The sequence below is a fragment of the Blennius ocellaris genome (assembly GCF_963422515.1).
Source record: "Blennius ocellaris genome assembly, chromosome: 7".
Classification (NCBI taxonomy): domain Eukaryota; kingdom Metazoa; phylum Chordata; class Actinopteri; order Blenniiformes; family Blenniidae; genus Blennius; species Blennius ocellaris.
In genome coordinates, this window is record NC_137656.1 from 17,397,010 (window position 1) to 17,541,188 (window position 144,179).

General features: G+C 39.2%; 1 protein-coding gene across 1 annotated transcript; it reads right to left on the bottom strand.

The window, feature by feature from the left end:
- Window positions 1-5,298: 5,298 nt before the first annotated feature.
- edil3a (EGF-like repeats and discoidin I-like domains 3a) lies at window positions 5,299-117,961 on the bottom strand (the record flags this gene model as incomplete). The annotated part of the gene is made up of 10 exons (XM_080499741.1): window positions 117,859-117,961; window positions 89,395-89,424; window positions 78,537-78,665; window positions 56,082-56,195; window positions 45,818-45,999; window positions 36,634-36,789; window positions 35,734-35,878; window positions 35,168-35,352; window positions 15,388-15,543; window positions 5,299-5,448 (listed from the first exon to the last, which is right to left on the bottom strand). Exons 1-10 carry the CDS (start codon window positions 117,920-117,922, stop codon window positions 5,299-5,301), a joined length of 1,311 nt encoding a protein of 436 aa, XP_080355867.1. The 5' UTR covers window positions 117,923-117,961.
- Window positions 117,962-144,179: the final 26,218 nt, after the last annotated feature.

A 144,179-nucleotide genomic window follows, 5' to 3' on the forward strand; every position in this document is an offset into this window, starting at 1 on the left:
CAATGCACCAGTATTTGGTCTCACAAGGGGTCTGAGGATCTCATCCCGGTAGGCAATGGCAGTCAGGGTACCTCTGGCTAGCACATGGAGGGCTGTGGGCATGTCTCATGTCACATGTGCTCAGGGTGAACCTGCCAATATTTGTGTTCTCTGGCAAATGCCAATGGCCCTGCACAGTGTTGGCCCTCATACCACCCTGGGGAGGTCTGTTTCTGACAGTTTGAACAGAAACATCACGAGTGGCCTGCTGGAGGTCATTTTGCAGGGCTCTTGCAGTGCTCCTCCTGTTCCTTCTTGCACAAAGGAGGAGGTAGCAGTTCTGCTGCTGGCTTGTTGCCCTCCTACGCCCCCCGTCCACGTCTCCTGGTGTACTGGCCTGTCTCCTGCAATCTCTTCCATGCTCTGGACACTGTGCTGGGAGACACAGCAAATATTGTTGCCACAGCTCACATTGATGTGCCATCCTAGATGAGCTGCACAACCTGAGCAACTTGTGTTGGTTGTAGACATGCCTCCTGCTCCCCTAGGACCGAGAACACTAATAACATTCTAAAGTGACCAAGACGTCAGCCAGAAATGACGAGAACAGGGTAATGGTTTGTGGTCACCACCTGCAGAACCGCTCCTTTATAGGACTTGTCTTGCCTCTCATTTCCACATGTCTGTTTCATTTGCACAACAGGTGAAATTGATTCACAATTAATGTTGCTTCCTAACTGGACAGGTTGATTTCACAACAGTGTGATATACTTACTTTGTGCTGTTTGGGTGTTCTCTTTATATTTTTGAGCACTGTATACAACAAGGGTCTCCAACCTCGGCCCTCTGCTCTCCATACAGTATTTTAGCTCTCTCCCAGTTGTCACACACCTGATTGCAATGAGGGGCTCGTTATTGGTTTTTTTTTCACAACCTTGGTGATGACATCATCATTAGATTCAGGTATGCTGAAGCAGGGAGAGAACTAAAACATGCAGGACAAGGGCCCTCGAGGACTGGAGTTGGAGACTCATGGTATATAACAACGCTTTAAAAAAAACAAAAACAAAAACTTAAACAGGATTTCAATATTCAGCACATGTAAAATAGTTTATCATCACACACCGATGTTTCAAAGCTCAGCCTGATTTTCTGAATGTGAAACTATCTTATCTTATTTCTGTGTTGTTATATTGTTTATGTTTTATTTTGCTTGAGATAATATTTAAAGTCAGGTACATTTCCAGGCAGTTTTAACTGACATCTTGTCCTGAATAATTAAAATGCAATGTTACAAGTTTGAATAATAGTTATTTGTTAACACAATACAACACAAGCAAAATCTAAATATGTCTTTTTTAAATTTCAAATATGTCTCACTACCTGCGAGAAAACAAAGGGGCACATTTTGCCAGCTGCTCAACTGCTTCAGACAATCAATGAAAAAACTCCTTTTTTTTTTTGTTCCGGTCAAACCAAAACAAGGTAGACTACCGTTCATCATTCAAAGCTTTTCTTGCTTTTAGCATCATGATATATCTTGTCGGCTGTTTTCTCTCTTCACTTCAAGTTAATGTTGAAAAACGGCAATTTACATTATTTATTGTGCTTTTGTAAAGGAACAGGTGTGTTCACAATTTGAATATGGGTACCGTTCTGCACTTTAACTCAAGTCTCTCATCACACCCAGCTGGAGCTTAAATCTCACTGAAAGCTGGAGTTTGTTCACTTTATTGTGAAGTTGCAGACAAATATACATTTATCATGACTACAAAAGTGAGTTGTGCTTTTTGAGGGGAGCAGAACATGAGATTAATTCACTGTAGTTGTTACCTAATCACAAAAACAGGTAAAAACAGCCAAATGTGAAAGCTGTGACATTCAACATGAAACAAGTTTACATGGATAATTTCCAAATTTCCCTGAAATTATCTGTAAAATATGCGGGTTGATAAATTGTCTGCAAACTAAGACAGAGTTAAACATGTGGTATACACAACACTTCTTACTATAGGAGACATTTCTGAGACATTTTTATTATGAAATAAATGAAAAAAGTGAGAACACAGATTTCACAGATATGTTTTTATTTGTCAAACTGAAAGAGCTTTCGTATGAAGCGACGCCTTTTTTGACTGTACACATTTTCCCACTCTCCTCCGCAGGCTTGAACCTAAGTATTATTATACGTATGTTTTTTTTTCTTCTACATAGTGGTTTGATAATCACACTGAGGAGATAAGAAATTGTAAGTCAACAGTTTGACGTGGAAATACAAAGAGTTTCCACCCGGCACTCCATTTGGGCCTGTGAGCTGAAGCTTTACAACAAACAAGACAAAGGTTGGTGATCACAAAGTAAATGTCAGATCCTCATGATATGCAAGAACACAATGTGCCTGTGGACGTCTTTGTTACATGGAACTTTTCAAACTCATACAACATGCAAAGATGCTCAGAAGGCTTGTTGCAGGCCCGCTCTGTGATGAAGGCTCAACGGCAGCGAACAAAGGTCAGTTGGGAGCTAATCGACAATGAAGGACCTTCAAATGCGAAATGTAAAAAGACAAAAACAACCTGTGACATATTTTTTCCTCTTCTCGTTATGCTGATCATGTGTCTGTATGCTTACGGAGTGACACCCACTGATTTGTACTGATAACAAGTTTCACATTGAGAATCCACAGCAACGTTTATCAGTGTAACATACAGAAGTAAACTTTTCAAGATTCCTCAGTCAGAAGAGCCATCAGAGCCAACGCCGCGCCGCCTGGATCTCACAGGCTGCGTGTGACGCTGCATCGAGTCACATCAGGACTGGCTGCACTCAGCTCAGTTGACCAGACCATTCAAAGTTTCCCGTCTTGTTTTCAAACTTCATACTGTTACTAGTGAGCAACAACGACATTTGTGATGATGGCATGGCAGCAAAAAATGTCCTGGCACAAAATAGTAAGTTATTATTCTCATCAGCTATTATTCATGAAAAAAACAAAAAACAAATCTTCAATAGAAGTGAATGGTGGCACGCTTATTTATGTTTTCCGTCTGTGCTTCTCATCCTTTCAGATAGAAAATTAAGTACCACAACTGTTTGATTATTTTTTGTCCATTAACATAAAGAGATGAAAATAACAGCTGAACTGTAATATTTTCAATCTTGCCTGGCAATCATGGAAAAAAAATTGATGCAGTAAATTAAAGTTTTTTTTTTTTCTTTCTTCTGTAAATATCATACTTTTTTCTGTGCAATCACAGAGGAAATAAATATTATCCCAATAATATGAAATGATTGGATTGTTGAGGGACTGAAATCTGACAACAAAATGTGAAGCATGAAAGTGGACGTTGCTCCTTTTTGGGCTTCTCTTCTGATCGCGCTCAAGAGCGTTTGGAGAACTAGTCAAGATTGGCAACCACTCGAGTTATTCAGATCTATTTTTAAGCCGTGTATAAAGGCTTGTAAGGTTTGACAATGCTGCAATACCTCAGGACTTGTTTACTTCCATTTATTTAACCAGTCAAGCATCGCTGTTCATTTACTGCAGAATGCTGCCGACAGCAGAACCCATACAGTGAGAACTGCATAAACAAAATGTTTGACGTGATTGGCATAACAGCGACTTTATCCCCCGTAACCTCAATATTTCTAAATATTGTCAGCACCCTGAAACCGTTTCAGCATGCAGAGAGCGGCTGTCATGTCAAGTGGGGAAAAAAAGGGAAAAAAAAGACGCCTTTCTAGATTTAGTTCGTCATTGTCATCTGGACTCAAAATCAAAAATCTAATACAAATTATTTATTTAATTATAACCCCATAAAACATCATAACCATGGTTCATCACTGTTGCAGATTTTTAGATATTAACATGTAATAATATATGGTTAAACTTGGACCGTCTCTTTTTTTTTTAAAGAATGAAATTAATGGGTTTTATCTCACAAGAAAGGGGATTAAATAAAATTTAACAGTGTTGAATATTTGAACTATGAATATACAGATGCTTTAAATAATTACTTTGACTCATTAGATCTTTTTGTTTGTTCTTTAAATAACACACAAAATCATTCAATAGTTGGCCAGAAAATGATGCATTGTGGGTTATGATAAATAACATCTATCCTGAGCTTTTAATTGATTTAACTTAGATCTCCGAGACAACACGAGGACATTTAACGCGGATGTTATGAACCTGTCAGCTGAGACAAAAAAAGAAATGTAATTAAATAAAAAAAAAAGAGAATACACACAAACAATTATACCAAAGTTCCTAGAAAAAGTCTTGTGATATTCAGATAGTTACGAATAGAAAAATGGACACTCCCTATGAGAGCAAACGTTTCAACTACGTACAACCTATAAGCCTCAGTGTCTGTGCTGCAGTACTGCAGTGAACTGCAGTGCTTGTTGTCACACATATCAGTCACCTTTGTTAAGCTTTTGCAGTGAGTCGTAATGTTTCAGAACTATTTAAAAATGCACAGAAAAATAGGTCCCTAAATCAAAGCTGTTTGCTCTCAGGGCTGCAGGTTTTAAATGATTTGTCATAATATACATTTATAATTCACGCACCATGCAATTTCTTAGTCTTTTACATATAATACAAGAGCATTAATAGTGTTTTGATTGATGTAGTAATGCCAGTGTCCGTTAAGGTAAAGAGCATGGCTTGAGGAGGTGTAGTAATCAAAGTAAAAATATATTTGATGAAGTGATAGCGCGTCTTCTCAACACCGTACTTTAGACACTTCAGTTATGATGTATGAAGTCGGTTAATCATGTCCAATGAAGCACGAAGGACAGATTTCACATCTCTGTTAAAAAGTGACACTGTACAATAGCTTTCATGTTGACAAGTTAAAACCATGGTGAGGCCCCCCCCCCCCCGCTCATACTTGACCCCCAAATATACATATATATATTTTGGGGGTCAAGGGTTTTATATATATATATATATATATATATATATATATATATATATATATATATATATATATATATATATATATATATATATATATATATATATACCATAGAAGTTCATTCCAAACAGGCAAACTTCGAGAAGAATAAAAAGACAAAGAACACACTTTTTTTTTTTTAAATAGGAAACTGAAAGTGAATCAGGGGCAGGTTTGAAATCATTGTACAAAAGAATAAACAGCAACCCACCAAAACCAAACACTTACTCTTGAAAAATCCATTGGAAATCGATTTCTTTTTACAGGTTGCACAGTTTGTTTCCTGCAGTACCAGGTGAGATACTCCAGTATGCCGAAGGGACGGGGGATAATGACGAGAAAGATGGAGGAAAGGGCTTCACTCTTCCTCTGTGCATCCCAGTATTTCTACACGCAAAGTGATCCTGCCGTACCATGACCAGGGGAGGATCCGAACGAGCCGGGCGTAGATGGGTGGATCTATCACGTTCTTTCTGTGCGTGTCGTTGTCGAAGTTCCCCTGAAACACCTGGGAAAACAAAACAAAACAAAAAAACAGCAGGGAAAAATGAATGATACATGAGTACAGTACATTCAGAAAAGAACACGCAATCTGTTTGGAAAGACGAGGAGACATGAAACTGTGTGCTGTACAGCGACTGTACTGTGTTTTAAGAGAAAGAGGAAAAAAATATTTGTATCTTGTCAATGTGACACAAGAGAGTCGGAGCTCCTTATCCATGTGGACAAACTGAGCTGGATCTTCTGGAATTACCTGCGCTCATCAAAACATTTACCCCCTTACGAACCTAAATGATCTTGTAATCTGTTTAATTCGTGATCTTAATACAGGCCTGAACAATTCGACAAATTGGGAAACGTAAGTTGCAGGCTGGGCATCAAGCAAAAACGCTATTGAAGTCTTGGATGCACTTTCCAATGACTTACTGTGGGACCTTCTGTGAAAATGAGCAGCCAAATAGACACTTAGTGTATAAGTTAGCGGTGTCAAAGTTATTTTAGGTCAAGTGGAATGCGGTGCACAATTTGTTCTCAAAAGGGTAAAATCACAGCCTGATAACCTATAAATCATAATCCTGATACTAAAGTACAAAGGTTTTCCTTAGTTTTAGGGCAAAAATATAAAAGTCAGCAAGAACATGTTCCCTTTAAATGCACTTTTCAGCACATTTCAAATATATTTATGAACAACCTGAAATTTTCCATTGCAATGAGGAATTGAAACTGTTGCTATGATTTTCTAACATGAGCAAAAGCCTGTTAGATCTTAGAACAAAGTGAAAAGAAATCAGCAGCCTTTGATGAACGTTGATGCTATTTTGGTATCAATGTGGCATTATGAACTTCTACTGTTACTTAAACAAAACAAATGTAGAGAAGTTAGGAATAGCAATTACATTTACATGAAAAAAATGGAATTAACATCTTCTTTTTTGCATTTACACTTTTCAGAGTCCCCCTATAGAACAGGTAGCACCCTCTTGTGATCCCGTATTGGAATGTCTGTCGAAGGTTTGACATCCAGGAAATCTCAGGACATCCCATATTTTGGTTTAGAATGTTAGATTCTGGTGGCCTTTCAGACCCAGAAATGAGTAAAAACATACTTTAACAGACGACATGTAGAAAAACGGACTTTCGTGGAAAAGCCATGAAAAAATAAATGTGATCGCTATTTTTTTTTTTATGGGGAGGCAGGTGCGACACATTTTTGCTGCATTTATTGCTTGATTTCCTCGGACTGTTACCTTGAAGACCTCACGCCTGAACGGGTACTGGATGAAGCACGGCCAATCACGGCTTCAATTCAAACACTGCCGGCGAGAGGCCATCCACTCAACTCTGTCCCATTCTGGGTACAGTTCTTTTCTGCGCCACAAATGTGAGCACATCAGCAGCTTTCCTCCGAGAAACCGGTGCATTGTTAAAATGGCACAGCTGGACGTACCAACCTTTACAATTTGTTAAAAAAAAAAGTTCAGGTGCTGAGTCTCCATGAATGGTGTTAATAACCTGTGCAGGCTTTTCGGGGCTTGATTTTCCTCCATTATGACACACTTTTTTCCCCCCAATGTCTAATTTCTGAAACCTGGTGCCAAGAAAGCTGCTTTTGAAAAAAGAAAGTCTTCAATCCTGACATTTTTAAACCCACTGACAATTTGTATTTTCTATCTGTTGCTGCATTCAAGTGGTCAATCGGGTTTTCAGAATTTGTGCCACTTTCATATGAACCTAATGTCAATTACAGTCTCTCAGATGATCCCTGAAACATCAGTTCAATGCTTCGCCAGTGACCACAAACAAGGATAATTTTCATGCGGGGACATAAGCTCTGTTGTTGATTATTAGAAGCATTGGTGTGTGTTTAATAGACAGTAGAATGAAGTATATTAGGAAGGAAATGAATCTACAGGGAGTGCCTCATTGAAGGATATGATCATTTCAATTAAATAGAAATGATTATGCTTGTGTAATTGGGATGTAATAGGATTCAGTGTTGTGTGGAATAGGAAATCAGTGGGCTAAATACAAGCAGGTGCTAGAAATGAGGACTGACAATTTTTTGGGGAGTAAATCTTCATCTAATTCCCTATCAAATGCTCATATGGTTGTAAAAACCTGGACAAAAATTGTTTGAGTGGTTGCATGAAAACAATTACAGTGTGTTTTGGAGCAGAAAGGTCAGAGGAGGGAACAGACGATGTGGTAGGATTTGATGGCTATAATGTAATTGTCAGCATTTCTAAATGTCACAATTTAACAACAATTAACTTTTTTTTTTACTTTTCTCCGTGAGGTGAAACAATTTCAGACTGAAAAAAAAGTGTGAATGTTTGGATTAATTATAATTCTGAATACACAAAAAGATGCACAAAAACATGTCTCCTGAGGAGGAAAGTGCAGGAGTTTAGCAACAGCAAGAGGAAATGAGTGGACTACGAAAGTGAATAATCAAAATAACACATTCAGAAGCTTTATAGGCAAAAAAGGACTGCTTGCACCAAGATCCATGGTGAAAAAAGACTTTGTGAATCTTTTTTTGTTTTTCAATGTCTCCACAACCAAAAAATTATTCACCTTTTGTAGGGCATGAATAAGTAAAGGCTTGTTTGTAATAATTTTTTTTTTTTTAAAGTGTGATTTGGCATTGATCTATTGATGGTGTGCACCATTGATTCAGTATGTCTGTGGTAATGAAATATCAGGCTTACCTACCTGATCGTGCAAAATACATTTTACAAGACACAGTACGTTAATAAATGTTGTCATTTGTCGAGGAGCAATCGAGAGCAATCACAGTCCGGTTGGCCTGATTCGATTGATTTGAGAGAACACACAATGTAAATTAGAACGTCTGAAAACATCTGCAATGTTAATGATTCTGTGTGCTTTTAACTCGGTTGCAAAAGAGGCAAAAATCATCTCAACGTGCAGCAGAGAAACATTTCCTCAGCTGGCATTCCACAGCTTTAATTTGTTTTGGTGTTTCTATTCTATTCTATTCTATATATATATTCAACATTTTTTTACGAGTCGAGCTTGTAAGGGTATAACCACAGAATGAACTGAGGTAGCAATTTGATTTAAAAACAAATGCCAAGTGTAAATCAACCAAAAACAAAAGATAACTCTTCAAGTTGTACTTTCTTGCTCTATTTTGTTACAGATTTTGCACAGAGAAGTTTTAATAAAACATCTCGTTATTTATTGGACTTGATTTATACTCAGAGGTACATTTGATGAAATTCACTGGCGGGTTGCTGCAAGCGCACGAGCCCCATTTATGCAGTCAAGGTGACGAAAGAGTATGACATGAAAATAAAAACAGAATTAAAAAAAAGCCAACAGCATTGATATGCTAACCTTGTTATTTATTTTTTTAAATATTTTTTTTAATCCTCTTCATAAACACTATTCATAATTTTAATTAATGGCATTGCAGGGAATTCAAATGGGTGTCTGTTTTTTCTGTTTGCATGTTTGTGGCCAACTCTAACTGGATGCTGACGCATGCGACGATCTGACACGAGGACACAAACAAAAACGACTGTTCATGAAACTCTTGGATCTATTCTTCACATTAAATTTACCTTAATAAAGCATATAAGTGAACAGTACTAATGCAGGATGACGTGTGGTGCAGGCACAAAAATGAGATATAGCATGAAGCACTGTTTACCGATAGTTATTCACTCAGTAGCGAAGGAGATAAAAGATAGAACTGTTCTGGATCAATATACAGTGATGTGACAGGCGATCAAACCTCCTCCTTTCCAAAGACGCTGTGTTTGTCTAATTCTTTATTCAGCGCGTTCGGGTCCTGTCATTTTCTGAGCTTTGGTGCTTTACTTTTAAAGAAAACTAAAGCTGAAATCATGTGGCAGGTGTAGTCTTTCATTACTGCTCTTATTTCACGTGTCTAATACAAACGATGGAGGGTCACCTTTTCATCCACCACTCTTTTTCATCATTTTCCTCCAGAAGTGGAACAAGTTCTCTTCCCGGCCCTTCTCATTTATATTGTAGTGTAATGCTTAGACGGTTTGTATGTGACAAGAGGAAAACAACACTTCATCGCACGGTTTTATGTTCTGTCATTTCTCATGGTTTTTGTATATATTTCGTGTCTCAAAGTAAAAACTGAACTATATAATATTTCATCTCTCTTTATCCTGTTATTTCCCGCTTCACACGGTGTCTGAGAAGAGTCATAGAGACACACTTGCCTTGCTTCTCACCCACATTTTGTCTAATGAGTACATCTTGTTATTTCCTGAGAGGGTGTATCTGGAAATAATCATCGCTCTCTCACTGATCTCCTGAGCGTCATGTGGAAAAGAAACATTTTCACATACACCTTTGAGTCAGAGAGTCTGGTCTCTGGGAGGTAAATACAGCAAGGCGTGATACATGTAAAACATATAACCAACCCTGATGAGTTTTGGGATTGATAATATAGAAAATGTTTGACATTACAGTGATGGAAACACATTTTACACACTGCCTCTGGCAATGCAAAAACACAAATGAAAAATATAACTGACTATCGAAGGCATTCACATTCTTTCTTTTTTAACATCTCAAATAACAATAACAAAGTGCAAGAATGAATGACAAAAGCAGTCTGGGCATTATAACACACATTACAGCAACTCAAAGTGGAATAATAATAATAATAATAATAATAATAATAATAATAATAATAACAGAGTAACTTTCCAATAGTCTAATAAAAACCTTGAACCCACATTGTGATAACATTTTGCAAATAAATTAGGAAGTTTGTACATTATCTGCAGATTATTACATAATTGAAATAGTATTAAAGATCCCAATGTAAGTGCAGTCAATAATGTGAAGATACAGAAATAAGAGTGCATTTCTTGAAACCAGTGGCGGGAAGTCATCCTTTAGGCATCTCGGTTACAATCGCCAAGAATACAGCAATACAGCACGTATGCAGCCTGGCACATTCTGTCTTTGGTTCTTCTGGTCTTGCTTTTGTTCAGACTTCCGTCAAATGACAATTTAGGGCTTCTTTGGAAGAAAAGCAAAGGCTGGTTCTGCTTGCGTCCGTATGGCAAGATAAACACTACGAGATGTGGACGGAATTCACCAAACACACCTAAATTGTCTCTTGATTTATATTATACCACTAAGGGTGGTAACAACCATGTACCACAGATGGAGTGTAAAGATGTAGAAGTTGCTCCAGTTTAGGCATGTCTTGCTATTTCTTTTGCTCACATTCATAATTAATATAATGAAAACATACTCATGAGAGCTGTTGCAGACCAAAACATCGTCTAAACCACCCTGTTTTGACTTTTCAGTCTTCACAGTCTTTTCGAGTTACAACATTTGACATTGGGATGCGAGACAAGCGTCTCCTGCGTGAGTGTCGCCACGAGTTTAGTACGACGATTGGGGCAAAGGACGGCGCAATATAAAAGGCAAGGCCACAAAACCAGCAGCTGATCGAGGTTTCACAAGGATCTGTCCCAGACTGTCTGGAGACGTGCACCGTGTCAGAGGCAATGTCTAAAGAATACAGTCCCTGTAAGTGGATGTGTGAAGTATCAGACGAATTGGAGAAATTGTGTTTGGAACAAAAATAAGATATAAGTAGTAGGTATATGTTCTTACATTATCAATTTGTGTACATGTGTACATAGATCTGCTTGAGCCAATTTTTATTGTCCCTGTATCATGAAAAAGTAATTCATACTTATTCTATCCATCATGGGTATCCAATATTGCAGTGTTAGTTGTCTGCTGGAACCTCAAGGACCATAACAGGATTTTCTTATGCGTCGTGAATGAGCTACAGTAGCAGAACTGACCATTAACTGACTTTACCCTTTGCTAAGCAGAGTAAATAACAGACTTTATTGTTGTCCCAAAGCAGTTGAGAGAAAATAAAAACACATACAGCTGGGAATAAATGAAGCAGCTGTTGCTGCTGCAGAAGTTTAACCTTCTGTGTCTGACCTGTGGTTAGCATTCCTGAAAACAGAAGAAGAGCCACCGGCAACTGACAGCTGGAGCCACCTGGTTGTATTTGTGCTATGGGTGACTGAACCATTTTAATAATGTGGCATTGTTTCATTTCCTGTCAAATAAAGGCAGCACTGCTGATAATCCAGAGAAAATGAAAACATTTAAGCCAAATGTGTCTTAATAAATAGGCGGATCTATAATATTTGAACATATTGGAGAAGTTGATTTGATTCAGACAGTGGTACTTTAATACATCTTAGATTTCTTACACATCAATCAAATAAATTAGCCATTTTCATTTCATATTTTGGGATTCCAGCTTTTAAGTCATGAAAATAAAATACAGAGTATTTACAAATATAAAAATGGCTCATAATAATTTATTATTTTTCTGCTGTTTAGCAATTTGGCCTCATTGAGCAAATGTACCTGGTTCAAGTCCAGGCTTGAAGTGTGTGTTACTGTGTAGAGTTTGTATGTTATGCTCAGAGTGTTGCATGTGTTGATTATTTCTTGGTACAATGGGTTCTTTTGACATGCTTTTTAAGCTAATTGCTGCATCTAAATTGTTGTAGATGTGAATTGGTGCGTACAATTCAACAAGATAATTGCATCTTATTTCATTGCATTCACATACAAAAACAATAGTTCCAACACTGGAACAAAGGGCACATTTCGGCACAAAGAAAGTTTGACCCATGAGCCATAAGTCTCCTATTAACCATTGATTTTCCAAGTTGGTGGAGCCATGAGAGCACAGTACAAGTGTATAGTTTGTGCACCCCGGGAGCTGTAGCACTATTTTTGAAACTAGTAGCACGGGTCAAGGGATCAGGTCACACAGATCTCTTTGCTCTCTGACCTTTTGTTGCCCGAGAGGGTCGTAGTAGTCGCAGGCAAACTCAGCGACGTCACTGAAAGGTCAAGAGCTCGGGAGAAGCAGTTCCACTCAATCAAACTGAAGCTCACAGCATGACCTATTCTTCACAGAGGTTGGCGGTACGTTATCTAGTGATGTGTTTTTTCTGTTTAATCCTGAGCTTCACTGAGGCTCACCACTTAGATGGCTTCGGAAAATAAAAAGATGATTAGTGGTTAATTTCAAGTTGATGGTTTTCACAGCTATCTCGTATTCAGTTACCCTCTGACCTGGAGGGGATTGAAGATTCTAATGGCTAATTAACCCCATCTCACCCGAGTAAAACACTATTAAACATAAATCAATTACTTTTGTGCTTGATTGCCCCTATCAGTGGAATGTGTAAATATTGACACCTATAAAAGAGCAGCAGTACGGGAGCAGCCAACACACTGACCCAAGTGTGGAAAGAGTGCAGGAATGCAGCTGAATTATGGGGGGCATCCCAGTTTAATTATGTTTAAACAATGGACTGTGCTGTTGGTCGTCTCAGTTACAAGTGAACTACATAGGTATTTGGGGTTTGTGTGTAAAGCAAAGGCAAACAAGGCACTATAGATTTTGTGGAGTGATACTGTTGCGCGTGCTGCTGTGCCCTGCTTTGACAACATCTGTATTCTGACACAGCCTCCTCTCTCAATCTAGATCTAACTGCCTGCAGCCTCTGCCACACAGGAGCTGGACGGGGGAGCTGAGAAGAATACTTACAAGCCTCTACCACCAGACACACACACACACACACACACACACACACACACACACACACACACACACACACACACACACACACACACACACACACACACACACACACACACACACACACACACACACACACACACACACGTTTTCAGTGTACCCCTGCCAAGTCAAGCATTGTGGTGTGGCAGGAGGAGCCTCGGGAGTGCAACAGCCAAATGTGTCCTCTAGCATTAATGGCTGCTTCAGCTGACTGAAGGAGGAAAACACCTTGAAGAATCATACATCTGAACAGCCACTCGCTTCTGTCTGGGGACGGACTGATTGACATTCTCAGATGTCCTGCTAAAACTGCTCATCCTCTAATATGGAGCGCACTCAGATTGACTGCCTATACCTGCTTCTGCCCTGAATTACACAAGAATGACAACACAGGGAACATTACAGACAGCCATGCAGCGTTTTCTTTCTCATGTCGGAGCTGCAGATAAGTGTTGCTGTCTACCAAGTTCTTTATTTTCTCCTGAAACTGATATTTAAAAATAAGCATAATAGCTTTCTGAGATGTCACCAGTACTTTACTTCTCCTCCTTTTGCTATCTCAGAGGATTCTTTCCAAGCTTTTAGAAGTCATCCAGGGCTCAGCATTCAGATTGCTTGAGTGAAAATCACGCAGAGCATGCATTGGCCTCCATCCAAAGATCATCATGGTTGTGATGAACTCCCCAAGCAAGAACATTTAACAGCTGAAATTGAAAAAAGAAATTCTAATACTCGATCTTCAACATGAAAGGGGGGAAAAGTTGGTGGGAGTTATTGGCCTTTATAAGGTGCTGCTTTATAGTGATCAAACTGACCCTGATAATATAAAAATCCTTCTTCAGGAAAATCTTACTTGGAAATAAAAGTGGAGCCTATCAAATCACCTCTGCACTGTTTTTATGAGAAAGCGAAAGCTCAGACAAAGACTGCAGGGCGCGTAGTTGTAGTTGAAGTTTGGCAGCAAGGCCTAAAGAAACTATTTAAAACATCTCACATTAATAAAACAAACCCTCAAAAAATACACTGCCAAAGTTATTGAAACTAATAAAGAGATCAACATAATCTCTTCAAATTCAATTCAAGTATATGTCTGAGCAAGAGGGATAAATTTAAATTTTGAACCACATACACCTGAGATTGAACTTAATTGGGTTGTTACATTAAAACATTAAAACATGTCGTGTGCATTTTCTGATGTATCTCCAAGCAGCTCCTACTTTTGTCTTCTTGGGTAAGTTTGCATGAGATGATACAGAGCCACAAAACATAAGGCATGCAAACATGAATATTTTCTGCATCGAATTATTTGATATATACTCAGATTTGTATCTGAGTATATACGTATGTGCAAACTTTTTTCAGATTGTGACAAAAAATGTTGGACAGCCACAAGCTGTAATTAGAGATTTGGACTTTCTCACTAACTAATTTTTGAATTTGTTAATTTTTGTTCCAAATGTGATGATTTAGAGAAAAACCATTACAGTACAGTTAATGAAAACCCCCAAAGTCCCCCCTCCACAAAAAAAAAAAAAAGAAAAAAAAGAATGTGCACCCAACCCATGCGTTCAGTGTGTTTGGAGTCCTGATTTCTGTGGTCAACAAATCAGCATTTCATGAATAAGAAGAAGTACGGCTTATCTTTCAATAACACAGCAAGAGGGAGAATAAACAGTACCTCTCCTGCCACCAGTATCTGAAAGACAAGAGGCTTCAGCTCTCACCGCAGCCCTCTGCCTGCAGCTCTCCTGATATCAGCAGAGAAGCTGCTGCAGCTCGACAATGTTTCTGTTGTCTTGGGCAATTCGAATGGACGTGTGTACTCAGTTGAAGGGCCGTAAACAAGATTTTCAACATAGCAGTGGCCAGACCAGGTTGACAGCATGGTCTTATCTGATCCCGAGCCAGAGAGAGGCAAGAGGACAAAGCAAGCAGGGTCTGTTTGAGCCACAGATAAAAAGATGTTAAAGGGAAATAGAAAGGAGAAACAAGACAGCTCCCAAAGTGGACATTTTCACAGTTAATGTCTGTCATTTTGACATCAGCTGCTTTGTTTGCTGCAGGTTTGTACATTCTCTGTGCATCTTTTGCTGATGTTTCCTACCTTTTCTTTTGTCGCGTGATCTATAATTCAAATCTTCAGCCCTCATAGTACCCACAAGCCTCCGATTCCACTGTATTTTTTAATATGTTTGCTTTGGCAGTGATAATGAAGTCAGTTTTGGGACATGCAGGCTGTCCATTAATATATTTACATGGGCCATTATGCAGTGGTAAACAACTTACCTTGTCCTTCCCCTGTTTCCCATCTTGATAAACACTCCACCTCTCCCCATCGTTACTGTAAGCAACTTTGTATGAACCAACAAACTGGACATGGCCGAAGTCCTTCGCTCCTTGGGTGATGATGCCTGTGACCTTGGTTGGGACGAGCAAGTCCATCTGAGATAGAGAAACAGAGAGAGGAGAGGAGATGAAGAGACCAAGGACCAAAAAAAGAGATCAGAAAGATACACAATAGAAAGATGAACTCCATTTCTCAAGAAAGTTAGCTTTAAAAAAAAAAGAAAAGAAAAGAAAAGAAATAAAGTTCACATATGGTCGTTTTTCACAATCAAGTCAGCAGCTTTTTTTTGTTTTGTTTTTGATGTCATCAGAGGATTTACTGAATAAAGACACAGAGTGCAAGTCAAGTCAGTTTCAATTATTCACAGAATATTGAACAACAAGGCTAAGTCCACAACCTCGCCTCAGCAAAACAGAAATTGCATGCTGCAGCAGCTTCTGAGACCCACACTGCTCCATTTAGGTTAATTTTTAATAGGATCTCATTTGTCGCAAACAATCTACTGCGCAAGTGTTCAAGGCGGTAAATAGACAAAGTTTTTCCTTCTGTTGACATCTTTTGTGTTCAATCATGCTTTATTATTTGGAGACAGAGTCAACACTGTTGATATGAGACGGCGATAAAAATCAAGATCCCAAAACACACAACAACAACAACAACAACAACTCGCTCGGTGCCAATGAGAAAATAATCTGTTATTATCTCTTAAATGCATTGAGTGGTTTTTATATGTAACGTCTTCTGCCATGCTCAATATGTCAAATGAATAATGCACGTATTGTGAGCAATACAAAGGGGAAGTTAAGCGGATGGCACTGCCTACTAATAGGAAATAGTGACAGTTGTAATAAAAGACTAAGGATAGCATTACAAAATAAATCACTCTCACTAATCTGAGCATAAAGCGATGGATGTGAAACGTTACAGCCAGCTCCTGTGAGCCGACTTTTCAATAATTGTACAACATGCTTATTGTTGTTTTTCATTAGAAATTGGAAGAATCACAAGGTAGGTCCATGATTGTGACTAATATTTTCGGATGATTCAAGCCATTTCCAAAAAAATTTAAAAAGATGAACACAAAATTATTGGCAGCCTTTCCAGGTGGTATTAATAACTCAAATGTCACTGTAGAGCTATCTCACTTATCACGTATATCAGTGCGGCGCTAACTTGGGATGAAAAACAGGGCTTGACTTGGCATTTTGCTGTGACACACATAGCAGCAAAATTTAGCAGCATGCAGTGTGCGTGAGAGAAATGTGAGCAGATTTATTTCTTTTGCTGAATATGCGGCACACAACACTGAGGCTACCATATATCACGCTAATTGGGTTGGTCACAGGCCAATATATATACTGTGTCAGACTGCTCTGATGGAAAAAAAAAAAAATCAGGCCCCATCATAGATTAAACCAATAGAGAAACAAACTAGTGCATGAAGAGGGACTGATTTCATCCACCTCCCTGCTTCAACACTTTTCAGAGCACTGCAGTGTATCTTGGCATCCCACAAAACTTCTGTTGACTGCAAGATGATAAAACAATGATTTGTTTTCATGAAGAGTGGTGATATGAATGAGATTAGTGTTTTAAGGATTAAACAATGCTGTGAGAACGTGTCCTCTCAGCTACTCTTCCAGCTACTTTAAGATCGAGAGCAGCACCGAGTGTTGTTGAGACTCTCTCTAACGCCGACATCTCGCCGTGTACATGAGCAGCCGTAGACCTGGATCCCGACTCGCGCGTCGACAAAGTCGAGCCTCGGCACCTCTTTCGAAAACTCTTGAATCTATAAAAAGGCATTAAAGTGGATGAACTCCCAGTTCTCCATTTGTGAGCTGTTAAGCAAATGAAAGTAGGACAAAAGTTTGCGTGTACTTGTATGTTAATTCCTAATGCCCTGGCTACAGGTATCCAATTATGCAGATGCCGAACACCGTGTATGCATGCTTCATTTGTTATGAATACACTATTCATGAAGGTTCACCTTCAAACAAAATTGCCCTTGTTCCCACTTTTGTGTGTGATATAGAGCTCTTTGCTGTTACTAAATGCAGCTTTTGCCGAGTATTCCACTGATGTATATGAGACATTGAACCACATCTCCAGTTATAATAACAGCAGTGTCACAACAAAGCTCCTGGATTGGGAGCCTACAATGCAACGATGGCAGGAGCTGGTTGATCGCTTCAGAGGGCCGTGACACTTTGCATTGTTAGACTTCTATTTTGTTTCAGCTGCAGAACACTGAGTTAATCTCATTCTACCCAGGCAGTCAAGACTGTCACCAAAACAAAGGCATGCTTGAAGGGGAACCTGTAATTGCTGTCACAGGTAGCGGTCAGAAAATACGACCGCCCCTGGCGACGCTGACTCTCAACACTTTGATGGCCCAAACTGAATTAAGGAGCAAGATAAGCTTGTTAAAGCAAGGCTTCTCCTGCAACTCCGGTCCCCCTCACCCCATCGCATTCTCGACCCCACTCCCACCTTCGTGAGCCCTGAAACGAGACAAACGGGTGGCGTGTGCCTTCTCTGGAGCAATCTGAGACTGCTCGTGGCAAAGATGTTCCAAAGAAATGAAACACAAGAATCAATTTTTGGATTTTGCTCGCTGGGAGTGAGATTAAAAACAAGATTCGCATGGTGCTAATCTGAGCTCCCAGTTTCCCCCAAAATATAACTGCATATCCAAAGGGGAGACAGGGTCAATTACTTATTTGTACTCTTTTCTTTGATGGTTGCCTTTGAAGAGGGCATGTTTGTGCACTTCTGCCAGACGAACACTTATCTCCTCCGCTCATTAAGACAGGAGTTGGTGTGTGAATCTCATGTAACAAATTGAAATGGCTTTGCAACTGCAGGATAACAAGATCAATGCAGCAAGAGGCAAGTTCATATCGAGCTAAAAGAGGCTAAGTTACCTTTTTCATGGCTACAGTATATGCATACATCGCAACCTGCTCACATTGCCCTTTTGGCTCGGCCGATTTAACTGTATTTCATAAAGATTCATTTAATCTACACGGCCTCTGGGAATGTCTGTATGTGCATGTGCGTGAATGCGCGTGATGCAATTTTTCTCCGCAGATTTTCTTTCTGCATGCCATTCAATCACTTTCACATATCATCACAGCGTGGACTCATTATCATGGTGAACCAGCTCAAGGTCTCCTGCGAGCTTCTCAGTACACTGGGACCATGTTGAGATAAAATCATGGTGAGCAGTCTAAAGTTCAGGTGGAGTTCAGTCTGAGGAAAGGAAGTGTATAACATGATTAAGACTGAGAGTCGAGCTATCCCACGTGTCAAGCAAACTGACAATCAAATGTTGAGGTTGTCATGCAACTTTTTAACTCCTCTAGGCTCTCATTTCTCAGTATTTTTACTTTCCTTGGCTTCTGGAGGTTTCCTATCGCTGTTCTCTTTGCTCCATTACATGGACTTTTCCATAAGGTGTCGGATGTACTCGCTATTTGAACACAGAATTTCAGGCCACACGCCAAAGCACATTATTAGGTGCTGCTGCATCCCTGCCGTTTCCAAAAACGCCACAGAACATAAAAGCACACCTGAAATTACCGGAAAAAAACAAAAAAAAAACAAAACAAGGGATGAAGCTGCAGGCGGATCATTTTCAGACAGATGGCTGACTGAGTGCAGCGCTTCTCTGCCGACTGCCAAGAAAAGCCTGTTTGTGTCATGATACCTTTTTTGAGTTCAAAAATGTGCCATTGCAAACAGAGGTGAGCTGGCTAAGCCTGTTGCAGGAGATGAGCTGGTAGTCTCAATCTTGCTGAGCTTCAAAAATATCGTGACACCTTTTTTTAAACCGTGTGAAAGCACATTGCCCCTGTGAATAAAAACAATATATAAGGGGCGACTATATATAAGGTGTGGCCTTATGGAGGCTCAAACAACCATTCACGCTTTTATTCATTGATTTAGCTTATGTTCTATACAGTGGCCAACATACAGTACAGCCTGTAGAATTAAACTCTAATGGTTTATTGAAATACAAAACTTAAAATAAAGAACTCCAGGTGAAAAAAAATGGGGAAAAAAATAATACTTAAAAGCTCACAACGAAATCTAAGTATTTTCAGAAAGTACACTTAGATATACAGCTTCATAATATGATATGAAAGCTCACTGTTTCACAGCAGCTAAAGCTGCAGATTTGTGTCAAACTGCATTTGTGCATACCTCAGAATACCAGATAATTATATTGAATGGGGATATACTGTCGCTCTGTTTGAGAATGTCTTGACAGGTTGATTAGAAAGCATCGTCCTCTACTCACCCTATATCAACCAAAACATAACCAAAACAGCCTTTTATTCTTAAAGTGAATGTCACAATATTTGGTGCTTGATTAATGGCGCCATTGTGTTTTTGTGGTCCAAGAAGGTTTCATGCATTATCACAGAATTATGATTCATTCCCTTTTGCTTTTTCTTATAGCTACACACTCTCACACACATGCTCAACACCCACCCACACAATTCTCAATCAGCTTTATTTTCTTGTTTGTTGTTCTGCAATGCTCTGCAATTTATCTTTGTTTTAGCCATTCTCTGACTATTCGTCTCAATCAGTACTTAGCCAAATATACGTTTTTTTAAAGAAAAGTCTTCAGGTTTATAGACCCAAAGAAGTAATGTTGGTTTGAAGGTATTCTCGAGTCTCACGCACGCATGCATGCAGGCACGCACTGCCAGAGCGGACCTGCTCGCTCAAACCTTTCGTGACTGGTGTTTCCCCGTTGGGGTGTTGAGATGTCAGAGGGTATAAATGCCTGCTGAGCTCCCACACAGTGAAGGGAAGGTGAGCAGGCAGTCTGAATTTGCCCCGGAGCATTCACCATATAAAATGGAATGTCACAGACGAGGTAACATCATAGGATGGTCAGTTTGACATTGACCACATTCCAGTGTGAACTCATTTCCTCTATGAAATCTGACACATCTATACAGAGCTTTTGCAAAAAGACTAAATATGGATTGTGAAGTGAATACAGTATTCGGAAAGAAACATTTCCAAGTCCTGACATGAACCTATATGTTTTTGTCATGAATCAAGACGTTTGAGCAGAACATTGGGAGAGTTGGCTGGTTGGCCAGCCAAAGCACACCTTACAGCCAAAAAGCTGGAGATTTAAATATATAAAAAAGAAAAAGGGAAAAAAGCATGCCTGCCCGGGGAATTGAAAATAGGTGGAAAAACACAGGTTTGAAAGCCATTTAAAAGAGTTGTACATGACATGAACATTGCTATGCATTAGGCATAGTCTCCTTTTCCTCTCTGTGCCTTTTCACTCACATCTTTTATGGCAACACACTTGCATAAAGCAATTCTGCATAAAACTGAAATGAAATGTAATTCTTTACTCTCTAAAAAAGCTTCATTGCAAGGCACTTTAACTCCAGATGTAAAACCACAAAATCCTCCAAAGGTACCATAATGAAAGTCCTCTGATTTATCCCCATTGAGCTAACAGGATAAGAATATTTACAGTTTACAGCGATCTGTCTCAAAAAAGTATTTTGTAAATATGTTATGGATATGATAATTTTTTTATGCAGATCATCATTTTGTTTACACATTTACATAAGTACATTTATACACAATTATATACGCAGTACATGTATAAATGTACAAAGATCCCCGCAGCTATAGTGCATATAAACTTACTCATACCACACATGCACACAAACTATAATCATGTCTGAGACGGAGGACAGAGAAGTAAAGCTTTTTTAATTCTACCCCTTTTTCTATAACCCAATTTACTATTTAATATGTTCCTGAATCCAATAAAGCCTGTTTCACTGCCTACAATAGTCATTTCCATAGTTGCATATTCTGACCAGACTTCTTTTGGAGTTCTATATTTACTATATTTTACTATATATAGTTAGTAGGGATGTCCGATAATATCGGAGGGCCGATATTGACTTAAAAATGTAATATTTGGAAATATCGGTATCGGATTTTTACAACCGATATTGGAATTTCCGAGTCTCCTTGAACGCAGCATTGGACGTTTACGGGCGCGCGCTTGATGACGTTTAACAACAACAAAGACAACATGCTAGACTCGTGGCTAAGAAGGAGAAGCCCGGTGAATGAAATGTCCGTGGAGGACTGGAGGCTCAACCAGGCCCTCTTCCCTGCTGGGGCAAGTACCTGACTGCACCCTGCACCAGTGTTGACAGTGAACGACTGTTCAGCACTGTTGCCCACATCATTGATGAGAAGAGAAATCAGATACATTGCGACAATGCTGAGATGCTTGTATTCATACAGAAAAATCTACCTCTTACACATGAGGACATGGGGAAAAAGAAATAGACCAGTTATGTGGACGAGTCAACTTCAGTCTTTGTTTTTGTTGCACTTTAAAGGAGGGCTGTTTTAAATTTGTGAGCATTTCTGTGCCTTTCTTGTTTATATTTGCACTATTTTGTTACTCTTAAAAGAGATTGAGCCCAGTTTGAGTATATTATTTGACAAGTTATGGCCAGTTATTCATTCATTGACTGTTTACAACTAATGGACTGAAGATATGCCTCTTCCTTTTTTTAAATATTGTCTGTGGTGTTGTTGAGTTTGTTGTTGAGGTTTCTCTCTAACACTAAATAAATATGGCACTTTTTTCCATAATTTAAGTTGTTGTTCTGTTATTTTTCTCAGTGTGTACATTTGGAAAGCCATGTTTGATTCACATATGCATCCAGTGGGGCATCACAATAAAATTAGGCATAATGTGTTAATTCCACAGTAGGAGATATTTTATGTTGTTGTTACCTAACAGTTTTGATGTAAAAAGCCAGCATATATCGGTATCGGTGATATCGGTATCGGAAATTAAGAGTTGGACAATATCGGAATATCGGATATCGGTAGAAAAGCCAATATCGAGCATCCCTAATAGTTAGACACAGCTGCTAAACTATATACATATTATTTACATACATATCCAGTGTGCTTAAAGGACACCCAGCCACGCCATGCCACAAGCCGCAAGCTACAGCCACCGAGTTTGTATTAAAAAAGTATGTCATTAAATTTGATGTGAATTGTCAACTGACTGGGCCCAAACATTCATTAACACTTAGAAAAAAAGCCATGATGCATAGCTTTGATACTATGATGTTACGATGGTAAATTATGGGCTGCATGGTGAGGTCTTTTTTGCTTCAGAGCAAGAATGTTGCTAGTCTGATGTCAAGTTTGCATGTTCTCCTTTCGCAAGTGTGTCCATGGTTTGGTTTTTTTGTAAAGAAAAAAAAAATCATGTGCGGTTAGGTTCTTTACTCTGAATTGTCCATACATGGAAATGTGTGTGACTATTTACCTATACATGGTTTATGCTTTAATGCTGACGTACATACAACTCCAAAATACTTTATTATTGTCAGTGCATTAGAACATGTTCATGCTAAATTCTCTACCGAAATGGTCAACATGGTAAATGCTACTTTTAATGTTGTCTTAAATAAAGTTGATGTCATCTTTCATTCAAAATCTAGAATACTGCTGGTTTCAAAGGATTTTATGTATTGGTGAATGTGTGTTATGGATGATGATGAGTGTTAACATAATGAATAAAGCCCTGATTGGTAAAAGACCTTGGTCCTTCATTACCTTATAACTCAAATAACTGCTTTTCTTTTTTGAAATATGTTTAACTCCATCTATGTTCGAACACAATAGCTTAAGTGCTATAAAATAGAAACGCGCATGCTCAGATAGCAAAACTTTTCAATCTCTTCTTAAACAAAGAGAGTCTTTTATCAAAGGCAGTGCATTATAGCAAAAAACATTACTACCTGAACTGGCTTCTAATAGGCTACACAGCCATAAAACAGATGGAGCCTCAATTCAGCATGTCAACTTAAAGTCTAAATGGTAGCAGGAACCGAAGAGGGGAATTGGCCATGGCAAAAGGAACAGGAAGGAAATCAGCCATGGTGGTTTGGATCATTTAGAGCTATTACAGCAAAGCGAGCAACATCTGTAGAAGCAGTCAGATGCTCCCCATGTCAGTATGAGTGAAGTGAGGGAGTCACATCCACATGCGTAAAAAATGGCCCTGACGGTGCACTGGTAAGGGACTTGGGGAATTTCACACTCTGTTTAATGCTCACTGTGACTAGACATCTGATGGACACTTACTCAATGATAAAATCTAAAGTAGTCTGAGTCCCATGTGTGATCTTGACTGAAATCAAATCTGTATTTCACGCTGGAGCAAAGAAAACTGCTTTCTGTTCAAATATCAAGCAAGTGTAAAATGTGAAAGGATTTAATGATCTAAAGTCTAGTTTTCCGTTCTAACAATCATGACTCATAATCACAAAAGACCTCACAAAAGAGACTAGAGTTAAAAACAAAGTAGGCTATTACTCTGACTGCTGCACTTGCAGCTCATCATACCGCATGCCTCACTGTCCTCCTCTTCCTCACGTGGGATATGAAATATTTAGATAAAATTCTCACACATAGACACACATCTAATGCAGAATAAAAATCAACATTGTGGGATTCAAAAGGAACAAAAATAAATGTCACATTAGAAAATCGACTTCAGTGATAAACGCAAGTGATTTTTAATAATGTGACACCTTTCTTGACCTGAATTTATGCTGACTTGTGCACACCCTTCATTTAACTTTGGACTATTCTGAATAAATCATAATACTGTAGCATGTGCTCTACATAGTGCTCTCTAAGTGCAGGCCGTACTCTCCTGGGTAAATAACACGAAGTTGCCTGACTTGAATGTATAGACGTGAGAGAGGTGAATTGTCAGGAGATGTCTCGGAGACACTGTGAAATCACATGATACACATGCAGAACACAGTGGGCCCAATCTCTGCTGCACTGATTTAAGATACAGCGCTTTCACTTCTGACAATTCCTGCAGATCCCGCGATTACAGCGGGCGCTGCTGCAGACTCATGAATCAATCACCCCGAGATAAAGCAGATAAATGCAGCCTACGTTAGCTGGGAGGGAGTGAGAGGGACGGGGGGAAGAGACAGCGAGAGAGAGAGATGGGGATCAGGGTGTGGTGCTGAAGGATAAGATGGCTTCCTTGGATAATGAAAACAAAGGAGTTACATTACACAGATTCCAGACCTGTACATTTAAAGCTATAGTGGAGGATGAGGGGGGGGGGGGGGGGGGGGCACTAAAAACCACCCAATTGAATCAAAGGAGCAGATGGATTTACCATCCCTTCCGTAACTTCATTTAGAAGCTAATTCAATCAGCATGGTAGCTGCAGGGGCCTTGAAAAAGATAGAGAAAAGAAAGAGCCATATTGGACAGGATTAAAATGAGGCTCCGACGATAATGCCTTAATGAAATTTACATCAGGCGTGTTTTCAAATTAGTGTGGATTCTTTTCTAAGATTCCTTCTAAATTCTTGGATAATGTTCTCGAGATGACTGATTTAGCAACAGCTGTGGGGGACCGTTTCGAGCCAAGACACTTTATTTATGTCTATTCAAATTATGCGAGGGACTTTAACTGGTTATCCAACAGCGAGATATACGACATCTGAAAGGTCCCATCTGAAATGCATCTGCACAGAAGTCTGATAATGGCCCGCAACGTTCCCCTTTAATACGGCTCTCCATATTCAGAAAAACTTGCCAAGTTTTATAATCACGCACACAATGTTCGCGACTACATGGTGTAAATTCGATCTCGCCTTTTTGAAGCTGAGCCGGCACATCTGCTAAAGCGAGTGTTGGCAGAGGGATTTGCAGTCATGGTCATCTGTTATCTGGGCTTTCAAGATTTGTATCAGCAGGCTGAACCATAGCTTCGCTTGTGACAACAAGTTGGGGGGGGGGAAGCAAAAGAGCAAGATGCAATGCAGTCAATGTATTACATGCAGAGATTAGGGGTGTAACAGTATACAAATATCACGGTTCGGTACGTACCTCGGTACAGAAGTCACAGTTACCAACTCAGTTAAGGGAAAAAAAAAAAAACTGCTCATAATTAATCCAAAACACTTGTTTATTTTCTGAAACCAAACTTTGGTTTATTCTTCTCTTTAGTTACCAAAGATCTGAATGTTGATGGAAGTGAAAAATTCAAAATGGCGGACGGCAAGGAGTTTCCCCAACTAGGCAATTTTGACAGATTCCAGAGGAATTACACAACGCTATCCAATCAGAATGCATGTTTTCCAGGCAAGACACAGCATGTCACTGACCAGAATGGGGGACACGAATCAGGAAGAAAATACCTATATCAAGTGTTTTCCCACACTATCAGCGGCGTTCATGCAAGAATCACGTGATTGCACTCTTGGGGCGAGAAATGGCCGCGCCCCGCGGTGGCGTGATCCATTGGCGATACCAAATGATTTTTGCCGAAAAAACGTCAAAATATCGGCCCAAAAAAAATCACTAGGGCAAGTTGGGTGGATGATTCAGTTGCCCAAGCAAAGCCCGGACTTTTGGGAAAGTCCTGGTTTAAATTTTGTTTAATAAAAATTACACCTCTGGACGGGACTGAACGTGCCTGGTCTGAACGGTATGGGTACCAGCACGTACAGTGTTACACCCTGAGCAGACATATATACACACTAAGCAACTTCCTGCCTCTGATAGATTGTTAGGCGCATTACGAAAATCTGATTCAACTTTATGGTGGATAATTGATCCTGCTACGGAAATATAAACTGCTCCGAAAGTGTAATCAAGATTGCATTTACCTTCACAGTAGTGTGAACACACCCCGGCAGATCAGAACGTATCCCGAAGCCATCGTTTTCACGCTTCAAACTTTTTAAAGCTGCATCTGTGGCTAAATGGCTGCGTGCTTCTTGGTGACTGCAACAGAAACTAAATGAAGATGTTGGCCCTGTAGCATTTTGTTCCTGTAAATTAGTTCAGCGAGAATATTTAGCGACAGGTTTTCTCTCGATTGATTCAGTTTTCTGTGTGTAGCGAAGTGTAGCAGGAGGAAAAATGACAATCAAAAATGACACACGAGTTTAAATAAATAATGTGATTTGAGCTTTAAGCACTTCAATCTGTAGTAACGAGTACCTTCATGTAGGGCTGATCTTATCAATACAGACTAGTAACACAACGCGGGAGTTAAAATGATACCCTTTGATGCTTCCTAACATCTGTTGTAAAAACTTTGTTCTCCATTGAGGGGATCAAACTTGGAGGACACAGAAGAGCCTTAAAAGCTTCCAATACATCCAGGCTGTCATTTTCCCCAGCAAGTAAATTCAACCAAGTGCAAGTCTTTTCTTCTTGAAATAAAGACATGATCGTTGCTATTGCTGATAGTCAGAATCCTTCTTAAGTCCTTTCACGCTACGATGCCTTCCCTCTCTGTGAAGCAGCTTTTCTGCTTTCAAAAAGGACATACGCCATCATCTTTGCTGCATTAACACTTAACAAGAGACGAGAGTTTCAATGGGACAAATTAAAGCACCCCCCCCCCCCCCCACCCCTCCTCTGTGGACAGATGAAACAAACACCCAGCTAATTCTATTGATTAAATGAAATGGACTTTGTTGTTGGCAGTGCTGTATTTGAGGCAGTGATTTGATTAGGGAGCTGTGCTCTGCAAAACTGGTGAAATGATGATACCAGCTTTGATTACATCAGATGCAAACACACGGGCGCTGAGGAATCCGTCCTGGATCCCTGCGGCCGTTGCTCGATATGGGACAGCGGTCCGAGTGCTCACATGTACAAGTGTGAGCATCAACAACATGCAATTTAACAGAGGAGATTTAGACGAGGACACTTTCAGATCATCAAAGGGTGATGAACTCTCTACATTCTTTAACCCTAAAACAAAACCTCAAGACAGGCCCGGAAGTTGTTGTAACATATTCTTTGAAAGGCAATTAAATAATCTTAAGGATCAGCTGGGGTTCTTATGTAGATGTTCATATTTAAGTAAATAGGTGGCTGTATTATTGTTAGAAATAACAACCAAAAAAAATGCAATAAAAGCCTGTTATATTTGTTGTAAACACCATTGCAAAATGTAAAAGCCATTGGATTGAATGTATTTATGGGAATGTGTTCTGAACTTCACAGAGTGAGCTCCCACTAAAAGTAAAATCCATCAAATACTTTCCACAGCTCTGTGTTTCATTTCAAGTTTGCACTCTGAAAAATGTATTCCCACTTTGCTCAGTGTCCGTCTCTGACTCTGCTGCTACCACCTCTTACTATCAGTGTTTTATCAGCAGTCATCCACTGCTCTGCTACATGTGTTTCTTAGTGAATGCAATTCCCTGGCTAACTCAAGCAAACACTCTCATGCTTTCAAGTGTTTTTTTTTTTTTTTCGCTCCCAATGTTGTTTTAGGCATACAAGTTTCAGCCAGACAAACATTCATCTGCTCAAGCCAAATTCAGCAAAACCCACCATTTATACAGTTTCCACGAGTCAGCACTCATGAGATTGATTAGACAGACACGACTTTGGGACTCACAAGACAAGACATGAATTGAAAAGGAGAAGACAATCTTGTAGGGAGTTAGGCTGTGTCCATCTAAACCGTGACTTTTACTGTGCTCATGTTGAACATAACAAGACTGCACACTCACATTCAGCCTGCTGGGAGTCATGTGACCCTTTCATAGCGTGTGTACCTGAGATAGAGAACAGAATTTCATTTTTAGCTTCTTTTTTTTTACACTTTTGTCTGTTGGATTCTTAGTTGGTGCAATCACATTATTACTGCAGCGAGAGCCTTAAGTATGCAGAGGTAGTATTTTCGACTGCGTCTGTGACCTTGAGGGATCCTTCAAACCTTTATAGCTTTATGTGGGTATGCACATCTTGAAAAGGTGACACAATCTTTTTGAAAAAAATATAAAACCCTTTCGGCTTATGTTGGTAAAAGCCAGTCCATTATTGTATTTATTCTATGTATATAAGCAGGTATGGAAGATTCAAACAGTCTGTGTTTCCTCCTGTCCGAAAGGTGGAGAATGTTGATGGTTTTCATTTCCTTTAACATGAAGTTGGCCAGGTCTTAACTCCTGATGTATGTTAATACATTTACAGAGATCCAGGTGTGTTTATGTGGTTTCTCATAATTGAATAACTACTGTTATCTGATGACCAACTGGACACTGATTTGTTTGTTAGTGTGGATGTTACAATGTCTTTTTTCAAATTAACGTGACCCTCTGGAGAGCCATGTTTCATACCCCTGAATAACCTTTTATGATTCACAAACAATGATGCACCGACAAGGCTCCAGATATCCATCTTTCCTCTTTGCAATGACAAATCTTGGATGCCAACCACAAGTACTATAAATTTACACGCTTCAACCATCATGAAGTGACCATGCTCACAAAGCTTCACATGCACAGCAAAGACCTTGTGGTTATTTATGAAGGGAAGGAATGAAGGATAACGAAACAGAGCACCTGATGATGCCATTCACTGTGAAATATCTCAACCTCATGTGATCACAGATCTGAGTACTGTTCTCTATGACATGTCCAAATGTTCGACCTGGGGTTTTGGATGACACACCAAGCCTGTAATGTCCTTCAATGTCGGACAATCAGTGTTTTTGCCAAAGCCAAAAAGTGCCAACTCAGATGCTCAGGAAAAAAAATCTCCTCCCTGGGCTTCTTCTCTAGTGACCATTCGCTGCAAAGACGGATTTAACCAAAGCCAGGAAACACATGGCTGCAACCCAATTCTGTCATACAGCTGCAGTGTTATCGTAGGATTGCCAACTTCCACCACAAAAGAAAAAAAAAGATTTCTGTTGCAACACCATTTCTTGTTCTTACCCCCTATTTGTATTATTTCACCTGGATTTCCTGGGGCTAACACAATGTGTCTGCAGAGCTCCAGCAACAGTTTATCAAAATACCAACTCCATAGAATGACACTTTCTTCAATAACAGCAACTTACTCTTGTGCATTTGTCTTATACTATATTAGTCACCATGGAAAAAAACCCACTATGATACAGAATGTTTAAATGTGAATTAGTTCAAATCTGTTGAGTGCTCCAGTGTGCGTGTGTACATGTGTGCGTGCGTGTGCGTGAGGCAGATCACAAGCCCTCTCCCTTTGTTTCTCTCATCTTAGTTTATAGTTCCCCACTGTGCGTTCTCCTTGGTCCAATGTGTTCCAGCAGAGATACATTTCTTTTTCAATGTGCATGCAGTCCTCTACTTGTTAAAATGCCACTGTTTACCTCATCAGCATCTGTCTGTTTAAACCTCTGGTATCATTATACACACTAATTATGTGTACACGGCTCTGCATATGAAATCCTCTTAATATATTGCTCTGTCGTCAACAAAAAAATGGCTCAACCCAGACTAAACAATGGTAGCCAACTTGGCAAATCCGTCATATACTGTTTAAACATCAATATGTATTCACCTGACGAGAACAACAAAACTGAATATATTTATACATAGCCTGCAGTTTCAGTCACCAACCATGATGTTCAAGCTGAATCCACACATGATGCAAATATGCAAAAATGCCATATGCATGCGTTCGGCTTACTTAGCCATTATAATGCACTTGAGCTGGTCAGGCACATAAATGACTCGTCAGCACAAAAGAATGCCATGGTACATTATTGCATTTGGAAAGGTGTGCACTGATTTGCAACAATGCCTATATGAATTTAAAATTAGCACCAATATATCATTTGTATACAGGGGGTTGTGTGGTTCTTTCAAAGTTTTCACTCGAGCTTTGGCTCACTCTGCATCATCAGAGGCGGAGGTGATTATCGGGGTGCCACAGCCACACACCACACATATTCATCACTTTAAGGAGATAATTGGGTGTGAAAACCTTGGAGACGGTGGATAACAAATGAACCACCAGAAAGAAATTACGTTCATAGCTTGTTTTGTAACCTTTGCAAGATGCAAATAAATTTAACAAGTTACAAATGAAGTTGTGCATTTTGTGATAAGTGATGTCTACACAAGGCCACACCCACACTGCACTGTACATTAATGCATTGCATGTTGGGACCTTAAGTAAAGATGCTTATTCATTGCACAGGTGTACCATGTATGGAAAGCATAATGAAGTGTTTGGATGGATATGGAATTTAGCTTAATAGTTACTGTACATGAACAGACGAAATGCAGTGTTGGGTGAGTACTTTATACATCAAGGGTCATGACACCGGTTATGCTGACACAAGGTCTTGTTTAAGAGAGCACCGCATCCCAAACCCTAACTGCTAGAAACAAACAAACACTTTCTTCATTACCTAAATGAGCTGATAAATAACCACCAACTGCAGTATTTAATTTACCAATGACGGTGCTTTAGTAAAAGAACTTATGTTAGGCTATCGTTCAGTGATGAATATCCTCCCTGTTGTATTTTTTTATATCATGTCAGTGTAAACAAAGGTAGCTTCAAACTTGTACATACCAGTGTAAACATGAGTATACAAGTAATTTAGTCTATAATACTCTATATATGTTTCTCTTTTTCAAACCACTTCAACTGATAAAGTTCTCAATTTCCTAGATTCCACTTTTACGGAAAAGAGGTGCTAAAAGTACGACATTAATATTAATAGGTTTTATGCAAATAATTAAACATTAAAATAAAAATAATCTAATCTACCAGTGTATTCTCGCATCTCTTAAGTAGAGATGATCTAGTCAAAAAAGCACAAACTGGGAGCTAAATTTACAGCTGTTCCACTGGTGGTACTGTGGTATCGAAGGTAATACAAAATCTCCAGCTCTCGTTGATGACAACACCCGTCACTTATGGACTTTTCAGTGATGCCCACTACACGAGTCATGATTCAGGATCATGAGTCAGGATTACAGTATGCTCACTTGCCAAACACTTTGTTGATTGAACAGAATTACGAGATATGAGAGGAGTAGTTGCAATCACTCCAATTCCACTGTGTGTGTGTGTGTGTGTGTGTGTGTGTGTGTGTGTGTGTGTGTGTGTGTGTGTGTGTGTGTGCACGTGCCTGTGTGTGTGTGTTTACCATAATCCACCAACAAACAAACAAAATAAAACAAAACAAAAAAAGTACTCTACTTGGTTCCGAGCAGTACTTGTCAGAGAATTTGCTGTAAACACATTCCATTAACAGGAACACTGCGAAACTGAAAGGAAGTAACTGCCTCTCCAGTAATTTCCTCTACTTGCTATGTGGACATGTTAATGTGCATAATTAAGTAATCAGCTTATGCCAGCTGGAACATTTGGCAGCTCAGTCTGACAGCTTCAGCTCCTCTCTTGAAAACATCTTGAATGATTCTGGTTGAGTTTCCCTGTGTGTGATTTTATCTCCTGCCAGACTAAAATAACTTCAGCTTGGACAGTACTCAAACACTCTGTTTTTTGGTGTTTTTGTTTCCACTTGAGCATTCGGTGACAGGAATATTGTGTCCAAGCACACACTGTAAAAACGTTTCCATATAATTTACAGTAGCCCCACTGCTGCACTTGGTTTGGTGCAAAAACGTTATTTTCTGACTTTAATTAGTCTCAATGCTATTTATGATCAATTTAGCTTGAAGAGAGTGTGTTTCAATCAGTTAATTGATAGTTCTAGCCCTCCACTTATGACTTATTAATATGATTGAATACAACACTTTGATAAAAACCATGCCAGATTAACCAGATTTTTCTTGCTGCTGTGCACCCTTAAAAGTGATGTTCTCCAAAGGAGGCTGATCCACATCTTTGGAACGCTTCTATAAAATATTATGCCTATATTGTAGTAATTTTAGAATGTGATCCTAGTGCAAATAGCACAATGGGATCATTTGGTTTTCGTTTTCATGCAAACACTTCAGTACAATGACACTGTATGTCAACAGTAACACTCAGAGGGTGCACGTTCAACACACTCGGTCATTTTAAGACTTGTGATGTGCAATGTTTTTATTAACAATGTTAGCAGTAACTTAGAATATTGCATAACAGACATAATAAACTAAGACTGAAGATGATACATATAATGTCAAAAGTTGTGATTAATATAATGTCAAAAGTGGTGAAAAGTGAAGTGAATAATGTCTTCTTCTATCCAGACGCTATTGTATCTCATGCCTTAATCAGCCTTATTTAGTAGCTAAGGACACCTGGTGCAAACAATGACAGATCGGAAAACAACCAACCAAACAAAATGAACAATACCATTCAGGGCAAACCTGAATGGTATTGTTAATACCATTAACCCAAAACCTGAAAATGGCTGCCCACCAGTATTCACTGGCCAACCTGACAGCACAGGAGAGGATCTGCAAGGAGGGATGGAAGATGATCCACAAATCCAGGTTTGAATAACCTGTTGCAAGACAACTCATGGCTATATTAGTTCAAAAGGTTGCTTCTATTCAATACTGACTGATTTGTCTGAAAACTTGTGATATTAAGATTTGTGTTCTGTAATAAATCTGCAAAAATGTCTACAATTCTGTGTTTTTCTGTCAATATGGGGTGCTGTGTGTACATTGACTAAAACAAAAATGAACTTAAATGACTTTAAAAAAAACAAATGTGTCTAAATCTGTGTGAGGGAGCGCTTCTCCTTTGCCGAGACAATCCATCCACCTCACTGGTATGGCATATCAAGAAGCTGATTAGCACAATTATTGCACAAATGTGTCTTAGGCTGGCCACAATAAAAAGAAGGACACTCTAAAATGTGCAGTTTTATCACACAGCCCAATGCCACAGATGTTTCAAGTTTTGAGCATGTAATTGACATGCTGACTGCAGGAACCTCCACCAGAGTTGTTGGCCATGACTAAAATCCATCATCCTTTTATATTTTAATATTCATAAACAAATATTTCTTTTCTTTTCTATGTTTCTTTTAAATTACTTTTGCTGTGCTTAAAGAGTGTTTTCATAAAGCAAATAGTACAATTCTACTTAAAAAAAAATTCTTGAATAAAGTTAAGTATTCAGAGAAAAACCGAATCCCACCACTTTCACCTGGCTGTTAGGAAACATCTCCCTTCCTATTTCTATCTTTTCACTAATCACATCCTGGTTACAATGCACTGAAAACTGTTAATCACAATTCATCACTAGTTCCTATGTGGACTATAATCACTTAAAATGACTTGCTTTGATAAATAATTTATTATCATTATCCAAGTACTTTTTGATTCTTAAGGATGTTCTACCACTAGATGTTGTATTAATATCAACAATCCAGATTATTTTGTGCGTGCAGAGTTTCCCATTGCGTTCACTAGACAACAGAGCAGCTGTTTGATGAATAGGAATAGTTATATTATCATTAGGGTTGATTAATGCCATTAGTCTGCAAGGTTTGGAGTCATTCAGAAATACCACTGAGAATCGATTAATCGCCATGGCAACCGGTAAAGGAAACAGGACACTAATTGTGCATCTTTAACAAATGCGCGCAAGCTGATTACTAAATATGTAAAATGATCCGTTTCAACCACGGCATCATTACACATGTAAAACACAACCCTCTTGTATTCGACAGTGTACTCTTCAAAAGACAACATTCAGAACATGCTCCGAAATGGTCTTTGGCAGAGGAAGACATTGATTTTCTTACTGTATCCTTTTGGCGTCTCCCAATTCTGCCAGCACAGCGTGTAATAGGAGAGCACAAGTTTTTCTTTCGCCACAGCAATCAGTTTTGCTTAGCTGAGTTCCCTGACATGGATGGAAACTGCATAAGTACCTGTCTCCTCTGACACAGAGGCCGCCATACGATTACCCTCCTCTAAAAAAACAAAAAGTCGTGTAATTAAAAAAAAGCATGTCTGCATCAAAGCTCAGCTGATATAGTGATGGCCAGACAAGTCAGAATGACTAACTGTGTCACTGCTTGGGAGACAGCAAGTGAGGAGCGAGTGCACAAGAAAAGGCCAAGAAATCAAAGAAATGACTCTGATCTTTCATTCCCTGAGAAGATGATCCACATCACAATTTTCTTCTGTTCTGTGCTATCGGTTTTGCAGCTTGGAGCAAGATGTGATTTTCCTGTCTAACAGTAAAGAGCATTTACTGCCTTTTATCTTCAAAGAACCCAACAAAAGTCCAATATCTGAGGCCATATGTGAGGGCAAACTGGGCATGATTGAGTCTGATTGATATATATCTTAAACACCCTCAGCACCCATCAATCCCTCATATTGTTAAGCAGAAAGACTGGGGGGGTAAATGTTCACTTAGACGTGTCTTGTCCCTTTCAGGAGACATGTTCAGCCATCAGCTACTGTAATGAAAACAAATAGATTGGCTGGTTTCACAGAGATAGAATGCCTGGACTGCAGCCAAAGATAACACAGTTAAACTCTTCCAGCAGAGGCAGTGTGGGTGTTGGCTTCAAACAGACTGCCATGGAAATAAACAGAAATGACTACCTATTACTGCTTGTTTGGAGGAAAGACCCTGAGAGCTAGCTAACAGAGGTAGGATTTTAAGACATGATTTCATTTACAAACCAACAGATGAAGTATTTTCCTGTGAAATGTAATTGAATAAATTGGCATGCGTTACCATATACACACCATCAATTACTATTAAGGAAAGGTAGAAGCTAATCCTTTTGCAGAGTGAAAGCCAGCTATCAGCAAGATCCTGGCCGTCTGTTGTTCATTTTCCCACTACTATATTGATTTATATCTACAGTAGCCACAGTAGCTAACCAGTTAAGATCAAATGGATTTGTACCTGTAGCCACTGCGACTGGTCACTATGTCCAGCAGTCCAAGCGTTGACCTTGCCCTGTTTATCCAAACGGGCCTTCCCAGGCTCCCAAGTGAACATGTCCATGTTGAGTGTCCTGAAGATGCTGGAGGCCGTGACCTGGTAGTCCTGGATGTGGCCCGACTTCATTCCCAGTGGCTCAGAACAGCCTGGCAAAAACAGAAACTGTTCTTATTTTTGTATTGAAGCATGTTGTGTTATACGGCCTGCCAAATGGCTGAACATTAACTCAGCTTTGGGATACATTTTTGAAAATTCAACAAAGTAAACTAAACTAATCATAATTTCAAGGGTCTTGCTCAAGGGCCTTTACACATACAGTATATTTTGAATAGTAATGTTAAAACAAATCTAAATGTCAAACCAAACATTTGAATTAATGCTTCTAAATGTAAAAATCCCATATACACAAAATAGGGCTTAACATTAAAAAAGCCACTAACCAGGAGACTTTCAGAGTCAATTTTCAAGCCATATCTGGTTGATTGTGATTAATGATTCCGATCGGTGCATTCACTTGTCTCGCTCACCTGTGAGCTCACAGCCCAGCAGCTCCATGCGCAATGTGCAATGCCTCCTGCAGACTTGAGGGTAAATACGAACATACTGGGCTTCAATGGGAGGGGTGAAGGAGTTGGCTGATGGAGCGTTGTTATCGACATTTCCTCTGAAAATCTGTTGCAAAGGATGAAATAACAGCAGATCAGGGCGGGGAGGACAGTGAAGCAGATCAGCCTGCAATAATGTGGCAGGCTATCTGCTGCTGTCTCTAGTGTCTGCTCCACACTCAACAAATTACTGTCATTCAAGGTCAATGAGCTAGAATTACATGGAAAAATAGACAATTTCTCGCACCATTTGAGCTCGTAATTCATAAGAACAGTAGTGTGTTTTAAATTAGTGCTCCAATTATATTGGTATAGCTTCTGGACTGTTTCATCTATATGACCTGAGAGAGTTTAATGGAAACTCTCTGTCATTGAGTCAAACATACATGTCTATTTCTGACTGCCACCACACGTATTGCTCAAGTCCAGACCTGCAGTGTTACACTCTAATAAATCTGACGAGAAGTTTGGAGGTCTGGGTCTTTCGGAGCTCGGCCAAACAGAGGACAGCCATGGTTTGCTGTCAGGAATGATAGAATGCTGTGTGGCCTATTTGGTGGCTGTTCATCCCCAAATAGTATAAAAATTCAATCTAGAAGTCATAAAAGTGGAGGGGGGTAGGGGGCAGCAGGATGGGCCCGGTGTGTGCTAGCTAATTAAAAAGCCATCTCATCATGTCCTCCAGCCTGCCCTTGACTGAGTGCACAGTCTCCAGTCACTGTGTGAGCACGTGTAGGAGTGTGTATCCGTGTGTTACAAAGTAAGACGCAACGGCTGTGGTAAGAGAGCGTGCTTGTGTCTGTGTGCCAATGCATGTCTCACCATATCCTCATCTTTGCCCTTGACTTTGTACGTTCTCCAGGTCTTCCCGTCATCACTGTAGGCTACTTTGTAAGACTTGACGTACTCAGGGCTGCCGATACGTTTTGCACCCTGGGTAATTAGACCCGTGACCCTCATTCTCCTCTGCAGGTTTATCTGTGAGAGAGGAAAGAAAGGGGGGGGGGGGGGGGAAGCTTTTTTTATTGGCTATAAAAGTGTGAGTGTGTGTCTGTCTGTGTGAACAAGTAGTGTCTGAGTGCACATCATGGGAATCAAGTCCTCCTCCTTGTATCTGTTGTGTCAAGACCATCCATCTTCTTCAAAAAGTCTGTGATCAAATGGAACATTTAATCAATCCTTACGCTCCACGTCCAGTCCGTCCACCCAGTGCAAACTGTCAATATGGTGCCAATGTAAAGCAGCTTGGTGAGCCGGGAGGAAAAGAGGTGAGTAAAGGAAGGAAAATGATAAATGGTTTCCACAGGTCACGCTCAAGCGCACAAACAACCTGATCGTGACATAAAGACACAGTTTCAGGCTTCTCCCCAATTAAAAAAAATGCTTTTCCACATTTCATTGCATCTCCCACCTCACCTAAGTCATGTTAACATGCCATTATGAACCAAATACAGCCTGCGTTGTTTTTCATTTATTTTATCAAATGTTTCAAATGAATGCATTGTAGTCCCAGCCCAATATGTCATATAAATTAATACATATGCTCCTGCAGTGTTTTGAGCTCCAGTAGCTTGTCTCTTGGATTGGATCACATGTTGCCAGTCTAGGCTGGCAACATGTCACAGCTTTTCCTTCCGTGGACCATTTTGATAGATACTGCTGCCTGCAGCCCAAGAACACCCCACAAGAACTGCTACTTTATTGATGTTCTGACCCAGTTGTCAGCTCAGAATTGAACCTTTGTCAAACTCTCAAATGTTATTTACGCTTAGCTATTTTTACTGCTTGTAACACAAAGATTGTGAACAAAATATTTTCGCTCCCACTGATATTGGTATTTCAACCATTAACATATGTTATAATAAAAACTTTAACTTTAAATCTCTGTATTTGGTCAGGGATAGTTTCCTCACTTAAATTGTTTCAAAAAAATAAACAAAAAAAAATTGAATCTAATATCTAAACCAAAAGAGGAATATCTTTTGTACTTTCAGCCTCCCATCCTGACAGTCCCTCTTCAACCCCACACACATTCTGACAAAATGTCAATTACTTGCTTGCAGCAAGGTCGAGAGATCTACAGGTAATTTCCCAAATGTCACACTTAAGTTTTTGCCTTCACTCTAACATTACTGTTTGTGCTTGTAATTCTTGTGAACCTACATACAAAAAGTGTGACAAAGACGCCTGTGGTGATTAACAAATGGTTTGGTTTTTTTGGAATGCAGACTAAAATAGAATGAGAATTGCTCTTCTGACTCAGTCTTGTTCTGTATGACTCAAAGCTGTAGTTATTGTTAAATACTGCATTTCAATACCCTAAAATTAACAAATCAAACTAAATAATGTGATAACGCAAGCAAAGAAGCTGCTATTTTAGTTCATGTTTGTAAAGCTGAGGTCTATTTCTACTTAACCACTTTACAGCTGCCTGAAGAAATAGTCGCAAACGGCGTGGCCACATGCAGGATGGTACCCCAGATGCTTGAGCTCATTTTCCGCTGCAGGAATGGTGGCGTTACTATGAAAAAAGGCAATTTAAAAGTAAGATATTTGAGTGCAAAAGCTTAAACAGATAGGCTAAGCCCACTAAGTTATCCTCTCCGTTTTTGTTAATGAAAAAAAAAAAAAAAAAAAAAACTCTGAGCACTGTCTCCTGTGGACATTACAGATTATAGTTAAGACCTTTGACGAGAATAGAACTGTTTACATTCACTAACCATCTCTGCATTCCTGGAAATCAACAAAGCAATGTAAAATAGTTCTCCTGCAGTGTTGGTTTCCATTACAATTTCCATTTGTAGAGACAAGACTCAATTACACATTTTTTCCTACATGCTCAAACCAACATATAATGTTAATTATACATAAAGACCCCTCTAAAAACCTCGGAGCTGCATTGACCCACTCTCTCTTATTCACAACATTTACAGCATTTCTTTGCGCCTCTCAGTTTTCTCCATAGAGAGAGATACTTCTTGCACTAATTAGAAGCCCTGTTTCTTAAAGGCCACTGCTGGGGTAATTGGGGTGATTCTTCACATTTTTAATGACCACTCACATGTGCGCCTCTGTCACTTTAGTGCTAATAGTGATGCATTTCTTTGTTTGAGTGAGGTATTGCTGTAAACATCCTCCTCACCCAGACCTTTGTCTACCAACTTAAATGTGCCATTTTGAAGGAGAGTGGCAATTAAACTACATTGCTTGAAATGCAAATGGGGGGGGGGTAAAATTACACTGAGAAACACAGATAAGACTGCAGCAAATTTAGCACTCAACACATTTGTACAACTTCAGTAAGCTGCCAGTGCCAGATGTTTTTTAACATCGTCATTATTTTTTGCAACTTTAACTACGATGTCACTGATCACAGTAATTATTGAACGCACTGTGCATGTGAGATCAGATTAGGATGACAAATGTTTACATCGACTTCAAATTTAATTTTAAAAGCTTTTTTTTGTATCTTTGTTCAATCTGGCTTATGTTTCCTGGACTGTATGATTTATCGATATTGAAGAGTTTGATGGGGATGTGGGCTGAAAAGCCCAGCACAAGGAGTTACATGTACTTCACGCAGTTCCTCCATGGAGCACAATACTGAGGTAGAAGTGATATGTCAACACCAATCATCTTCTGTTTTGCCTATGAGATCATACTGTTAAAAACACAACATTATACACGTCAATCAAGACTGCAACAAGGCTGAGCTGTACAACAGTAGTTCTTCTCATTCGGGACTGTCCGACTGAGAGGAGGTGAAGCGGCTGGTGGACTGGTGCAATGTGAACAATCTAATCCTGAATATCGAAAAGACCAAAGAGTTGTTCATTGACTTCAGGAGGGAGCAGCCCAGCCATTCACCTCTCATTATTGACAATGGAGTTGTGGAATGGGTCAGCAGAATCAAATATCTAGGGTTGCACATCACAGACAGGCTCAGGAATGTCTGCACTTCCTGCGATGGATGAAGAGATCACAACTGTCTCCTCCCATCCTGACCACCTTATACAGAAGTACCAAAGAGAGCCAGCTGATCAGCTGCATCTCCATCTGGGTTGGCAGCTCCAGGGCCCAGGATAAGAGGCGGCTGCAGAGTGACAGTGGTGACGACGGCAGTGAAGCTCATCGGGGCCTCTCTTCCATCCATCCACACACCCACAACAGAGACTGTTCTCCCTGCTCCCCTCTGGAAGGAGGTTCTGCAGATCAAGAGCCAGAACAGACAGGTTCTGCAATAGTTTCTTCCCCAAAGCCATCAGACTCTTAAATTCCGAATAATCCTTCTGGGCAAAAGACTCATGGTTGACTGTGAAATATAACTGCTGCTGCATGTCAATGCTTCCTGTGGAATTTAATTCTGCTGCTAGTTTTCGCTTGTGTGATAAATTTGGGCAGATGTGAATATATGTAAAGGTGTTTATCTGTGCATATATTTATGTAAGTGTATGTATGATACATAATTTCTTTTACTCTATTTAGAAATTTTGTTTAATATTTTAGTTTTTGTAAAATAAAGTTAATTAGCATGCTTTTGCAACAAAATTTAATCTGAATATGCATGAGCTCATACATGTTCTATCTATCTATCTATCTATCTATCTATCTATCTATCTATCTATCTATCTATCTATCTATCTATCTATCTATCTATCTATCTATCTATCTATCTATCTATCTATATATTACACTACACTCAGAGCAGTGTTCAGGGCTGGTGGGGGCCGAGGATCTTGCTCAAGGACCCTCGGTATATGTTGTTTGGACTGTGGGAGAAAACCGGAGTACCCTGAGGAAAACCCACACACATACAGGCAAAACATACTGAAAAGCTCCAGCCGGCATTTAAACCGGGAAGTAATGCTGAAGTAATTAATGTCTGTAATTAGAGGCAGTTCAGGTCACAAAATGTTTATTTAACATTGTCTAGAGTTTATTTCACTCAGTATTTCGACAAACAAAGAATTATTCATCATAAAAAATGTACAAAAGCATAAAAGCTTTGATTTCTGTTCCTGAGAGGGTTTTTTGTGTTTGCTTTTCAGTATACCACACTATAACTGAACCTTAAAGCCATCTGTTAAACAATGGGGATTAATATAAGAACACATTTTTACATATAATATGTACAGCTCCTTGAAGTCTTCTAAATTTAACTGGCAGAGAGGCATTTATTTAAAGATACAGCTTTCCACAGAGGCTATAGCTGGTTACAGGGTGGTGAGCTTCAAGTAATTTATACTATTCAAACCACTAATTATTCCCACATATAATCATAACAACATGCAAGACCAAATATGCTCACATAAGCGTGCAAAGGTCAGGAGCATATAAAGCAAAACATGGCCTGCATTGATTAGGACCTCAGATTGGACCAGCAAAGGGAATTGCAACAGCATTGTAACAATTAGACCGTCCTTGAAAATGCCCAGGAGCCCTGCGGCACTCTGCGCTCATGAGAACATACACACATTTAAAAAGCTTCATCTTCAATATGTGCATGTTTAAAGTACAACTTTAAACATGCACATATGCACACATGCATTCTCCTTCAATCTTTTGTGAGACCTTTAATGTGCACACCTGGTGTTTAAATTGACCACAATGGGTCACACATCAGAGAAATTCTGAGACGGACGTCTGATGTGTAGTGGCATCTCTATCAATATTCCTCCAGGAGCAAACAGTTAGAATAAACCAGCGTAAAAGCCACAGAGTAAGAGCCTGTGATTCTGAAACATGCAGCCATTCTGCTGTAGTAAAATCAGAACAATGCAAGCTGTCTCTGCCTTGATGTAGCTTTGCATGGGAATAAAAAGGTACTACGTTGTAGTTTTACAGCTTCATCATTCTGAATAGACATCAGGTTATTGATCTTCATGTTAAAGGTGCAGCGACAGGTTTAAAACCTAAATCTGTTTTGTAACACAAGCCATAGGTTTTACCTTTGTGTCTAAAATGGAATATGTCTTGGGGGACCTTCACTCATTGTGTGGGGCTGCGCACTAAAAGCTCATTGGATGGACAAGATATACAAAAGATTATTAGTCTATCTTTGAATCTTGAGCATCTGTGCCAATATCCAATCGTTGGTACTATTTCTCAACAACTTCAGAACATTAGCTGTAAGAAAAACTACGATAATATAATTAGAAATATTGTTTTCAAATCATGAATAAATGATTAGCTTTCCTCCAAACCATAAGATAATCATAGATAAATTCCTGTTTTCCTGTCTCTTTCATTCACTGAGTTAAATACAGAGTGTGTGTGTGTGTGTGTGTGTGTGTGTGTGTGTGTGTGTGTGTGTGTGTGTGTGTATATATATATATATATATATATATTCTTTATCTACAAGTGGCTGTAACACAAGCCTTGTATATGGCCGACTTTGTTGTCCAAACATTGGTTGTTATAGTTTCAATTGAGTATAAACAGTTCTAAGTAGCGCCTGCAGGAGTTTCTTTTAAGCATTTCCACCATCAGCAGATCATCATCTTCTCGCACCCCGCCTCCTGCATCCTCCTTCCTGATACCACTTGCCTGCATGTCCTCCCTCACTGCATCCATGAACCTCCCCATTGGCCTTCCTCTTCTTCTCTTGTCTGGCAGCTCTATCCTCAACATCCTCTTCCCTACACACATAGCTGTCATCTCCCCTTCATACAAGACCAAACAACCTCAACAGAGTCTCTTTTTATTATCCCTCCAAGCTGTCAAACATCAGCCGTCTCTTTAATGTAGTCATTCTTAATCATGTCCATTCTGCTCACACCCAAGGGAAACCTCAACATCCTCAGCTCTGTCGCTTTCAGTTCAGCCTCCCGTCTTTTAGACAACTGGTCACTCACTGAAAGTATTGGTTCATTTTTTTCCCACTGTCGCTCCTCTTCACACGTGTACTGTAATGCAAATTTGCTCTTCTGCAGCTTATGCTTCACACATGCTCATTACTTTCTATGGAATCTATGACAAGTCCTACAGTTTTATTAGTAAGACTACTTAGGGCCATGTTTCAGCTGAGCTGTTGGTTAACTGGTATTCACAAAAATCAAAAACCTAATAAATATAAATCCTTATAAAAAAAAAAGGGCAATTTTAAACAGCCTTTTCTGGTTGGAAAATTGCATTGCATTACTTCCAAACACATCCACCAGAAATGCAGGGCATATAGTGTATGTTTTCAAAGGCTTTATTAAATCTCTGCCATGCAGTCATGCTGTGATTTAGTAAATAAATCGTAATAAAAGCTTCCGTCAGGGTCATATTTTAATCACAACAGACCGGCAGGATGTTTTACGCTGCACTGGAATGAAAGAGGAAAAAGTCTCCACACAAAGAATTGTTACAGTAATATAGTTAGTAACTACACAAACACACATGTCAACACATGCAAACCCTCAAAAGGGCATTTCAATCCGAACATAACGTCATCAAATGCTTTACTCCTATTAAAATAAGTATAGGCCTTCACAAGTGATTTGTATTGTTTCGATCTTCCAGCACAGCCAGCTGAAGCTATATTTTGCTGATATTGGTTAGACCTGCGGCATATTTCCCTGGAGTGTTCAAATGCAATTTTATGTGTGAGCTAGACGGTGCGAGGCTGAGGAAAAACTCCCACAGTATATAGATGTGTGAACAGTAGCAAGCTTGTGCACACAAGCCGACTCTCTCTCACACACACACACACACACACACACACACACACACACACACACACACACACACACACACACACACACACACACACACACACACACACACACACACACACACACACACACACACACACACACGCAAAAGCAAAAGAAGTCACATCAACACATGCAGTGTTTGCATGCTTTGTGAAGCCCTCTGATGTATTATTCAAAGTATGTTGTTGTATGTTTGTTCATGATTGATTCATTTGTCGAGCTTTTATGAGATGGAGAACTGAGAGTGGCTGACATCCAAGGATACGGCGGCGACGACAGGGCGCATGCTGCACCAGTGAGAACCTCACTAGTAGCCAGAGGAAACCTGAGCCCCATCTAGATAGTGCTGTCATCTGCCAGTGACACCTGTTTCACATGACAGACATGCAAACAGTCACGCCACATCACCCAACACAACAAAAGTGCACTACCGACTCCTTAGCATAATCCCAAAACACCAACATGACTGCACACCTCTGTTCTCACTTACCAATTATCCCGGCACTCTGTAGAAACACACAATGCCTACAGCATCCTGCACAGCATCCCACGTGGCATCATTAAAGTCAAACAAACCGCCTGAATGTTTTATGTCCCGTTCTCCTCACCCTCTCCATGTGCCAGCATCTCTCGTTCATGTTGCTTGCCTCTTTGACTCTCGCTCTCTCTCTCTCTATTCCCTTCTTTACAGATTTCTGTTTACGCCGTCTTACGGTTTTCTCGTTACACACACCTTCACTTTTCGATCATGCTGTCCTTGTATTGTATGTTTTTCCATTAGACTTTGTTCATGGTTCACAGTCTGTGCATCACGTGTCAGACAACGACACGCTTCAAAGTATGCCGTCTGTCATTGCCGATAACTGAAGTGACAGACGGCAACTCACAAGTAAGAGGAATGTAACCAAGCAGGAAAAGAGAGACCTTATTTGTAAAATAAAAGCTAAATGAAAACCTACAGAGTGAACGAATTAAGATTCATGACTACAAAGTGTATCCCTACACGAGACACTGTGTGGTATTTACAATGAAATGGTTATTAGGCCTTGGAAAGGAGCTGAAGATGAGGACAAATGCATCTTATCTATTATAACTATACATCATCAGACAGTTGTTCATATGCTACAGACGCTTCACCAGAACGCCTTGATATATAGTGCCTTTACGCAAATCTTAAAAACCTTTTGTCCCCCCCAAGGTTCACAGCCACACAGAAAGTGGGTTTCAGTATTATCACTTTCAGCATTGCAGTTTACAGTTAAGCCTTTCACTGAGGTTTGTAGCATCGCGATTCTGTCAGAGTAGGAATTCAAAGCAGTGGGAATTGGACAGAGCAGAACTGGAGAGGACAGGCTCCCAGGGTGTGATGTGCCGAAATATCTCGGGGCCACGGGCTAATCCATCATATCGATCTGTCTGTGTGGCCCTGCCAACTAATAGCACAGCATGAAGGTTAACTTTCACAAAGCCTGAGCAGGAGGAATGCGTCGTGTGTCAGCGCTTCTCTGTCATAAACAAAGATTTTCTCTTAATTTCATGGCGGTTACAGATAAATACTTGCTAGGTGGTGATAGAAAAAAGATTTTGGGACAAAAAAGACAGAAATAGGGAGTTAATTGTTAAGATTAATGAAATCAGTGGCAGCAGAAAAATTAGTGGTAAAAACTACTTAGTATACAATCAAATCATTAATTTCGAGATCACTGTAATTTGTTCATCAGAATTTGCAAAGCCACTTAATGAAAAGAAAAAGGACAAATGCATTGAATAATTATAATTTTACCACAGCTCTGTTATGTAGGAACTTTGCCAGAGTCAAATTGTGACAATGAGTATAGTGCCAGAGCAGTGAGTCACAGCTAAATGTCAAAACAAAAGATGGCGCAGCCACTTTCAGGCTCAATGTTGAAAAAGTGTCACCTCAAAGTGAGACACATTAGCCACAAGCTGAAAACAATTATGCCCTTTTCCATGTTGCTCCTCACACTTGACTACACCTGCATCTGTTCCACCCCCTGGGCTTGCTCTTCTACGGATCTTTATTACCAGTAAGTTAGCCATCAATCTTACAGCAGCTGTAATTAACTTTAAAGGTAAAAATTGTTGCATTTCAACAGAATCAGCAACTTGTACGTTTAACTACGGCAGTTGTTTACAGGAGGAAAGTTGCTCTTAGGCCCAACATAAAAAGCATTTAAAAGAAAAAAAAGCCCACTTTGTATAAAGTAACAAGATTGTGCCTGTGTCTTAATTCTGTTTATCTTTCACTGGCTTTGCGAGTGGCCTGTTCTGCAAATGTGCTTTACCTGGATCCACGGCCATCTGTCGTTTTCGGCAGCAGTCCAGGCATTGACCAGCCCCTTCTTGTTGAGGCGTGCAAAGTACGGGTACCACTTCTGCAGGCCGAAGAGTGCGCGGTGGGTAGAAGAGGCTGTTATCTGTTGGTTGGAGATTATTCCGCCTTCCATGCCCAGCGGTCCAGAGCATTCTGAGTGAAGAGAAGGAGAAAGAGATAGACAAGCCATCCAGTCATTTCAACACTCAGACAGCCTACGGAGTGCACATAGGTGTTTCAAAGATACCACAGAGACTGCACTTTGTAACCTCAATGATTTTAGCCTACACTTTTTCTTAATGTTTCTATAACACTTCAATGTCACAGTTTTGGCAGCAATATTCTTGCTCAGTCTCACAAACAGCAGTTTTATTTGATAGTGCTTTGTCATAGAAAATCCTTAAATGAGCAAATGTGTCTCTTATCTCCTTCAAGGTCATCATGGTGGTGTTCTCAGTGACCATTCTCTCTCTGACTCTAAATGCTGCTTTGATTTAAGAGTACACCCCTAAATGTTCTAATAAGGCACAATCCTTTTAAGCCACAGCTGTCAACAAGAGGACTCTGCCTTCATGCTGCCCACATTTGATGGACGAACAGGTTTTTTCCTCATCTCTTCCATCAGGAACAGAGCCCTCAGGCTTGTTGCCAAGAAGCCGCGGCCATTTCTGAACAGCTTCATCCCAAAAGTCAACAGGATTGCTGGCAGCTTTGCACACTTTACAGTCTGCCGCTTCAAAAATGGGAAAGTATGGCAGCAACATTTTTACACACAAATCCTGACCTTTCGTCAAGCAGCCCCCCCCCCTCCCCCAACTTAAACATAATTATGTCGAGGCACATCAAACACATTTCAATAGGCATACCTGTGGTGGAGGGGATTGTGGTAATGTTGATCCAATAAAAAAAATGTATGTACTACAAACTGCTTTGTCTTTCCATAGTAATAAAAAAATAAAAAAAATAAATAAACAAGGAAATACAATAATATCATGACAAAATATGTGGAACATACTGTATGTAGCAGTAGATCGAACAGGCACATGAGAAAATTGGATAAACAACAAATATGCATCCATTCAAACTCAGGGTCATCTAACAGTAGTGGAGAGACGGTACATTGTGGAAATGTCATTGGCCGTTTCATCACAAGGCACAAAGAAAGACCACTATACACACACACACACGCAAGCATTCGGGAAATTATGAGTCACCACATGAGCAAAGACGCATGCTTTCAAATGTGGGTAGCGAAGTACCAGAATAAATGGATAAAGCTCACATTCACAAAGGGAGAATGTGCTAACTCCTTAAGGGAAAAGTCCTGAGCATGGACTCAAACCACGACAACACTATAAACCGCAAAGTCCATATCACAGTTTTATTCTCAAGTATGAACAGAAACTCCTCAAATGAGTATTTTCTAATTGCTCATTCAAACTGAAAACATCTGCTATTTATATCAGGATTATGTGATTTCCTGCCAGATCTGGACAAATCCAATTAGTAAATACTGTATGATATGCATGCAAATTGTACAGTTTCGTCTTCAATTATATGATATCTTTCCCTGTGAAAAGATATCATTATGGAGGTTCTCAGGTGTGCCAAGACAACACTGTGAACAGTTCAACTGTGGATGGCTTGTTGTTTGAAACAGCTGTGGCACAGTGCCATCAGAAATGAGTCAGACATGGCTGCAGTTCCTGAGACACCTTCAGTCCAAAGCAAATGTGCTAAAAACATTGCCCCCCACCAACTCATAATCCTGACCTTAATGTAAAATATGCAATGTATTAGCATAACGCTGTCTTGCCATTGATCATGCATTGTGACTTAATCTGACGACAGACGAAGCAAAAAGGTAAAACAGCTAAATAGTGAGGGGAGAAGAAAATAGGCACCTGCATCATTACAGATCTTCTTCAGCGTCTTGCATAAAAACAGCATCACTGCTGTGCTGAAAATCTGCTGAATTATTTGTGACAGATGTTCAAGTTTTAATTAGTGTTTAAGTCAGGTGTAAAGCTGACATAAATACAAAAACCTCTCACATCTGAATGTGTTTGCATTAAAATACTGTATGATTCACTCACCCTGTGCACTGGTATAACTTTTTTTTCCCTATATGTGGAAAAGTAAACAATATCGATTACACACATTCTATCTCAAAAAAACATGAACAACCCACTCAAAAATATGCTGAGGATACTTCCTAGAGAACAACTAGCACTGTGACTCAACGGCTCAGTGACTCTGCGGAGCATTACCAGGTTTTTATTGCATGTTTCACATCCTCTTTAATGGAAAGACACTGTGTGTTTATAGTCTGTAACATTCAATTCTCTAGAAGAGCGTGATAGGAGTTTGATGGAGTTTGGTTCTCTGCAGCCTTTGTTGTTGCCACTCAGGAAGAAGCACATACCATGTTTATTACACGATTGAAATGTGCTTCTTAAAGATGTTAAAATCTATTAGTGTAATTGGAAAAAGAACAGAATAGAAGAGAATAGAATAATTAATTCCAGAGGTAAGAAGAAAGAGTTAGAATGTCAATATGGCATAAACAAGTTGATAGTGATATATAGTGGAATAATAATATGCACTTGTCTAGTTTTGCTAATGAAGGCTATTAGAGGTTTGAACAGAGGACAAGCGTACTTCATTTTATGTCTTTATGCGAATACTTGTGAATATAAATTAAATCATTTAAACCTGATTTTTTTTTCTTTCTGTTCTGTGTTTGGTCGCAGATAATTGAAAAGTCATGTGTAGCAGCCTAAAAACCAGATTCCAGCAGGAGCTCGGGGCACTTATAAGTATCCCTGAAGAACGAGGACACGTCAAAACTTCAGCTGGAGCTACGGCTTGTTCATGCCGGCTGAACTGTAAGTGTCTGTGTAAAACAGCCTCCAGGGAGCGCCCGGACCAACGGTCACCTGAAAGCTGCGATGCAGCCTTCGCCATTTAAGCAAACTGGCTGAGTGTTTAAAACCAAGTGCTGACACACACACACACACAGTCACACATACACAGAGCGGGGAAAGACACGCACACACATGGGCAAGACAATGGAAGTGGCAGCAATGAGAGCTGTGGGAAGACTTCCACATCACGAAAAAAAGCCAAGAGTCAGAAAAGAATTGGAACAATGAAAACAGCCCCAACACGACTTATCCAGCTGCTAAAACAGTGGGGATCGAGTCAACAGGGAGCCGGGGAGACAGTGAGTAATGTCTGAGGATAGTCCGGGGGGATCGACTGAAGGCTGGAAAAGAGCAATGAGTATATCTGTCTGTCTGTGTGCGTGCTTGTGTGCCTCTGTGTGTGTGTGATTGTGTGTGTATACACATACAGACAGACATGTTTATACAATATATTCCAGTATGGCAAACCGCTCTCACTTCTTCCACGTATGTGAGTCAGTGCTTCCAGCGTGATGAGAGGATGTGTAGGTGGATGCACAAGCCGACCGCTGAAGCTCCGAGACGCCTCTGATTTTCTCATATCTCTGAGATTAAGTTAATTTCGACCTGTCTCGCTGAGAAAAAGCCACATTTTCTTTTAGACTTGGGAACTGAATACTAAAGGCTTTAAAGAGAAAAAGTATCTCAGCCTCGGATCTTTACACACAAACAGCAAAATGTGTTAAATGAACAAACCAATTTGAATTTTAATTGTAGGGCTTGTGCCTGTGATTTCAATTATCGGTTTCATTAAATGACACATTTAAAACCTGTAACACCAAAAAAGAGTGTCTTTCCTGTTTCATCAAGGAAGGTTATATCGTCTGCCCTTAACATTTTTTTTTCTCCCTGGAGGCTGTTTTTGAGACAAGTTGAAAATGTGTTTTTCAAAAAAAAGAAAACAAGCATGTGCTCATTGGGACAGGGAGCTTATGATTCAAATTTTAAATTTCCCCATTAAAAAGATGCATTTAGTCTTCAGCTATGATTATAACACTGATTATTTATTCGAAGCCTGAAGGGAGTACATTTTTGGCTTCATAAATGTTTTTTTTTTTTTTATTGGATATCTCTACAGGCTGTGTGGTAGTGTAATTGTTAGCACTGTTGCCTCACGGTGATATACTGTGCTTGAGTGCAGACTTGGAGGCCATTCTCTGTGGAGTTTGCATGTTTACCCTGGGCTTGCGTGGGTTTTCTGAGGGACTCAACTGCGCATTTCTCTGTGTTTGCTCCGCCTTCCAGTACAGTCAGCTGGGATCGAACACTTAAATAACGTCATTCCGAAGGTGCGCTCCCAAACAGGGTGGCACTAAGAGCTTAATGTCCTGGTTAAAAGAGAAAGACAAAACATCTACAGTCATTATAGTAGCTCGGTCCTGCTGTACTCACAGACGCTTTGAGCTAAATACTAATATCAGCATGTTAACAGGCCAGTGCACCTGCTTAGCATCATGTTTAGGACCTCGGTAAAGTAATTAGGCCACGTCATCTGAGACCACGAGTTTGTTTACAAATTTTAAGCCACCACCTTCCCTGAAGCTATTCTCTTAACGTGGCTCAAAATAAATCACAAACCTAAAGGGCAACATGTCAATAATCTAATTTGTCATTTCCACAATAGGAGGGACAGAATTAGCATTTTTGGCAGGTTTGCACAACCGCAATCAAAAGGGTGTTAATTGAGTTGAGTTGTTACATCTCCTGACCAAATCTAAAGAAGGTAGCCGAGGCTAATCAATAGGAGCGGTATAATATAATGAATCCTGACTTTCAATTTATTAGAGGGGCATGCAGAGTTGCACAGGTTTCTGTGGCACATGCACAAAATGACATATCTCCAAAATTGAATTCCTGAAAAAGCGAAAGAAATCTATTTTTTTCTCATTAGGGTCTGATGTTATGGACGAGTGTGCAATGTTGCATCAACACAAACTCATATTTTCGGTAGATTCGGTAGCTCTTGGCCAGCTCACCTGCGAGATATTCTATAATGCGACATTGTAATGTTGTGACAAGATACTGATGCAAAGCCGCGGTCCTTCTCACCTTGTGGCAATGATGGTCCGCTCTTAACGAGCTGCCTGCCAGCCGTCCGTCACGGCAGCAGAGGCAGCCAGCCCCCGGGCCTTGCCCTGCTGGCCCCTGAGCATACATCAGCCCGGCGACAGCGTACATCACTAACACCACCACTACCGTGATGTGACAGCTGAATCCATCTCCCACAAGCCCAACCTACAGCCTAAACAAATTAGTGCCCCGCTGAAATTAATGCCAGCACACCAATACTAATGAGCGTGCGGCAGAAAGAGGAGATGAGGAAAAGAATAATAAATACACCAAACAGATGTTAGCTGTACAGCCGAGGTTCCAGAGGTGACAAATGAAACTAAACGAAAGGCACCTGCCTGCCCACACTTATGTGATATAATCTGTTTTAAATTCGGCCAAATAAAAAGTGATTTAAAAAAAAAAAAAAAAATCCTACAATAAATTAATATTACACACAGTAAATTAATACGAGTTGTCATATGTATAACAAAATAATGAATACAGGTGTTATAAGGGGCAAGAATTACATTGAGAGCTGAACGATAGCGTAGAGGCGAGCCGGGCCATTCTCAGCAGAGTTTGCATGTTTTCTCCAGGTACTCTGGATTCCGCCCACAGCTAAAAACATGTATATGAAGTAGTTATATTAAATTGTCACGCAAAAAAAGACCTACTGAAACTGTTCTGACTATTTTTGTTTTAATTATACAATAAGGGGTGGCATGGTGATTTGGTTAGTTACTTCCTAGCAAGAGGACATAGGCTTGATTTTTTTTGACTGCAGCCTTTCTGGGTGCGGTTTTCACATTCCATCTGTGAACGCATGGACTTTCTCTGAGTACTCCAGTACTCCTCCCACAATCCAACGGCTTTTAGGTTAATTGCCCGTATGTGTATATTACTGGTAGAGGAAGAAGAGTACCGTTGCTTTTGAAAACAATCAGTATTTATATTAATCTATTCAATAGTCGTATTGTTTTAGTACTAGTTCAACTAATATGCTCGTATTGTAAAACATGCAAATTTGGTCTGCACATCGACAAGTTGCCGTTTAGTTTGCTGCAGTTTCAAGTGGTTAGGAATGTACTTTAGTTCATTCATTTTTACTGTATCCAATTTATTTGATACACAGCTCCTTGGTTTAATTTGATGAGACTTGATGGTAGTAGGTCCAAGGTAAACTTTGTTCACTTGAATTGATTCAGTTTTTGCTCAAAGGCAAATGGTTTCACAATTATCTCTGCCTTCAAATGCTTTTGGGAACTGAAGCCCAGAACAGCAATCACCTCTATTCAGTATCGGATCTTTAACCAACCATTTAACTGATATTAGTGCCTTAAAGCGTTACTGTCTCTGGACAATTACAGCATTAACAATCCCAAATTTGCTTCAGTAGGAAGGCTGATGCTGCTTGTGCCAAGTTTTTATAGCACTAATTTTTTCAAAGTCTTTTTGCAGATTTTTACGGTGGCCTGGAAATGCAGAACACTACAAACTTCAGAAAACACTACCAAATACAAAAAACACCACCCAATACAGAAAACACTACCAAATACATAAAAACCAACAAAAAAAACACACTTGCAAATAGAGAGATACTTACAAATAAAATAAAACAACTACCGAACAGAGAAAACACTACCAAATACAAAAAACACTACCAAATATAGAAAATACTTACAAATAAAACATTTTAAATTCTCTATTTGGAAGTGTTTTTTGTATTTGGTAGTGTTTTCTCTATTTGGTAGTGTTTTTTGTATTTGTGTTTTCTAGATTTGGCAGTGTTTTTTTGTATTTGGTAGTGTTTTCTGAAGTTTGTAGTGTTTTGCACTTCCAGGCCACTGTAGATTTTACATGATTTGGCTCAAAATAAATGGGATGCTTCTGTTTTTATTGAGCGGTGGTACTCAATTTCGAAGGTGCTGTCATCTTTGAACAGAAAAGCAATGACTCAAACCCGACAACTGCTTTAACATAATATTTAAGTGCAGTACAGTACACCGCAAAAAGTACAGCAGCTTCAATCGGCAGCAGCCAGTGCAGGACCTTCCCACACACACACAACGTGGGCTGAAGGAACAAGTCAGAGGACAAGATGAGCTCCTACATTAGAGGCCTGTTTTATTAGGGAAAACATCAACGTGTACAACATATTCCACAAAAAGGCAGAAACACAAAATCTCAATTCAAGACTGGTTGACATAAGTAGTGGTCATGAGTAGCTTGTGTTGAAGTCAAACGGGATTTCAAGAGTGCTAATGAGCGTTAGTTCAGCATGTATGCAACTCGAAACAGCTGATGTCAATTGAATTTTAACAATAATTTCTGAAAAATATTTCCTGCCTTGTTCTTTAGATTATTTGTTATCCTCTCTAACAAACCTTTGGTTCATTACTGATTCAGGTAATCTGGTCTCATGTTTGGAGATATTTTGTTTATAATACACCCAAGTTCAAATAATATAAACAAACGTTTGTGAGATGTGTGTCAGCTGAAATAAATTAAATGCAAAGTCCTTCGCTGTGTTCTTATGATGTGTTTTGTGAAAGGTCAAAGACCCATTGACTGCTTAGCTCTGACCTGACCAGATCAATCAGTAGATCTCTGATCAATCCTAACAATTAATAGCATATTCCCATGATTTTAAACGTGAGATGAGAGATAAATCTGACTTTAAACCACAATTTTCTTAAGTTCATCTTCGTGTGTGGACGAGCTGAACATACTTGTGAAGAAATTCCCTCCAGATATTTTTCAGATTCAGCATCGACATCGATAGGATGTAACAAATAAGATATGACAAGATCACAGAAAATATTTAGTTTTAGGAGTATTTTGGAGGGATGTTTTCCTCCACATTGAAGGAAAAGTCAAATAAGCATAGTCACTGCATGGCTTGAAGAATGAGCTATAGTATAGATGTAAACAGAACCAATTCAAAGCAAAGAGTCAGCACTTTGATTGTAAAGTCTGTTTCATGCCAAAATTGTTGAAGTAAAGAAGAAAAACCAACCAACCCAGGACTTTGATGGTACAACAACTCTGAGACTGACATTTTGAATTAATTGCTGTATAATGTGTTGTGCACATATTCAGTTTAAATGGGAAATATGGAAATGACCGTAGTTAAATAATGGATCTACGCACATGTTCAATGGGTGAGACAGCTTCTAATTAGTCAGCCTGGGGTTCCCGATGGTGAAATAGTGGGGAGCACTCTCAACTGATAATGAGAAAGTCATGGGTTTGAATCCAGCCTTTCCATGTGGAGTTTGTGTGATTCCCCCCCATGTGCGCATGGATGTGTCTGAAAAAGGAAAGCCCTGAATTTGAGATTAATTGGTGAATTGTATTAAATGTGAATGTACAGTACAGTGTCCTAGGATTCACTGGCGACATGTCGACGGTGTACCCTGCCTCTGTCGTTCCTGACAACTTTAACCGCTCACTATATAGTCCTTCCAATGCAAACTACAGTACTACAGAGGCTCCGAACTTTGGACCTTCTCCAGAATATGTTCAAGGAAGAATCCATGACCTCTCTAATCTCCAAGTTGCCCAAACGTCAAAGTGAAGCCAAACATTGGTGGACATATCCAGTCTCATTTACATATTTAACCACTTTCCCAGGTCCTTTTGATTTTTTAAGTGGTTTATTATCCTTTTCTTTAATACAGAAAATAGAATTTTTAAAAACTGAGAAGTGACATGGCCTCAGGCTCATTTTGTAATCTCTGGCACCCCCCAAAGGATATCCCGGACCGCAGGTTAGGAACCACTGCATTCGTCTGTCAATTAAAAAGTGTGATGCTCTTAAAATAAAGAAGTTTGATGATTTAATTCTTGAATAGGAGCACAAGGGTATAGCTCAAGGCTCCAAGTCCACTAATATATTAATAGTTTCTTAGAGTGCAAATTAGTTCTTCACAATGGCATAATAAACACCCGGAGCTCCTTTGAGTTATTGGGCCCTTTGCAAAAGAAGAAGCAGAAAAAAGACAGTTTTGATAAAAGAGATTATTTCTCTTTTTTAATATAGCAATTGGGGAAAAAATACCAGTGGATTGAAAAGAATAAAGAAGAGTTAAATAGCTACATGGAGATGATTTTGTACTTTATGCATTAGATTTAATTAGTTGTCCAAAAATGTAAAATCTGAATATTTGATGTAGAAATCAGGAATGTTCTGTTAAATATGAATAGTTATTAAGGTAACTACGGGAAGGAAAGGATTCTAAACAAAGCCGCACAATTTTACCAGTGTACACATCAAACTATAAACTCTAGCGGTTCCCAACCATTTTTGCTTGCAGCAGCAGACAGAGCTTCGGGGGCTCCCTGGAGAGTCCTGTACCGCAGGCTAAGAGCCACTGCTACACACTGAAACCGCACAACACGATGTGCACAATGCATCTGAGACTATTTCCATAGATTTGATAACTTTTTTGTGTTGTAAATGTATTAAAATTAGCAGTAATGCTAATTTACTGTTGTTTACTGGTGAACAGGGCATTGTCGGAAAATTCAGGATTTGAAATAAGGGAGGTGAGCTGAGGAGTTAGCTAATTCTCATCATAGATTCAAGAGTAAAGAAGAAATTTAAACTTCGACTTCACCCTGTCAAGATAAACTCATGCACATCTACTTTGTGATGTAACTAGACAATAATTGCTTTTCATTTGTTATGATTGCTTGAAAAAAAAACCTGTCAAAAATAAAGTATTAAAATAATAATAATAATAATAATAATAATAATAATAATAATAATAATAATAATAATAATAATAATAATAATAATAATAATAATAATAATCTTCGTAGCGTGTGATTCTTTAAGTGACGACTACAATTATCAGACTTCAGGTGACAGTTTTTCAGTCCACCTAACAGACTCAAAATACCTACAAAGAGAAATTAATTAAGGGAAAAGAAAGTTATCCCCAAAGGAGAAGTATATGAAAGAAAAAGTAAGAGGAAATCCAGAAGGCTCTTATAAATTAAAATTCTTCTCCACCTTTGCTTGTAAAACACAGAAAAGACTGAAGTGAAAGATATATGCTCTTCATGGAAACGACCGTGTTGGATCAGGCAGTCTGCCTGTCTCATATAAACCAGCTGTGCAATTACCTGCAGCATCAGGTGTCCTGCTAAAAGCAATGCAGACTTGTATGACAGTGAAAAGTCAAACATTACAAAAGAAACATAAGCACTTACTGTACTGACAGTTCCTCCCCATGTACTCCCCCGGGCAGTCGCAGGAATAGTTAGCAACCATGTCCGTGCAAATGCCTCCATTCTTACACGGGTCCCTTTCGCATTCGTTAATATCTGAAAGAGTCAAGAAACAAACAAAAAAAAAAATCTAACTGAAGAGTGCATTCATCTATTTGAATCCAGCATGCAGGCAATTACAATGATTTCATCCTCATTAAAATGCATTGGTAGGGAGCATACATTGTATTTCCTCTGTGTTACTCGATTCTGTCTCTTCACGGAGTTCACAAAGCCAAACGTTTTCCGGAAAATAATAAATTGCCTAACTTCTTACAATACGATAAATGCAGCACATTCCTACACGTCACAACAATACAATAATGACTCCTTTTTTTGCTTTTACTTTCAAGTAAAAATCTTGCTTTGTTTTCGTGTGCTTAAAATATACAACACCAAACAATTGACTGCTATCAAAGGCTCACATGGGTTCAGCCTCAGCAAGATCAGCTATCACTTTCATGTGCAAATTTATAAAATAGTTATTGATTGATATGCATGCTACTCATAGAGAATTGAGTGCTACAACACAGTAGCATGGTAATATATGTAGTCTTAGGCCTCCTCAGGGGTACGAGGACGGGCGACACAGATGGCTTCTTTGACTCTGAGTGAGCAGTCGCTGGTGTGAATGTGGGTGTGCATCGTCGAGTCCTGAACCGACAAGATAGCACCTCTGCGTTCTGCCATCTGTTTGACCAGCAGCTGTTTGCTTTCCTAAATGCACCATTCTCGACAGCATACACTACGTTGTTCTGTTTGTTCCAGGCAGTAAAATCCCCTGGGAGGAACGATTTCTGCAGCCGTGTGTTTTGGCATTTCAAATCAACTGAAACGTGGTATTTTGAAAATGTGGCTCAGCCAGTAATGACCTTGATGTTACTGGTGCACCAATGAACTGTCATCCAGTCCCTTCACTGAAGCCCAGTTCAAATAGTCACATTTGCAAGGTCCTGTTCAATGAGTAATTTCTCTTGAATGGGCTTGAATGAGATGAGAAATATTGAGTCAAAGCTCTATCACAAGGAATAGATACACAGAGAATGATTCGCAAATACATTTAGGAAGTAATGCCCAAATACATGTTTTCACATTAGCATTCTTCAGTGTCCACACACGTATGTTTGAAACATTTGAGATATTAATAATGGGAAATGTGGGTTGGCAAGAATGCATTTGTGTGTCGGGTCACATAAGATGATTCACAAACATCTACATAGAAATGAATGCACTGAAAGTCACACATAAAGTTTCTATAAATGTAGAAGTCAATAAACAGTCCAACCATCTCCTATTGTGCTTTATCCCAGCTAAGATTGTGGGGGCTCAAGCTGTTCCCAGCTGACTGTGTTACACCTACAGCCTGCAGTCTCTTTGGAGTCACCAAATAAATTCAAACATTTCTTTTTGGACCGTAGGATTAAACCACTGAAAAACCAAGCATGCACTGCAAGAACATGAAAATTATATAAAACAAAAAAGGACCTCAGCCAGAAGTCAGACTTATTTCCGAGAGTGCAAAACACTACAACATTCTGGTCCTGAAATCCACATCAAAAAATTATCTAAATGGAAATCACAAATGCTGGAGATTTGCATGATACATGTGCAAAAAAAAAAAAAGAATTTGTATCCAAACCACTTTGAGGATGGTTTTGCATTTACAACTGACCACAAGTATTTCTGTCTGCTTCAAAGTATTCACAGATATATTTTGGGGGATAAACATAAATATCTGTCTGTCTGTCTGTCTGTCTACATATACACAATATATATCATAATACAATCAACAGGATGAACCATTTTGAAATTAGTGTCTATCATTGCATCGCCTACAGTATGCTCTGTGGTTGCTCTCTGACACTGATTTCCTCTGATTGATTCATTATAATAATTACAGAGGGCAAGAACACCCTCAACTCAACACATCACACCCATTTACTTTCTCTTCTGCTAAAACTATGCCGTGGAACACAAGATTCCAGCAAAGAAAAAGTGAATGTTTAAATAATATTAAACAAATCTGTAATTATTTCAGAACTTGCTTGTGGCTGCATGGGACTTTTAATCATCTCAAACATTTCCTGAGCAGTCTGTGACTCATAGGTACAACCTGACTTTAGAAATGTTTAACAAGGCCTTGACATTTGGAAATCTTCAGAAAGTGAAACATAATTAAAGTCATTCTGTTATGGTGTTTGGCTTCTCTGAGATTCAATCTGTAACATCCATAACAGTCACTTTAACAGGACATTTAGTAATATCTTAAATAGTTGTAATAATTCTGAAGGAATTGCTCATGCTACAAGAAAAATACAGTTGTGGTCGTCATGCATAACTGCCACTGAGATGATGTGCATAGAAGCATGTCACATGTTTCATCTGCAGTCAAGCAGAGAACTAAAAATATAAATACAAAAACCTTAGATAAAAGAAAGGGAGAGGGACCAAAATGAAAAAGGTCTTTGTGATTCTCCCAAACAAATCCGTGGGGGACCTGCAAGACAACTGTATTTGGATGTGATGAAACTGAGCCATGAAACATTTCTCAGAATACAACATAAAAGTTGTGCAGGTTGAATTTAAAAAACACAAATGGGATAGGCTCAATGATACGGAACAAAGATATAATTTACAGCAAATTGTTATTGTCCAAAAAGGCTATAATGAATGTAAAACCCTAATTTTAATACTTATGCGTGCAACATAATTTACAGTGTTATTTTCTTTACTGGTCATCTGCAAAACACATAAAATCTGAAAACATAATTTATTTGCATGAGTGTGCAACTTAGAATGCCTTCTACTGGCTGTAGCCGGCATGTTACTGGTACGTTGTGTTTTGCACACACTTAATTTGGTACATCACTGGTTTTTTCAGATCCAGTGCTTCAGCTCATGACGTTCTGCGACAGGAACAACAGCTCCAAACCGTTGGCTGATGTTGTTATGGAAGTAATCTTGAGACCAGAATGGAGCCGCCGACATGCATCAACAAGAGGGTATTACAACTACTCCATTCAAATGATACAAACGCATTGGTACTTTCAGAAAACTACATTAGTCAATTGTCAATATTTTGATAAAAAAAATACATTTACATTTTCAAAATAAATATATATTGTTTTGTAAAAAGATTCATTAACAAGTTAAATTTGCTTTTATAACTGCTTTATGTAAATAGATGGTATATGAGCATAATCTAAATTTAAAACATCCAGTAATAATCTGTTATTTTACTTCTCCATTTCTTATCAAACTTCCAAGATGTTTGTTTTGTCTGCTCATTCCTCGGTTCCAGCTGTGGTTGCATCTATATTTTGCTGAGCTAGTACAGAACATCCATTCGTTAACTAAACATTCTTTACACAGGCTCGGGAGCGCTGGGAGTCAGCTGACATTGAGAAAAAGGGTAAACAAGGTTAAACAATTCATTTATTACAGCGGGCAGGCCTCCATTTAATTTCAGAGCCAATGAATAGATGTGGACAATCATCAATTGTCATGTTCACATGACAGCTTTTAACCAGTTTTTAAAATCTTAATCTTCTTTCTGTGAAAAAGCAGTCTCGAAAAGAAATTGATTAAAGTAGCTTTGCTTATAATTATTTTCTCCTTTAAGTATTACCAAGAAAAAAGTCAAACGACAGCCCACTTTATGAGGACCAACATTGGCCATGTCTCATTAGAGAAAGACTTTTTTTTTTTTTATAAATCAATTTATTTTAATGGCTTTTATTGTCAAGAAATACCAACTGGCGTCAGCTGTGAAAACAATAATAATAATAATAGAAATAAAAAAAAATACTAATGCAGTTATTAATCAAGGCCAATGTGAGCATAGCCTCATGAAACAACAGTCATGCATTTCACATCACAATAATTTGTACAGGGAATACTTGGCCTCTGCTAATTGCCTTAGCAGAAAGCTAAAATGGAAATGTGATTTTATAGCCACTCATGAGCAACGTGGTATAATAGATTCATTGCATTAACTGAATGGAGATACGTCTGTGAATAAATACTGTGGTATTATATGACAACCTTAACAAATTACAAACGCTGGCTGTGGAAGACTTGCTTAAGCAGCTCTCATGTGTAATATGTGGAAAGTGCACATTATGCTCTCTTTAATGGCCATTCAGCACGGACCACAATTCACTGTGGTTCCACCTATGCAATCAAACCAGCCAGAGAGCCTCACAGTTCATGTCCTGCTTTGTTGCCACTAAGTTCCAATGCAGAGGTAGGGCGAGTGGTCAAGTCAGTCAAACAGCTCCAAGCTCAACAAACCACAGAGCAAAACACAGCCACGATTTGGTTCTTTTTTTTTATGATAGACCATCAGCCCCTGGGAGATCAGTGCATGGAGAGGGAGATGTGCCAGTAAATCAGGTGAGAGAAAAGGGATTACTTTGGGGGAATGCAGTTAATCCACCCGGTAAATAGCGGGGGGGGACATGGAGAGGATGGGAAAGGAAGAGAGGGAAGAGAAGGTGTAAAATTATGCAGCAAGAGTGAGAATGATGTGCGAGTCCAATGGCTGTGTAAATAAACTCAGTTTACGCGACTTCTTTAACACAGTCACGCCTGAAGATCTGAGAAAGTTCCCCCACTGATAATGGTCGGAGTCTACAGTTCTGTTTTCAGATATATCACTGAAACCTTAAACTGAGTGAAGCAACATTTTATCTTCGGTTTAATGAGGCAATCTAAGGAAAGATTTCCAAAGTAGGTGGCAAAGATAATAATCCCTGACAATTAAAAGCATCCCAGCATACTAGCTTTCCAATAATGCCGGTAAAGCATTCAACTTAGGCTGTTTAGTAGCATTGCACTGGATTGCAACACTTTGTGTTATCATCATCAGCATCAACATTTCAGAAATTCACTCAGCATATAATGATGGGTAAAAATCACTGGTTTGATTTAACGCTGCAGTTAATAGCATTAAATCAAATAGGTGCCCTTGAGCATTGAGATGAATATACAGACATAGATTCATCAAGACAAGACAAGTCCTTCACCTTGCACAGGTCTTTCTAAAACTAATGCCCTTACCCTTAAAAATACAACATTTGAGTTTAGGTCTGTGTGTCATCAATCAACCAAAATGTCTTTCTTTCCATCTTTACTCTTCTATCGCTCACTAAAAAGAGTCTCAGTCGGACAATAATGAGAGCAATGAATAGGGCTGTGTGTCACAAACTGACGCCGGCTGTGAGCGCTAAATTGACTATAGTGTGTCCAGGGAGCAAGAAGAGGCCAGCAGAGGGAGGAGGTCACCTGCGCTGTGGGCTGCTCTGACCCTTCTGCAGCAGGTACACCTGCTACAGCCACATTAACACACACACACACGCCAATGAGTCTGCTTTCCAGTTCATTCAACAGTGGAAGTATAGCATCAAATCTTGCAGAGGAGAGGTTATTAAAGGTTACTGTAGCGTGCCATGGGGACACTCTGCCACAATGATACCGGTTTTTCCTCCGTGGAGGACAACGTGAAGATGATCTGATGAGATGGTTTGACAAAATACCTCCGTCTCTCACTCCCGATATATAACAGACAATCAAATCACACAAATGATTGAATTACGTGCCTGCTAATAGCTAGTAATCCTTTCCCAGTTGTAAAGCCCCAAATCTCAATCACTCAAATCAAATGAAAGGTAGCATCCCAGCATGCTGCCCTTGCATCTCACCCACTTCCTTCATTAAATTACAATCAGATGTTTTGTAAAACCGGAAAAACACTCATCATTATGCCAATACACAGTAAACCACACAACTGGCGGTAAAGACTTATTTCTTGTGAGAAGGTGTCCCGTTGTGTTGCATCAGTCGGGAGCAGCTCACATACGCCATAATCCCAGGGGAGGTTTCAGTTTGGTATCTGTCTCTATTTATGTTGCTGAGACAGCAGATGCACAAATGTTTGGTAAGCAAGCTGATCCTTTTGACCCCTCTGTCTTGGTGAGGAACAGTGGCTTGACCCCGACGCCAAGTGATCGACAGGAATGAAGAGGACCACCGGTTGTTTATGTCTGAAACCTAATTAACCTTCAACCTTGAACACTAGTCATCCCTGGGAAAAAAAGAAAAAGAAAAAAAATAAATAAATATATATATATCAATTTAGTGGTTAGCAGTTTCTTTCCGAGAATGGACTGTCAGGGTTATTGTCTCGTGATTCATCGTAGACCTGCAGATGTTTGATTTATTGCAATTTTTTATAAGACTGTAATTCACAGATACTTACAATGAATAAATATCATTACCTCATCAATGCTTGACAGAGCAATGTATGAAGTAATTGATGAAGATCATTTGGTGTGTTTTTATTGGGTTCATCTCAAGGATATTGCGCTGAGCTCATACATACACGATGTCCATACTGGACATCATGATGCTATCATTCAGTGACAACCCAAGACACACCTAACATATCAAAAACATTACATGTAATTCAATGTGTTTCATGTCTCAGATGTCTCAGAATACTTTGCTATATGAGACATGTCAAACACATTTTGCCAATAATAGAACAACTTTTATATATTTATGTATTTATTCAAACTGAAAAGCTGATGTAGCACTGCCTTTAATCACGTTGATATATTTTTATCAGTACCACCAAAGTAGTTTTGGTTTAAGTAACATATTTGCTTGTACCTTAGTTGGTTGCACAGCCCAAAGACTTGCACAGTTTGAACCGGTTAAGGTTTATTACAGGTCAATGTCAACAAACATACTGTGTTTCTCGACCTGAATGCTGTATAGCATCACATCTACTGTACGTGTGCTTTTTATTCATCTGCGCACACAAGCTTCCGCATGCAATGCTCCAAGCATTAAACATTCATACACACAGTAGCAATGTAGAATACATTATTACTTGCCCGTGTCAATATAGTATGAGCGGTTCTATAATGTGACCGCACTTTAAAAATCGCTGACGTGCCTTCAAAGAGTTGCATCCTCCTATACGAGCGAGCAACTCTAGATGTTTTGTTTGACAGGTCCTGGTGCAGTGAAACGTGTCGAGTCCACGTTGCACAAGGCCAAGACAAGCCCTGTCTCTCCAAGTTGAGTCAGAGATTGAAGATAGAACAAGGAAGTGCCTGTCTCCACTGTCAGTCTCCGCTGTCAGTTCATCCTTGTCGTACCCAACGAAGAGACTATCAACACCTAAGACAGGGTTCCTATCAGTGCTCTGATGAAGGCAGTTAAAGAAAGGTTCACCAATACCCCGTTCACCCTTGAAATGTGTTTTCACGATGATATATTTCAGCTTTGGCCATATGCAGCTTGACGCATTGATTTCATCGATTCCTTCACAAAAAATTCTCATCTCATACGCCGGACAGTTTTCTCACTGGTACAAGCTGTAGGTTTCAGGGGAGACGATGGTGCATGAAGCTGTGAATGCAGGATTAAGAATAGCGTATTCCAAGGACATGCTTTTTGAAGTGGGATTAGCTCACTGAGAAGTTATTCACAGCAGCACTCCAGCAGCCCTTGAAAAGGTATCCTAGAATGCATTGCGGAGAAGTTTTGAGAATCTGAGAAGCAAACCGCTCGTCATTTTGAAGACATGCAGACTGGGAGCTTCTGCCGGATCCGAGATGTACAGAGTCTGAAGAGCCCTCAGCTCGGAAGCAGAATGACACTCAAAGGAAAGCCTTAAGTGTCATTTCAAGCTTACAAATGGAGCCTGCAAAACAGGTGTGAGGGGAATACTGATCGCACTCCAAACAACAGACCCTGATCTGTCAGGTCCTTGACATCAACACGGTGTACTTACAAACATGTTGAAATAACTCTCAGGAGAAGGTGATGACCATACAGCAAAAACAGGCTTAAATAGAGGAGGAAAAATAAAGAAATAAGGAGAACACGCGTCACTTACAAAGGAAAAATATATCAGTTCCCACAAGGTCAAAGTATTTTACTCTACGTTGTGATAAAGCACAATGAATAAAAACACAAATGCAACATGCTTTAACAAACAACCTCGTTTTAAATCTCGTAAAGAGATGAAAAGAAACAGAAATGGAGAACCTTCCTTTTTGTGGAATGCAAGTTCAAAATACTTCCATGCCTTCATCTTCTGTACCCCCTCATTCAACTTGGAGTTCGAGCGCCCTGAAATCAGCTGACTTTGGGTGAAAGAATTGTATATAGACAGATCACCAGTTTGGGGTACAAAAAGCAAACATGGAAAGACAGATAGTCATACACACCTTTGAGCAATTTAACAACAACAATGGCCTCAAATGTATGTTTTCAGACTGTGAATGAAGCTGCAGAAACCAAAGAAACCCCACACATGCACAATTAGAACATACAACATCAGCACTGAACAACTAGAATGAGAAGTAGTTTTCTCTGAAGACCACCACAATTGTTTTTCCAAAGATCTTCCAAAACTTTCAATGGGAAGTAAAAATGTCAACCTTATGGTCGCCTGAAGGACAAAGTCAGTCTGTGGTCAGTAAGTTGTTAGACTTTACGACCTCAGATCTGGGGCCAAATTATAGCTGTACCGTTATCCACAAAGATCTCCCTCTAGTCACGTGATGTGAGGTTAAGCTTTTTCTTGTTTCTTTAAAAGGAGCCATTATGTCAAATCAGGATCTGTGGTTTTAGCAGAGGGCAATTCAACACTGATATTATTCATCTGAACTTTTATTTTCACATTTTTTATTATTATGGCTGGTGAACTCCAAAGTGTACACAAGAGGAGTACCCATGAATGCATTGGTAGAGAAATACTATCAGAGCCACAATAGCCATTCATACATTTGGATAATTTCTTTCATGCCGATTCATACTTCTTTGTGAGTCTGGAACTTAATAATAAAATAAGATTTGCCTGGTGGGGACCAGATAAACCTCATGTTATGGCAAACAAACTGCAGATTCTTGTCACACTGAATCGTAATGTCTTTTATTCGTCACATTGAATGAACTTCATCCGGAGTAAAACAATGATCGCAATTTGGCCCACGCTGACCGCACTGAATTAATGTAGCTCTGTGTAGTCAAGCTGAAACATTTATCTGTGTTGTGTTTTGGCTCACGATGGCGACCAAAAGCCCAGGGCAGGACTGAGTCTGACTCTTTCTAGCCATCTGGGATTTAGAATTGCATCTCTATTTATGCTTTGGCCATTGGCCAACAGGTTCATCCTTACTGCAGAAGCCAGGAAGTAACAGAACAGCAAAAGGGAGCAAGGCCTTACAGTACTGGGTCGTGGTAACGGCTCGTTCTTTCCATGGAGGAGATAACACCAGGTGATTGGGTTCTCAAGGCTACCAGGAAGGACAGGGTGAAAAGAACAAACAAGCACATGGGGAAAAAAAAGAGAAAAACATTGATCATGGCATTTTGAGTCAAAGCCTGTCTCATTATCTTCCTGTTGTTCTGAAGTTATCAAGGCTTTTGTTTCTTGTTATCATCTCCTTTTGATCGTAACCAACAATAATGAACAAAGTTCAGGCTTCCAAAGAAAAAAAACCCTTAAAGCACAACATATTCATCTGCTTTCAGAATTGTTGGCTTTTCTCTAGAAGGTCATTTTATGTTACAGTTCTGCACGCCGAGGCACCACTTTGACCATTTTATAAAACTTTATTCTGTTCTCGGTGATCAACACCGTTAACACTCTTAAGTTCCTTATTTATTAAACTTTGAAGATCTATGACTATTGTCAGAAATGGATTGTGAAATTAAAGTATTGATCTCTGTATTTTCAACATAGGCAGATTAAGCTGGTTCATTCCCAACATGCTCTACTGTGCATGTTTTACAGTTTATCTAAAGGAAGCGTGTGAGCAGAGGGAGGAATCCCAGGAAGGCTAGAGAGCTTAAACCTTATCCTTTTCTTGAGAAAATGTGTTAATTCCCCTAAAAAATTATGTAAGTGCAGGAAAATATATCATTGTAAATATAACAACATAAAACAAAAGTTTGTCCCCCCCCACCCCCAGTGGTACACAAAATGCACATGTAATGCTCAAATTTTCATAGCAATAAGACTCTGGCAGGCTTCATATGGATCCATTGATTAACTCCCCTAACAGTTCCTCCTGATAATACTTTCTCTCTCTATCTTAAACAGCAGTAACACGTTTGGATTTCCATCCTTGAATATGAGGGTGGCGGTATTCGGCCGATTGCAGTCTGCAGCCGCATCGCGAGATGTCACTACATCTTACAAAGTCCAGAAAACTTTGACAATCTCTGGACTAAATTAAGTATATTTTGTTCAAAGTGTGTTAGGATGAGCCACTATCACAACGCTGCAACCGCAGTCAACCAGCTGCAACAACTCTTGTCCCACAAGTTTTGTTTTGTTTCACATCAAGTAACAATTTATGATTAAATAGAGATGTTAAATTGTTTTTCACATGATGACACATTAAAAGGCAACAGATGTAGGAAATAAAAAAAAAAGAAAAAAGCAGAGGCTGATAATTTGTAATCTGGGAAATCTCTGAATGTAACTTTTCAATTTGTACTGAAGCGTAACCCTTTCTTTCCTAGAACTGCAAGGGAAAAGTCTGGAAAAGACTTTTCCTTGACCCCTGACATTTTCCCAGTTGCTGCTTGCCCACAAAAACTCCTGCTCCAAACCTTGAGGACTGCTGATTTTGTCAAACGCTTTTACCTGCTTCAAAACCCTTGCTCTGAAATGCCCTGTCAGGCTCACTTCCTGTTTTTATGAAAATAATTTTAATGGAATTTTAAGGAGTATTTTCTGTCAACACACATTTGATATTTTATTTTCCTTGCTTTTATTTTCCTTAAATTGAAATTACAATTTTACCTGATGTTTTGATGTGAAGCACTTTGATTCTGTGAAGGCATCAATGACTAACCTGAGTTGGATAATTGGTTACATGTTTAAATATTATGGTGGTCAACCCTCATTCACAAGAGCAGTTGCAGTGTAAGAACTCAACTTCTCTACTGCTAACACCTTCATTGCAAGATAAAAGCTACATAGGCTGCACTTTGAACAAATGTGCCACCCTTGGCAACCTTTAACAATTGTGCAGGATTGTGTTTTTAACCAGCCTTAGTTCCAGTACAAGGACCCACAGAGTATAACTGTCTCATATATTTCTGCTTGCATAGCACTACCTTGATAACAAGGAAAGGTCATTTTACTCAAAGTGTGTTTCTACAGAAGATTTTCATTTGGCAGGATTTACAGAAGTGAGTGCCCACTGAAGGCATTTAGAAAAAGATGGGGCATAGCACTATAATATGATCAGTTAGGACCAGATCACTAAAGGCTCAGAGTGTAAGAATGTGCATAAGATGAACACAGGTAGGATCAAGGCCAAACACAGGCTTCCAGATGAAAGTGTCTCAAGCAATTCTCTGCATTCAGGAAACCTGAAGAGAAAAAAAAAAGATGTCACATTTGATCTGCCGAGCCAAAAGGCTCTATCTAAGAGGCTAAATAAAGTGCCAGCGTCAGTGGCACAAGAAAGGAAGTGCTCCTGAACACCTTGAATTTAGCTTGTTTCCCCGGCTTGTTATCCAAATTGCCCTTTGACAGAGGAGAGAAAGGTTTAGCTCCTTCAGGAATGGAGAAAGGGGCAGTGGGATACCTGAGAAAATAGACATTTGAAGTACAACACTGACCTGTGACCAGGTTACCTGCCACACATGCGCGCACACACACACACACACACACACACACACACACACACACACACACACACACACACACACACACACACACACACACACACACACACACACACACACACACAAAAGGAAGCAAATGCTAATATATATATGAATGGAAATACAAAGATTTTGTAATGGAGTACTTTCTAGTAAAATGAACAACTGGTATTTCCCACAATAATATCATATTGCAATGGCTTCATGGAGTCGGCATGCATTCGATTAAACCCAGGGATGTCCAGAATTTCTGGACCACAATACTGATCTGTTTTGTCTGAACTGAGTCTTGGCCAAACCTGACATTTTAACATTATCTTTTGTGTATTGATCGGCAAAGTAGATGGTATAAAAAAATGACATGAACTTGTTTTTTTAATTCCCAAATTGTTCATTATCTCGTGGATGGCCTCTTTCACATGCTGTGCTGTATGAAACAAACCAGATAAGCGTGTATGCAACACTGCACGCACATTCAGTGACACTCAGCACTGACATGGGAAAACGTTGGAGCTCCTGATGGGTGTAGTAGAACTGGTAGTTTTCACTTTTTGTTTTGAATGAGCTTGTATGTTGAGATCTAATAAGATGGCAACTGAAATATAATACTTAAACACTGTCACAGCCATGTGGTTACAGACAGGACATTGTTTTCTTGGATTTATCTGGACTGTTTTATAGAGCGAACAAAGCCCCTCCCCTCTCCATGAGGCATTTATTAAACACAACATACTCATTATTTTTGTGTGTTTTAGATCGCTGCACTATCATCAAACTACGGAAGCCTTCTCAGCTCACACTTGGATTGAAATAATGCCACTGTGAAAGCATCGTTAGTGAAGCCTCCGTACTCCATTTACTTTTTGGATATTGTAGTTGGTAGTATTGAACTAAGAATTAGTGAATAAAGATGCGTCCACCTTTTCAAACATAGAATTGCAGACACTGCAAGTGGCTGTTCCACAGTCTTTTTTGCATTCTACTGCTATGGCGTGATTGTTGTTTACAGCATGTCGCAAACAGGGCTCAGTTCACGGCAGCTGTGAAAAAATTAATTAATAAACCTCCTGAGCTGAGCTCAATTGGCAGATCACAGATCAGTAAAAACAAAAACTAAACATACCCAATTCACTTTCAAAGAAGAAACGAGAACACAAAATAAAACATGAACCTAACATTCTCTGTTGGGTTGCAAAAGGATTCCACATACTATGTATGCATTGGTACAGGAACACACATTAAAGGAAGGCTACATACCTAGTTGCTGAAAATAACTACTCGAGCTTACAAAGACAATTTTTCCACCCACCTACATATTTCATATGGGTGGAAGCCTTTTGAGACATACTGCGGGGAGATATGAGCTGTTTTTTTTTAACCTTAAACAAAGTGTATGTGAGAGAACGAAGACTTATATATATATATATATATATTTTTTTTTTTTTTTTTTTTTTTTTTTTTTTTTGTATGCCAAGAAAATGTTAAAAACTAGTTTGTTTTGATAAGTCAACCTGGGTGAAACCCTTCCAAATAAAGTATTTATAAAGACCCGATGTATATATTTGTAGTCTGACACAAACTGCCAGATACAATAAGACAATGTGCTCTGCAGAACTGCAACCAGTTTTGCAAGTTGCCAAAAGATCAACCCAAGAGGGAAAGCGAGTGAGCCTTAACTTTTTTTAATAACCCCCAATGTACTCAGAGACATTTCTTAAGAACATCGTGTGCCCATGTTTGGTTGAATGAGGAACAAAATACCAGGAGTTTATTCTGATTTATTTGTACTAGATTGAGAAGGAATTGTTCAGCATTTTACACAAATGACAACTTCCTGAATGCCAGAGGTCAATTTTGCATTATACTGTGTGTGTGTGTGTGTATATATATATATATATATATATATATATATATATATATATATATATATATATATATATATATATATATATATATATATATATATATATATATATATATGTGTGTGTGTGTGTATATAAGGAATGAAAATCACAGAATATGTCACTTAACAAGGAAACAAGTAACGTTCTCATGAAACAACCATTTATAACCTTAATCTTGTCACATAACTTTGCTTTTCTGACATCAACTAAGCTGAAGCTTTTTTTATGAAAACATATGATATCAGGCACATAGTAGACTATGATGAATCACCACCTCAGACATCTGGTCTCTTGAAACAAACACATACAAATGGATATGAATAGATGATGAATATATGAAAAATGATGCACTATAAGTTCAAAACAGAGTTTGTTTCTTCAGCACTCCTTAAGCATTTCAAATAGAGAAAACACCAAGCACTCGCCCCCAAACCAGGTGCCTGTAGCTACTTTAGCACAGAATAAATTTAGTGTTGGCAGTGATGAACATCTCAGTCAGTGAAAACACAATGCAATAAAATAAAACCCAAGCACTTCCAGCAGAAGCACACAAACAAGTTGGTTATGGTGGTACGTCATCAGTAAGCCTCCGTGGCACTTCAGTGAAAAAACATGCCACACACACCTCGACCAGGTATTCTCACCCAAAAAGGGGCAAATAAGAGTCAATGTCGGTGTGGGTGAGAGTTTCCCTTCCTTTGAATTTTACTGATGAGCTCAGATGAAGAAACAAAGTGCCTTCACTGTGTAGTATGCCAAGTCCACCTTCACAACCTCAGAAGTGGAGATAATTAAGCCTTTGTCAAGTAACACAATGCCCAATTACATAATGCAAACAGAAGACGTCTGTTTCCAGCACACCATTCTAATGGAAGGACCCAAAGTTGCCATTTCACCAGGCCACAATCAGTCAGACTGAGAAACAACTGTATGTCTCAGAGTGAGCTACAGTCAGAGCTCCAGGCACAGACTCACACATACAAACACTCATCTTTCCCTTCCTTCACAACATTACATTGATTTAAAGTCATTCCCTGAAGGCTCACCCCAACGCAAACCATAAACTACTACTTGCCTGGTTTGAACTCTAACTCTACCCTTAATTTAAAAATGTACTTACCCCAGCCTGAAACCAAGGCCTTATACTCAACGTTTGATTTACATTGTGGAGAGGTGCCTTTTGTCTCCAAAACGGAGGCGAGTCCAACAATATGACCGTGTAAACAGATTTAGGTCTACGCATGCTCTGTGGGCTGCCAACTATTGACCCGTTCGGAGTGAACATTTTGTGTTTAAGTGTAAGCATGTGTACCCATACAAACAAAGCTCCTTGCCAATAGAAAGATTAGTTGATGAACATTCCACTGTGGTGTGTCTACAACTCAACTCAGGAAGAGAGGCTATCAGACACAAAGATGTATGAAGGAATTGATTGTAAAACAGCAGCATTTTGCGTCTTTCCTCTAATTTTAAAGAAGATATGTTTGATCGTTTTATTTTGGTAACTAAAACGTGGCTGAACAAACATACCATTTTGGAAGTAAAGGTTTAAAATGTAACAAGAATAAGTAAAACATTATTTATAGGTTATGATGTAAATAGGCTTTAATGTAAAATTAGTGTTAGGCAGTTGAAGGTAATAACTAGTGACTTTTGTGACTTTGCATGGGAAAAGATGAGAGCCTGAATATAGAGTGAGCGGCTTATTTTTCGAACACTAATTCATTTTCTATCTTCAACCAGTTTTTATTGCTTTGTTTTCATCAAATACAGTAATGAAATACATTTCACAGTTTTTTGGGGTTTTTTTTCCATCGACCCAACATTTGAATGCAATATGTCTTTTGATGAATAGGGAAAAAAAGTAAAGCCATCATGGCTGCATAATATATTTAAAATCTATCATCATACCAATATCAGCAATACATAAAAGACTGACCAGGCTTCAGTAAATTATGTTTTCATGCTGCAAATCACTTATTCATATCAACATTACAATATACAAGATGGGAAAAAAAAGCATACAAATCACAGAAAACGTCAGTCAACAAACGCTCCACTTATGAAGCACGGCTGGTGGGAAGAGCAGTCCCACGTACAATAAAGAAAGAAAGAACAAAATGTGGCCCAGTTGCGTCTGCTTAAAAATGGGTCCAAGAAATGAAGCAGCATTTGGAAGAGCAAATCCCAAAACAATACAAGACAACATTATCGCAGATCACATGTTTGACTAATATCATGCATCCCATAGTCCTAGCAAGATGTTGGATGCACTGATTTTTTTTCTGACCGGCTTAAATACTGAAAAGATTAAAATTACACAAATCAGACATTCCCGTATTTCCACTGTGGCCTGCAGACACTCTTGCATTCTCTCCACAAGTTGTTGAAATTCGGCGTCTGTCGGCTTGGCTATGTGCTTGTGGTCATTTCTTTGGGTGTTTAGCAGGCTATAGACTCTTCCCACAGGAGTCTCCACACTCATCTCTTCCTGTAAATGCAGCTTTGTGACCACAGCCTGTAAGAAGTGGGTGGGCTGTGGGATTGTGAATGTAATGCTGAGATGGGGTCTGGAAAAGGCTGTGTGGCCCACACAGCACTACATCACAGCAATCGAGCGATGGAGGGAGCCTTGGGACTGGCAGTGTCCACTGTAGCTCTGAAGCCACATCACGGGAGGGAGGGGACTTTTTTTCAAAACTGTGATACGATATCAACCATGGGATTAATTTTTGCCAAGTATGACAGTCTCAAGTGAAATACGATGTGGACTGTCCAATCCAGTTGGAACAATGCAGCGAGTTCAAATTTAATTGCTATGATTTGATCAAAGTGTCCGTCTGATGTTATTGTGTCGCACCTATTCTGAGAAAATAAACCAGTGCGAAGTGACTCATGCTCATTTTATGCATGTAAAACTAAAACATGCGTGTTGATCAGCATAATTTCAGTAAAAGTTCTTAACCCTTACCACCCAGAGGCTGTGAAGACAAGACAAAGTAATACCTACGAGTACAGACCTCAGGCACTATGACTAAACCAATGCCTCTGTTTGTTGTGAAAATGGATTAACTTTCTATGAAGAAAGTGCTCTTCCTGCCTGCGCTGCCAAGTTTTCCCTTAAACTTTTTTCACAAATGTAAACTGTGCTTAAATGTATCTTAATCCATTTTGCTAATCCTGGCCTGGAAACATAATGCCTGAAACTTGAAGTGAAATCCACCCTAAAACTAAACCATACCGCTGAAACACTTGGTGAAATTTGCACATAGACAATTTAACCAGCAGCAGTGAGCAAACTAACAGAACCTTGTGAAGCTTCACTATCTAGACCAAGAGTGAGCAGAGTTTTGGGGGACAGATTGAGAATTTGCAAGATCATTTACAGGCATTACAGATCTATTTCCAGGTTCAAATCTGTTACCTCTTTTTTTTTATATCGTCGTATTCAGTCTTAGCAGAAGGAGCAAATGAACACTTATCAAGACCACATGCTCGGCATTTTGTGAGCTGACAGAGAAGCAGCTTGAGGACTGAGTGTGGTAACAGTGTTGACGAAGTGTAAACTGGATACACACACACACATATATTATTATATTCATACATATATACAGTATATATATGAATGTGTATATGAATATATATATATATATATATATATATATATATATATATATATATATATATATATATATGAATGTGTATATGAATATATATATATATATATATATATATATTTTACAGGAGTGAGAACTTCAGGCTATCTGATATGATCTTATTTCTTCAAATTGTAGATAATAAGCATGTCTCTTCAGAAATGCTCCTATTTTTAATTAGAGCTAAGCTAAACAAATTAATGTCTCATAATGACCATTGAAATGCCATTTCAACATTTAAAAACTGCTCCCAAAGGAGGAAGGCAGGTCCCATGCTTCATTGTGATCTTTGCTGAAGTGACTTTACAAGTGCTGCCTCACAGTGAGGAGGAAATAACAACTCCCTCAATCGTGGAGCGAGGAAACTCACAAGACCACCAATCTCACACTACCTCACATACTGTACTCTCCTGGTGGTCTCCATATGAGAAGTGGAATACGTGCCGGCTGAGAAAAACCTCCCTCCTCCCGAAACTATCCCAAAAAAAAAAGGTACCGTAGCATCTGCAGTTGCAGAGTCACCTCCTGTGATGCAGAGGCAGCTTTGAGAAGGGCAAGTGATTTCTCACTCGGCAATGTGCAGGTAACCACTTGGAGTGCTGGTAAAGTGAAGTGGTGGGTGGAGCGGGTACTGGGAGACACTGTCAGACCTCTACATTGTGCTTGACAAGCAGAGCATGCTGCTGTAGTGAAGTGCTTAGAGGTTAAGATGTACACAGCCACTGTTATTTGGATACTCATTCATGCTGCCTCTGGCTTTAGTGCCATTGTGTGAGCGATTTTCTTTTAAGCAACAAATTGTGCATAAAAACAGTCAAAAAAAAAGAGAAGGCGCATCTCAATTCCTCCCGCTCAGTTTTCATGGATGTAGAAGCAAAGCATCCAAGGCCATTAAAAAAACTAAATACAGAGAGAGAGAGAGAGAGAGAGAACAGTTCTCTTTTGGATTCCTTCTTACCAACTGCAACTTGTGCTTAACACTAATGCTGTTTAGCACAGCAACCAAAGAGGGAGCACAGAGCGAGTCTTTGTGAAGTCTCCTTTTTTCTTCTCTCGTGCTGCGGAAAAACGGTCTGTGATCTGCCCCAGGTGAATTGAACCGTAATGGCTCCTTGCGGCATTACATCAGGCCACGGCCATAAACACTGGCTGATTATCTCATGGAGAGAAGCCACAGAGGCGCCAGAACTAATACAGCAGGATACCAACTGTCAATACATGATCAAACGCAGGGGCCACACATTTCACACATCCTACGTTTAGTCTCAATCAATCCCACCCTGCTGCTCTGTTCCTAAAAGGAACGTGGAGATGCAGTATTGATCAAAGAGCAAGGCGGAAGCTCGTCAAAGGACTTGCAGGCGAGGAAAGGTTAGAGAAAGATCCAGATAGAAAGTGAACATAGGGATCGGTCATCTGACCGACAGTTTAGCCAAGTTAACTTATTTCTTTTTTTTTTTCCGTCATGGTGCGCACAACTTGTGTCACCTTGGGAAACTAATAGCTGAACTGCACAGGCTCACAGTATGTAGAAGCAGTGTTAGTGTTTGTGAAGTCAGAGTCACACACTGCAATAAGAGCTTAAAGAATTCATAGAAAGATTTTTTTAAACTGACAAAAACAACTTCTGTTCAAGCTTTGCGGCTCAGAGACAAAAAAGCAGGCAAGATAATGCATTTCTGAATCTCATCAAATTAAGCCGTGCAATTCAGAGAAACATTGATATTGAGACACTGCAGTGAAATCTTAAATCCGACAGTCTCCGCTTCACGTGCCCTTGATGGACCGAGAATATGTGCCCTAAACATTATCTGCAATCCTGTGACACCTGAGGCAATCCGTCCCCAATCTTCACACTGTGACAGGTGATTACAACATTTGGCTACTTGCCAATAACTTCACACTTGTCCTCTTGTCACTAAAGAGACATGACGCCATGCTATTCAAAAGATGAATGACTGTGTTAATAATGGCTTCAATAGTGACAGCCGTGACAGTAACCCAAAGTTAACCCAGGATTCCTCAAATGAGGCTGACATGGTTTTGTCTGAGTAAAAACTTAAATCAGTGTAGCAAAGAGTAAAAAGAAAAATATCCTGATTGAGAATAATCCAATGATTAATTTAGTGGCAAATCCAGCAGATGGGGGAAAAAAAACAACTGTTGAAGCTTCTTTCCACTGAATGTGCACATTTGCTGTGTTGGCACTGTGTTATCACCTTCCGTCACTGACTAAACCTAAATTTGAAAACGCCGACACCTTGTGATGATTCATTGACAGCTGCATTCAGATGAAAATAGAGGTCCGACAACATTGACTGCGTACAATATCTGCCCCATCAAAAGCAGCCTCAAATAGCTGGTACTTCTCCTGAGCAGGTATACGTGCGACAGCCTTCCTTGATGTGCTTCATAAAACAGGTCCGACAAGAAGGATATATGGTGCATGTATTTAGGATAATATTCAGAGGTGTGAAATTGGTTTTGGCTCTGACAGAGCAAGGAGACATCAAGAGGAACTGTACAAAACTAGACTTGTTTTACACAGATTTTATGTTGTATTCGCCACAATATCTGAAGGGAAATGGTGGAAATGTTCAGTTGAAACACAGAGTGTGATTCCAGTGTGAAAACATGTCCTCTGTTGCAATACTGACGGTAAACGCTCAATTGATAAGAATTGATTTTCTCAGAATTTACTTTAAAGACATCAGCAAATGTGTGAGTTTTAGTTGCGATTCCTTTGTGATAATTGAAAGGTCTTAGACACAATGAATGCTTTGTTTGTCTACTGTTTTTTGGTAAGTTATGTCAGTTATTTGTCAGCTGCCAGGGTGAGCTTATGTACACGCTGACTTTATATTGTTGTGGTCACTTTTGTATGGCCCTGATACACTGTATATGTCCACTGTAAGAATGCTCAATGAGCTTTATATGTTCAACAAAGGTCATTTAAATTCCAAATGTACATAGTGAAAGATTCATTTCTTTAAAATCTATTTTGGTATATTACACAGTAGACATTGAATCTGTTCCGAGAGAGCCTCTTAAAAATCAACCTGACAAAGGTATTGATGAAGTTGTACTTAAAACTTCTGGAGTGGCTTGAAGTGTCAAGGTGCATCATGATCTGCCCATTGCGGCGCAATTCATTACAGTGATGCACTGTTTTCCAAGAACATAAAGACTGTGATCTTTTCGTCTTGTTCCCATTATTCTACAGATGTTTCTGCCAATGTTTTTGTTCTTTGCTTTTATTCTTTTCATCAGGCTTGTCATTCATATATAACAATGCCATGTACGCTGCCATCCTAAACCAACAAGAATGAATGTGCTCTCATAATTGAATTGATGGAATTATTCTCTCTCTCTCTCTCTCTCTCTCTCTCTCTCTCTCTCGCTCTCTCTCTCTCTCACGAGGGAAATTTGCAGAAATTAATACGTATTCAGCCCATATAAGAGCAGTTTCTCACAACCCTAAAGGCTTAATAGGAACCAATAACTGAATTATGATATGAATGCTAGCCAATCACTCACAATTCTGTGTGTAGATAAACACAATGACAGATGGTTGATACAATGATTCGCTCCATTGCCTTTTACATTTGGTGCCTTTTAATGAAATAGGAAAGATAACAATGATATGGCAATACTCAATAACTGACAATGTTTAAAAAAAAATCCCATTTCTTTTCATCATCTAACAGCTACAAGGCTTCCTTGTTGAGCTCCGTTATGTCTGGCAGCATTACATAGACATGAATAAATGTTTTCTTTGGAGTATTAGTGGTTAACATCTCTTCATCCCTCCCTGTGCAGGCCCTCATTCTTTTTTCAAACCTATGAGGATCCATTTCACCACAGTTTGCACCATGATACATTAAATCCATTACTTACAAGCACACCTGCAATGAAGGACAATTGTGTTATGTGGGCAAATGCAATGCTCAGCCAAGCACACACGCAGGTAGGGAAGCCACAGAACTTGGCCTATATATCACAGTGCCGGATTTAGCAAGATTTAGCACTTTGAGACAAAGCTACGTGTTATTTCCAAATGCGGGGACCCATTCAAAAGGCAGACTATGTACTGTATGTGATAGTTTGATCCTGTGCGTGCCTGCGTGCGTGCATGTGTGTGGTACTGGCTTGTTGATGATGGCTCCACCTGTAAGCTGACCTCAATTTGTTTCCAAGTGAATAATTACATTTACAAGGTTTTACATTCAGACATTAAATGAGAGATTTTGTAAGTGCAGCTGCAAATAAATCTTAACAGATCAGGGCCCTGAAACCATTAAATATCTGCAATTGTCTCAAAACCAGAGGAGTACACACAAAACACAGCAAATTTATAAAATAAAATGTCTGGACAATAACAGTGGCTTCACTTTTTGAACAATTTGAACATCTTGAAATTAAAACAGTCTGGAAACATAGCTTTGCATTATAAATCGATAAAACATTTCCAAGAGAAAACAACATTGCTGCATTACCAATATACCCCTTAGAATTACATAAACACATCTTTCAAAGTAGATGATAGCAGTTAACACCAAAGGAACCTGTGCCCGGTGTCTGCATTGATGATTAGCCTTGAGCAAACTTTCAGGGAATTAAGTTGAAGAGTTCAGACAGCGCATATGAATACAGCATAAATAGTAGCGGGGATGAGAACAATGTTCCCAGTCGAACATAAAGTATTATCTCATAGGCAGCAGAAACCTCCTGACACTAACCTTTATTAAGAGCACACTCAACAAAAGAAAGCAGGTTCAGCTTTTCCTTTCTCGACAAACCCACTATCATTTTGCTGAACTGGTCTTTTCGACAAGAAGTTATTTTATGTCAGCTCTTCAATATTTGTGTTCACCTGCTCAAGGTCATTTGTGTTATACAGGGCCCATAACGACCTAAGAAGCCAGACTTCATTGAAGTACTCCAAAGGAACCATGCCTTGTATGATAATAATCAAATTGCCATATGTGCGTGACCATCTCTGTGTGTTTGCCCTGTGAAGGACTGGCAATCTTTCCAGAGTATATCATTTCTTTGCATTCCGGTTAAATGAATTATGGGATAGATGATTTGACGAGTTTAGATAAAGAAACAAAGTAGAGAGTGGTCAAACTTACTGTGTTGGCAGTGAACTCCACTGAAGCCTGGTGGACATTTGCACACATATCCGATGAAAGTATCACCCCTGTAGGTCTCACTGATCTCACATGTTCCTCGGTTGTGGCATGGGTTTGGGTGGCAAGGCCCTGTGTGGAAAAACAAGAAAACAATTTCAGGATGTCCATTTGAAGTCGGGATGAAAACAGTACGAGTGCACTGTGTGACAGTTTTTTCTTCATAATTCCCTATGATTACAATCATGCACAACAACTCGGTAACTCTTTCTCACCGTGGTTCAGCCCACTGCGTTTCACTGAGAGCGTGAATAAAATGTCTTCTGTCGCGTCAGGAGTGACGAAAACAGTCTCTGACAGCCACATCCCACCAGTGAGTCAACACGAAAACACAGCCGCACTGTGTATTGGCTGTGCTTTTGAACACAGTTACAGTGAAAAAGTTTCGATGCATAAATTACACTGTGAGGCCTTGTGAGATGATGTATGGGTAAAACCGTGTGACAGGGAAAACCGAGGATGACAGGAGAGCGCGGCGAGGTTGGCTTTCTCTGACTGCTGCTGGTCTCGGTGGTCTAGAGGGCGGCCCAAGGCTCCTTCTAGAGATCACTGAAAGTGTCCCCTCCAGGAAAGCAACACTTCATCCTCACAGAGACGAAGCAGAGAGAAAAGACTTGCTGAACCATCGACGAGATGGAGCGGAAAGCACACGTGTCAAACTGATCGCATATACGCATGATGAAATGAGAGTGCAGGAGGAGCTGGATCAGTTCAATTCTGCTTGACTGATCTGACGCAGCAGAAAATACAAAAACAGCCAATTAGTAAGTTATTTATCAACGCGGTAACATAACTTGAGTAGGGGGCAATCATATGTAGTTTTCCAGAAAAGGATGCATAACTGCTTTGTTTTTTGCCAATACATATATAAAAATTCAAAATTCCCTCTCGCCCTCCGCGGGTCACCTGTTTTTTCTATTCCAAGCTCGGGTCCTCTACCAGAGGCCTGGGAGCTTGAGGGTCCTGCGCAGTATCTTTGCTGTTCCAAGTACTGCACTTTTCTGGACTGAGATGTCCGAGGTTGTTCCAGGGATCTGCTGTAGCCACTCCTCCAGTTTGGGGGTTACTGCCCCGAGTGCTCCGATTACCACGGGCACTACTGTCACATATATACATATATATATATATATATATATATATATATATATATATACATATACATATATATACATATATACATATACATATATATATACATATACATATATATATATATACATATACATATATACATACATACATACATACATACATACATACATACATACATACATACATATATATATACATACATACATACATACATACATACATACATACATACATACATACATACATACATACATACATACATATATATATATATATATATATGTGGCCCAATATTAATGGACTTTATTTACGTTTACAGTAAACATTTGTCTCACAAACTGTGATTGCTTAAGTGATTACAGATGCTTTTGTCACTCTCCTGCATGACACACACCTTGCTGGATAATTCATAACTGACCTTCTACCATTGATGCTTTGAATAACAGGAGGTACACTTCTCCTGCAGTATAGGAGAAGTGCAAGTGTGCAAAATGTTCAGGACACTGCAGAGAGTAAACGTCCTTGATTGGTTTTGATAGCGAATGTCACTTCACCAAACAGTTTGCAGTCATAATCATGTCTCATCACAGGTTTTGCGTGTGTTTTTATTGATAGTTGTTGTGAATGAACTCCACAAATGACAGAAGTATTAGGACTAGACTTTTACAACCAGACAAATCAAATACTCATATAAGTACGGGGTGTGATCAAAGCAGAAGGATGCTTCTGAGGATGTGTGAAGGTAAATGACATCAGAGAAAAGGCCAATGGGGGGAATGTAAAAAGTTAACTTCATTATCTTAAAACACAAAGATTTCCAGTTTCATTATGACCTTAGGAAATACAAATCAATAAATCAATGAAGTAATGCAGACTTTTTTTTTTCAGCTGTAGTCTAACTGGCAGCTGTCAAAAAATTTGATTTATTGGCCAACAACAATAAAATGCAATAAATCCTGAATTCAACCAAAGTTTATAAAATGGTGAGCTGCACCGAGTGAGTTTAAAGGTACAGGAGTTTCCCTCTCAATGTGTGAGAGGTGACCCTTCAGCTTCACTAAGATTTTAAAAGACATCATGTGGTTGATTTTGTCTGGTCTGCCAATGAAGTAACGTTAATCACGGCACAAGAGAGATGGGCTCTATCATGTGCCAAAACTAATCAGGCAGACCGAGGAATATATGTAAACTTGACCACCCACCCGTCCCTCCCGGCAGATCATACACTTGATATGACTCAAACATGATGGCACTTTTATGTGGAAGTGATATGCAAAGGAGCAGCTATAATTCAATCAAGAATATCTGTGTATATTTCTCTCCTCAGAATACTTTCAAGCAGGTATATACAGTGAAAATGTACCAATCCTGTTTTCTTTGTTGTAAAGCAGCTTCACTTATCTTTGTATTGAGAGTCTCCAGTTGCAGTGGACACAAATTACACCAGTTCAGTGTTTCCACAGAGAATCAAAGGGTGCTCATGCTTTACACTGTCCAATGGTCAGTTCAGCTCACTACACAAAAAGGCTATGAGTCAAACACTAATTTGCAAGGAAATTCATATTCATAGCTTCCAAGAACCCGTGGCCCTGCTGTGCACACTCCACACCACACCCATTCATCATGAGCATTATGTTCTCTTCAGTGTTTCAGTAAGGAAACACTGGGATGCTTTACCCCGAGTGAATACCTTCCTTTGGGATTTAGCAAACAAAAGAAAAAAATATTTAAAAAAAAGAAGTATGAGAGTTACACCCGTAATGATTAATAACGTTGCTCGAGCACCTTTTAATCTCTGTTCAAGTGTTTCATTGTTTAGTTTTACACTTTCGTCACATAATAGTATCTGTTTGGGACCAATGATGATAACCAAAGCTTTGAAAACAAGACTTATTACAAGTTAAGACGGTGTGCATGCAATATACTGCTTCATTGGCAGTGCCCAATTCCATAGAGTCATATTAATGCCATCTGAAATCGTCCTCAGACTAACCTGCAGCATGGGGCCAGATGTGATGTAAATGACTGGGCTTTAACGCCGGGTTATTGGTTTCATAACTCAAAGGCCTGCCAATAACTGTCTCAACTTTTAAAGATGTAGCAGTACAACTGCACCCAAGCTGTCAAAACTTCAGGCTGAACTTAAATGGGAAAACTTCAGACATCTCTCAAGTGAAATTAGCTCGACTCGTGTTAAACATCGGAGAATTGAAATCTATTGTATGAAATGGCAAAAGTTGTCAGAGAAAGGTACAAGAAGAAGCAAAACAAATTTCTTTTTGAAGGCTTCGAAGAAAAAAAAATCTATTTAAGAATTCTTTTACAAACTGTGTTGTGACAGGACTCTTATTTCATTTTAAGTGATACGCAACGAGAAGAAGTCTCAAGGGTGAGACTATCATGCCCTCTTAACTCAGTCTGACAAATTAACAGCCATGAGCACAACATTTGACAATGTCAAGTAAACGGGAGCGGCCTTGGATTGTATACTACATCATCAAACCAACCATTTGAGACTCGCCCCAACACCGAAAACATACAGGCTAAGAATCAACTCAGCATGGAAACTAAATACCATCACTACCTGGTTCATTATGGTTCTCTTGTTGGAATTAGTTGGCCTTCTGATATGAATTAGAAACAAGGCTATCCTCTCAAATCCATGCCATTTCAAAGCCAGGGCCTGTATCAGTAATACGTGAGCAGCAGCGGCTAATCAGTTGAACAGAGTAAAGTATAATAGCTTTCACAGAAGCCCGGCTCTCTGAGAGGGGGGGGGGTGACAGGTTCCAGGGCTGTTTTGATGTGACGATCTATAGTCGCACCATGCTTTACTGACAGCCTCCCTAATGGATAGCGCATAAAGCAAGGGGAAGGAAATGCGATGGATGGGAGGATAGTGAAAGAAAAGAGAGGAAAAGAGCGAAATTGAGAGTGCGAGAGAGATTCAGGCAGAGTGTGTTCTGTGTGGCAGCTCCGTTTCAGTGCAAAACTTTTGGTATAAAAGGCCCCAAAACATTATAAAACAATATTTCAAAGAGATTGATTTACTGTGATGTATGGAGCTGGGTGTCAGCTCAAAACCAAAATAACTTCAAGGTTCTGGAAAAATTGAATATTTTTACACTGAATGTGTAGAAAAAAAAAAAAAAAAAAAGCCCAAACTGGATGGACTGCTAAGCTGTTGCGAGTTAGAATCAAAAACACGCACTCATACAGGTATGCCATTCATTTATTCTCCCGTGGGGACTTATATTTGGTAGAGTAACTCTAGCTTCAGTTCTGACTGATAGTTCTCCAACATTAACCCTATCCTAAATGCAGTGGTTCTATAAGTGTGGGGCAGACACCCTGTGAGGAGTGCCAGAGATCTTTGGCCGCCGGCGGGAGGGGGGATGCAGCTTTTTCCAAGCAGGATTTAATTTGCATTCATTTCTGAAAACAAATCCCGATTCAAACAAGCAGGAAGATGAGTGAGACTATAAATCACTTGATTAAACAATGAATTATATTACTGAATATGTTGTAGGGGTAGTGTAGATGAAGGAAAAACATAAAATGTGCTTCCGGAATCTTCCACAAGATGAACAAGAGATTTCAACCTGAAGACATTTCACTATCAGGAGAAGAGTCATGCTGCTTGTTGTGAATCAAACAACTACTGATATCAATATATTTAAAGGTGCCACAAAACCCCATCTCTCACTTGGTGTGAAATTTCATGTGACAGTTGAACGGCAAGACTTAAGGCGGTTAAATTCAGCAGATGTTTCTCAAATTATAGTAATAAAAGTTTAAAACAAACAAAACCACAAATGCAGATCCATTCTTAGAAAAATACTGCACATCAGCCCTTTATTTTGAATTTGTGAATTTCCTTTTTGAGACAAAAAAATGTTCTTCTATGGCTTTTATTCAATTGATTTCCCCTTTCTCTCCAACAACTGACATTTTCAGCCGTAGAAAATTAGTCAATATAAAAATGGCCGCACAGTCGAGGCAGCTAAAAGGAAGCGACTGAACCTTGTTTGCAGAAAAACATGCATTTTTTTTTGCCGAAAAAAAAAAAGAGGGGAAAATGGATGTCGTTTGTAATCAGTGGATGCTCTACTCACTCCGAAACTTGTGTGATGCATGTCTGCGTGAAAGATGTCATGAAAAAACATTGGCATTTTCTTGTGTGAATGTCAGCTGCTGTTCTGCTGTACAAGCTAACGCCGGCTCAGTGATTGATGTGAGCCCACGTTGCGTCCGGCACAGGCTCTAAGATTCCTTTTGTGGCTGCAAAGAGAGAACAATCAATCAGCTGGGGAAACCTGACCAATGGTTAAACATGGTGAAGCATCCTTTGTTTCCTTGCAGATCAATCACAAAGACTTGACATTTTCAGGGTTAAAGCTACATATGTGCCCTTACATCGTCGCCGGAAGCTTTTGTAGACATTTGCTCCCTCTAAACGCACCAGGAATACAGATTTCATTATAAATAGAGGGATCATTTTGCACGTGCTCCCAACATTAAAAACGTAGCCTTTTAATGATACTATGCATTACAGTACTCAATTCTTGACAATGCCAATTGAAGCTGAGAAGCCAGTTAAGACTCACTTCAATTCATAAGGACATAATTAAAAACAAAGCCTTCCTGCTCATTGTTTTCAAGAGATATACTCAGAGAAAACCGTTCTCTATAAAACATGTCAATAACAGTCTTCAGCACTTGTAAAAACAAATTAATTCAGAGAAGAAGAAAGACATGCCGCTATTGCAACACCGAGATTCACCTAATCTTAGCCGTCTTTAGAGCATTGTGTGGGGTCAAGATTAGGTCGGACAAAGAATTACTGACTGTTCGCGTTACAGATTTCTGCTGATCCCAGTGAAGTGGGTCAGCTTGAGGAGCCGGCTTAGCATTTACTGTACATCAGCAGTGGAGGAGACGCTTTTAATCAGATACACTTAGCCACCACCCAGCATCTGCACACAAGTCAGGATCTTCTCGACACCTGCACCGATCAACACTTATACTCCAGTTAAACTCGCAGATTTTAGAATCTTTTGAGAAAGAAGCCGTCATTTCTGAGTTCCTGAGGTTCTTTATCTCAGCACAGCGCTGTGTTAACAGTGACAACTAGGCACATCAAGCGCTCTGTTAACCTCTGAATGAATCTTAAAATAAACACACACAGACATTTTACCTGTCTCCAGAGTATGAAATGTACATTAAAGCTCTTCAGCTTTTAATGCGCACCCAGCCACATCACAGTGAAATCTGACATGGCCTAATTGTGTCAAATCTATTTTAACCCAGCCTCCTTTTCAATGACGGCTTCATTGGTTCACGGGCTCATGGTCATTGCACCCATCCTGCAACTCAACTGATGAAAGTTGGCACCAAACCACCAATATTGCATCAAGGCTCTCAGCATGAGCCGCTGCACGCTCAGGCTTTTAGTGAGTCTTTGGCCTCCTGCGTTTCCTGTGCCCTTGCCACGCCGCCGTTTCAGCCCGTCAGCATTTGACAATGTCAGACAAAGAGGTAGAAGCAATAAGAATCATGCAGAAGCAAACTACTTTGAGATATGTCAAATAAATATCCAAAGGAAGAGGTCACGCTGAAGATCAGCATCATTTCAGGGAAGTCCAGAAAGAAATGTGGGGAGGGAGGCTGTCTTGTTAAAGACTAAATGCCATGAAAATGTCAAACCTGTACCATGTGTCCTAAGGGTCTCTGGCAAAAAAAAAAAAGGGGGGGTGGGGGATGGGGGCACCTTTCTGAAACATATTCCGTCAGAGAGTATACTCAGTTTATCTGAATGAATGAGATAAATGCTGATAGAGATATATTTAGGGCTTTGTTTTTGAATTTGATGATTTATTTCTTCCATAAATTGGGGATTTGTCAACAAACTGAAACAAAAGCTTTATCTGGTTTGATGTAGCACACAGTTGTCCTGGGTGGTGATGTTCCAATGATACCTAATTCAAGGCAAGCCCAAGGATGTTTTTGAAAGAAAGATTATCTATGTAAATGAATTAAAGCAGATATTTTTCCTGACATCAATGCATAACGGATCCATACACATTAGCAGAGAAAACAAGAACGTCAAAGCAGCAGTATGATGGAAAACTTTAAGGATTAAAATACTTCTAGTTTGTTTTTTGTTTGACTCTTTGCCACTTGTGTGTTAATATGTTTTTTTGGAGGGGGGGGGGTGAACCTGAAGCGATATGAAAATACATAGTTTCTAGGTCACATGCAATTTGTGCAGCCCCTGCAGTCAGCATCGTAACGTGGCAGTTGGTTCATGGAGTTTCCTCAAAGAACTTCAACCTGCGTACCACAGAGACAACTGTAAGCATAAAATGAGCTTTGCTTCATCAATGCCAGGAACACGGTGGATCTGAAAGACTGATGTGAAGCCAAATGCCTGCTGAAAAGTAAGACTTTTCAGTCTGTGGAACATATTTCACACAAAAATGATGTTCAAACACGTAATGAGATCTGATCTCTTAACATACACTCAAGTTTCAAGATGTTTATTTTCTGCTCTAATCAACAGAATGCATTACTTGGAACAGAAACATGGCAAATCTAACAACATGGAAATATATCTAAACAAAGTCAGCAGGTTTAGATGCTGTGAGTTGGTAACAGTAAAATGCTCTAGGATGACTGAATGTTTTTTTAAATTTTGCACAGACTGAGCTCACCATGAAATAAAGTTTTCAACATTCGACAATCTGAGAGGTTCAACGCTGTAAGACTCTATTAAAGTGGAATAATCGCTTAATAATTAAACACAGAGTGCAATCTCATTGTTCACGAGAAGCTTGAAAAGCTCTGTAAATATTGGATTTAAAAATCCATCACAGTTTGCAGCTTGTCAATAAAAAATGTACACTGTCAACTTTTTGCAGGAATGAAATTGCTGAATCACTTCGTCTCATTAGGTGCAACAGAAGATAGAAAAGCACTTGACTCTTCTGTTCTGCATTTATCAATATTGTTCGGCATCAGCCTCAACTAGGCTGTCACTGTTTCTCTATAATCTATAGAGAGCAGGCAGCTAAATGCATGGTATTACTTTAGAATGTTCTTTATATTTTCAAAGTAATCAAAAGAGTTCACCAGATATGCAGAAAATAATCCGCTTTGTGCAGATGAATTGTAGCTGATCAGTTTCTTCATTCTAGTATTCCATTGAGTCTGAGGGGGTAAATTGAAATGACACGTGCTGTCAAGTTAGTAAGCAGGTTTTCCCTCTCAACCTCAAACTTTCACTTCTAATTAGTAACTTCAGATGTCCTGTACTGTCGATGGCTGGCCGATCCTCACAGACGCCACAACAATACAAATCGAGTCTGTTTAGGCGCAGAACACCCACCGGACCAAAACACAGTTTGAGCTCGATGCAGAGAAGACCCCAAAACAAGGCATGTGGATATGTAGAGTGAAGATACTAAGGGGTGTGAAAGAGCAGCTGATATGCTAAAACCTTTCAAAACTGTCATGAGTAATTTGGCCTTCCGCGTCACCCTGTCCTATTTTCTTTCCCGGTCCAGTTCCGGGTCAGTGGTCACAAGTCACACCTAATTCGGGTCATTTTTCAATCTGATAATTATTTCTCGGGCTTGTTCGTCACATTCAGCCGCCTCTGGTCTCTTGTGAGATGTGTACGGGCGGTACACACAAAACAAGGTTTCAAAGACCTGGGTGAGATGATTTACTGCTGTATTATCTCTTTATGGGGTACTCTGTTCCATATATATCAAATGAAAACTTCCACTTGAAGGTGTTGTTGAGGAGGGTTTCTATAATTCAAGGCTTTAAAGTCTGTGTAAAAATTACATGGACGTTATATAATCACATATCTTGCAAAGTGGTGTAAAACTGATCAAATCCACATATATTTCACTATTTTCAGTTATTGAATTTTATAAACTTAACCTTCCTTAAGATTAGTTTTACACCGAGTACTACTGTCTTACAATACAATGTGTTATTTACAAAAAAGGGCACTAAATATGTGGTACAAGACATAGTAGGTGCACTGTATAAAAATAGCTACCATCATATGTATTATATGTTTTCTGTGAACACTGTGATTGGCATATTTTACAGTTTATAAAGGTAAATGTAGATGAACTAGAAATAAGGAATATGTCGCTAAGGGGAATGGGCCAAACACAACACAAAGTGAAAGCTCAAGGACATGTTCATTTTGGTTTGAATATTGTATACAAACTATAAATTGTTTTTCTATCATTCATAAGTCAGTGACTATATTTTATTAGGTTCAAGAAAAAGAATAAACATGTTTAATTTGTGGTCAGTGAACTTTATATTCTTCCTGGAGAATTTCATCTGAGCTGTTTATTGAGAGACGGTGAACCAAACAGAGTCAACTCTGAATTGTGCTTCCTCCTATTAAACCTGTGAGATTTTAATTGCAATTTTCAATTATTATTTATACGTTTTAAAGTTCACCTTCAGCCAAATTGAATACGTTGTGGCATCCATCTTTGTTCATAATAGAGTGTGCACTGACGTGACTGTGTGTATACAGACGTGTAACAAACACTATATAGATTTTAATGTCTTAATGTGATTAGTGAGTGAGATTACACACATCTTTCATCTGCACCAACATACTTAAAATCTTGGGGAATTATGTCTAATCTAAATAAATCACTCTTGTTTTAACCTTGGTGATCTCAAACAAATCAGCAGGGATTAATATTAATGAAAGGCGCATAGAGACACAAGACAATTAGATGTTGAAGATGCACTCAGAATAGGGAAGTTTGTATTCACTTACATTCCTTCCCTACAATGTGAAGTGACATTTTAATTACATCACTGATGAAGATAAATCAGGTTCTTGTTTACTATTTGTCCTCTGTGATCTTTCTTTTGTAATAAAACTCTTGTCTCACTCATATATATCAGAATTTATGAATATCAAGTATATTCTCCTCGGACTACAGTTTTAAAAGTGCATGTCTATATGAGGTTCTGTACTTTGTCACCCATTAGATGAAAACACTAAGAGCAGCACAAAACACTCTTTAAGGTCCTTAGGGAGGGGATGGATGTACAATGTACATCAAAAATGATGACGCTAATGGCATGCATTTATAGATGCATAGCATTGCATTCAAAAATAAAGATCCTAAAATTGTGACAGAATAATGCTGCAGAAATGGATTATGAAGCAAGCATTATTACACAAGTAATAGGTTTCAAAAGCTGCTCTACATATGATGCTAAGTACTTAGGTATTCAGGATATTTTGCTTGTGATGAAAAACAATCAAAGCAAAAGCAATCACTGGGCCAAATTGGACTGTGAGCATCTGAAAACAATCTCCAGACAAAGACGGGCTGTTTATCAGAGTCACACTATTAGAGAGTTTAAATAGGACTGTCTCATGAACTGAACTATCAAATGATATAATCATGAATGCTGCTGACCAGGCATGATCAAAGAACCACTGCAGGAATTAGAATGAGTACTGATGAAAGGATTGGAGGGGCTTGACCAAGATTTAGGAACCGAGGGAGTTATTTCCCTCCATTTCACTATCTATCATCTACACACACACACACACACACACACACAGAGAGAGAGAGAGACACTCAGACACACACACACATGAGAGCACACGCAGGGGGAAATCACGTTACCCAGCACAAAAATGTCCCACCTGCTGAAGTTGGTTCCTCACCATCTGCTGCTGTTGAGACACAAAAGAGGGGAAAGAAGGGAGGAGGGGAAGAGAGGGAAAAGAATATTAGCTTTATCACAACTATGTCACAGGGCCCAGTGATGCATCTGTATATAGCTCTGCTGATCCAATTATATAATCAATCACACTGTGTGCAACCACATATGCAGTGACATTTGACATGCAGTGTGCAGTATGTAAAGCCAGATGCCGCTGCTACCTGTAGGGTCCAACACTCTGCCTATACTCCACACTGCTGTCCGAAACCCATCCTGGCACCATGTCAAAGACCATCCCCCCCCCATCTGTACACTACTTCTTGGTCAGCTGCCTTTTAATAATATGTGTTCATCATTCTGGACCAGTGTAGGATTAGCCCCTGTGGCATAAATGCTTACTTGCAGCATCTCTGGTTTCCAAGCCCAACTCCGGCTCTGTGGCTAAAGATTTGGCCTGTCTACCATCATTACCTCAGTCCTCAATCTCCATCATTGCTTGTAAAATTGCTCCAAAAACAATGTGCCTGAAAGCTGGACTTGGCAACAGTGGCAGCAAAACCAAGGGCATCAGATGCATGGCATGACAAATAAGATGGCCGGTATTGCTGCGTATGGTGAGAGATACATTAATTTGGAAGGATGGACGGGGACATAGAAAGGAAGACTACAATGTACCGGCCTACAAACGACATTAACTATGCACATGTGCAATTTCTCAGTAGCTAACGATGCTGCTTACCAGTGCTTTCTTAATTAAAGTAAGATTCAATGTCATGTACATGTTTTCATCTGCAGCACTGAATACTAATTACACATTAGCATACAGAGAAGGGTGAGGCCGCATAGATAATATTATGGACAGAGAGTTATGGAAATCCTGAGTTTCATATAGCTGCAAATGAAAGTAAGCACATCTGAGAGAGCTACTCAGTCTCATTTTTAATCCTGACATTGAGAAACCAAAAAAAGATTGTTCTCCTCTTTACAAAGCATACATTAGTACTCAGTTAGTGCCATGATTCCCTGTGGGTTTTTTATATGTAAAAATTAAATTGTTAAAAAAAAAAAAAAAAGCCTGCTCCAACAGGGTGTTAAGAAATTGTATCTGGATTTTGTAATTTAATGATGTACTCAATAATTGGGCGGGGTCAGCATTCAGTTTGTACAATTTGTAAATTAATTAGGGGGGTAAGTTTTACAAGAGCAGTTAACAACAAAATCTTTCATTAAGAACAATGGTTGAACTACTCATTCACACAAAAGGCTAACTGACAAACACGTCGCAGCAACTTTAAGTATTTAGGCATGTAGACATGGCCAATATTAGCATGAGAATGGAGAAGAAATGTGATTTAAGCGATTATGAAATGGTAGTGAAATGGTCAATGCCAGAAATGGTCAGTGCCAGACAGCCGGGTATGGCTTTTTCCACACACAACCACCTCTACATTTTACAGAAAAATGATCTGAAAAAGAGACAATTTCCTGTGAGAAGCACTTATCCAGGCAAAAATGCTTCGTTGATGCCAAAGGTCAGAGGAGAGTGGCCAGACTGGTTCACCACAGCAGAAAGGTAACAGTAACTCAAATAACCACTTTCTATCTCCCAGGGATGCAGAGCATCATTGAAACTTGAAGCTGATGGGTTGCAGCAGCAGTTATCAGCTCAGAACAGTTCAATTCACCAAAATTGGATAATAGAGAAATTGGGAAAATGTTGCCTGGGCTGATGAGTCTCTATTTCTGCTACGACATAAGGACAGTAAGGTCAAGATTTCACGTAAACAACATGAAAGCATGAATCCATCCTGCCCTTCTGTCAAAAGTTTATATTTTCACTTGGTATCAATTGAGCATGCTTTAAACACCACAGACAGAATCAGCAGATCTCAGTTCTATAGAGCGGCAGTCCCCAACATTTTTTGTGCCACGGACCGGTTTAATGTCAGACAGTATTTGTCACGGACCGGCCTTAAGGTGTGGCAGATAAATACAACAAAATAAAATGATACGACCAACATAAAAACTGTGGTATTTTGTAAATATAATAAACGTGAATCCACTGTGTACTTGTGTACTTTTAATGTGATTCTGTCTCTTCACTGGGCCTTTTCCCCTTTGCAAAGAAACTTTCCAAAGACGACTGTTTTTTTTACTCAATTTGCTGCTTGTGGGTTTAATATCAGCGCAAATGTATCACGTGACCGAGACCAGCGTGAGTCATAGACGGATATAGCGGAGAGAATTTGGTCATTTTTCAAAATAAGAGATTGTTCAGACTCGGATAATAAATGAAACGGAAATAATGTAAGCTATTTATTTTTTCTGTGTGGCCCGGTACCAAACGACCCAAGGACCGGTACCAGTCTGCAGCCTGGGGGTTGGAGACCGCTGCTCTGGAGCACCTCTGAATGCTAGAACAAGACATTCACATTGTGGAGGTTTAGCAGACAATTCTGCAGCAACAGTGTGAAAACTATAATGTCAATAATTAACCTGGTACAAACAAGGTGTGCCAAGGCTGCTGAGTGTTTGTTCCACAGTAATAAAGCTAATCCAGCAGGTGTAGGGATGTTTTGATAGAGGAGGAAAAGCCCCAATATACAGCCCCCCACAATAAAATGACCGTGCCCCGATTTGCTAGACAATGGGGTAGTAAATATGTTGTTGGTAACTTTGTTTACCAGTGGAAGACATCATGTCAGTCAACACAGAAGCATCACCTACATTTTTCGCTCAAACACAACTGTGATAAACAGACATGGCTACTGAGAGAGCTGCGGCCCATAACCCTGCTGTAAATGTAGGGTAAGCTTTAACTGAAGTCACACAGAACCGAAGCCAAGCACTTCCTCAACCTCTCGACAGTCTGGCAGCAGAAGCTCTCCTTTGTGTTTTCCCATGCACATTGGCCAATGTAATCCCCAAACCAAGCACATTCCATGCTTCACTTAGTGTGGGTTTTTTTCTGCCATTTCCTCTTCTCACTTACCATAAGGGTCAAAATGCACATTTGCAAAGCCTCAAACACATACTGTAGACAACCCCACAAAACAATAACACACTCATGAAAAAAAGGCAGAAAAAGCAAACATATGCCTTCGAGTGCACACAACAATTCCCACCCACACATAAATACACATTCTGAGAGATAGAGATACATAAAAGGAAAACTTTGTTTTTGTTTATACAAGTGCTGAAGTGGTGAATCATAAGAGTGCGTAAAGAACTAGTGCAACAGAGTAGGATGGTGAAATATCTCTGGCTATAGTGTCCTCTGAAGATTACTCATAGCATCAAAGATGGGCAGCATCAACATTTGTGTCTTATGGAAATATATGCTGATAATACTCTACTGATGCCAGTCAAAAACACATTTAATGTCTGTGTGAATACAGAATCAGTTGAAGTGTGGCAGGTAAGTTCTCATAAAGCTATCAGCAAGGGTCAACGTGATCTGAAGGGCATATATAGATATATATATAATTGTTCTGAATAAAATGCACCATCATTACAGAGGAGTTCTCAAGGTATGGTTGATGTGTATGCTGCTCTTTAATCATAAACATGGTACAAAGTTTCTGTAACAGTCAAATGTTATGCCACATTTGTGTGGGACATTAGATGAATTACCAGTTTTATCTTATGTCTTGCCAGCATAAACACTGACATTAAAAGTGGGTATTCTATAAATAATTTCCTAATTTAAATTGTTTTTAATGTTTGCAATACAGTTTCTAAACAACTGTTTGTCAAGACTTGTGATGTTAATATCAACTAAAAGGGAAATCAGGGAAGTAGTAAAATTTCTGTACTTTGTATCTAAACACATTAACAATAGCAACTAGCCAAAGTCATGTTTCTTTTAACACAAATACACAAACATTTTTGTATCCATCATTAAATAGTACTGATAATCAAAGTTACATTGCTGACCAATATGCCACGTATAATACGTAGAAAATCTACAAGCATGTGCACAGGACATTTGTTTTAGCACCACCTTATGGCTTGCACAACAATGTCGAGACTAAAGTAATATGAAGAGTGATGTCTTCTAGTTATAGGCCCTTTCATTTTCATCTTCACATTTTGGTATCCAGATGCCTCTAAAAAAGCAAATTTGGCACATCTCTTTGCTCACAGTTGCATTGAGCTCAACGTGAGGTATGGAAATCATTTCAACCAATCTAAACCATACAGTGAAGGTGTGGGGAATTTTAACAATGCATTGCACACGGTGTGAATAGACAAGTGGCTCATGGCTCTGCTGATGGAGCATGAGGCGTTTGCTAACACATTGCCAACTGTAGGTTTTTTGCTCTCCAAAGTAGACTCGCACCTATAGCAGCAGTAACTTCATTTTGACTGAGATGAGGACACACCTTGTGTGAATCTTACAGCAGATCTCGCATAATTTTAGAGGTGGGATTTGTTGCAAAAGTCCTTTCCTTGGTTGGGAAATGTGCCTTCATATTAGTAACACACAAATTGGCACTCAAAAAAAGTAGAACATTGAACATTCAATTACAGAGGGAGACAAATGTGTTAGTTTTTTTTTATATTCTTTTATTTTTTTATTTCTTTGAGCCACAAGGTGTAAAACTGAAAAAAGAATTACCCTGAACATAACAGTGTGCTTTCGACTGTTACAAAGAAACCTATAGCATTTTTTTCTTGAAGTAGTAATGCCAGGTGTCAAAAGAGTAAGGAAATACAATACTTTTGGTCAATTATACATACAGTAAATAAACGAGTAGCCCAGCAGGGATGCCAATACCAAACATATTGGGCCAGTTTGTACAGTAAACACAACGTACGTACGTCTTCAAACTGCTTTAATAAATTTGTAAAACATGAAAGGTTTATAAGACGACTTATTTAAATGGACCCTCTTCTTTCCCAGGAGAAAGTCCTCTCCGTTGCGAGATAAGCCCCCATCCTGGGATATATTGGTTTAATCTGACTGACAGCCAGGAGGCAGTAATAACCATCCATAATCTAAATAGGAACCAGGCAGCTCGTCCAGCACAGGACTGATATGACCTCAAGGTGTTCGGTGGAGATAGAGGAGTGAGTGCACAGGACGAACAAGTATAAAAAAAAGGTACAAAAGGTGCACCGACAGTGCAAATATTGTAGGGACAAGGATACACATGCATAATGCAAAATAAAAATGGTAGTTGTCTTCATGTGAGATATCCTTTCATGTTTCAATGATTTAGCAAGCTAGAAAAATTATACTAAAGACAAAAGCTCAAGAACCAAAATCCTATTATTTACATTAAACCGAGCAGGTTGGAAACCTTCAATTTAAACACAATGAACCAGCATGATATACTGTATACATTAAAAAAAAAATAGCTTAGTTAAAAAAAATACATGAATTGATCGATAACAGTCTTGTAATATATCATTATCTGCTTATCCAGCCCAACAGTAACCTTAGGCTTATTTCTGAACGAAATGACAAAAATGAAGTGCGTTTTTAATGGTGTCAGCACAAAGACACCGTATGTCAGAAGCTGCTATAAAATCTAACCAAATGGCACAAATTCTGCTACTATATCACCATTAATTTGAAGATCCATAGTCCAAATCATGTAATGTTTTTGCATGAGGTAATGAGCGCACAGAGGCTCACTTGAAATGAATGGAAGTGTGAAATGCATTTGGCTCTCCTCAGATAAACCACGTGATCCCAATTTCACAAGTTGACAGACACCTCGAGATGGAATCAAAGAAGATGAGAGGGAACGAGAGGAAATACACCAGAACCTGTAACACAATTCATCCAACGAGTAAACTAGATAAAACCTGCAATATTTGACACTGTGTGGTAGAATAAATCACCCGTTGATGCAACAAAAGTAAAAACAAGACAACAGCTTTTCGTCTGACATGTGGCACATTGCCTTAAAAAAAAATGTCATCTAATCCATGGCTGTGTATTTCTTTGTCTTTATTGTGTAGATCACAGATGGAAAACAAAATGTTTATATGTTACTTCTTATAAATACAAAATATCATTCCAACTAGTGGATGAAGTGATGAGATTGAAGGTGCGAACATCGAAAAGGGCAAAGTTGAGCAGTTTTATTAGACACATGTTCATCTTCATGTTTATTTATCAGGAAACAGAAACAATGTAAAGAGGTGGGTTCATTTGGTTCAACATGAGGAAATAAAAACACTTTGATCATTTTGAGTGGGACGGAGTTGCATAAAACATTTCATGCAGCTTATTTTTTGCTGTTATTTCCTTAGCATTAGCATTGCATTTGTGACCTCTGAATACTTTCCTGATAAAAGCAGCACCATTGTTTAGTTCTAGATACACCGTGTCTGGGTGAGGGGTCAACACAGCGATTGCATTAACTATAATTATGATGGCAGTGCATAACTTAGTCATTGGAGCTGATGTCTGCTTCCTGATTCAGTATTTGATGTAACTGACCTGAGGGACACTTTAAATCCTGAAGGGGGGCGGGGGTTTATTTAATGTTAGCTATTTGCATGTCTCGAGTTTTTGACTGCATGGTGGTGTAGTGATTAGCACTCTTGCCTCATGCTGAGAATGTCAGCGGTTTGTGTCTGGGTTAGACCGGAGTTTGCTTTCAGTAGGAAGTTTGCAAGTGCAAATGTAAGCCTATGCAAGTGTGTGTGACTCTGGATGGATTAGCTGACTGGTTGTCCCTCATACTCATTTTTTTTTCTCTATAAAGTTTGAAGAGATAACAAAATAATATACAAAGTTTGCTTGCGACCAACAGTTTTGCGTGTGACTAATACCACCTCCAATGTGGTTGTGATTTACGGCACTTACCCACCAATATGAGATGAACACACGTAAAACTGAATTCCACCATGGCTCCATAAAGCTTATCTTGCTTACCTTCATGGCCAGTCGGTAGTGACAAAGTCAAAAACAATCCGGGTAATGGATTGTATCCCCATTTAGCACTGTTGCATCAAGAATGACAGTTTGCTGTCACTGCTAATGCTGGCAGCCGAGACACCCCCTCGCGAGGGCTGACAAATCCTGTTTATGTCTGTCAAGTGTCTTTGGTTATAAATTTGAAGCAGTGCAACTTTTGGAGGAGTTTTCATGTTACTTTTTTTTTTTTTGGCAACAAATAGGAGACACGGGTTGTTTTAATCAGCATACAGTAGCTTGAAAACAGACAGACTCCATAAAATTATCACACAAACCACTTTAATGTGCCACAAATCTGCATTTAATTAGTGCATGACTTGAGTTGCAGTTTAAGATGTTCCATGTGTTTTCAGCCATAAAGGACCAGCATTAATCATCATAATCAACTTCCCAGGCAGCTGCAGAGTGGGATTGTCATAGATTGTTAGACACTATTTGTAATGGTAATTCTGGGTTAGGGTTATCACACACATAAGTGCAATTCAGCCAATAAGTTTTAATGACACACGGCAAGTTTATTCGAAAACATATTTTGCTGTGGTGAAATTTAACAGACACTTGAGACTTTTTTTTTGTGTGTTGATTTCTCATAAAGATAGTTGCAGAACCTGGTCCAATAAAGCCAGTCACAAAATATGGATCCTTTTAATTTTTCTGACAGGAAATATTAAAAGAAACAATGTGTAAAGTGGCTTGTTGCAAATGACGAATCAGTTACATTCACCGGAGAAGATTCTGCAGTATGTGTACATGTGCGGCATTAGCATGACAGTTATCACCTCTTCACACACACACACATACACACACACACACACAGACAGAGGATGCTCATTGCACATATATCTCCTCACATAACATCACCCTTAAAAATATTTGTTCCATCACAGCAGTGCTTATTAACGTGAAATCATCTTGCTATGGAGTGGGTGGCAAACTGTGAAATGACTCACAGACACAATACCAACAATAATTAGGGAGGCATTGTTCAGGCACTTCCTTATCATTAGTTGACTTCCAACTAATGACAAGGAAGTGCAAGTAGCATCCCCCTTTACATCAAGTGGGATGGCAAACACCACCTCTTCTTAAGTAAATAACCCATCAGTCCTCATTCTACGTTTGTTGTCAGTGAAGCACATGGGCAAGGAGAAGTCTCCCATTAATGAGTGACTCTTCGACATGTAATTTCAGACAAAGTAAAAAAAAGAAAGAAAGAAAAAAAAGAAAGCGTCCCACCAGAATAGGACCATGGATTTTATTTTGTCACAATTCACCTGGCTTTTAGATATGCTTTAATAGCACCCATTAACTATTGTGAAGAAAGTAATAAGATGGAAATCAATAAAGGAAAGTATAATAATTTCTAAGAAAAAGCTGTTACAGCTATTAAAGCTGCAATATTTCTGACAGATACATCAACTACATCTATGCCTTGACTTCGTAGTTGAATTTCTGAGAAATGGTAGTAAAATAAGAGCAGGTGGATTCAATGAGTTTCAAATATTAGATAATTATATTTTAAACTGGCTGCACTTCAGTCAGCACACTATCCTAAGGGAAATGATAAATGATACTGGTGCGCTGGCAGTGGGACAACGTTTCTTAAGAATCTAGAGAATAACAAGCAATCACTGAAATGCAGGACAGGAAAACCTCTGTGTTTATAAAGCCTCTTTTTGTATAATGTTAAAAGGTAAATGTAATGTAATCACTGGAGATTCAAACACTACTTTTCTATTTGTCTTTGTGAGCATTCAAAGTTTAACAACGGCCTCAAGTGCTGCAGTCGTCAATTTCCTTTTCGCAAAAGAGCCCGACTTGAATGAAAGAAAAACAAATAAAAAAGAAGGAAAATCCACAAAACTGCTCAAAATCCATAATATCACAGACTCTACAGTATGTGATTGCTTTCTGGAGCAGATGTTCAGTCAAATAGAGCATCAAATTGCTATTCCAACCATAGCATGAAGAAAAAGCCTTTTGGATTGGTCTTTCTACAGGGAAGTGTTTTTGTAATGTGGTCAATACGGAGTGCAGACGTATCCAAGGTCTGATTCATATTGTGTTTTCGACATGGAATCGATCTGTTATTTTAAGCTCTGCACTTAAGTGTCAGTGTGCAAAATCAAGTGTCAAGAAATAATATATGTTCTCAATAGTGCCATGGTCAGTATTGATTGTCCATAACCTAAAGGAGACTACACCGAGAATACAGACACAACTGATAATATTTCTGGTAGAAATTGAAGTTGTAGTACTTTTGAGATTTCATGGATTCTACTTATATAATAAGGAAAATGCAGTAATGGCATCACATTTGATCATCTGGAGAAGAGGTCTGCTACTCTTCACAAGATAATCCACAAGTTGTCATTCCTGGGTTCTTGTATGAGAACCTTTAAGGAAGGTCTCACTATTATGACAGTGCAGACAGCAATCCTTTGCAGCAGGGAGATGTTTGTGAGAAGCTTTCCCCTTTCACTACTAACTAACAATGTGGTTAGCAAAGATGAACAAAAACAAATAGTTTCATTGCAATTATAGAACGTTTTCTGTTCCAAATTAGTATGGAAATATGCTCAAAGACAACCCATTGTTTTCTCTCAACACGAGAGTGAAAAATAACAGTGTGGCAGAAGGTAAAAACACATTTTCACACATTACACCTGCTCGCTGTCTTGCAGTATAGATTATTTTATACGAGTCAGCTGTACAGGATCCCAAATTTGTAACGACAAAGTGTTTCAGCTGCTGAAGGTAAATCTATGTAAAACACAGTAAAGAGTGTTGTTCGTACTCTACAGTGATACAGATATTTATTGCAGTGTCAATGCCGTTTCTCTCATTGGGAATAGAAATAATTAAACAAGTAAGAAAATTATTTATGATACCACTGGCTCATGATGTCACCAACTTCCTATGTTGATTTCAAGTCAAATTGTGTGTTTCAAATTAAACATGACAACAAAGAGGTTTGAAACAGTTCTTCCAAAGAAATGACCCTTTTACAGAACGCAATCTGTAACATTAGTCTGTTTTCCCATTGCGCAAGAAAGCAAAAATGCATTTTTAATAGAGAAATGCCATATCACTTCATTGTAAAAAAAAAAAAAATGCCTTCGAATCATTCCCCCATCATCTCTGGATTTACTTTATATGCCAGCAAATATACAGAAAATAAAACATGAATCCAAAAGGCGAATACATACTGATGGGGTCGAGGTCAGGTTCAGGAGTAATGTATATTTATATTTAAAATGAGTATCCTAATGAATAATGCAAGCATACATTATGTCAGCACAAGTATGGAGAGGAATGCTGAAGGACTACTAAACATAGAAAGTAAGAAAGACCACCTTAAGGCTCCGACCACCTTAAGTGAATGGGTCACAACAAAATGAAAATACTGCCTTCAACCTCATGTACACAAGTCAAATTCTGTCGAAGTATGTACAACCAATAAACAAAAGCAAATAAGCTCCCTGAGAGCTGCAGCACACAGACCCCATTATGCAGCACAATCTGTTTCCTGAAATGTTATGGTAATTTTTCCGCCCCTTTTGTATCACAAGCCACTGTTTACTTCAATTATCTGAGATGGAGCTCTAAAGGTTAAGTCCTATTGTCTTTCAAAACAAGCTCCATAGAGCTTTATCTGCACTAGTGAGGATTTGTACTTTTTTTTATTCTCAGTTTAGCTTTAAAGAAAATAATAATGTTTTTTTCATAGTCACCTGTAAACCCATATGATACACCAAACTGTCAGAGAAACATCCCCCAGCTTTATCATTTGAGGCGCAGAGAAGCTGCTGTCACGGGCTTCAGATGCATTTAATGTAAACACCAACCATCTGTTTGGAAAGATTGAGCTCTCACTTGACTACTCACCACCTACAGCACGATGCACTACACTTGGGGGATAAAACACTGAAACTAAACTCTGTTTTTACACACTTTCATTCATCAAACTGTGCAGGCTTGGATCGCATATCTTTTCAGTATCTAAATTCTATTGAACTGTTTTGTAGGCAAAAAAAAAAAAAAACGCATCAGAGGTTAGTAACTTTATGTATTTTGAAGGTCAAGTTTTTCATAAATAATGGGTAAAGGTTATCTCGTAAAATGTTTTCCAATATGCCGCGCCGCTTTACATTCAAGGGAAGGGCATCTGGTGGTAGAACGGCTCATGCTGAGATCTGGCTTATAGCTGACCTGCTGAAAGAAGACAAACTATGGGGCACCCGCTGTGAGTCAGCATAAGAAAAACAAATACAATCAGAACAAGTGATACTGTTTATGGAAAACAGAAATAAGCTTGTGTTTGAAGGAATGTGATAACAATGTGAGACCGGTTAAAAATTTATAACTTGTATAGTTCCATTTAAACTTCTGTTTTTCAAGTCAGAACTTGTCTTACTATTTTTCACACCAACGGAGAATACCAAGCATCGATCTCCACCCAGCAATCTCTACATTTTTGCTCACTAAATCACAAAGAATCCAAACTTAAAAGGGTAAACTGGATCTTTGTTTTCCTGCCAAGTGTGTATCTGAAGCATAATTTGTTCACATCAAAGAATCGAAGAAGAAAAAGAAAAAAGAAAAAAAAAACCTGACTCATTTCACTGGATTCCACATTGTTAGTGTAGAAAAGAAGGAGGGGTGAAACACTCAGTCCTAATTGGATATAATAGCTAGGGGGGATAGGCTTGCTTTGGCCTCAGGAAGAGGAAAGCAAGAGGAGAGAGAGAGAGAGAAGTTGTTTAGTTTGGGTTGAAAATGCTAAATGTCTAATGAAGACTACAAAGACGCAATGTGGTCCCAGGAAGCTAAAGTCATCCACAACCCACTGTTCAGAAACAGCTACATGAAAAGGGAGGCACACAGAGAAGAAAAGAGGAACATGCTGGAATCTGGACTGGATTTAAAAGGCGACAGGGAGGAGAGGGACACAAGGGAGAAAGATTTGATGGCAACACACCCAACACATGAAATAGATCTTAATAACTGAGAGTATGCTGGCCACCGAGTCTGTGAAAGCTTTTGGGATGTCCTCGCCTGGAGAGAGAGGATCTAGGTCTTTATTGTGACATTTGAAGATGAGAGAAAGCTTAGGTGTTTTTTTGAAGTCAATCAGATGCTGTTGGCCGACTTTAAACCTCCTCCCTCACTGAGGATAAGTGACTTCTCCAGCTAATGCAAGTCAAACACAATAGACCCGCAGTAGCAGTCGACCAAGACATTGGGACGGGTACATTTTAGATCATATTATTTTACTGCATTGAAATTTCTGATTTCAGTCGTTTTACTCATATCTACAAATTCAATCAGTGTTGAAGTTTCCTGCAGAAAATCAGCCGACATTATTTCAAATTCAAGCTTTTGGCAAGATGAAAACATTTCCTGAAGGACTGATAATCGAGGACTGAAACACATGATAATACAACACGTGCTGAGAAAAAGGAATGTCATTGAAAATGATATGTTAATGAAAAGTGAAAACCAAGATTGTTAAACAACGGTGCTTGCATTTTTGTTACATTCCACAGGTACATTATGTTTTATGTTTTATATATGTTTTATATGCCAGTTGCCACAGGTACAAGGGATGTTGGAGAATAGCCCACACCAAGAACTGAGGTTGCAATCTCCACCTGGAAAGACTGTGATTCAGCTGGTACTTGTAAAGCGGGTTATTTCCCAATCACAAGTACTACATTCTCACCCTTGAGTGCCCTTAAGCAAAATGCCTAACCCTGAATAGCATGGCGACTGTCACCATTGATGGAAGTTTGGGTAAATGAGACTAAAAGTCTAAAAAGAAAAGGTATAAAGACTATTTCCAAAACACTAAATGGGTAATTGTGTAAAATATTATTAGAGCTTTAAATATAATCCAGTTAGCCATGATCCAAAAATATATAATATATCCAATATAATCTCAACAGGCACCCATGTGACCAGAAATTATAGGAGTCAATCTCTCTTTTCCATATTCCTGTTTTGTGGAACATTGGAAAACTTCTTTCACCTCCATTACCACTATCTTCATCACATAATATGAGTTGTGCTCTGGGACCTTCCCAAAAATCAACTTGCATTCATATATTCATATATATAGGCCAATAATTATTCATATATACTGTACTCCTTTCTCGCATTGGGGTCCTTCTTAAAAAAGCCAACTTGTCACCACAAAAGCATCCAACATTGGAGCTTAAATGAACTGGTATTTTTTTTCTTAGTTTGAGGTATCCTACCCTATCAGGTTTGGGAGAGCTCACATTCTCTGAGCTATGATTTTAATCATTTAAAACCACCTTCACTGCTCCTCTGACTTCATTGTGGGATTGAACCATTTTTTTTTTCAGACAGTCTGTGATGAGATATATTCCCACAGGAACCCTAAATTCCAGATAACACCATCAAGGGAAGAATCCATGGTGTGGTGAAGACCTCCACCGTGCTCACAGACAGAAAGAACAGACTGGCTTAAATGGAAGGGTTAAAAATGCCCTGCTATCTTATTTTTTTTTTTTCAGTGGAGAGGTCTTCATCCTTGCTTGGTATAAGCTGGTCCCCTATTCTGCCCTCTACTTCTCTCATTACTGTGCAACCTGCCTCAACCAACTCTAAGCCCTGCAGAGGTGCACAGAGGGCTTTCAGCTGAGGATAAGATCGATACCTCTCCTCATCATGGGCCAGGGGCAACGATAATGCACTCAGTCTGGGGCCATAAGGGGCTGCAGGATTCTTTCGCAACCCAGAACTATAGTTTTCCTTAGGTGAAAGTATAACATCTACAGTATGAACCATAATGACAAGAATAAGGACATGCAAAGCCTTCAGAATTACTAGGACACTTTAGTGTAAGTAGGATGGTTTGAAGATATTAAAATTGACAAAAGCTACTGTTTCAGCATGTCAAAAGGTAATTAAAATGAATATTAGGCCCCATTGACATAATAATGAATTATTTATCTGTCACCCTGGCACTTTAAAACCCCGCCACCACTTAATGATACAGGGTTAATTACCCTGGGTAAGAATCATGAACCTGTCATGGATATATTTTACCTGTAGCTAAAAATTTGTCTTGAGAACTTTTAGAACCAAATGTCAAGGGGGGCAAAGCAGAAGTGTGTCAACCCACGGATCAATCAAGACACACTACCTCAGTAGGCGTATGTCTATGGAGCACACTCCCTTGACATTGTAGGCTCTCTCCATCATAAACTACAACAATCTTGGCCATTGAGCAAAACACCACCTTGAGACATTAATTAAGTCAACTCTGACCGCTCAAAACTGGTCAAACGTTGTAAAGCCATTTATTTTATGTGATGGCACACAAAAGTAACTTGTATAAATTGTCCAGGGGCTAGTTAACAGCAGAGGCAGTATTCCGTTCAATTTTACTATCCCTTCAGGCCAATAATAAAGGTATTTAATGATGGTTATGACACTGCTAACATTGTTGCAATGGTTCTGTATGTGATGCAAGCTTGTAATATCTGGCTGAAATAGTGCCTTGTCAAATACTGTTTCCTGCACAAACAGACAAGGTGATAATACCCAAGTAGAAGTAGTAATCATCATCATCATCATAATAACTACACTTCTCTAATACCAATTGAACTGTCAGTTAAACATATAAAAAAAAGGATATATGCGCTTAGTTTAATAAAACTATGAAGCAAATAATTAAATCTATTCCTTTATTAGATCAGTAGTAAATCCTAATATGCAAACTGTTTGATGGACTGATCCAATAAATACTGTGCACATATTTTGCTGTCATCCACAAAAAAGCTCATGCTCATCAGACGTCTGAATGATTTCCATATATCGCCTTTTCAAAACATTTCAACAGACTTTTATTTGTTTTTCTACTAGAGACAGGTGTTGTCTTATTAATTTCTATTTCTTGGGAATTTGTTACTGGGGAAAGCACATACTTACGGTCAGTAGAGAGCAGTGATTACTGAATTCATCTGGAATTTCCTGTTAAGCAGGACTGCTGACTGACATCTCGCCGCTTCCCAAATCTACAGGACAGCTGATGTTACAGTTTGTTGCTCAATGCAAGTTTCCAACATGCCTCTCGGTCTTTTCTCTGCCCCCATCCCCCTCCTCTCTCTGCATGCTCATTACAGATGCCCTAGATTGCTCATGAGCCAGAAGAGCCTCGCTAGCCTCATTACAAACTTGGACACCTCCCATATTTTGTACCTTTTTTCCCAGACAAGATCTCCCACATTCATGCATGCATCCCAGAAGCAGCATAAAGAGATTCATCAAACATGTATAAAGAAGCTGCACTCACATCTTCTTCTGGATGTTCACAGCGAGCACCAAGGAGGAAGGTGTCTGTGATGGAAAGCGCCAGAGCAGATTAAAAAGCGACGAAATAGCAACGGGCGAAAGGGAAATGTAATTCAGTGGGAAAGAGTTTGACTAATTTACAGCATTAATCCATATTCAACAGGACATGAAGGCAATTCTTTGACCCTGTTCGCTAAATGTTTACCTCATTAGCTCCCTTGTTGTCGTGACGTTTTCCATGTGGCATTTTGGATGAAAGGGGAAATTATGCCACATAAATACAGTCTGTGACTGAGCAACAACTGATTCAGAATTCACAAAGGATGCACTAGTGTCGCATAATCAAATGTTCAGTCATGTGGCTGTTAGGATAAAAACATTTGTACAACAGCCATAGTGATGGTAAATGAGCCAATCTGAAATCTTACTTTTTTTTCAACATTACAATAAATAAAAAAATACTTAGAAATATGTATTTTTCCTACTTATCATGCAACTGTCCATTGTAGTTAAAATGTTACTATAACATCCTGAAACAAGTTATTATGTTGTGGTGGAGCTCCTGGATTATCTATTTAATCCTCGAGAATTTTTTTCTTAGGGAAGAACTACTTTTAAACCCGGTTGGTTTCCTGGAGCCTTCACAAAAATAGGATTTTATAAAGTCATTCAGTACATTTCCCCATTGACGATAGTCAGAAGGATACAAGCTTGGATTTATGCACAGATTAATCCTGTGAGACACAAGCCAAAGCTCTTTTGGTCACATCGCAGTGCAGTTGTGAGCACTGTCACTTGTTACTGCATGTCAATGCCCATATTCAGAGAAGTATTGATGAAATCACAGCAGCACACATTGAACACTATTGGCTAAACTTTGGCATTAATTTGCAGGTGTATGTCTGCTGAATTGAGCATGTTAGTGATCAGTTACAAACCTTTATACAAAACACTAAAAAAAAAAAAAAACCCAGTAATTCATGACCTATTGACAATCGTCCACCATTTAATTACATGGCTGCTTTTTTTCCTTCATGGCAGTGTTGCTTGCTTGGTTGAGGTTAATCTGTGAAAACTGTTACAGTAAAGCTGTGTCGGATGTTACTCTACAGCTCTGAATGCATGCGAGAAGAACATGAAGAAGCACTTACACAATATTTTCTGATACTTGTTCCCCTCGTACTTCACACCCACTGGCCTAAGCCGTGCATTGTGTGTACTGAAAAGGGCAGCCCTTGACAAATTGAATTTTTTTCATCCTGCTTACCCCTTGGTCACTGAATTTCATGTAAGCACAAAAAGCCTCAGAGTTAAGTAGAAAGAGGCTCTGAGTACAGCAGATTTATGAGTGATGATGTAGTCAAGAGTGACTTCCGAACCTTCAAATATTATACCGTCGCTACTATTCAGCAATTGTTTTATGCCTTTATGATTAAGCACTGTGCTTAGAATGTAGTCGACACACATATCTGTACAATTGTTAACCAACTCAGATCATCAAAGCAGCGTACACACATAAGCCTGCATCAATAAAAACCCACTCGCCCAATGCGCCCAATAGTTTTATTCATCACATCAAACCCAATCTCCATCCAGCCACAGCAGCCACATAAGAACTGAGGCTTGATGTGTTATAATTATAACTTCTTCGGCTTATGAGTGAGAGGGAGAGGGAGACGGTGCGAGAGAGGGTGAAATCTCCCACAGATTTCTCTTCAGTGCACCGCACCTGGTTAAAAATACCCTCAGTGATTTCAACTTTTGAACTTCTTCTGCTGCTAATTGAACTCGTCAGTCTTCACAGCGTCAACGCTTGGTACAGATTCGAGAGAACAAGATTTACAAGCCTATTGTTCAGTGTATTGCCTGCCTGCATCTGCAATACAGCACACCTGCCTAGGACAACTGAAGCAGGTTAGAAAGATCACACTGGTAAATATTTAATGATGCTCAAACAGTGGTGAATAATAGAGAGACCAAACCGCTGAAAGACTTGGTTTGGAGGGAAAATAGAAGAAATAAGACAATGCTCAGCCGGGTGAATGATGTCAGTGAAATTGGGTTGGCTTTATAACAAGGAAACAACACAAAATGTATAGAACAGCTTGAACTTTTCAAATAAGAGGTCAGTGAGACCTTAAATCACACAAAAATATTATCAGGTTGTTCTTTTGATGTCTTTCTTTTTGCTTCCGTTACAATGTATCTTATGACAGCCCAGACATACAATACCTGTAGTGTGCCCCCTCCCGCACACATCCTGCACTAAGATTGAGGCCATCAGAATATTAGTAAGGTAAACCAATTAGTGTTTTATTCATGTAACTGTCATGCAGCCACCCACTACTAACTGAGGCCACAAAGCTGTCACACAGCAGTCCACAGCAGTGCTTGAATAGTCTGCAATTTTAAAACAATGGAGAGGAGCTGGAGGGACCTCACCTCGCAAAATCAGCACAGTTTCATTTCACTGGATGAAAACAAGGCGGCATGTCAGCTGTGAGGAACAACTGGAATATTAGTAGTCAACGCACAACCACATTCAACTCCAGAGTTTGAATATTAACCTGCTCAAAACAACAGCTGCTGCTCCTCGTGTGGAAGGTTAGGGCCACTGGGAGAAGCATGGCAATCTGACATCATTTACCTGGTGATCACACCCAGTGTTCGTCACAATAACGACCTCTGATTCGAGAGGTGTTGAATTGAAGCGTTCTACGATGCATCACGATGCAGACGTGGGCAAAAGGCTGTGCAGAGGTGGCTCGTGGCAACTCATAGCCTTTACATAGCTTGCGTATGGAGTATGAATTAGGCTTCATGGCTAATAAGTACTTGGATCGGTACTCAGTATTGGCAAGTAGGTTAGTCCTTGTACTCATCTTTTGAAAAAGTGGTATCGGTGCATCAATAGCTTACAATTTCATTAAAAGTTTAGACATTTATGCTAACATTTATATATTTTCTCGTATGAAGAACACTGCACTATATCAATGCCGTTTTAGTATTTGCTGTTGTAAATGCACTTGTTCAAATCAAACTTTTTTTATAAAGCACTTTTTCACACAAAGAAAAACTGCAGCGCAAAGTGCTTCACAAACAATAAAAATTAAATAAAAACACGTGCATGAACGCACACACACCTACACCACCAACTCCAACTGCCCGTATGAAAATATTAAAACTGATGTAAGAATGGTCCAGGCACTGATCATCCAGTAGAGAAAACACCATCCTCGGGGGTCGACCACGTAGAGAGGAGCCGCAGCCTACAGCTATGGGGGGCCCCGCCACAGCGGACCGACCTGACCCAGCCGGTCAGGAGCCCGCACCACGGTCAGTGAATCACAGTGCTGAGCTCCCATCGCCGTGGCCAGAACGATCCCCAAGACGAGGCCCCCAACAGGCAGACCAGACTCGATTCCCAATGCGGAGCGCCCCCATGAGGAGACACTGTGTTTTGAGCCTGCTTTTAAAAAACACCAGGCTGTGTTCAGACTAAAATCATGTTTATGATGTTTGTCATTTTCTAAAGTAAAGTGAGTTCATATTTATCTGACTGCTTGGATTCATGAATGGGAAAGTTTAGACAAGAGCAAATGTAAAGAAAATTGAGGATGTAACACATAGTTATGCATCAAGGAATCAAATCAAAATGGATTTGATAATCAAATTGAATCGTGAGACCAGTGAAGATGCACTTCCCCACCTGATTCCATTCAGTCTTGAACAAAAGGGCTTCAGAAAGATAATGGAACACTTTGAGCCTGGATATATGGTGCTAACTCTCTCCGTTTGTCCTCTTTTAGACAGGTTAACTAGTCCGGATTTTATTTATACCAGTTATTCATGCAATGCTTATCACAAAGAATAACACAAACGTGATGCGTTTCACATTTAAAAATTATGCTTCTATGTTTAAGTGCATTGGCTCTGTGATGAGTCACAGATTCAATAAGGCACGATCCTGAGCGAACAAGTTGATGGAGAACCGGTGAACACTTTGTGAATTTCAGGAGGTGTCAAAAAGTGATGAGTTCATGTGCACAAATGAAGACTGTTCAATATTCAATCCAATTCGATCTGAAAAGTACAGATTGTCAGCCACACTGTTACAGCCGCGGTGTATCATTATTGCTTTGTCTGCCTCTCCTTTGTGGCTTTGCTGTCTGCAACGTTATTTAGGAATGCCAATAAAACTGATCAGAGCTGTGATAAACTATTGATAGATGTTCAATTATGGACTGCAAAATGGTACAAGTCTTAGCATTGTCACTTTGCAGAAAGAAGTGGAAGTGTGGATCTTAAACCCATGTTGGGGCCAGCTTTTGTATGAAGTTAATAGGTTCTACCTGAGCTTGCATGAGTTACATTAGAGTACTCCAGTTTTCACATGCACTCCAAAGAGTGCATCTCAACTTAATTGGGGGCTCTAAACTGCTCATAGGCTTGCATGCGCGTGTGCAAGAGATTGACTGTGATTTACTGACAACCTGTTCGATGTACCCTGCCTCTTGCACCACGTCAGCTGGGATAGGATCTTGCTCACCATAAGCCTCAACAGGATAAAACAGGTATAGGAGAAGACGGATGGATTAATGGATACGTGTAAGTTCCATTTCTGGAATAAACCCTCCACCTTCTTGTTTTCTGTTATTTCAGGGTGATATAATCCATATAAGTGACAATAGCGGCTATCAAGTTGCCTTTGATTTATTACTGAGCTAAGGTCAAAACAGGCTTTAAAGAGAAAATAAACGAGCGGAATTCTATGTTGAAAGATACACTTTGCCCACTGGCATTTGTTAAATTCAATTTCAGCCTTCACTTCTTTCTATTTGCTGTCTGCCACTGATCCTCTAAAACTACCTAAATTAACTTGACTGCCTGTGTTCTAGTTTATAAAGTCTTCAGCTGGCCTATGCCATCCACCCGACCTCTTAAAAGAAACATTTTGAAAGAAAAAAATCAAATCATCAGTCTCATGCTGCACGTAACAATTACGAAAATGATGCAACTTTGTGCAACTCTCACCCTTTTTGTGACAATGCTATGTGATTACAGAGTCCAAAAGATCATTCTTTTTGAGTTTTCTAATGAGCATTACTTTGAAGTTTGAAGGTGAGTGCTCTCTGTTCATTGAACTTCACATTAGAGGGGGTTTTCATTCTGGGTCTCTGCACTCTCTTCCCCTCTCTGCAAATTCCATTCCGTCTGGTAGTACACACCCCAAAGGTAATCGAAAACATCTGGAGTGAAGATTCTCCACTTTGAAAAAAAAAAATTAAATGTACTTCCCAATACATAGCAAGTAATTTATACCATTACCCCCTATACCCTTTCCATAAGATAAATAAACATACTTGGAAACTGTTCATGAAAGTTTGCTTATATATTAGTTACACGGCTGAAATTTTGCTTGTGCAGAAGTATAACATCCAGGAGGTTGACTTTCTCTTGTGCCGTCTTAATGTTGCTCTTGGTCTGTCATTCCTTAAACATCCCATTGATGGTTTTCAGCATTATTTACTTTACATATAGTAAATTAAGGGATGGTGTTCTGTGTTTGGCAAATGAGTGAAGCATACGTAGATGCCTATCTCCACTGTGCAAAAAAAAAAAAAAAAACAGAATCGCTGCCTCGACTATGTGTGGTGACATTTCTGGGTTACCTCTCTAAGCATCAACCATGGAGACCCACACATCTGTGCATGCGCTGAAAAACGCACTGCGTGCTCAATACAGACACTAACACGTTCAAACATACACTCACTTGCCACTTTATCAAGCACACCTGTACAATGAATACAATGCAAGCTACAGATTCAACACTCACAAATCTCGCTTTGTGTTGACATGATCAGAAAGCTGCAAATCTGCTTTTTGTTTATGGTGCAGGTTGTGAGTAAGTGGTAGTGCAGTACTTGAGAGCATCATGCTGAGAGGCGTTTTTCCTTTTCATGCCCCCATCTCATGTACTGTATGACAATGGATAAGCCAAAACATTAGAAGCACCTCTAAATTATACTACAGAACAATTCAACTCCACTGATAAACAGTTATGTTAATAATTACCATTTAGTTTATCAGCTGTTTGACACGTGTGAAACTGAGCATTATAGTCTTTGCTGAGGCGGAATTAATGCAGAGGGGAAAGCATAACAAAGAGAATGGAAAGTAAGTGTTTGCCAAAATTTAACAAACACTGGAGATGAGGACTCTGCTTGAAACATAATAACATAATATGCACAGGCAAATCTTCTGATAAGTCATAATGGAGTGAAAAATAAATGAAAGACTGAAAAAGTAAACGATATAAAACATCAGCACAGCGTTGAACTCAATAGTTTGGATATTAGTGCAAATGGATAAGTATTTCTAGTTCAATGTTGTGGCGCGACATATAATACATCTCTATGAAGTATACATTCACACATTTACATTGAAAAAGAAGCTAAGAAATCAAGTTACCTTTTTAACCTTGGTGTGTAGACAGTTAGATTGCCTGATGATTTAAGTATGGCTCTGGAATAGGAATGAGTTGCTCACATCTCCTCAGGGCTTGTCGGCCGCAAGAACTTAAGCCACCTGCACCCATCTGATCTCAAATAAGTAGATAGTGCTTATTGAAAATGCAGCGGTGTTTCAGAACCCAATGGAGAGACTTTATCAGACCAAAGCAAAGCTCATTGCCTTAACTCCTCAATCTTATGTTGACTAAGGCGAGCTTAACTTCAGCCTGAAGAAGCAAAAGCACATTTGTTTAATAAATACAAGCATGGATGTTGCCAGCATTGAGTTTTTTGAACAAAATTACCCACAAACTCTCATCCCAGTGTGAAATTAATTGCATAATACCTTCCACACACCTATTATAAAACTGAAAGCATTGTTAAAAAAAGTCTTCAAAAGAAGTGGAAAAAAAAGATTACAAGCATACACACTAAAGAGATTTTATACCCTACAAAGGAGCAGATATTATATCACAGGATTATGTCAGTAGTTTGATTTTTGTGTAAACATCAAACATTCAGAGGTTTACGCATCATTCATGCACCATGTACAAGCTTTAAACTCTCAGAGCTCTTGTCTTAGAGCTTTGGTCTCCCAATAAAACTTAAAACAAACTCCTCACACAGACTCCTCGGGCTTCTGCAGCCTGTCCAAAATAATCTATTCTGCTTATTGATTTACTGTGGAAAGGTGGACTCTTTCACTCATGGCCAGCACTGATAATAAATGGCTGACAGTGTGACACCTCTCACACAAATCGGATGGGTCGTGGGCGCCGAGCGGCCATGCTTACAACAGCTCAAAATGTTTGCATCATTCACTTAAGGGATACAATGACAATTCACACTCATGATTGTCAGGGATCTTCACTTAAATACTTTTTTCTCTACAAATACACACAAAAACACGCAGCAGATGTCTGCGGATATGCTGATGGGCTCATTTACTTAATGTTTGCTGAGACAGGTGTTCCGAAGAACAAAAGAATGACAGAGTACAAAATCAACAGATGAACATATGCAATTATTTGCAAGATAAATAGGAAAACACAAAGTGAAGCTGCACACAATCTTTCCTCTTTTCTCTCTCCTAGAGACATCAGACTTTTCTCCATCAAATTGCAGTGCTTCACTGATTCCCAAAAGCAGAACATTTTTTATTTTACATTACACATACAAGAGGAATAAAGACAATAGTTCACAATGAGCGCAACATAAAAAGTGTAGAAATTGTCAATGTCTTTTTATATTTTCTTTTTCCAATTTTAAGGTACTTTTAAAGTACTGACATCACATTTGATGATCCAAACCTAATGTATACTCCATCCATATTCCATTTTCCTACAATGGACAAAATGTAGGATACACCGCTGTACATCACAGAGTTACCACAGAAAGACAAACAACCTCACATTCCTGCATTCACACCTTTGGTCATTTTGGAGATACCCATTCACCTGACACACATGTCTTTGGACAGAAAACCCTTACGGTCAAAAGTAGCTTGATCCAATCCCAGGTGACTATGGAGGAAGGCAGGGTACACACCCTGGTCAGGCCACCAATTCAGAACAATGGGTAAAGTATAGTCACCAGTCCATCCTTAATGGAATGCTTTTGGAATCCTGAGTGCACGGGAGAACATGGAAACTCCACAGAGGAAAAGCACCCAAGCTTTTAGTCCAATCTAATCACAGCACTACTATACCTGCTTAGGTTTTCTCAGAAATCGTTGATTTTAGAGAAATACAGAAGCAACAAATGTTATCACTGTGATAAGCAACACGTGTAGTTCTTGCACTGCTGAGACTTTAACATTCAAACATGTTTTCATATGAGCTGCAACTCCACTAAAAACACCGTGATAAATGTAGACGTTCCCCGGTGTTGACAGAGGCATTGAATACATGAGTATATCTGCTGCTTATTTTCTGGACATGTCTATACTGTCCTCCCACCTAAAAATGCACAAACACGCGCACACACAAAATCGGTAATTGTGACTTCGCGGTATCAACATTTCATTGAAAGCTGTTTGAAGTTGTAAGGTGAGCGGCTCACAATACGATTTCGACACCATTTCTCATTAACTCTGCATTGGCCACCTCTGAGGTATCTCATGAACAGAAGTATTGAATGTCTCATTGTGGCAAATAACTTATATTGTGAGTAACAACTAAAGAATAAATGAGCAACTAGGCTTAATGTGTCATGTCTGCACTTTCTTGTCATAAATGGCCAATCCAGCACAGATATCATCATCTGCTCTAGTATACGAGAATCTGGTTGAACATATGAGTCATTGAATGGACTGTTAATGTCTGGACTCAATATGCATGATAGTCTCAGTCTGAGCAAGCCCTAAAGGTAAACTTGTTTCATGTGTTACCGTCCTGAAGCCCAGTCTGTATTGAGTTACTATCATTAGCAGTGGCTCATTAAAAAAAAAAAAACATCTACTGTGCGCATTCAAATAGTCCATCAGTCACAAAGTGATGCAAAAACTGCCAATGAAGCTTATTAACAAATGCTGTGTATAAATAAACACATGCTGTGGCTTACACGTCTTCTGATGTTGTGTTCATTAGTTGGTGTCGTCACAAAACCGCAGTCCTGCAATGTATCACTATACCATGAGTGGGGTGTTAGAAACCAGCAACAATGTGGTTGTACGGCACAATATCCGTGTTACCGAAAAACAAATTTGAATCATATCGCATGTGAAGATAGACTTGTTTGAACACCAATTAAAGACCAAGACTTACATTCCAAAATACATTAGGCGCTTCAGGCTAAATGTAATGTGTTGGCATGTTTGTAGAGACTTTATATTCATAAGACCGGAGTCAGGAAAACGGTGTGTCTCAACAAATTCTGATAATGTCTCCTAAAATACATCTGCAGTTCAAATAAGACATCATATAACTTTTTTATCCTCTTTTAAGCTCAAGTGCTTACACACGCATAAACACACACACAGAGACAGAGCAGGTTTGCTCATGTCTCAAAAAGTTGAGTCATTATTCGTGACCCAGTGGGATTACTTCAAACCAGCATGTGGTCTTCTGAATACTCAAACTGTGAAAGGACAGGCCGCTGCATGTTCTCAGTGGAAAAAAGCTGATGTACACGCAACACGAAGTGACACCACAATGAATGTTCCTATAATCTTTTGACAGTTTTCAAGGGTTGGGGTGGGTCTTTTTTCTCTCTTTTAGCCAGTCATGCTCTGAATTCCGACAGTACACATTAATACGAATGCTAGAAAAGAAAAGAAAACACAGTTTGGACCACATCATAATATTACATGGTGCTTTTAGTATTGGCCAGGTGAGGAGAGAAAAAAGAAAATGCCTTATATGAAAAGATCATATTGCGGATCAGGCTTTGTGTTTGTCATCTCTCTGACAGATGTGTTGACACGTGTTAATTTTCAGTCTCTGATGTATAAATGCGTCTCAATTCACCTTGAGAATCTAGGACGAAGTCTGTCATAACCAACTATTTTAACTGTGTGAGGCAGTTAGGACATGCTAGGTTACATGCTTATTCAATTACATGGGAGAAAGTAAGGCACAAAGAGTAAACACAACAGCTGTACGTACATTTTGTTTCTATATACAGTCTATATATATTCTAAGTGAACATGAGTCTGTGTCAGTTCAAAAAAACTGCTCAACCACTTTGCTGCCACCCTGACCTGAAAACTGTGCCAACATTTTTAGTGAGCATTTGTTATTTGGGCGTCCTTGCAATCTCTATAAATGCCCCTTTAGCACCCTCCCAGTAAGTCAGAAAATGTAGGCAGGACAACTGGATCCCCTAAAACATCAAAAGTATATAGAACTGCATCTATTAAAAAGTGTCTACAAATGAGACAAATGAACTCATTCTTTAGTATTGAACAGATTTGGGAGCAACACCACTGAAGACGAGTCGCCCATTTAGGTTCCATAAATAGAAAGATAAGACATCATTAGCCTGTGTCGTGACATCACCGGTCCCTATAACTCTGGGAGTCCTCGATGCACATCGATATGCATAAGTTGTTGTCCAACGAGCTGCCTTGATGTTTTTGGTTATCATTGCTGCAGATCTGACCTGAGTCTCTGCACTGATTAAAGACTGTGCCATTTAAAAGCAAAGTGAAGGGCACTGTAGAGGTCCATCACAAGTCATTGTTGTTAAAAGTCACCCGTGCGTCACCCATAACCTTCAGTGACCGGCTAATGTAATGAGCTTTTCGATAACATCTATCATCTGCATGTACCTTCCATTAAAGTCCCCTCAACAGTTTGCAAACAAATCTCCTTTTTTTTCCTGTCCAGCACACCAGATGACTCCAGAAAATGTAATCTCAAGAAAATCAAGGGCATCCAAGCTATTAACTTAATCCTGGGCAGTCTCTTTTGTTAATCCAAATGGCCAAGACATCATTCCTACAAGCGATGAACAAGGCTACCCTGAAGTACAAAACCCATAAATCTGCAGTCTGTCAGCATGATGAGCATCTTATTGAGCCAGTCTCAATCCAGAAGCGTTCAAATTGTTCACACTCGAGAAGTTCTCAATGAACTGACCAGAAAACCAACAATATTACCAAAAATCCCGATTTACCAATCACAGACAATCACATTGCCACTCCAGATGGTGGGCCATTTCCCTAAAACTGTCTAATTGTGCAGTCATTATAACAAGATTCTGACCAAAAATAATATGGTTATTCATTAAAACTGAATAAGCGCAGAAGCATCTTGCATTTTCATAGAGACGGCTCGCGGGTTCAGTGCAATGTGCTTTGTCCGAGCAGACAAGCAGCATCACAAACAATGTCTGAAAGTCAGGAGCAGTAACCAACCAGAGAAAGTGATGTAGTGCACGCTGACTTGAAACAATGTGGTCTGTTTTACCTGAAGGCGAACGTTTCTACCCCATCAATTTGTTTCAGTGGACAGTGGTGCCCTGTGACACCCTACTAGATAGTTTGTTGGAATATACCCATTAGGAAACCTGGTGTCTTTGAACCTTGACAAAAGGTAACTAGAATACATCTTGAGAAGCATCCAAGAGATTTCAAATTACCATGACACACACTTTCTCTCTGTTTCTTTGACATTATATACTATATGTACTTTGCAGCCATGCCAATCTCACTGCTGTAATTTTGTTTTTGTTTTTTTTAAACATCCTACTGCTAGTTACATTACTAAGACACTTGATGATAGTGAATTATGACTGGAAACATATTGGGACACAAATAAAACACAGCTAACACCCTCCATCCACCTCCACATCCTCTTCAAATCTGCCCCTCGCTGTGGATGAGATCACATTCGTGCTTTCAAATCCTCTTTGCAACACCACAAATTTAACAGGGATATGATTAATTGAGGCACTTGTTCAAGGTGTATTTTTAACTCAATCAGCTTTAAAACAAGTCGGGCACCACGACTCCCTGCATTTCCCCTTGCATTCATTATGCCAGCCTACCAGGGAGTATTGTGTCATGCAGCGGCTGACTCTGGGTCGACACTGTGAGGCTTTAGGATCCTTAGAAACTCTGCTTGAGGCACACTCTTGGTGTAATAAAAATGAGGATTTTTTGACATGTGTGACTCCTGAGGCAAGCTTGTCACTAAATGAATGGTGACAGGGAGGACGGCATGACCCATTTCCATAAGGGGCTACCACTGTTGTCTTCACAGAAAGTCCCACAGGTACAGTTCTGCACCATTCATGGGAAGCTTATAGCAAAGAAAACCTTAAACATCCCTATTACCAGAGAAGTGGAAGAGCAAAAAAGGGGAGAACATGAAACGATTGAAATGCTGATACAATGGGTCAGGATAATCTATAAGGAAAGGCAATATGCCAGTTTTTAAGGGAAAAAAAAAACATCAGACCTGCAACCTATCTTCTTGTGATGTCATCCAAGTCAATACTGGCTCCACAACTAATAGAAGAGGCTCTTTATCTCCTCCAAGTGATACCATCTGTGTCTGTGATTAACCCATATCCAGGAAAACAGACCCACATATATGCTCTTTGTCATAATTCGGTTATTTAAAAAAAAAAAAAAAAAAAAAAAAGAGGAAGCAGAAGATGAAACAGTGGTGTTTTGGTTTTTCTTTCTTTTTTATATACTGAGGCTATATTTGAATCCTCACATTTCTATCCTGTGGGAGCATCACAAAGCAGAGGAGCCAACAGCTGAAGATAATCACGGGAGGGCGCACAAAATAATGGAGCAGTGCACATTTTAACCATAATTGCGTGCCCATATGTGCGAGCTGACTTGGCTCCTTGTCAAGGAGAAATCGCGCACTGGTAAATACAGTTTAATCATCGGTTTGATCGACTCAAACAAGTGTCTTTTGCATAACACAAGAAAATAAAATAATGGCAATATCGAAGCGTGTAGACAGCTCGCTGGTAATCCGCAAACAACACAGACGCACCACGCATTTCCCAATCGCTATTAATGTGGGGTTCCCTCTTTAAAAACAAAACAATAAAAAACATGAGACGTGCATTTCACAATCGCTACTGATCGGTATGTACTACTCCTCTGCTTCAGGGCTAAAACCGTGCAAAAAAATAAATACATTAAAAAAAACAAACAAACATAAAAATACAGTGATAATGACAGGGGTTTCACTTTTCTACTCACCTTTCACATGCTGTGGGACAGCGGCGCCCAAGCACAGGGCGATGGAAAGGAGCAGCGGTCCCATCCTCTCGTAATAGTCAGGTCCGACTTCCAAGGTTACGACGATGAGGTGCAAATAAAAATCACGCAACACAAGTCAAAAGTTCTCCTTCCTTTCGGCTCTCGCTGGGCTTGTCGGATAGCCCTGCTGCCTGTACGTCCTCTTGGGTAAAAGTCCCTCCTGTGTGGTGAAGTCGGCAAGGAAACACACGCACACACACAAACTGGCCACCTGGATGTGATCGTGCAGGAACAAGTGAAGTGAGCCTGCCGGGTCTTCTTCCTCCTCCTCCTTCTCCTCCTCCTCCTCCTGTGTTGTTGCTACCGCAGTGGTGCGATGTGCTGGAGAGCGACGTGTGCGCTCCTCTCCGCTCCGCTCCGCTCACTGCGCCCGGACAGCCAGTGTGAATCCTCACAGACTAACACCCGTCATCACTTCCGATCCACCGTTACAAAATAAACCCACGCAACCGATTTCTATCCAGGCGTAAACTGTGCTTTTGGTGTCGCAAAAATATTAGAATAGTGTGTTTTGAATTTGTTTTTTTTAGCGGGTTTTGTTTTTTTCTTTCAAATGCAGTGCATGACGCAGTATGTTCCCTAGTTGTGAATTATTCTACGCCTGATTAACGCCTGCCATGTGTTTCTCTAATGTATTGTTTCTATAGATTGCACTACGCAATCCAGATGTTATTTTTTATGTCCAGTAGGAAATAGAATTGAGATTTTGCTTTGAATGAACATTCACATAACAGCCAGGCGGTGCGCATTTACGCAGGTTGCAGCGCAGCGCAGTCCATCTGCCCGGTCCCATCAGTTTGGATGTGCGCTTCAGGGCTGGTCACAGCAAAGCCGACTGGGGCGCTGTTTCGTTAGACTAATCTCCCTCCATCTCGTCATCCTCGTCCTGAAGAGCATTTCCAAAAAGCCTGCCCTCCTGGGATTTTATATTTTGTATAATCAACTTATTCAGCATGTTCCTAACTTATTATTTCACTCCCAGCGGCCGATTCTCCACACCGAAGAAGTTAGAAGCCCATTCTTGAATTTGCCGTTATTATTTTTCAAGAAGCCCATTGAGTTTAAAGCGCAGATCTTGAATACGTACAGAAATATTCTGTATAGAACATCGAAACGCAGACTCAAAGAATGTAATGTTTCCATTTCTGTTTAAATTTGACAAAAACAAGAAAGACATTATTTATAGATTACTTTTCTAGTAGATGTTCTGACTTTAGTAAAATATCTATTCCTGTTTTCTTCACCGCAACAATGGGAAGCAGTAGCAGCATTAGCACTAGTTTGACAAGCATTTTGTGGCCCAGTTAAAATGTGTGTGCCACCAATGTCTGCTCCTTCTGTTCGTGAACACAGCCTCTGGGGATCACATCACATGCAACAAAGCACCATTCTGTGCACAGCCCCAGTAAATTTAAATACAAACTTCATATAGCTCCTTGAAAAACAATGACAGCTACACGTTTACACTTTTTTTATTATTCAAAAAGAAAGCTGGACAGTAGACCTTAATTATTCACAACTGAATCAGGAAATTCCTGTAATGTCAATGTTGGATATGATAATGAAATGTTAATTCAGTATGTCCCATTGCAAAGGTTTCTCATGGAAAATATGTTCAATGAAATCTCACCATGTTGTGATGTGCAGTGTAGAAAATGCTTAATTTGACGTGTTGCAGACCCCCGGGCCACAGTTTGTCAGCCATGGTCCTGGGGAACCACTGAAACAATTTGTATTTTGATTCAAGATCTGGCCATTTCAATCAATCATGAACCTTGATGAACCACTGCTGATTTCACATTCTTTCATCCATATTCACTTCTGATAAAGCAAAGGAAATACACTGCCGTGGGTTTCTCTTCCAACTGGTGTTTTCAAAATTATTATTCATAAGAATGAGGCTCCACTGATTGTTCCTATGCCATGCGTGATATTTCACTCTAATTGGATTCTGATTAATCTGGATTATATTGAAATTGTCCAAGAGCTGCAATTTTCAAAATTACACTGATTCACTGATAGAAACTGTGATTACATACCTGAGCAACTTCTTGGTGACGAAGGCATGTGTACCATCTGGTTTTCTCATGATAACTTCAGGTCATTAAGAGTGTTGCCTTCAAGAGCATCCTGTTACAATTGATGCAAAAAAGACAAACCTTTTTTTTTTTTTTATTTCCAACTGTTCTTCAACTCTAAGAGAAGAGTAAGACTCAACTTTCAAGGTAATGTCATCTCCCACCGTCCGATACTTATCAGAGTGACCTTGGGTAGTTTCCAAGCTCCTCGTCATGAATCATGAAAGATATCAAGTGTCGTGTGGTTTAATGTAGATAGAGACCTCCACCTGCATGCACTTGGTCAAGACTAATAAATCATCGATGGTGGCCATAGTGAAATCTGCTATCATGTTAATGAGATGTCACCCTTTCCTCTATCATCACGGCGAGGTCCATTGTTTCACGTCTCCAGACTGTGTCGGTTCTTATGCTGTATCACACCAATTCTATTTTACACTAATCTCAAGTATTATTTCTTTTATATTGTTTTGTCTTCTGTGTCGGGTTAGAATATATAACTGCAGGCTGAGAGACAGAAAACAGTCACAACACATTATTGGAAAAGCATATTTTGCAGCAACAGACAAGATTAACAGGATCAATATTAAAAGAGAAACACGACATCTTATTAGATGAGTCTATACTTTAGAAAGAGAGAAAAATAACAACAACTGAGAGGTGATAAGAGAGAATCGGCCATCAGCACCAAAACTGAGTGGTAAATCTGTCGAGGCTCTTTGACCTCCTTCCAGTCTCTGCTGCCAGCCTACACACGGAAGACAACAGCAACAACTGTATTCTGTAAATCCCCCACGTGTCTACATCTGAACCTCGCCAAAGCCGGTCCTTCGAACTCGACTTCTCTCGCCTCTTGTGCCCTTGTCTCTCCCTCCGTTTGTTGAGAGGTTGAGAACAGTGAATCCTCCTCAGCTCACATCCATCCTCATTTAGACCATGGGGACCCATTTAGGATGAGCAACGGGCTGGAAAACACAGTGACCTTCTCATATTTGACTCATTTACTCCTGTTTTTTATTCCAACCACTAAAGACTTTCCCCATGTTTTCATTTCTTGCAATATTTTTTTTTTTTCGGTGAGCAGAATCTGTCTTGTTTACAAAACGATTCTTTTATCGTTTACTCAAATAGACCAACAGTTAAAGCACCTTTAGGACACAGAAATAGTTTCAAATTGAATCTTAACAGGTGAAGAATCTATGAGTCGCACATGAGCCTGTATTACTGCATGAGGTTTTTTCTTTCTTTTTTTTTAACCCATCATGCCCTCAGCATTTTCATAAGCATGATTTTAATGAGGTTAACCTCTTTAAAGCAGCAGATAAGGGGATAACCACTTTCTTCTCTCTTGCCTCTCTCTGTTTCCATCATTATGCTCCCCCTGCATTCCCTCTGTCTCACAGTGCGAGGAGAGGTTTTTCATATCCACTCGCTCCCTCTCTCATCTCCCATGTCTCCAGGTTCTCGTGCTCTCTTTCCCAATCAGACTGCTTGAGTCGTGTTCAAGGCATCTCTCTTTCTCTCTGCACTCGCCACATAGGCAGCCTCACAAAGGCCTAGGGCGGAGACGGAGAGAATGAGGAAAGAGGTGGTGATGGTGGTGGTTGGAGGTGGGGGTGCGGGGGCAGAGGTGGAGGTGGTGAGGTGGCACAGAGCAGGATGGAAGCAGCGAGATAGTAAAGGAGATGGATGAAGAAAGTAGGAGAGACAGAGAGCGAGGGGCAGATTGAGACAGTAAGGAAGGCAAGCAACACTAAATTAGATGCTCTTGGAGAAGAGACAGTGAATTAATTCCAAAGAGAATATTGCATTGTGTCTTCTTTTCCTTTCCTCTCTAAGCACTGGGACACAGAGTGGAGTTATGCTCCCCCAGCAGGCCTCTCTGTTTCTCTCTTCTGTTCGTCCCCAGCTGCTGATACCATAGGCACATGCTCAGTTCTTCCCCTTTCTTTGTCGTTCTGCTTATTATTACACTTTAGTTTTTCATGTGGCAAACATACTGAGTGCTAAAATCACAACCGAAAATTAGTTTTTGATTGGGCTTTTTGTGACTGAGCAATGATCGGCCCATTGACTATGAAACTGCTTTGAGCATTTGAGTATTTTGTCACTGACGATCAGTCAAATAGCATCATTTATATATAGTGGTACTCTGTGTTTTACCTCTCAGTAATTAAAATAAAAGAAAGAAAACATTGATTCAAATCCTGCAGTCACATCAAACGTGTTTCTACATTTTGTACTTTTACAATGGCACAGATTGATTTTGTTTCAATTTCCAGAGTGAATGAACTATGCTAGATTGCTTTGCAAAGACCTTCTTCCATAACTTGCGCCAACTGTGTGACCATAATAACAATGATCTGCCACTGTGCAACCCATCCCATCTGTTTCCATGAAGGAAAAAAAAAAGTCTAAGGCAACAATCTGGTTGCTGCTGAGGCTTTTGCTCGGCTCCCCACATCCGGAAACTTGCATTTCATCATATTTGACTGGGTTTCAAAGTAGGCAGCTATGTTCCACATGCATTTTCCTCAGTTTGTGCTTAAAAACATGACACAGCGATTGATATCAGGATTCACTAAATAAAAAACACAACCTTTCACACTAACCCAGACTTTCCTCCTTTCAGCTTGCAGCCAGACAACCAACTCTTGGCAGAGCTGACCGAGATTTGAAAGCAAAACACAAATGTAAGTCAATGCTGTATTTCCTGAGTCCTTCTAAGTCCTTAATTAAATGCAATGGTTTGGTTGGAAAGTAATTCTTTTTTAGATAGGCATACTAATAATCACCAAATTTGTGGTGTGAATTCAAATGTGTAATATAGTTTTCATTCTGGTTTCAGAAAAAGCTCTTTTTAGCCAAACTCAAAACAAAAGAGTCCTGGTTTAGGACACCCGGGATGTTGTTTTTTTTTTTCATTTTACTTGGAATTTTAGTTTCTGACAGATTTGTTTATTTAAAACACCAGGGTTCAGATAAGAGTACAATGCATTTCAAAGTAGTCTCAACATATTTTGGATGTAGAGCAGAAGAACTCAAGGGGAGTATTTGACCAACTTACAAGTCCATTCAAAGACTGGGTAAATATTTCTCCTCTGGCTGCGGACTGGTAGCCTACTCTGTGTTTGCACAAGAGGTGGTGAACCAGCATTGTCATAGGTCACCTGCATTTTGGAAATATGCAGAGCCCCATCACTGTAGTCAAATAAAGAAACCCACAACAAGAGCCAGAGTGTAATCATATGGTTCAGGACACATTTATCAGTCAATAGCACAAATGCAATGTGAGCTGGTAGGTGCTGGGCACATAATGATTAATTAATTCAAACAGAAATATTTTGTCAGCGAGACATGAGACAAACAGCTGAAAAATTGCAGCTGAAACACTGTAAACACACTTCAGGAAGCCTTTATAGAGACCCAGCTTAGTGCATATGGTGCAATCATGGCTACAAACCTGCTACAACTGTGCAAAACAGCCGTTATTTAAGAAAAGACAAATGTTGAGATCTGGGTATGTAACAAAATAGGTCTGATCTTATCCTGAAGACCTCTGCAACTCATTTTCCACACCACAATGCCACATATCAACAAAGGCAAACGACCTCGAAAGACTATATTTCTCGAGCAAAAATCAATATACTGTTCACCTGCATGAGACAGCAGGATTTATAATGTAACACTGTGAGTTACGACCGGATCCTCCCACCCTCCACCTTCACCACCTTGCTCATCAAAGACTTGAGTAAAGGCATGATATCCTTCTAGCTATAATCTCGCCACACATTTCTTCCTCCTGTCATCCATCTATCGTTTAACTTCAAGAATCAGAAGCAGAAAACCCACAAATAGCTATTATACAAGCTGGAATTTGTCTTTGCAGTAAACTTGTTTAGCAAGGATCTTGAGTGAATTTAGTTAATTGCGACTTGTTTGGTTTGATCCGATTACCATTATGATCAATCAGCTCTTTACTGCTGGCAGGTTGATCAAAGCAGCAGCCATGGTATATTGAGCTGTTTGGCACTGTTCTGCTTTGCATCTTTTCAGCCTTCTACGGGAATAAATGCACGCAATTGGAGTTCGATTAAAGTGGCATTCACTCAATAACCGCGATGCGTTCATTTGATATACCATTACTGTTCTGTTTGGAAACAGGAAGACAAATTTACCTATCCATTATCCCTCTTGACATGAATGATTAAAGACAGTATTTTTCAGTGTCGGGAGTGATGATAAATCTTGTTTGAAGTTTGCGTCTCAGCAATAAAGGCGGCCCTTGTTTGCCCTCAGCTCTAACCTCAGTCTAGACAAACCTCTTAAACTCTATTCAACCAAAACCAAACATAACTTGAGGAGGCATGAGTCATAAAGACATTTCTTTTTCTCCATTTTGATTTTCCTAATGTGAGATTTATTTTTTGTTCTCTGTACAGTTCTCATCTTGAGGACACAAACACATGGTTAGTTCCCTCTTTTTGAAGAGTGAAAGCAGATTTTTATTTTTTATTTTTCGCCCAAGGAAAAGAATCTGTTGAAGGAATCATTTATCTCTGCTACAGTAGAGCCCGAAATAAAATGTATCAGTGGTAATATGTGAAGGGTGATGGTAAAGGTATTTGGGTACAAAAGCATCATGCTTCAGTGAGCTGCTTATGAAACCATTTACTGAGGTTACTTTATGGTGTCGGTTCCATTCGGATCCAGAGTATGTATTTACTGACGCCAAGAAGCTGCACACAAAAGGCCTTTAGAAATGAAAAGAATTTGTATTTGGGTGTTTGTGCCTTGTTGGTAGGCATATTTGGATTATTTGTGTATGATTGTCCAATCAGGTCAAATAGATAACAAAACTCTGGAGTGCCACAACAATTGATGTGGACTGCAAAACATCCTTGAAAAAAAGCTGATCAAACATTATTCTGCCTAAACTAGCTATGTCTAATTCAGTTCCATACATAATACAATTTTCTGATCGTATTACCGTATCTGAGTCTTTCATGGTTGATGTAGATGTAATTTGACAGATCAGTACAGTGTGCAATTAATTAATAACTTTTGGGGAAAATCCTTCTTGCTTCCCTTAACAAAAGTTAGATAACAAGATTGAAGTTCTCTGTATGCTGTATGCGGAGACACTCAGCTTGACATAAACTTGAGACAGACAAGAAACGATTCCATTCAGACTGAAAAAACTAACATTGGTCCAAATATCATACTGTAGCTCCATTAATCATGCAGAAAAGTAACTATATTGGATTGTTATACTTTACTCCTATGACAATAACAGTCCTAAAAACGTCTTTGATAAAAGAAAAGACCAAGTTGTCCTTTGAATCTCACCCAATATTTTCAAATATAAACTTCTGTCTTGCATTGTATCCTGAATGTTGTGGCAGTAGTCCACATTTTGGTATTTCTTTTATAATTTAGAGACTCACTCACACTGTGGTATTTCTATTTATAGACCCGGTGAGCTGGGCTGGTTAACACTTTGAAAAATAGACAATAGCCAAGTTTGTGTTGTGTGAAAATTGACTCATTCACTTCATCCATATTCAGTGATATTTTAAACATTTGAGTATGTGTTCTTGCCATTCGAGCACTCATGAAATGTTGTCTTTTTGTTTGTTTTCTTTCCCCAGTATCCCAACCACGATAATACATCTTAAGCCAAATGACATGCAGTCACTCTGTGGGTGGAAAAGGAGGTGATGAAAGAGAGAAACAAGAGGTGACACTTTACATCAATCCTCCATTTATAGAGAGCAAAAAACTCTGTTGACTCACTCATATGTGTGAAAACTTTTCTCCCGCTGAGCTGAATCATTCAATAACTGTTCACACACTGTAATGACAGCAAGTCATGGGTTCCTAATGTCAGTTTGACTGTCATTTCAACTGTATTGTTGTTTCATCCAAAATGAGGTTAAAACAACGTAAACATTGAGCAACAATAGCTAACATACTATAATAAATATGTTAATAATTGAGAAGACAACAGATGTTTTAAAGGAGAAACAGGAAGGGAATTTTATTTTCTATTTTGCCACTGCCATGCTTTTCCAACTCATTTATATTGAAAGAAAGCAGCTGGGTATGTTCGACAATTCGATGCCCTTGTATCAGTAAGCTACAGAGACTTCCCTTTTACTGGTATTGATAGAAGACAGAGCCCTGGAGACCAGAAACCACAAATTCCTGTCTTTTCATGCTCTGTGACCAATCAGAACAGAAATTAACCATTTTATTTACGTTTCCGGGCTTATAAGACAATTTCATTTCAAACCAATGTGAAAAAATGCAACCATCTGAAATTGTGCACTCTGAATGTATTTTTAGAGAGGCAGCGGGAAAGTAAATGTTTAGGACTAATTCCTGCAGCGCAATTGACTTCACTGGCAAAACCTATTAAATGATCGATAAGTTAAGCGGAGTTAGGATGGCCACTGACATGACTGCACCATTGGTCCCTGGGTGACGATCAATAAATCGACCCTGCTTGTGGATACTGTCCCCCTCTTCCTCCAGCATCACACACTCTCAGACTGAACACTGTAATGCCATCGCTGTCAGGGAATCTTTGCGTCTCTTCGCACCCAGTAAAGCTCATAACTGTAATGTTTATGCACCCCAACTGCAGCACGTAAATAATTCAGAGGCTGTGCGAGGGATTGTCTTGGCTGCGACTGTGTCAAGCAGTGAGAAACTCTCCGTTTGGCAATGGAGGATTTTCAATTTTCTCATCCCAGGCTTTACAAAGCGGTACACTTGACATTTTTTCATTCCAATTCAACAGCCATCTTAGAGCAGAAAAAAAATGTTTTTGTTTCCTTTAGAGGACTGCAAAACAGCTGCGGGAATTGGGGGTAGCTGCAGGGTAATTAGTACATTGCTCGTGGAAGTGAAGCTGGCAATCCACTTCCCCTCATCGATAAGGAGATTTTAGTCTTTTATGAAAAATGCCAAGTTGCAATGGCAAGACTAATATTTCTAATGAAGTTGGATATCTTCCTGCTGGGCTTGAGCTCGCCACTGCAGTAAAAAACAATGTGGACTCAAACTTAATTTATGACTCTTCATATCCACTGCGAGAGCTTTAATGTACCAAACACAGTAAATGCTTTCATGTCACAGCTATTGTGAATGACAATCGTAATTTCTTGTCATGGATCAAACTAGAGGCCTCAAATTTGTTTTTAAAGATGTGTATTTTGTTTGACCAAAATAGGCTCATAAACGAATGTGTATTTGCAATAAAATACAAGCTAAAGACAAAGAAGGGTTCAAGTAGATGCAACACAACAGCACACATATCATGGCTGACACACCATTACCATAAATTGTGGGGAGAACGCACACAATTACACTGCACTAGGAACCTTAAAACATCTCATAAATTGGCCTCTTTAATTTAAAAGAACGGAGAGGAATAATCCATCAGTTATAACAATAATAATACTTTTAATAGAACCAATTTCTGAATGGAGAATTATGTCAGTAAACATTCTTAATTCACTTATAGCAAATACACATCACATTAAAGTTTTTTTTTTTTTTTAGGTTTTTTTTAATAACTGGTGTGGAATCTACATCTCTCACTTTGTTTAGTTTAGACTCAACAGCATTGTGCTTTGGAACAGGACTATGCTTTGGCATTGTCCTGCAAAACTCAGAAACTGCAGCTGCTTGATTTAACACTGGGGATTTGTATTGATATTTGCATCCAGGTTGTGAGGGATCATTTTGCAAGGCCACACACATTAACTAACGTGAGTCAAAGCCAGTCCAACAGGAAGAAGAACCTCAGCCGAGAAAAGGTCTCTCCTTAGTCCCCACGACTACCACCCACGTAGGTCTCCATAGAAACCGTGAATCTCAAGGGGCGTGTATGAAGCAAACAAGACAAACAATTCCATAGCAGCAGTTTTGTTCTGCATCTTGACCACAGTTAATTATACACGTGTGGTTTACACACTTTTCCATACGGATGGTCTTTACATTCATTTTCATATTCCTTCAGAGAAAAGTGTCAAAGAGTCAGAGAGAAGTAAACAACTGCCCCACATATTCATGCAAACACACATGCACACACGTACATACACGTATAAGCATGTGATCCAGTTCTTGGTTGGTAAGGAGTACAAATGAGATACTTCTGATATATATGTGTTGACAACTTTCTAACAGGAGATAAGAAGATGTAATAAACTCAGTTCCGTTATAAACGGTGCTCAGTCTCTTCAACACATGCTAATGGTTTATAGAAACTGTTAACACGTCATTTATACAAGACATCAGTTTATTAGTGATAATTCCAATATTCCTTAAAATACCCGTGCGTAGTACATGCAGAAACCCTGATAACTGTTGAAGAAATCTCATTTGATTAAACATGCAATTCTGAACTTTCCCTTTGACCACTGGGATTATTTACAAAAATACTGTTAATATGCCCTTATGTTATTTTTTCTGCTCTTGACATATAAGACATACGTTGTAGATCACCTACAACAGCATTTTCCAGTGATCCAAGGCACTGCAATTGATGTCTGACTGCACAGTGTTATTCACAGTACATTTGGACAGGTGAGCTCAATGTAACTGTTTTTAGAGATCACCAAAATTTAAAAAATGGCAGTGGGTAATTTAGATCTTTGTGAGATTTTTATTTTACTGATATATAAAAATTTTATGTAAAAAAAAACCAACCCAAAAAAACAAGTGCCCCACTGAATCATGCTTAGTTGTGTTTCAACTGAAGTGAGAGCAGACAGCATTAAAAGCACTAAAGAATTTAGACATGAAGAAAGTAGGACGGACATATTTACAAGAGGTAAAAATGGATGAGCACTAACCTGAGACAAGCCTGAGACTGCTTGCAACAAAACTACTCTTGTTCCACATGTTTGGACCTCTCCCTTATTTTCCATTGATCTGCTGGCAGCGCACCATGAACACAAGCCTTTGGTGAGTTTCTCTTTCTGAAGAGTTTCAGCTGTTTTCCATTCAAGGCAAAGTCAACTATTTACAAGATCCTTTGCTTTTGGTGTCTTATGTGAGGCTGTCATTTGTGTTTGTATTTACGAACATAACCACACTGTCATTGTGAGTGCACGTAAGCTTTTAATTGCACAAAGGAAGAAAATGAGAACTTTTACAAATGATGGTTTTCTGACAGAATTACACATGTCACTTTGAGATTGGACATGAGTATGTAGAACCGAGTCCCAAAATATTTTATGAGGAAAAAAACAAATTCCCCTGTTTAACAGACTGTCATCACAACAAACTATCCTGTTTTCCTGTCTACTCTGAACTTTGAATGTTTTATCAAGAATAAAGCATTTTTCATGAAGTTTGATTCTTGTTTTCGGAACCTTGATTTCTTTTTTGTCTCGCTTCAGCTTCACTCATACCCACAATCAATGCCTCCATGCTGATCTAAAGGATTCAATAGACTAGGATTTCAGAAAGCATAAAAGTGAATGACTTGACAAACTGTGCAATGTGGATTTCATAAACTTTGGCATGACAACATACTTCAGGTAATGTCCACTGACATAGAGTGACACCAGCTGCAACACACAATAACATTGTGACATCATAATGTTTGGGCCATGGCAGGAGCTGGATGATACCGTGGGAAAACCAGGCGGTCTGTTTTGTAAGTACACAAACTTTCTTTTTTATTTAATTTTTTTAATTTTCTTTTCCCCTTAACTTTCTTTATAATATGTCATCTTGTTTGGTTTCAGTGCCGGTGTCATGTTCACCGCTGTATCATATTCCATTGCATATTGATTGGTTGACGAGTAGCTGTAGCTGGTACCCGTACAGTGTAATGAGTGGGCTGCTGTGAGATTTTTGACAAGGTTGCGCGACTGATATCAGCCATGTGCAAAACCTGTTGACCCGTGCCACACAAGAGCACAGATTTTATACCAAGATCATAGATAATTTATCTGCCAAATGAGCTGACTAAAATTAGAATCTGAAGCTGCTGAAATAGAGCAAACTACTTAAAATGCTCGTTGCTGTTTTCTCATGGCTCTGATCTCTAAGATAGATCCTTTTCATGTTGTGGGTCAGACAGAACATAGAAGTATGTATCTTATGTTCAAAATACCAAGCTTTGTTAGGTATCTTCCACCTAACAGACCTTAGGTTTCAGATGACTACTCTAATGTGAGAAGCTACTCAAAGTTTCAAGTTTATCTGAGGTAAGAATGAAACTATGTCTTGACAAAGACACTCTCCAGTCCACCTGGTCTTTTGTTTGACTGATGTCTTCCCTGTGGTGTCACAAGAAAAGCATGAATGATCAAAGGCTCCTCCGGCAGTTTAGGTTATTCCCACCTGGAGCATCATTCTTTCATGATACAAGCATGTAATACGAACTCAAATGTCATCATGCGGTTAATGTGAAGCATGTGTATGAGTGTGACAATGACTGAAAGGTGTATTTGGATAATACTCTTTGCTAAAATGTTTGTATTTCTCCATAGAGATATTAGAAGTTTTTTAATTATGTATTTCACATGACATGACTAAACAATAGAGTCCTTTGTAATTGCAAAATGCCCAAGCAGAATACAGTAAATACATGAGGAATTTATGAATGAATAATTAAGAAAACCAACCAAAATTTGTCAATGTCATGTAGAACATTGTTTTGTTTTTCCATTTTGGAAAATGTTAAATAAAGTAACCAATCAGCCCTGACTTGTTGAGGCTGCGGTATCTGTCACCCATGTTAGCAGGAAATCTTTTAAGTTCTGTAGGTTACAAGGGGCACCATTTCCATCAATGAGCCAGGGTTTCCCAAGACCTTTGTCACTGGTTTTCCTTTCTCCAACTACTTTTGACATAGAACTGACCACAAGGCAACCCAATGCGAGCACAATCTCTTCAGATGCTGTCAAAACTATTTAGCCTAAATAAAACCCTTTACTCTTGCTTACTCTAACCGCCAATTTTCCCAACTTCATATACTGAACATACCCTACACACTACCAGGTAAATACTGCTGGTATACTTTCATGGCACCTCTGCATCATCATCATGTTATAATTGATAAGTGTAACTAGAATTTTGTGAGACAAAGCCAAATCTGAGAAGTCTGGGTTTTTGACACGCTAAGAAAGGTTTATTGACAATTACAGAGAATACAAACAAACCAGCTTGCTGAGAGAAAAGCGGTCTCTTGATTTAAATCAAGGCAACAGTCCCCAGAATATCATCTGTAATTTTTTTTTTATTGCTGGTGGTCTGAGGACGTCTACTAATCACAGTTTATGGTGCTTCATAAAGTCATCAAATGTCAGGGCAGTTTGACCCTTGTGACAGTGGCGGCTCTCAACAAGATTGAAATGCAAATATTGTATATCAGTAACTATCAAGAGTGAAAATAAAGAAGGTTTTGATTAAATACATTAAAGCCTGTTTGCAGGTCTTCAAGATTTCTCTAGCATGTGCAACCCCCCCCCCCCCCCCCCCCCCAAAAACAAAATACAAAGACATTGATGTTTTGATAGCAAAACTAGAATTACCTCCACTCAGTTGTTTATCTCTGTCAAGCAGAAGAGTAGCAGTAGATATTGATTTCTATCCAGACGCATTCAGTGAATGCAATGAAAACTGTTAAGGAATTTACAAAGTATCAAGGGCGTGTTTCGGTGGAAAAATCCACGACTATATTGAGAGAAAATATGTTTTCACAGAGACGTAGGTATAAAGATATAAATGTAGTCCTTCATGGATAATCCTCCTCAATGTTCATGAGAAACTGTGGCATATTTTGTGTTTACTCTCTTTATTAAAGCCTAATCTTTTGGGAGGTCAATATAATGGAAAAAGCAAGATTACAAGTGAAGATGTGTCCCAAATTTGAAAAGATTGAAACAAGGCCATCTGGAGATATTCACAGGAATGGGATACAAATAAAGTCAATATAGCCTGAAGGACATCTTCTGTATAAAGTATAAAATGTTTTGGGGTTTTTTTTGAGACGGGGTAATTTAACTGGGGCCAGGTGGGAGCTGGACCTCCCCCAGATGGAGGAGTTTAAGTATCTCTGGGTCTTTTTCAAGAGTGATGGGAGAAAGAATTGTGAGATCTGCAACAGGTTTGGACAGGTGGCTCCACTAACGCAGTCACTGCACTGGGCCGTTGTGGTGAAGGAGTTCTGCCATAAAGCAAAGCTCTCTGTTTACGGGTCAGTCTACATCCCGACCCTCACCTACAGCATTACTCTTTGTAATAGTGTGAGGAGCTCAGCCATTTGGGAGAGAGTCCTCCACATTGAGAGGAGCCACTTGAGGTGGTTCGGGCATCTGATTAGGATGCACTCTGGTCGTCTCCCTTTAGAGGTCTACCAGGCATGTCCTACTTGGAGGAGGCCCAGAGGTCGGTGCAGGAATCGCTGGAGAGATTATATATCTGGTTATGCCTGGGAGAAACTTGGGGTCCCCCGAGAAGAGCTGGAGGAAGTTGCAGGGGACGGGGATGCTCTCTATACTGCCACCACCACCACAAACGGACTAAGCAGAAAAGTTGGACGGATGGAAATTTAAAGAAAAAGCTATTGTACTCACAAACACTAGACCAACAATAGTCTCACCATTGACTTGTAGCATATAAATTCCAACTAGTTCACTCTTTGAACAGACTGAACATGTGTGCTCGTGTTGAACAAAATAACTTCAAGGATTCCCTGAGCTATTATGTTAAAACAGAATGTAACACAATAAACAGATGATGCCAAAACACCATGTTCCCACTTGTCTTCAGCTGTTGCTGAAAGAGGAACAAAAAGTTTTGGGGAAAAAAACAAGCCCATTTGTTGTTACTGCTTAGTTACAATGGCTTGAACTTAGAATGATTAATGAGCATTACTGTGCAACTTACTAGAATTACTGGAAATTAGTACTTGATTGAATTTAAAAATACACGGAAACCCAGTGTCCAGTGCTCATGTTTGGTAGCATGCTAACATATCAATAAACCATACCCTGTCCAATGAGGGGCAAAAGAGGGCTTCACCCTCACAGTTTTATTTTAGCCTCTCCCAGCATTTATTCATTTGAACTCCCATAAACCGATATATATATATTTACCTGCTTACTGACAAGTAACTATATTGAGCTGCAATTTTAGCACCATGAACAGTAAACGAATCATTAATGATAAATTACCTATTCAAAATGTTGACATCCCCTTTGGAATATTCTGGAGTTGGAATCACTACACTAACCAGTAAATACTACAGTTGATATTACATTTTCCATTAAAATCTGAATGACTAAATTCCTACAGGGTTTGTGAAATAATAATAACTATATATAATCATAATGATTTCATTGTATTTGCTCAAGTTACACTTTTCTTGAGCGAAATACAGTGCGCAATGGACACATGTGCTTTATTGTCTTGTCTTTATATGTTTGGGAATAAAGTAATGAAAAGTGCTATGTTACATTACTTGAATTTTTTGGGCAGTTAGACTAAGTTACTGATTACATTCTTCAAGAGGTAACTTGTAAATATAAATATTACATTCTCACAGTAATCCTCCCAAGATTGTTCAAGGCCATGGCCCAGAACAAACTGTGGGAATGTTCATGGCAGAAGAAGAAGATCATGAATTCAAGGGGGTTGAGATGATCTGTCTTCACAGGGCGGTGGGTGCCATTCCACATCAAAGTAAGGACCGGCCACCCCGGAGAGATTCAAAGTCAAACTCCTACTCCATATTGAGAACAGCCACTTGAAGTGGTTCAGACATCTGATCAAGGTGTCCTTTGGAGGTCTAACAGGCCGATTCAACGAGGAGGAAGCCTCTGGACAGCTTCCGAGCAAGATTATATGTATTAGTGGGTGTTAGAGAGGCTTGGTGTCCATCCAACAGAGCTGGGAAAGATGTGAGAGAAATGTTTGCGTGTGGGTTTATTTGATCTCCATGCTGCCACTCCAACCCCATGTGGACCAATGAGGATACAGAACGTTAGTTATGGTTGTCATTTTTGAATGATGTACCAGTAAATGACGAAAATAGTTGAATAGTGACCAGTCACAGTTTCAGGCAAAGTTAAAGCCAACAGTTTGATCAGTGAGCAGGATAGAGAGAGTCAAATCGAGTCGAGTCAAGACAAGTTTTATTGACAAGCACAATTAAACAACTCTTGTTGACCAAAGTGTTACACAGATTATTCAAGGATGTAATACATCCATCCATCTTCTAGGGCCGTGGAGTACTTGAGCCAATCTCTGCTGTCTACAGAGTGCCAAACACTGCTCCATCCCAGATGTAAAACTAGAGAATAATTAATTAAATTCATGCATATTTCACATATTGTGTTGCACAAAAAAAAAAAAAATACAATACACTATGATAAACCTGAATTAAGTCAATGTGATAAAATGGCATAACATTTTGCAATAGTATGTAATGTGAAATACAGTAGTATGAATTCAGCTGGGGCCAAAGCCCAGTTCCTCATCTGGCTGTCCCAAACCTTTAGGGAAGCAACAGAAACCTCTCCACCATCACACGTTTTCATCAACTTACTCTGTGGGATGTACAAGAGCAGTTTGTTGGCTGGCCTCAGTGCTCTGGGTGTAAACCGGTATCTGATTTCAGACTTCAAAAACCATTGCTAAAATCTTGAACAGAATTCTACTATTGACTATAATCCAGTAAAATGGGGTATATACGTTTAATATGGTAGTGTTGCATCCTTCTCGTTAACAATTTTGTATAGCTTGCAGGCAGCAGAATATACCCTGACCCGGTTTATGTACACACAGAGTTTCTGTACTTTTGGCTGGATGTTACAAATGTATGGATGACCGTCTCATAATAATTACAGGGAAAATACACTTTTATCTTAACACGACAAACATTGTCTTCAAGACTGAGCTGATCTGCTTATCAAATCTGAGAAGAAAAAATAAACTACTCCATGGTTTTTATGAAGTGGGTAACAGTATGATGCTTAGGATCCAATGGCACTTGCATAACCATCAGATTTGATGGGCCAAAGAAAATAAATTCAGTTTGTTTTTTTATTAACTTGTGATGTCTAACAGAGCTGTAACACAGGAAGGATTAACAGATTGTATTGAGGAATTAATGAATGTTATCTATAAAATAATGAAAGGCTAAAGAAAAAACAAGTTATAGAAACCCTAGTAGTTATAATTTTATCACAACTTTTATATTAGCAATTAGTCACTAGTGCGTACCTCCTAAAAACAGTGTCATTACAGTAACATGTTACAAAGTAACACGTTATACAAATACTGTATAACAGGTTTAGAGAAGTAAGATATTTTTTAATTGATTCCAAATTTCTGGTTATGAATAAATGATAAATATCTTGCGAGACCCAAGAAAACAACATATTAATGGAGGTGCTTTTTACCCATAAGGCAATTTCTAAGCACATTGCAGGTAGGGAGGAGTGCTTTGGACTTTTCCTTCTTTTGTGTCAGGTCATGTTACATCCCTGTGCAGTTTGTCTTACTCATAATCAGGGCCAGAACTAAAAAACAAAAACTCAAATATCTTGTACATTCTGTGTGTATCACCGACATTTACAAATATGATCTTGGATTATAAGTTCAGCAAGAACGTAACTTATTTTAACTGATCTGAAGCCAAATAAGATTGTAGTTAAGCTAAAAAAAAAAAAAAGTTCACACTCCATGTAAGAAGCTTTCATTAGAATGAATGAACATCAACGTTTGAGGACCTCATTCATTTTATAACACCTGCATGTATCAGTTTGATACTCAAACCCACGATGCGATCAGGCAGCAAAGTCTGAATACTGATTCAAGGATGCTCATCGGGGGAATGAAGTGGTACTTGTGACTGAGTGCCACTTCTAAACCTGGAAGCTGGTGTTTTCCTGTCCACTTCATCGTCAGCATGGGTGGCTCATTTCCAAGCAGTCTGCATGCATAATATCACATCCCCACCAAGTGTGTTGGAAAATTCAACTTCTATTTGCCGCCTCTGACACAGACTGATAAGTCACTATGTCCTGTCACATTTGCGTAGGTGTCATATGGCAGTTGCTTTTTCGCCCGAAAACATGTTAACGATAGGAGCCACAGCCAGACCCTTAAACTTAAATGGTCATGTGAAAACTGAGTGGATGTGCAATTCTACCTCTTATACTTATCAATATTTAGCTCTCTACTGTTAATGCACTTTGCAAAAAGTTTTTTTTCCTTCTTTTTTTAATTGCATTTTTATCATACTAAGTGCCAGCTATGCCTTTTGGGGTTTGGGACTTGGGGTCTTACATTGCTCTGAGCTTGTTGGGGTACAAGACAACCTGAAAATAGGTGGTGCCACGGAGGCTTAATTCCCTGTGGCAGTACAAGACAGATTACTGTGGTATATGTAGTGCTGGTATAATTTAATAGAGATGGAATGCCTTTAACTCAAATTAAATAAATGTAAAATGTACAACTTGTCATTTTGGAACTAAAAATGGCTGTGAACATCCATCCAAGCTGCTTCCAAAATGGACTGTTTTGATCAATTTCAGCATCTTAAACTGTTGGTAGATGCTAATTAGATTTTGCTTTAAAAAAAAAAAAAAATCAATAAATAAATATATGTAAAGTATCAACGATGATGGTGTTTTTTTTTTTTTATCTCCAATTTAAAACAACAGATGCACAGTAATCTCAGAAGCCAGTAATGTTATGTAGGAATTGAGTTTTGTGGAGGTTTTAGCTTTTTTCCCCCCAAAACAGAATCTTCTGTATGCTTTAGGATACGGTTGCAGAATGTTGCGTTTGCATGCATCTGCAGGGGGGTTTGTTGACATAAACCTTACAAGAAATCTGCGCAGCTCTGAAGAAAAACTCCATTCCTGCTCTGTCGAGACCTTCAAGGACTGCACACGGTATCACTTATATTGAACGCATGGGCAATCCTGATTTTGCTGCAATCAGGAGGAACGAGCGCATGACAGATGAGTTATTTATGAGAAATGTCAGAGGAGCTTATCATAATGCTACCAACTGGCGTTGCAGACCTGAAGAGATTCTAGAGCTTGCCGAGTTTAAATGACTTAAACTAAAAACCCTTTAACCAGATTACATGCGACTATGACTCTTAATGTACTACTGAAGTTTTCCTACATGATAATATTACTTCATGCATGGAGGAAAAGGAGCATTTTCACAAAGTCACAAATTTTGCTAGTTAGCATTTCAAAAGACAGACTGTCAAGAACGCATGCAACAATATGTTTGCCATAATGTCAAATTATGCCTCTAAAGTACTCGGTTGCAAATACCACAGATAATTGCCTTTTTAAAATGCCATACAAGGAAGCTCTGCTTACAGTAACACACACTGCCTCACAGTGATTCGCTCTGGTTTTATGCTAAATAACTATAAACTGCATCGTCTGTTGTTTACTTCATCCTAACTGCCTTAATTTGTTCACTTCAAGCCAGGGTTGCAAAAGTCACTTAAACAATAAAATAAGACTGTGCCCCTGCAGTCCCAGTTTTACATGTAATTACAGCATGCTGGTGGAAAGGAACCAAACCTTCATGGAGCATAAAGCCAATGGCTGCAAGCCAATGTCACAGAGGAACAACACATGGTGTAATGTAATTGCCAAGTTGTGTTAAACACAACTTAAATCACTCGGAGCTACAAAGAAGTTTTCACACAGGTTTAATAAATTCTGTCTCAGAAACCCATGGACTCTCACAGAGTCCGTGTGCAAATCTTACAAATTGTTTTACTTTACCAGGCAGAGTATTTCACAACTTGTTGATGGAAGCACTTCATAATATCATCATCAGTGTCTTCATGCATTAGACCTTGAAGTTGACATGACATTGACACCAGACAATTTCTTTCTTTTTTTTTCCATTTTCTTTTTTAAAACAGTATGTAAATGTCTTTCCTCTATATGAGCTGCGTTTTGCCTTTGTTCTCATTTTGCACTCCGCACTCACAGCTTCTCACTCTGGGGGCCGCATGCAAACAACACAACAAACCGGCGTCAGGAGAGATATTGCTGATGATAAGAACAGTGTCCCTGTGTGTGTGTGTGTGTGTGTGTGTGTGTGTGTGTGTGTGTGTGTGTGTGTGTGTGTGTGTGTGTGTGTGTGTGTGTGTGTGTGTGTGTGTGTGTGTGTGTGTGTGTGTGCGTGTGTACCTTTGACATTTCCTTCTGCAAGAGAAAGTGTGACAAAATACAGTGTCGATGCCCTGCTGTGCATTAAGCCTTCTCTAAATTACAGTATGTGTACAGATGAGCAGAAGTGTGTATGCAGAGTCTTCCATACATCCTGCTTACTGTTCTGTGTGTTGGTATCAAGACAAATTACCAGCTCTTGATTGTTTGTTAAGACATCTTGCATATTGCCTAGTATATGATTATATCACCAAATCCATGTTATTCAAAGTAAATCACTCATTTATTATACATTAAGTTAACAATACCAGCTTGTCATGTATCTAGTTTAGTGCCAATAATGAATGTACTACAATCATGTATTCATTGTGGTCACATTTTCTGAGTTTTGTACAATTCTTAACACATTTTTCACAAACAGGAGAACTTTTTTTTTCCTCCAAAAAGCATCATTAATGTAGTCAAAACCAGGAGGGAAAAAAACGGATAAGGAAAGATGATACCCTGCACCCTATAGTCTATCATCACTTCTGGCCACTTCTCAAAGTAAGACAATGACCAGGTACAAACAAAGATGATTAAATGAATATTTAACTTGCGTGGATTTGTAGCGTGGCCTGTCTGTGTGAAGTTTGCATGTTTTCCCCATGAGTGTGAAACATTGCCCATGAAGGTGTGTGTAGATGATCATATAACTGTTTTTACAATTAGTTGCTGGGATGGGATTGTGTTGGATGATGACTGTAATATCTAGTTATTCCGAAATAAAATTAACTATCTGCTACTGTCCAGGGTGTCCCCTGCCTTTGCCAATAGTTACATGGATTTGCACCAACACCCCGCTACGCTGTACAGCAGATCAGCGACTCGGTTGATGGATGAAATGATGGATAACTTGCTCAGTCAAGCTTCTCTCAGGCGAATTGTAGTGAAGATAAACCATATTTTATACCACTATTTTGGGTTGAAGGAAATTTGAGCCAATTCCAGGGAAATGTTGAGTTTCCCATGAATGTTTATTTTGTTTGTTTGTTTGTTTTGTTTTTTTGTTTTTTTTTTGGGGGGGGGACACACTGACTGGAATGGATAATTTTCTCTGTGTGAAGCAAGAGTAGAAACAATCATATTGCAGAAAGCTTCTTTATAAATTCAAAACTGATGAACAAATTCAAGTCAAGGTTTCATGGTGGAAATCCCTCCGATGGACAAATTTAGTTTATATTTACCTCTTGACTGCCAGGTGGAAGACCTTCTTTTTTTTAAATGATCACTGCAACATGATTAAAATTAAATAAAATATTGTGGGGATTTGAAAACCAAAGTAACTAAATGAATTGAAGAATCAGGAGATCATACGCTCTATAAAGCCAACAATATAACAATAAATCAGATATAACTTTCTTTTTGTAAGTTAGTCTGGCTGTAGGTTGTTGAATCTATTAGTGAATAGTTTAATAAAATAATTTTGGCTCTCTGAATTTTTCACAATTATTTAAATGAAGACAAAAAGGAAACTGGGCTGTTTACTCTCAGATATAATGAATCGAAAATGGAAACAGCTCATTGGAATCAGCCGAAACAATTGTTTCATTGAACATAAAAAAAAAACACAAAAAAAACAAACCATACTATTAGTGATGATTAAACCACTACAAGTTTTTGACCATTGAATGAAATAGCACAAGAGGGTCGGCTGATCGTTATTGGCACTTCGATCTCTCCTGAGGTTCATTAACCACAGGAGGTCAAACGGTTTGGAGGTTTGAATTGGAAGTACCGTCGTAATAGCGCCATACTGCAATGTGGGATGTAAGTGGAACCTTTAAACCCACAAAAGGTCAGTGGAGCAGTGCTTTCCTCCACTGCAGGAGTTGCCCTGTTGGACTCTCGCAAACTTGCCATCATGAACTTTGAGACCTCAGAAAGGATATATCTCTACAGCAAGTGGCCTCAACAGCTGGGTATTTTATCACAGTCCATTTAACACTCCTGTTGAGACTAGTCTATGTGAGCATTTTAGATTGTATCACCCTCACAGTAGACCACTGTCGCTGGCCTTTTTTTCCCCTTCCATCATATACAACTTGCACAGTCAACTGTGACTGTTCAAAGCCTTCCATCTGTAGCAGGCATGTCTTTTATGTTGTTTCGATTATTTTTGTTGCTTATGTTAGTCCTCAGTATGAAATCAAAACCAACATTGCTATCATATCACTTTGTCTCTCAATAGCATCAGCGCACTGTATAATCAAGCACAACAGACAGGCAAAATGCTGAGTCGAAGAAACCTGCTTTCTGCTAACTGTGCTCCCTCCTTTCTCCATTTCTGCTTACTCCCACAATTTATCTGCATGCAATATTTACCCAAGATATGTTCCTTCACCACACAGAAAAGAAGACACCGGCCCCTAGCTTCTGATTTTCCAGTTTCTTGTTGGATTTGTGCTTGATTAATATCACTGACCGATTGAAACCCCTATTCATAAAGTTGTCTTTGATGATAAATGGGGAGCCGTGTAAACAGGAGATGTGGGATATGTAAATTACTTTGTCTGTGGTGTGTGCTGCTTGGTCCCTCGTCAGATATCACATGGGAGGATCGTCCATGTGTTGGATCTAAAAGAGAGGAGGGTTGCCACGAACCAATTCCTCTGGTTTTGTGCTAATGTAAGCATGTATGAGAGGATTCAGCTCTCCTTCTGTTGTAGGCAGTGGTTTTATCATTTGGACTGCAATGTGAAGCCAAGATGTGATGCTCACATACAACTGAATCATTAATATCTCTCACTCAGGAGGAGCGCACGTACTTGTTCTTGTATGGAAAGACGCATGTTAGGATCCCTTATTATGACTTTGGCATTTACGCAGTTCCAGCAGCTTTTGGTGCATGACTAAACAAATGATCATAATAAATACATCAAGGATTCATTTCGATTAATAGAGAATGATGCTCATAATATCAAAGGATGAGCAGATGTTAGCAGAGTAAAAAATAATATGTCACGAGACACGTTTGCATCTTGTCAAGAGTCCTCTGGATCAGAGCATATACTTCTCTGATCTATGTGCATTTGTGTTGCTTGCACGCATTTCTCCACCTGCTTTTATGTTTTTATGCACCTCTTCATCCAAACCCACAAGAAGTGCACTTGTGCTTCTATTTCTATACTTAGAATTTGTCTTCAAAAGACCAATTCTAATATATATTTAGCGATACAGTATATGCAATATGTTTAGTTTTTCTTTGGTGCTTCAGTTGGCTTCAACTAATTATCTCAGAAATGTTAAGACATGAAATAAATAAAAAATAGATTGCAAAAATAAGAATGCATACAGCTAATATAATAATAAATACACATATGAATATGTATTGTTTATACTTGCATGTTCACCGTTTTCTTCTCTGTCCTTGCCTTTTCATTCCTTATGTCTATGCCACTTTCAATAAAAAAAAAAAAAAAAAAAACTATTTTCTTGTAAAATGAGGAAAAACATTGGCATTGATAATAAAACAGCAACACATTGTTGCAGCAAATAGACCATAACCATTTTAAAGCCATACACATGCAACTACTTGGCTCAGTTTGCTTTTAATGTTCACTCTCAAGGCTGAGTGGGTCTGCCTGAGCCGTTACCTTCAATATTACTGCCAGGCTCACCAATTTCATTAAAAACACAGTGTGTCTGACTGTGATCAGAACCAAACAGAGATAACATCTGAGAGTGTTCAGAGGATCCAATGTGACCCCTGGAAGTCATTGTCCTTCTTGCAACATGTAGCTCGCCGTCTACTGAGATAGTTTACGGTCACTACAGGGAGTGCCGTGAAAGATATGAAGATATTTTTTCCTAAAGGGAACTTTCCAGGACTTCGTAGCCGACCACAGACACAGCGAATGCCTCAGGATATGAGTGTAAATGTATCAGTTGTGGGTTGTGCTGCAACCCACAACTGATCAATTTACCAAGTAAAAGCTTTGATTAAATGTACGGTGACACGTGGCCACAATGAAAAAAAAGTAAAAAAAAAATTGGGAGGACGTCAAGTTTATACCAATGACAGGTAAAAAGGTAGGAAGTCAAATCACATTAGTGATTAGCGTTGGTGTATGTTTTTATTTATAAAACGGCCATATTCTATTACAAATCAAACTTTTCCAAGGTCACATATACATCATCAAATATAAGATGTTAATATGTAGGAAGAATATTTTGTTAATGGATATGAATGAGACATGAAAAAGTAAATTTTTTTCTTGTGATTAACTACAGAAAAAGAGAGCAATGCGCTGTTTTGAAAGAGCAACGGTTATATCAAATACAGATATTGTCTTTTAGCTTCAAAATAACCGAGTGAATTTGGCACATTCAGAGTGAAGGTTTCTTGTACCAGGACCATCGCACATCATTTTCCAGAAGCCGACTTATCAAGTTCTCTCATTTCTTTCTTTATCAGTAACCGATAAATGATAAAAACATGAACCATTAAACCATTGAAACACCCTCTTTCTTCTTTGCTGATTAAGTGATACATTTACTTCCATCTCATTTAAAGATGTGAAAAGATTCATCATGACCACCTCAAAGGGTCATGTCAAAGCATTGACCAGTAAAGCATATTTAATTTCTTCTCTTTACTCAGAACATCTTTTCATCACATACTGACGGAGAGAGAGAGAGAGCAAGAGAGAGATGGTGAAGACAGATAAAGAACCATAAACAGACTCCAGTGAACAGTGTTGCCACAGTTACCTTGATAAATTAATCTGATAACTAGTTATCTCTTTAAAAAGTAACTTAGTTACTTCACTGATATTTGCTTTTGAAAGTGACTAAGTTAGATTACAAGCTACTTTTCTCGTTACTTTCAGCAGCTGCCGACAACACCCCTCATCGTCTCAACATGAAAATGAAAAAACTCTGCTGATGAGAGAACCACACTTCTCTGTGACAGACATGCAATAATGCCATAATGTTGTTTGTTGTGTACATTCCTATCAAAAGTGTATGACAGTCATTTATTGAATGTGATACTTACAGAACACGAGTAATTAAACTTGTTCATCTATCTTCCAGATTTGCTTTAGGAACTCTGGGTTCTCATGAGGTTGGAGACAATCACAGGTGGCATTGGGGAAAAGTTGTTGAACACCATTACCAGGTCTCCAAACCATTAAAGAGGCAAACACAGAGAGACAACGTTGATATCAACTTGTTTGTTTGTTGCTCTTTGCCTTGTTTTTCTCGCTGGCGATCCAATATCCCGGTGCAGCAGAATGCCACCACCTCAGAGTCTGGTTTTCCAAAGGTGGTGTTTTCCTCTCCACTGTGGCCTATGTGGGATTGTTGGAGCTTTCTCCATAAAAGTTTAATTTACACTATAGTGTAATTTGCATCATACTAATGAAACTTAATTTAATTGATTGATTCAAATAACACATGATTAATTATGAATGCTTACATAAATGCTAGAAATGGACCAAAGTTCACTTCCTCTTATGTCAGGCTTGTTTATACAGGTAGGAAATCTGTGGTCTGCCTGAAAGCATCAACTTTATTGAGACATTTTTGGAGGTGCAGGCTAGGTGACGCAGCCGCTTTGTGGAGTTGATTAGGCTTAACTGTACAACCTTGTCACAGCAGCTTGGTCTGCTTTCAATAGAGAACCAAAACATATAAAGGTGGGAATGTTTTCTGTTTTTTTCCACGCAATGAAACCGAGTCCCTAAAGTGCCTTGAGATGATCAAATGATCGAACCTGGACTATGATAGGCAGCTGGAATACCCAGAAAGAACTCCACAAAGATAACATGCAAAGTCACACAGAAAGACCACAAACCACAAATCTAAACTGGGATTCCATCAGCATGAGTGCTTACAACTACCACACCAGTTTTCCTCTTGATGAATTGAGTTTAGCTTAGTTACAGAAAAAATTTTTAAAATTAGAGACGGAACCATCAAGTACACATTTGTACTGTTAGTGCGAAATAGAAAT